Source organism: Oryza glaberrima, chromosome 7, assembly GCF_000147395.1.
Source record: "Oryza glaberrima chromosome 7, OglaRS2, whole genome shotgun sequence".
Lineage (NCBI taxonomy): Eukaryota > Viridiplantae > Streptophyta > Magnoliopsida > Poales > Poaceae > Oryza > Oryza glaberrima.
The window spans coordinates 22056771-22195514 of NC_068332.1; the positions used below are offsets into that span (position 1 = coordinate 22056771).

General features: G+C 41.6%; 17 protein-coding genes, 1 long non-coding RNA gene and 1 other non-coding gene across 24 annotated transcripts; 12 read left to right on the forward strand and 7 right to left on the reverse strand.

Moving 5' to 3' along the window:
- Positions 1 to 4288: 4288 nt before the first annotated feature.
- On the forward strand, positions 4289 to 5953 carry LOC127778783 (uncharacterized). The gene is made up of 2 exons (XR_008018569.1): positions 4289 to 4911; positions 5585 to 5953. It is a non-coding gene; the product is annotated as an uncharacterized LOC127778783 (long non-coding RNA).
- Positions 5954 to 17466: 11513 nt separating this feature from the next.
- Positions 17467 to 22452, reverse strand: LOC127780840 (nuclear transport factor 2-like). Of its 2 annotated transcripts, none has more exons than XM_052307814.1 (10): positions 22324 to 22452; positions 21424 to 21473; positions 21191 to 21328; positions 19962 to 20310; positions 19647 to 19873; positions 19351 to 19525; positions 19130 to 19251; positions 18992 to 19057; positions 18699 to 18762; positions 17467 to 18324 (listed from the first exon to the last, which is right to left on the reverse strand). In XM_052307814.1, the coding sequence occupies exons 2-10, from the start codon at positions 21469 to 21471 to the stop codon at positions 17840 to 17842; spliced, it is 1674 nt and encodes a 557-aa protein (XP_052163774.1). In that variant the 5' UTR covers positions 21472 to 21473; positions 22324 to 22452; the 3' UTR covers positions 17467 to 17839. The 2 variants fall into 2 exon arrangements, with proteins under 2 accessions (XP_052163774.1, XP_052163773.1); XM_052307813.1 differs by having other exon boundaries at positions 19647 to 19882.
- Positions 22453 to 22723: 271 nt separating this feature from the next.
- LOC127778589 (U3 small nucleolar RNA-associated protein 18 homolog) lies at positions 22724 to 25236 on the forward strand. Of its 2 annotated transcripts, none has more exons than XM_052305209.1 (2): positions 22724 to 22841; positions 23257 to 25236. In XM_052305209.1, exon 2 carries the CDS (start codon positions 23276 to 23278, stop codon positions 24947 to 24949), a length of 1674 nt encoding a protein of 557 aa, XP_052161169.1. In that variant the 5' UTR covers positions 22724 to 22841; positions 23257 to 23275; the 3' UTR covers positions 24950 to 25236. The 2 variants fall into 2 exon arrangements, with proteins under 2 accessions (XP_052161169.1, XP_052161170.1); XM_052305210.1 differs by having other exon boundaries at positions 22727 to 22841; positions 23254 to 25236.
- Positions 25237 to 25298: 62 nt separating this feature from the next.
- Positions 25299 to 26853, forward strand: LOC127778590 (uncharacterized). Its single transcript, XM_052305211.1, has 4 exons — positions 25299 to 25907; positions 26025 to 26091; positions 26194 to 26287; positions 26479 to 26853. Exons 1-4 carry the CDS (start codon positions 25787 to 25789, stop codon positions 26536 to 26538), a joined length of 342 nt encoding a protein of 113 aa, XP_052161171.1. The 5' UTR covers positions 25299 to 25786; the 3' UTR covers positions 26539 to 26853.
- A 61-nt stretch (positions 26854 to 26914) lies between these two features.
- On the reverse strand, positions 26915 to 31992 carry LOC127778588 (protein LONGIFOLIA 1-like). The gene is made up of 5 exons (XM_052305208.1): positions 31601 to 31992; positions 30444 to 30511; positions 28632 to 30311; positions 28414 to 28531; positions 26915 to 27828 (listed from the first exon to the last, which is right to left on the reverse strand). Exons 1-5 carry the CDS (start codon positions 31779 to 31781, stop codon positions 27053 to 27055), a joined length of 2823 nt encoding a protein of 940 aa, XP_052161168.1. The 5' UTR covers positions 31782 to 31992; the 3' UTR covers positions 26915 to 27052.
- Positions 31993 to 49108: 17116 nt separating this feature from the next.
- On the reverse strand, positions 49109 to 49637 carry LOC127780303 (uncharacterized). Its single transcript, XM_052307212.1, has 2 exons — positions 49545 to 49637; positions 49109 to 49465 (listed from the first exon to the last, which is right to left on the reverse strand). Exons 1-2 carry the CDS (start codon positions 49635 to 49637, stop codon positions 49109 to 49111), a joined length of 450 nt encoding a protein of 149 aa, XP_052163172.1.
- An 11570-nt stretch (positions 49638 to 61207) lies between these two features.
- On the forward strand, positions 61208 to 65539 carry LOC127778585 (putative methylesterase 11, chloroplastic). The gene is made up of 5 exons (XM_052305203.1): positions 61208 to 61633; positions 63304 to 63540; positions 64344 to 64487; positions 64613 to 64744; positions 64841 to 65539. The coding sequence occupies exons 1-5, from the start codon at positions 61280 to 61282 to the stop codon at positions 65126 to 65128; spliced, it is 1155 nt and encodes a 384-aa protein (XP_052161163.1). The 5' UTR covers positions 61208 to 61279; the 3' UTR covers positions 65129 to 65539.
- Positions 65540 to 75330: 9791 nt separating this feature from the next.
- Positions 75331 to 77427, forward strand: LOC127780501 (cytochrome P450 78A5-like). Its single transcript, XM_052307422.1, has 2 exons — positions 75331 to 76392; positions 76484 to 77427. The coding sequence occupies exons 1-2, from the start codon at positions 75331 to 75333 to the stop codon at positions 77087 to 77089; spliced, it is 1668 nt and encodes a 555-aa protein (XP_052163382.1). The 3' UTR covers positions 77090 to 77427.
- A 4471-nt stretch (positions 77428 to 81898) lies between these two features.
- Positions 81899 to 85427, forward strand: LOC127780780 (protein NRT1/ PTR FAMILY 8.3-like). 3 transcript variants are annotated; one of them, XM_052307750.1, is made up of 6 exons: positions 81899 to 82137; positions 82241 to 82341; positions 82844 to 82949; positions 83122 to 83339; positions 83470 to 84020; positions 84385 to 85427. In XM_052307750.1, exons 2-6 carry the CDS (start codon positions 82294 to 82296, stop codon positions 85193 to 85195), a joined length of 1734 nt encoding a protein of 577 aa, XP_052163710.1. In that variant the 5' UTR covers positions 81899 to 82137; positions 82241 to 82293; the 3' UTR covers positions 85196 to 85427. The 3 variants fall into 3 exon arrangements, with proteins under 3 accessions (XP_052163710.1, XP_052163709.1, XP_052163711.1); XM_052307749.1 differs by having other exon boundaries at positions 81899 to 82341; XM_052307751.1 differs by lacking the exons at positions 81899 to 82137; positions 82241 to 82341 and having other exon boundaries at positions 82938 to 82949; positions 83122 to 83236.
- Positions 85428 to 86244: 817 nt separating this feature from the next.
- On the forward strand, positions 86245 to 89945 carry LOC127780806 (pentatricopeptide repeat-containing protein PNM1, mitochondrial). The gene is made up of 2 exons (XM_052307780.1): positions 86245 to 87746; positions 89385 to 89945. Exon 1 carries the CDS (start codon positions 86277 to 86279, stop codon positions 87732 to 87734), a length of 1458 nt encoding a protein of 485 aa, XP_052163740.1. The 5' UTR covers positions 86245 to 86276; the 3' UTR covers positions 87735 to 87746; positions 89385 to 89945.
- A 4391-nt stretch (positions 89946 to 94336) lies between these two features.
- LOC127780008 (probable 6-phosphogluconolactonase 2) lies at positions 94337 to 99549 on the forward strand. Of its 2 annotated transcripts, none has more exons than XM_052306950.1 (4): positions 94337 to 94478; positions 96553 to 96788; positions 96895 to 97030; positions 98613 to 99549. In XM_052306950.1, exons 2-4 carry the CDS (start codon positions 96604 to 96606, stop codon positions 99132 to 99134), a joined length of 843 nt encoding a protein of 280 aa, XP_052162910.1. In that variant the 5' UTR covers positions 94337 to 94478; positions 96553 to 96603; the 3' UTR covers positions 99135 to 99549. The 2 variants fall into 2 exon arrangements, with proteins under 2 accessions (XP_052162910.1, XP_052162912.1); XM_052306952.1 differs by lacking the exon at positions 94337 to 94478 and adding an exon at positions 94566 to 95236.
- Positions 99550 to 108283: 8734 nt separating this feature from the next.
- Positions 108284 to 111998, forward strand: LOC127778728 (COBRA-like protein 1). The gene is made up of 6 exons (XM_052305347.1): positions 108284 to 108696; positions 109577 to 109656; positions 110292 to 110748; positions 110906 to 111059; positions 111143 to 111420; positions 111490 to 111998. Exons 1-6 carry the CDS (start codon positions 108333 to 108335, stop codon positions 111780 to 111782), a joined length of 1626 nt encoding a protein of 541 aa, XP_052161307.1. The 5' UTR covers positions 108284 to 108332; the 3' UTR covers positions 111783 to 111998.
- Positions 111999 to 112114: 116 nt separating this feature from the next.
- LOC127778729 (COBRA-like protein 6) lies at positions 112115 to 115324 on the reverse strand. The gene is made up of 6 exons (XM_052305348.1): positions 114926 to 115324; positions 114751 to 114830; positions 113653 to 114109; positions 113425 to 113572; positions 113021 to 113343; positions 112115 to 112679 (listed from the first exon to the last, which is right to left on the reverse strand). The coding sequence occupies exons 1-6, from the start codon at positions 114981 to 114983 to the stop codon at positions 112393 to 112395; spliced, it is 1353 nt and encodes a 450-aa protein (XP_052161308.1). The 5' UTR covers positions 114984 to 115324; the 3' UTR covers positions 112115 to 112392.
- A 2179-nt stretch (positions 115325 to 117503) lies between these two features.
- On the reverse strand, positions 117504 to 121409 carry LOC127778730 (mitochondrial import inner membrane translocase subunit TIM17-2-like). The gene is made up of 2 exons (XM_052305349.1): positions 120620 to 121409; positions 117504 to 117872 (listed from the first exon to the last, which is right to left on the reverse strand). Exon 1 carries the CDS (start codon positions 121297 to 121299, stop codon positions 120628 to 120630), a length of 672 nt encoding a protein of 223 aa, XP_052161309.1. The 5' UTR covers positions 121300 to 121409; the 3' UTR covers positions 117504 to 117872; positions 120620 to 120627.
- LOC127778731 (mitochondrial import inner membrane translocase subunit TIM17-2-like) lies at positions 117881 to 120613 on the reverse strand. The gene has a single exon (XM_052305350.1). The coding sequence runs from the start codon at positions 120232 to 120234 to the stop codon at positions 119710 to 119712; it is 525 nt and encodes a 174-aa protein (XP_052161310.1). The 5' UTR covers positions 120235 to 120613; the 3' UTR covers positions 117881 to 119709.
- A 2128-nt stretch (positions 121410 to 123537) lies between the features above and the next one.
- On the forward strand, positions 123538 to 124658 carry LOC127780731 (uncharacterized). The gene is made up of 3 exons (XM_052307687.1): positions 123538 to 123672; positions 123843 to 123931; positions 124220 to 124658. Exons 1-3 carry the CDS (start codon positions 123538 to 123540, stop codon positions 124392 to 124394), a joined length of 399 nt encoding a protein of 132 aa, XP_052163647.1. The 3' UTR covers positions 124395 to 124658.
- Positions 124659 to 125975: 1317 nt separating this feature from the next.
- LOC127780669 (uncharacterized) lies at positions 125976 to 126972 on the forward strand. Its single transcript, XM_052307604.1, has 2 exons — positions 125976 to 126099; positions 126486 to 126972. The coding sequence occupies exons 1-2, from the start codon at positions 126076 to 126078 to the stop codon at positions 126747 to 126749; spliced, it is 288 nt and encodes a 95-aa protein (XP_052163564.1). The 5' UTR covers positions 125976 to 126075; the 3' UTR covers positions 126750 to 126972.
- A 4183-nt stretch (positions 126973 to 131155) lies between these two features.
- Positions 131156 to 134396, forward strand: LOC127779905 (UDP-arabinopyranose mutase 3). The gene is made up of 4 exons (XM_052306836.1): positions 131156 to 131543; positions 133178 to 133428; positions 133517 to 133685; positions 133791 to 134396. Exons 1-4 carry the CDS (start codon positions 131208 to 131210, stop codon positions 134133 to 134135), a joined length of 1101 nt encoding a protein of 366 aa, XP_052162796.1. The 5' UTR covers positions 131156 to 131207; the 3' UTR covers positions 134136 to 134396.
- A 480-nt stretch (positions 134397 to 134876) lies between these two features.
- Positions 134877 to 134948, reverse strand: TRNAD-GUC (transfer RNA aspartic acid (anticodon GUC)). Its single transcript has one exon. It is a non-coding gene; the product is annotated as a tRNA-Asp (tRNA).
- Between the last annotated feature and the right edge of the window lie 3796 nt (positions 134949 to 138744).

The following is a 138744-nucleotide window of genomic DNA, read 5'->3' on the forward strand; positions in this document are numbered from 1 at the left end:
CTCGACTGGGGCCCTACGCCGCAGCGACACGTCGCCTCCCCTCCGGAGAAGCATCTCATCTCACAAAAGCGCGCAGCCAAAGCGGGAGGGGGGCTACGTGTGCCGCGCAGGTCGCCGCATCGCCCGCCACGTGTCCCGCCTCTCTCTCTCTCCCCCCACGTGGGCCCCGCGACAGCTCACGTCCTCCTCCCCCACAGCTTTGACCACGCGGGGTCGCCTTCGCCGCTCGATGACGTGTGGGACCGACGTAGGGGTGGTCCCACGCGTCGGTGGGTGAGTGGGTGACGTGCGGGGCTCGCGCGCGTGGGGGCGGGTGGTTTCTGGTGGTGACGTCATCGGCGACCCGGGGGTGGGGTGAGGGAGGCGACGGCGACGTACTATAGGGGGGGGGGGTTGCGTGGAGATCCACGTGTCGGGCGGCGGCGGGGGTGGCGAGGGAGAGAGCGGACGGCCCGGATGGAGCCACGTTGTCCGGCCGCGGGGTGGGGGCCACGTACAAGTGGAGGGTGGATAGCGTTGGGCTGTGGTCCCACCGCGGTGGGGATGCGTGGATCGTCTGTGGGGCTGTGGAGCGTGGGTTGTATGGGTTGTCTGATGTAGTTTACGAAAAGAAAATTTTTAGATATCACATTAAATGTTTGATCAGACGTCGAAAGGGTTTTTCGAACACGGATGAAAAAACTAATTTCATAACTCACCTAGAAACCGCGAGACGAATCTTTGAGCCTAATTAACCCGTCATTAGCACATGTGGGTTACTGTAGCACTTATGGCTAATCATGGACTAGTTAAACTCAAAAGATTCGTCTCGCGATTTTCCTCCCCCTAACTGTACAATTAGTTTTTTCATTTATCTATATTTAATGCTTCATGCATGTGTATAAAGATTCGATGTGATGTTTTTGGGAATAAATTTTGGGGAACTAAACAGGGCCTGAGTGAAGGGGTTTTGTCTGCAGATAATCACTCCATTCGTACGAAACGAGCACGTATTTTAAGATTCAATAGCTTTAAATGTTTGATCAATAATTATTTTGTTATAAATTAATTTTTTTATGAAATTAATATCATTATATATTAGCTTTTGAGTTTACTTTCGTATGATTATGATTTCATTGCTACAGGCATTATATTATGATAAATTTAAAATGAAGTATTAGTTTTGAAGACCACGCTTTAGTTAGTGGGACGGATGGAGTAATTGCCTGATGCCCTGATGGAATATGTGAAGTGTGTTCAATGTAAATACCGTTTAGTGGAGCTTCTACTTTGAGATTTTTGTCACACTGAGATATAGCTATATCCGATATTTTTGAGATCCTAGATAACATATAATTAAACTACATGTTCTATCATGCATGAACATTAATTACTACTCCCTCCGGTTCCATAATTCTTGACGTTTTGGACAAGATTGAGGTCAAACTTGTGTAACTTTGGCTATCAATAACTCCATATATTGATGATTTGTATTTCAAAGTTCTATAATAAAAGTAAACATGCATTTATTTATTGTATATATTATAATAAAAAACAAGGTAAAAGATGTATTTTTAAGACCGTGTCATTGTCCAAAATGTTAAGAAATTATGAAACCGTAGGGAGTATCTCTATCCCATAAAAACCCAACTCCCATATTCCTAGGCACAAATAATAGAAAGAAAAATATCTAAAGTGCCCCTCATTAATACAAATTGGTTGGTGGTAGCTAGGTGAGGGGTAGTGAGCAATAAAAATTATTGATTTATGCATTAAAGGTGGATTAGAAGATAAGAATTGATTAACTCTAGGATGTGGTTTATTTTGGGACAGAGTGAATACATGGTAAAGATGGAGCTATATTCTCGCCGCTCCTAAGCTCCACCTTCGAAATCAGATATGCACCAAACATCCAAGTAAATTGAAGTTATAGCTCCTAGCATAGGAGTAGATATATGATTTTTTTTTGGTGGTAATATGCCCATGATCACTAAAAATGAAATACAACTAGTATTTATGAAACATTTTCTTATCTTTATATTTATGGTTTGTAATCAGACAAACAATTAAAATGTCAGACAAGAAGAAAATAATGTCTCTGTCAATGAAGTAAAATTTGATAGCCTGTTTGCTGAATTACAAAGTTCATGTTCAATTTTATATATTTATGTTGGTTGACTCTATCTTAAATATGAGTATCATTTGCTTTGGTGGCATAAAAATTCTTTCAAGAATAGCCGACATGCCTAAGTATAATAACTTATTGACAGCTTTTCAAAAAATGTTTTACACATGAAATAATCATTGGTCCATGTCAAGTTTTCGAGCCATAGAAAACATTATTGAACCGAGCAACTGCACTAAGGATTCTATACTCTCCTTTCCTGACTGAATTGCTAAACATTGTAATTTTTAAAAAAAGTATAGAAAAGTTACATTGAAAATTTATATTAATTCATATTTTAAAATCTTTTAGCTAATACTTAATTAATTATAGTTAATCTACCGTTCCGTTTTGCATTTCGGGAGGGAAGGGTAATGAACCCGTTGGTTCAAAAACACCATAAATCATGCCTAACAAAACAAGCAGATTGTATAACTGTTGATGAACAGGGGTGATGTGGTGGTGGATATATGGAGTCATGGATGCAGCACTTCACTCATTAGGATTTAAATTCTCGTGTCTACAAATATTATGTACATACAGTTGGGTTTTCAATAGGATTTTAGTGAGATTAGAAACACGCCATTCTCAGAGCATATGTTATAGGAGATGCATTCGTGAGGGTGTTAGTAAGATGTTGCGTTTATGTCTAACGATGTAATTGCAAAAATAAAAAAAAAAGATTGAGCATCTATGACCTATACACACTTACCGACAATTATAACACAAATATTTTATGGATGGATGAATCATCGATGGATGTCAAATTATTAAGTTACGGATAAAAAAATATTAAACAAGCAAATCCACTGACAAAATAAACATAGAAACTGCAGGAGTAATGCCTAACAAAAAAACAAACAACTCTATGTCCAGATTCGTTGTATTAGGAGGGGTCATATCCCCTCCCAGGTTAGCTTTTTTTTTTTAAAGACGGAAGGAGTAGATGATATAGACTTTGGATTGAGCATCTAGTAGACGTTAATCGTGACATTTACCAACACAAGCGACATATATATTGCTCCATCCGTTTCAGGTTATAAGATGTTTTCACTTTGGTCAAAATCAAACTGCTTCAATTTGACCAATTTTATAGAAAAAAAAGTAATATTTTCGACCCAAGATAAATTTATTATAAAAAAATATTTAATTATTAATTTAATAAAACTAATTTAGTAATGTAAATAAATTTATATCTCTTTATAAATTTAGTTAAACTTGAAGCAGTTTTAATTTGACCAAAGTCAAAAATCTTATAACCTGAAACGGAGAGAGCATTCGCTAAATGGAGTACTACATACCCCCTCCGTTCCATAAATCTAGTACCGGATGTGATATATCATAATACTATAAATTTGGATATACATATGTATAGATTTATAGTCTTAGAATATGTGACATTTCGTTTTTAGATGTGTTTTTTATGGGATAGATGAAGTACCATGGCAATGACGGCCATACCATTACACCTATAACCGGAGTAGTACATCGCCATATCTATCTGTTGAACTTTTTTTTTCCTGATCTGTCACTATGAGTCATTGGAGGAGTATGCATAAAGCTACGCGGCCAACAATTAATTAAGGTACAGCAATCACTGTTCACAATAGCCAACTAAACAGTAATACGGGCCAATAATTTCTAAAATGAAAAAAAAAACAAATACTACGCTCGCTTTCCCTAAATAAGTGTATCTTTAACTAATCAATGACATATTAAACAAGAGATTAAAAAACTTTGTACACTTCATTAATAGAAAGAGAACACAAGATTAAACAAGCGATAGTGGATCTAAAATATTTAGGGACTTGAGTACATTACATATATCAAGATGATTTAAGAAAGAACAGTGATTAATGTAGCCGACAAGGAACCAATACATGTGTCGCTCATAGTGCTGTGCACAAGAGATCCAGCAAATCCGCGAGGCTGGGGAACAGAATCTTGGGGATATCGATTTTGTACGATGTTCGCCACATATTTAAAAAAAAATAATCAGGGGTCGGCGATTTGACGCTGTCAGTTTCAAACCCCAATTATTACCACTGCTCCTTCCTCATCTAATCTGCTTTTCTTTCCATTTTTTTAAAATCTCAAATCTCTCTGCCTTCGTCTCCTTCTTTCTCGTCTCCTCCGTCCGTTTCACCCGTGGCCTCCTCCGGTTGGACGGCGCCCAAGTTGCAAACAACATTTTTTTCCCATTTTGTCTATTGGTGATTAGACTAACGGCAAGTGTCAGTCGTATTAGAGCAAGTATAGTAGTAAGTCCTAGTCAGTAGACGGAACCGTTTCCCACGTCATCAAAATCCTAGGAGGCAAAGTGAGAAGAGAAGAGGGAGAACGGAGCGGGCGGTCCTCTATCGCTCGGCTAAAGCACAACGTACGAGAGAAAATAGCCCGCTTCCAGGCGCTAAGCCGCCGCTTCGTTCCTCCCCCAGATCCCGTGCGTCTTTGCCGCCGCCCCCAACCTCTCTTCCTCCGCGCACCAAATCCCCCTCCCTCCCGCTAAAATCGAGTCCTCCCGCTCCAATCCGTCATATAACCCTCCCAAATCCACTCCCATGCCACCAAATTCGTCCCCAAATCGCCTCATCTCAAACCCTAGACCCCAAATTCGTCCTCAAATCATATCAAGATGAGGCGGCAGTCCAAAAGGACGTTTGCACCGGCATCACTGGAGGTCCCGCCGCCGGCACTAACACAACAGTCCATGATGGACTGACCTCCTCCTCACCATGCTTCTCGACGGGTTACAACAACCAGGCATGGTGAGTATCCCATCTACAAGCACAGTATGATCTAGCCCTTATTGTCTCTATGTTGGTTAATCCTGCTCGAAGTGTATGGATGATTTTGCTGTGATGTGTCCTATTGATCTGTTCAAGGCTTCACTTCTATGCCTGTCAAACTCAATTCACTGAATAGTTCATGTTGTGTGATTTATTTAGGGGTATATGGATCAGATTAGCTCCCAAATCAGTAAATCACACTAAATTTATCAACCATGACAATTATTAAGTTGCTTTGTACAGAGATGCTAGGTTTGGCTGAGGTGCTATATTAAGTTTTTGATGGGCTGCTACCACGATATATATGTTTAGAGATATATAGCAGTTCCTGAATATGACACTTGTAGATGTATGTATGTTTGAGATACATGATTGAATTTTCACTATATACTCCATGATTATCTTAGTATGTTGAGATACATGACTGAATTTTCACTATATACTCCATGATTATCTTAGCAAGCCACCACTGACTTGTTGGCCTGAGGTGCTATGTTAATTTTTCACTAGCTTTGCTACCTCATTGTATATATGTTTGAGATAAAACACTTCATGAATATGGCACTTGTAGATGTATATATGGCAGTTCCTAAATATGGCACTAGTAGATGTATGCAATTTCTGATTTTTTGTATATATATATATTGAGCAGGGGAGTGGATTCTCACCCACTCGGTGGGTTTCTTAATTTATTGAAGAAAAACACACCAAGTGGTGCACAAGTTGTGATCAATGGTAGTTCATCGCAGCCAATCAATGTTGGCGATGACACCAATGTGGCGATTGCCGAAGACTTATTTGCCAGTATTTTGCTTAATGCTTTTTAGAAAGACTCATGTAATGTTTAAGTGGTTGTATCATGATGCTATATGTTATGTGCCATTGGATTATGCTGGCAATGTTGCTTGAAAACAGTATCATCTGGATATTAATGACCAATGTTGCTTGAAGTTGATTTGTGATATGCATGGAACTCATAATTAATCAATTATATGTTTTCTAAGTGTGACTGATATCACTATGAATGTTGTTTCACAGATCTTGATATGTTTTCCTGTTGTAATTGTATGGCTGAGCATATAGTATCTTGTTTGATGAAATAGCCACAAAGATATAGCCACACCACATCATGTGTACATGCAGGAATTAAATACCTAATTGTTGATTGTAGCAGACTTATAGCCAAGCATACAACCAATCTATTATATAAGTGAACTCTAAGTGAAGGCTTTAGATGACATGGTATTAATGTACCGCCCACTGCTGGCTCTCTTATTAACCATGCTCTTATTATTAGCGCCAATCTACTTTACTTAGGTCATGGTTAGCTAGTGCAAAGTTTCTTTTCCATTAGTGTACATATGTCTTAACTTGTAAGATGAGTTTCGGAAGCAATTTTAGCGCACGGTGTTTAATTTGGGTTGAACACAAAGGGGGTGTTTTGTAGAGCTGCCTGTTGTATAGCCACAACAGCTAAAACAAGTGTGCAGCAAATTTGTACTACCTTCATTTTTTAATAGATAACGTTGTTGACTTTTATCACATGTGTTGACCATTTATTTTATTAAAAAGATTATGTTATTTAGTTGTGAGTTGTTTTATCAAAGTATGATCACATATATATTTAAAAGGCAATGGCGTCATTTATTAAAAAGAAGGGAGTATTGTTTGTAGTATACGGTAGCCAGGCACAATCGGCTATAATATAGCTCAAGCGAACAAGCCCAAAAATAGCATATTTTGATCCTCTAAATTAATGGGTCTTCAATTAGAGTTAAAAAAATGAGAGTGTGGTAATGATTGATAAGCAACCAATTGAAGTGATCAAATGGAAAAATTAAATCGAGGAATTGCGAACTAAGCGTAGTTCTGTTGAATAGGTTCCTTTCGGTGAAAAAAATATCCAATTGGATTCATTTACTGCTGATTATTTTTTCAGTGGTAGGCAGCATACGTACCAGTCGATAATGAGGTGTTCCAAGCAAATATAGGGTGTGAGTGTGTATGTATAAGTAGGGGTGAAAAAGGTAACAATAATTCCCGGCCGACCGGCGTTCATTTTCGACTTTCTACCGGCCGAGCCATATGGAAATGGTAAAAAAAATATAGAAATGAAAACGGAAATGGTTTTGCTGTTATATCGATCGTTTCCGTATTTACCATATTTTTGTGGAAATTACCGTTTCTTATAATATGGTAATTACCGTATTTTAAATATGTCGATATTTTATAGGGCATGTCTCTACTTGACCCATAGCTTATAGATTGATTGACTCTTCAATTAAATCTGTAACTTTTGTGCATGACTAAAATAGAGTTACTTTATAATTTATATAGTATAAGCTTGAATTTATATATACATATAACATACTTATGTAAAGTTAAATATATGCTTTTATAGTTTAATGTTTCCATATTTGCTACTGGTTTCCGATCTGTACCGACATGTTTTCGTCCGTATTGTTCCATTTCCGGTTTTCCGATATTTCCGATATCGTTTTCATTTCTGGCTTTACCGTTTTCGATTTCGTTTCCAAGAAAAATATGGTTACAGAAATGGGTGAGGCTGTTTTCCGATCGTTTTCGACCGTTTTCATCCCTATGTATAAGAGTGGTATGTATGCATATATATGAGTGCATGTTTTAGGAAAAAAACTCCAAGAAATTCAATCAAGTTTGAGCTAATTAAAAAAACACTAAGAATATATACTAAGTGATAGCGTCCTTGTTAGTTTAAAATTTAACAAACACGCAAACCAGTAGTATATAATCGCCCTTCAGTGTACGTATTACTATGAGAGAACACATGATGACAGCAACGAGGTTTTATCTGATTTAGAACACAACCACAACCACACACGCAGCAACAACAATGATGCATCATGATCTGATCTGTGATCACCCATTAGTTTTATCATGCCATGGCAATCACAATGATGCATATAAACACCAGCATCTCGGCTACTACTTTTTACTATCAGAAAAGACTTGGATCCGACACGCCATTGGCCACAAATGTTGGACAACTTGCTCTTTCTTTCCCCCATTTCTTTTCCTATAATAAAATGGCAAGTTGCTGCTACAATACATGGATGCATGATCGTTGTTGCATCTAGCTCGTTGGAGATAATTATTGTTTAATCCCCAACTTGCAGGACGGATGCAGCTGCAGCCCATAGGACTTGACTGAATTGGCATGATCCATCTACACTTTTTTCTTTTTCTTTTTTTCTTTTTAGAAAAAAAGCATCCACTGCAGTGCAGTACAGTGCAGTACGTAACGTTGGCCTATCTGTGGGCTCTGATTTGCAGGTGCAAAAGTGGTTGATACTTGATCCAATTCAGACATGTACGCAATGCATGCATCATGCACCCGCAGGAACAAAAGGCCTCTATCTACTTGTCATGGGGTTTAAGGCAAATGGCTCGTGTCTCTGGCTCTTAGAATAATACATGGTTTACAATTAGAAAAAAAAATTCCTAATTACCCCTTAAATTATCGAGGTTGAACGAATTAAAAAGAGTAAATTTCATAAAACTACAGGTATTTTGACCAAATTATCACAAAACTACAGATTTAAGGAGTTGTATCATAAAACTACACATTTAGCACCAAATTTATCACAAAACTACATATTTTAGGTTAAGTATCACAAAAATACATATTTAATATTGAACTTATCACAAAACTACAACTTCTGGAGTTTAAATCCCTAGCACCATTGTTATGGTGGAGCTATAAACATTATTACTTTGTGATTAAATTGGTTCTAAACCCGTAGTTTTATGATAATTTAGTTACTAAACGTGTAGTTTTGTAACACTTCATCTTAAATGTATAGATTTGTGATAAATTTGGTGCTAAATATGTAGTTTTGTAATACAACTCCTTAAATCTGTAGTTTTGTGATAGTTTGGTCATAATATCTGTAGTTTTATGAAATTTACTTAATTAAAAATTAGTACTCCCTCCGTTTCATATTATAAGACTTTCTAGCATTATCCACATTCATATAGAAATTAATGAATCTAAACACATATATATTTTGGAAGTTTTTGGGCTAGGCTGCCTGACATGGTATTCTAAGTATACATACAAATACTATATACAGTTTAAATATAATTCCTCGGTTCTTAAAATAAATCAACTTTTATATTCGTAAATCAACTTTTATATACGAATATAGACGTAATATAAGCTTAGATTGGTACACAAAAGTTGACCTATGAAAACAGAGGGAGTATGCATGCAACTACTGCCCAATGGACTTGGCTGGCTGGCCGGTGTACGCACGGGCAGAGCCACGTGTGGGGCGGTTTAGGTTTGAGTCCCACAAGACCACAAGACCACAAGTGACAGAAAAAACACAAAGGAAATTTGCTAATTTTCTTTGTTTTTTGAAAAATTATTTAAGAAGTTCATTCATTCAGCCTCTGGGTGTACTGTACGTACGTAATACTAACTCCGTTCCAAAATATAGTATTTTTTGGCTAAAAATATTTATATTTTAATACATGTTTAGCTGTTGTAATGCATGGACGTGTGTCGCTATAACAGAAGCTCACATTTGCACGTTGTTTGCGTGCGTGTGCACTAGATAGTGCTAGCTGGAGTAGCTACGTACTCGCACACGTACACGTACTGTACAGAAACGTGTAGACATAGCCTAGGCTTTGGCATGTGAAACGAACTCACTCATGCATGCGTCGCACGAGGCAATCTTGCGCCGATCTGTTGGGCCTGATGGATTGATACGATGAACTACACTCTTCTTCGTTTTATATTATAATAATAATATGTCACTTTGATATTTTTAATTTTTAAGTTTAAATAAATTATAGAAAAATAAAGCAATAATTTTAACATAAGATAAAATTTTTTAACATAAGATAAATATAATGTTAAAAAATATGCCACGCTTGTCCGTTTGTCAGTCTCAGTCCATATCACATTATCCGTGATTGATTTTTTTTAGCGGGCCGTGATTGATTTTTAGTAAATTTCACGAAACTACATGTATTTTACACAATTTATCACAAAACTACATATTTAATAGCTTGTTTCACAAAACTACATACTTAGTGTCTACTTTTATCCCAAAACTACAGGTACTTTGTATAATCTATCACAAAACTACATATTTAAGAACTTGTTTCATAAAACTATAGATTTAGTGTATTCGTTTATCCCATAACTACACATTTGGTGTCTTCTTTTATCACAAAACTACATGTTTAGTGTCTTCATTATCACAAAACTACAGGTTTTAACAATGCTAAAACATGTAGTTTTGTGATAATGAAGACACTAAACTTGTAGTTTTGTTATAAATGAAGATATTAAATCTGTAGTTTTGTGAAACAAGTTCTTAAATCTGTAGTTTTGTGATGTATTGTGCAAAGTAATTGTAGTTTTGTGAAAACGTAGACACTAAATCTGTAGTTTTGTGAAATAAGTTCTTAAATCTGTAGTTTTGTGATAGAATGTGCAAAATATATGCAGTTTTATGAAATTTACTCTTGATTTTTTAAAAGAACAATTCTCCCTTTCTAGGACTCCGGTTATTTTCAAGCTGATTTATACGGAGATATCGTTTCACGGAATAAGCGAAATGTTATATTTGTAAACAAAAAATAATTTATGAATAAAACTTTTATATACGTGTTCTTATCGATCTAAAAGCAAAGGCTGAAAAATAAACTTCGATAAAAAAAAACCTTAAAATCAACTCTAAATTTAAGGTTGAATTTCAAATTTTAGCTGATAAGCGTAAGCATAAGCGAAAAGATGAGGCCTGTAGGTTATTAAATACTCATTCCATCTCAGAATATAAGAAGTTTTAAAATTGGACATAGTTATTAAGAAAGTAAGTAGAAGTGAGTGGTGGAGGGTTGTGATTGAATGAGTAGTGGAGGCAGGTGGGAAAAATAAACGGAGTCCTGTGATTGGTTGGGAAGAAAATGCTGTTGGAGAAGTTGTTATATTTTGAGATAAATCCTAAGAGTTAAAAGTTGTTATATTTTAGAACGGAGAGAGCAGATTATTCGCTCTACTCTTCGGAAAATATGCCTTTTTCATCTACTGATGAATACTACAAGCTAGAATGGTTCCATGGCCTTGAGAAGATACATGCACACGCGAGAGATCGATGGACGCGCGAAGCAACAACGGCAGCAATAACAGAGACTTGTAAAAGCATGGAGAGGTCGACGGCGCACATTCCTTGACCACCCAGCACAAGGCCGGTCGGCCGATCGGTACGTCCTGCCAAATTGGCCAAGTTGCGCAATAAAATCTCCACAAAAACACAGCACTTTTCATTGCAATCTCCCTCTCAATCACACCACCATATCATACCCAAGATCCGTATATCACTATATATAGCTGCCTACATAGCTCAAGCTGCACCGCTAGATGCATTGCAAGCGAGATACTAGGGGCGTGTTTGATCGTTCGTCATACTTTATCACAACTAATACTAGATAAGTTACGATAGTTATAAAAGTATGGTGAATAAATTGCTAGCTACGAAATAATGTGGTAATTAAAGCTGGTAAAGGAAACTGATTTTATGACATACGAAGTGTGATAAGTTATATATATATATACTTGTGATAATGAACCAAATATACATTTCCTCCGTCCCTGGTAGAACTACGAATCTGTTCATATTCTAATTATAGGAAATATTCCATCCAACCAGAATCCCTTATATTTTAGAATGTAGAGAGTAAACTAATAAAGAGTTAAAAGTGTGATGTGATAAAGGGTGATCGTGAATCAAACACACACTCTTAGTTTATCTTATCCATCGACCACTATTCAATGCCAAATTGGCGTTGGATTGGTCGGCTTCCGTGCAGTGCATGCACCTGGAGCGACTATTCTATCTGCAACTTGGGCTATTTTTATTTGCGTGCGGTTTTGTTTATTGCGCCAGTAGTGTTGTAACGTGTCTATGGTTTGTAGGAGTACCATTTTTTTTTAGATTAATTGCTAAAGGAACGTGTCACATGGAAACGGGTACTACTGTGCACTAGTTAATTTTCTGAGTCTACGGGTTGAATATATATAGCATCGTAGGATCCCAAATGAAAGATATGATATGATCAATACATCAGAGGAACCATGACAATATGCAATTTTGAAACACTCGGCTCATTTAAGCTCGCTATATCTTAGGCCGTATTTAGTTCACCTCTAACTTTTAACTTTCCATTACATCACATCACATCCAAAACTTTTTTACACATATAAACTTCTAACTTTTTTTTTAAAACTTTCAACTTTCTTCAAACTTCTAACTTTTTTCAGAAACTTAAACATAACCTTAACGAGTAAGCTTAGCTCGGCTCATTAACTATTGGAGTACGAGGTAAAAAGCCTAGCTCAACTCACCTCGTGAGCTGGCTCGTTAACGAGTTCTATCTTCTTTATATTATCTTTATAATTTCTAATTAACTGTTGTATGGTGTATTAACATAATAAAAAATATTAACTAATAAATACTCGTTAGATATAAATAGTTTTAGATAATTAAAGGCTAAGCACTAGTCAATAGGTACTAATTATATGAAGATATTGTTATCTTTTGCAGGAGGAAGCTAAACGAGTATCTAGTGAGCTGGCTCGTTTAGCTGACGAGCTAGAAAAATTAAGAGTAAAGTCCATCACCGGTCCCAAAACTTGTACCGCTGTGTTATCACAGTCCCTAAACTCGCAAATCGACCGTACAGGCCCTCAAACTTGTTCAATTGTGTCATCCCGGTCCCTAAACTTGCAGATCACTCGTTTAGGTTCTCCAACTTGTTCAGTTGTGTCACCCCGGTCTCTAAACTTGGATTTGAATATCATCTAGACCAAATAGGACGGTCTAAAGACTTTATATTTAAAAATAATTCATAACTTTTTCATGTGAACTCTAATGAAGATAAACTTTATATCAAACTTGTAGCCCTCGACGCGATCTATAACTTTGTAGTTGATTTTTTTTATTTTAAGTCATTTTTTGTCCCAAAATGTAATTTTAAAATTAAAATTTCAAAATCTATAAATATGCAACAATATTTTGGGACCCTAAACAGTTTTAATTCAAAAACTTATCAACTACAAAGTTGTAGGTCGCGTCGAGGGCTACTATTTTGATATAAAGTTTGTCTTCATTAGAGTTCACATGAAAAAGTTATGAATTACTTTTTGATATAAAGTTTTTAGACCATCCTGTTTAGGGACCGGGGTGATACAACTGAACAAGTTGGAGGTTCTAAACGAGTGATCTGCAAGTTTAGGGACCGGGATGACACAGTCGAACAAGTTTGAGGACCTGAACGGTCGATTTGCGAGTTTACGGACCGGAATGATACCACGGTACAAGTTTAGGGACCGGTGATGGACTTTACTCAAAAATTAACTTGATTCAACTTATTTATGACTATTAGTTCAAACCGATCGAGCCACAATGTTCAATTTTTTTCCACCCCTAATTTATAAGGCAAAGACATGTGGGAATAAATAATTTAGGATTTTTTTTACTCTACATTCAAAAAGTTGAAGCTAAGTAATGAAAGCACGGAGAAAAATCCTTATTTAATGACAAAATTTAAATTGTATAATTCAAAAATGCCAAATGCTTACTGTTTAGAACATCAGAAAACAGTTTGCTTTCAGCAATAATTTCAAGCAGACTTGTTTGGATCCAATGTTGTTTTAGAAGTTTTGGAGTTTGGCATCCTCTGCAATTCTTTCCTCGGATTCTCTGCAGTACAACATAAAGGTTTATATGGGAAAGTAAGAAAGGGATGTACTTAAAAAGAAAAGAAAAAGAGGAAACAACAGACATGAGCTCTGTCCTGAAATGTCATCGGCGTACTACGCTTTTGCAAGCACCAAAATTTGAAGGGTTCCTTTCTTAATAAAACCAATTTTGAAGGTTGGCAGGCGCATGATCAACTAGATCAGTGTCCCTGGTAGAGGGTAGAATGGATGGGTGTATGTTGATGCGCCACAAATAAATCCCATCGATTTGCTTATGCATATATGTACGATTTATTGGTAACCTAAAAATGACTTATGGGTAAAATTTTTATATACGTGTTCTTAGCAATTCAAAAGCAAATGCTACAAAATAAACTACGATGAAAAAAAAATCACAAAATCAATTCCAAAATTAAATTTTAAAATTCAAGTTTTAGGTTATGAGCATAAGCACAAGCAAATCGATAGGGCTGTTGAACTTGTGAGAATCATGATACGGAGCAGCACAGTAATATTGCATTATGTTTGTCGAACAGTCCCATCGTTTCACCTAGAGCTGATTATAAGACATAACTTTTATGAGAGAAAGAAATATTTTTTTACAAAACATTTATATATGGTTCTTAGCGACTTAAAGTTATTAAAAGTCAATACTTCAAGATAAACGACAATAAAAATATATCAAAATCACTCTGAAATTAAATTTTGAACACAGCTAATAAATTGAAGAATTAATACACCATACTTCCTCCGTCCAAAAAAAAGACAAACCCTGAGTTTCCATGTCCAACGTTTGACCGTCCGTCTTATTTGAAAAAACTATGAAAAAAATTAAAAAGACAAGTCATGCATAAAGTATTAATCATGTTTTATCATCTAACAACAATGAAAATACTAATTATAAAAAAATTCATATAAGATAGTCAGTCAAACCTTCGACACGGAAACCTAGTGTTTGTCTTTTTTTTTTGAAAGGAGGGAGTAGAGAGCCAATTTGGATTGCTACCATACCAAAATTTGCCCTACCAAAATTTTGGTAGGGTAGCAAACCAAATATCTCTACTAAAACTCTACCAATGCCATAAATTTGGCTTTGCCTATGAACTTATCTCTTATGGGTAAATTTTGGCTTCAATCCAAATAAACATTTTTAACTCTACCCTACCAAAATTTTGGTAGTACCAAGACTTGTCCAAGATTTGACACTACTAAAATTTTAGTAAGGCATCAATCCAAACATGTCCAGAGCTCTAACATAAAATCTTTATTATATTTATGGACGGAGGCAGTAGTTCACATCGGCGACATGGACCGGTAGATGGATGGAAAGCACAAGCAAAGCAAGTGCCTGCACTGCACGCGTGGCCGGCAGAGAGAATCCGGGTAGATGACTAGTTGCAGAAGATGATGGATATGGATAGATAGTTATCGGGGCAGGGCATGATGGAATTGGAACGTAACGTTAGCCACGGAATTCGGGAACATGTGTCGCCCCAGGGGAGCCGATCGAACCGGCACAGGATTTTTTTTTTTCTCTTCTTTTCTTCTTTCTGTGATGTTACCACTCTGGTAGCAACGTGTTGTGCCATGGATGGCAGCTGAAGGTGATTGGGCTCATCATTGGAGAACTTGGCCTCATCGGTAAGCAACTTGTTTGAGCTGATTAGTCAAAGTTGTTTTTTTTAAAAAAAAAAGAATTCAGCCAAAGCGATTTTATTGGTCGGCTTATTTTGCTTAAATGGCTTGAAGGATCTTTCGCCTATATTTGATTAAAAGTACTTAGCCTAACTCAGCGATACAATGGACTTTGGCCAAAAAGCTTTAGCCCAAACAGCCATCCAATGAGAATCCTTGTTGGGTTAAGTGCCGGCACAAGGTCTGGTTTACCTTGTAAGGCTTACCGTTGGGGTATATAGTGTTAAGGGTTTGTAAAACTCTAACAAGGTCTTTTAACAAAACATTTTTTTAAGGATTATATGATATTCTATGTAGTAACCTAGCTCTTCTGGCCTCGCTAAATGGTACGGAAGCATTCTACAAGCAGCATGCATGAGATTATTTTTTTATAATACAATTCATTCAAAGTTACAACCAATTATTACAATGATAATGATAGTTGGTCTAAAAACCGTGAATTACAAAATCATAATTTGATTAAAAACAAGATAATTAATTAGACACCAACTAAAGACATATATTTGCAAAGATGAAAAACAATGTAACAGCTTCTGCTGGTAGTGGTGGATTCCTTTTCATGTTTACTAAATGACAGTATGACACCTCGAGTTTACTGCGTTTGATGTGATTAGTAATCTTTGATTGCAAGTAAACAAGATAAAGTTACATTCATATTTACTACACGTTCAAATTTATAGCTAGAAATAACCTTCTTTTTTTTTCAGAGCTAGCAACGTGCCAACGTGGGAGAGTGGCTTGGTGATCAAATGCATTCCTTGCGTTGCATCACCAAATACGAGCCCAATCCCTTTTGCTTTCCGTGCCGCGGCTTCTAAGTTGGGCCTTCCTTCGGCCCAGACCAAATTCGATCCAGTGATCTCATGTGATAACATATGGGCCTTCTTCTCCTCCGGCCTCCCTCCCGTAGACGATGTCTTGCCGTCTCCTCTCTGCGTCGAAGCATGAGATGACCGGAGAATTTTCCAGCGACACGGCGGAGCCGGCGTCTCCGGCGACCGGGCGCCGGTGGCGTTGTGATTGGTAGGCACAGCCAGGCCGAAGCCGCCGTCTGCCGGCGTGGGGGAAGACGATCAAGCCTGGCCTTGCTCGAACCTCAGTTTAAGCTCATCTTTTCCTACATAGGAACTTAGGAAGAGATGATTTCCCAATTCTGTCAACATAATTAATCCTTTATTGACAGAATATTCAAGACAAGTACTGTATTTCTTGATAGACTCAGGGCGTGATTGGTACCAATTTATGCTCTGCCAATATTTTGATTGTTTCAATAGTAATTTCTTGGTATTTGAAATGAAGCCAAATTTTAACCACACTAGGTATCTCCATCGGTCCAAAAGAAAAGGAGATCAACTTTTAGGTTTTAATCTAGACTTGGTGAAGTTGGTTTTTCTGGTATGAAGAACGTACTAGCTAGTAGAAAATCTGTTCTACTAAATTTTGTTGACACAACCTAATACTACCAATATTTTATTAGAGACATGTACAAGCGCGAGACAATAAACAAATAAATTGAACTTTTTTTTGTTCTTTTGCGATGAACTTATATTTACTTCTCATGGAATTTCTTAAGAATTAAATTTGGCGCGATTCTGTAGATACACAAGAGAATTGAGAAAGCTGAGGGTTGAGCTACACCTGAATGAACAATATAGTTCAACAAATTTTCGGTTTGTTTTCTTTTAGTGGGATTTTTGGTCTGTTCTTTTGCTACTGAAACCGTTCGGTTTCTCATTCTCAACCTGTTCAAAATCAACAGCCGATATTCAAATTTGGCTTGCAAATTTTCAACGGTTTTAGTCTAAAATGGATAGAATATTCACAGAAAGAGTGCAACTTGCACCGTAAACGACTTTTGTTCCACTTCCACACAAACGATTTTAATAAAGCCTGTTTCCACGTAATTGTTCTTACACCTTTTTTACTTCAAAAGGCTTGGTTACATTTTTTTGTAATTTGCCCGTTACATTTGTGTTAATTGATCTTAACTACTGTTGCGGATTAAGGCTACAATTTTAAGACTAAAATTGTGCAGGTTAGGCCAGTTCTTGCACCAGCAAACGAGGTACAAATGCTAGTTCAGGTGAAACAACTAGAACACCAAGCTTTCTCATAAGGAAAAGCACACAACAGATCCTTCATCCATCTGCGTGCCATAAATACTAATGCATATATTAGATAGCATGTCTCGACATGAAGTCACGAACCTTGCAGTAAGCTCCCAACCTTTCCAAAATTACACTTCCTGGTCTCACCAAGTACATCCAGAACATGCCAGCTAGTCAGCAAAAGCATCGAGGCAAAACGAAGGGCTGGGACTGAACTTTGTCGCAGCCGAATGGGGTGCAAAAGAACACAGATAAATAAGGCGATCCTAGGATTGACAAAAGGATTTTTTGGATATTTTTGGAGGGGGGCTAGCAACTATTTTACTACTTTGCTAGATTCAAGAAACGCCTACGCTTGAACCGGTGTTTGCCTGGGTCCATTGAAGCGAGCAGGCCGCCCATTTCCATTCCCATTGTGGAAGATGCGGTCCTGACGATAGCCATTCCCATTCTGATGATAGTATCCAGACCCATTCTGCCGATGTCCATTGCCATTGCCGTTCTGATAGTACTCATCTCCGTTCTGATGGTATCTGTTCCCGTTCTGATTGTATCTGTTCCCATTCTGATGGTATCCATCACCGTTCTGATGGTATCCATTTCCATTCTGATGGTAACCATTCCCCTGAGGCCCTCGACCACGCCCTGAGTACTCGTTCTGATTTCTGAATCCGTTCCTCATGTTATCACCATCACGGTAGTTACCATTGTTCACGAAACCTGCTTCTCGTCCCCTGAAGTTGTCCCCACGGTATCCACCACCTCTGTTGTCTTGCTGGAACTGACCACCCCGAGCATTGCCATTGTTTTCAATATGGGTGACACCATTAACAACTGAAAGTGAGAAGATATAAGGGGAAATGGCACATCAGTTTATGCAAGTGATGTGAAATATATAAACCAATGACCAGTAGCAAAAGATGCTGATCTTTGCACTTAGATTCAAAAAGGCCACTCGTGAGATTTCTAAATGAAATGCGCAGGAAGCAGAAATACCACATCACCATACTAAATTGCAAATTGATTGAGCCTGTACCATTCACATATATAAGAATATAAGATTCTCAATGTGCGCGTGTGCGTGGTTGGAGAAGGTCATAAGCAACCTCAAAGCCTATTAACACGCAGATTGTGAACCTGTCCTAGACCTATGACAACAGAACATGCCATTGGTGTCTTTGCTAAGGAAGATCAGAAAGCTTGCTCACCTCGGGTTGTAGTTCGTTTCTCCTCAACAATGGATGCTTTTGAGCCAATAGAAATTGGAGAGGCCTACAATAACAGATATTCACTTGTTTAGACCATATGCTATACAGTAGGGGGGAGATATAAATTTGCTCCCTCTTGAAACCACATCAAACAATGCACTTCAGCTAAATGAAATTATAATAAAACCCAGCCCGTCATAACTGCAGATAGAATTCTAGCATAGTGAAGCCCAAATTAGCGAGGTAACTTATGAGCATACTACAAACTGAGGTCAACACTCCGAGAAACAAACCTCAATTGCTGCTAGCATGGATTGCCGAGACTCAAATTCAACAAAGCCAAAGCAGAATCCATCGGGCTGCAGAAACATGGTGGAAATGTCAAAACAAATGATTAGAGCAACCAAACCTACATACAAGCTTTCACTAACCTGACGGTGTCGAACTTGAATACCACCAGGCCTGATAGCACCAAATTTCCTGAACTTTTCCTCAACATCTTTCACGGTACATTCATAAGGTAAGTGCTTTACATAAACAGAATACCCTTGCTCTGCAAAAACAACGTTTTGGTATAGTTCACTTCAGTATAAATAACAACATGCATGCTTTTTTCTTCTTAAATAAAACATGAAACAAAGGATAAACTGACCAACAAGAACATTTTTGTCATTTGGAGATGTGGTATCAGCTGCATTAGTAGGTTTCACAGGTGAGGACACAGCTTTCTCCACATTGTCAGTCACTTTTGCAGTTGGCTTTGGTTTGGGTTTGGGCTTGGGCTTTGCAACAGGTGGAGTTGGTGTGCCCTCCTTTGTAACCTTAACCTGTAGTGCAAACCACAGAAGGAACAGTAAGCATTGAAACAAAAAGGGCATTATTCTTGTGTATTCATAATTCAGGCAGAATTGAGTATACGGATGAAGTGCAGGGAAAAAGAAAACTCACAACTGATGCATATGACTGTTTAGTAACATCCTTCTGAGTCGAGGCACGAGGAGCAGGTGCAGCTGCAGCTGCAGGAATGTTCTCTGCACACGAACTAACCACTTCCGTGCATGCCTCAACAAGAACATTTTCTTCGGGAGAACTGTCATTGGCAAGCAGATTCTCAACATTGTCATTGACATTCTCTGCAGATGGAAGCTCCAAGTCTGCAGTCTCATTGACATTGCCTGAAGTCTCTGGCAAAACATTCTAATTTTAGCAAACATATTGAAGGGAATATGGTCAGCCAAAGGTGAAGTAATGAAATACAATAACCTGGCTCAGATGTAAATGTGACACTGTGAGTGTTATCATCAACATGGTTAGGCAGAGAATCATTTATCTCAGTCAACAGTCTTTCTTGTGGAGAATCATTTGTCTCAGTCAACAGTGTTTCTTGCAGAGAATCATATCTTAGCATATCATTCAGAACAAAATAGCCTCCGCTTTCTTGTGGAGCAAGGAAGAATGACTGGCTAAATCTATGCCTCATAGTGCCATTGTGTCCAATAGATCCAGTTACCAAAATGAGCACACCACCATTGAGGGATAACTGTGCATCCACATTCTCTAACTTAATCAAACAGCTACTGAAGTCCGTAGAGAGAAATTCATCGTTGATAGCCTGGACAAGCAACGCAAACAAATAAATTACACTCCATCAATTTAATTATACAAGGTGTATTTGACTTCAAAAAGACTACAAGAAATATCGACCCTTAGTTTCTCATGAAATATATTCTTGATAGCTATAAAACCAATATTACGTGTATGCACTTTGAAGTATGAAAATACACCAAATGTACTGCTAAGTTAACTAATTCTTGGTGAAAATCATAAAAAATAAATGATCTTTTGGAACCAAAATGCCTATAAAAGTGAACGGAGGCAGTATCTAACAAGTGAATTGTAGGAACAAAGTAATATGTCCGTGTTAAATACTTATTACAGATTACATAAATATGAAATTAAGTTAGAATACTCTACTGAATGTAGATGTCACATTATCCTACGATCCTATCAAACGACGTTACATGTTTGATGAATCATACATGAATGTTCCATAGTAAGACGACCTTAAAGGCCATGCACATCCTTCTAATAATTGACATACAGCAACATGCATGCTGCAACTATGCAACTACCACGGTACTACGGTCTACGGATACTGCATGCTGATTTGCAGTCAAAATTCTCTCTTAAGAAGGCACACAGAAAAATCTATTAATAATTACCATCCCAGCGCATTTCTCTGAACTTAACAAGCAAATAGAACTATAACTGCTGACAGAATATCTATCATCGCATTTGATGCTCATGTGTTTTCATTCTGAATAATGTGTAGAGGTAAATGCCACTGCATAAATGAAAATCAAGTTCCACAAATTTGATACAAGTAAATGCGTGTACATCCATACTGCTAATTCGAAAATTGCCCAGCCTAAGAGTGTGTATTCATAATTTATAACTAATTGAAAGAGTATGTCCTATTGCAGAAAACTTACAGTCAATGTGGTTACAGATGTCATGGTTCCATTAGAATCTGGTCGACCAAGGGTGCTTGAATCATGATAGAACTTACAAACTTGACCCGGTGAACTATGGAGAACATTGTAGTATTGTTGAACAAACGCATTTCCAATCTGGAAAGAAAGACCAAAATCACGTTGAGTTCAGCTACATGGGAGTAGATCGATATAAAATATATGGGAGTAGATCGACAGAAAAGGGATAATACTGTTTGTGGACTTAAAGGAGCAACTGATTCCCCAACTTGCATAGCCATCCCTGTGGAAGGTATAGCACTGATTAATATCTGAAAGCTTTGAGGCGAATACATAAGTAATAGCAGCATCATAAATACAGAGGTTTTTAAAGCTATTAGTAAGGGTCCAGAATAAAACAGAAAAGGTGAATTAATTGGCAGATCAGCGAATGCCTGGGTATGAGCTCCACAGCTCAGGAGCCAAACCCGATGGTAACAACATGATATAAGCAGCAGATAACTACTGTTACAGCAAAGGAAAACCAAAGTAAAAAACAACAATCCATGCAAATTATTTGACTTTCCACTTCGAATCATAAAGGCTTACGCTTTGACAAACAAACAAACCAGCAAATTTTCACTACAATCAGAACCTGGGATTATTTTGACAATACCAATAACCAAAACAACTTGAAAACTTATTAAACACATTAAGGAAAAACTTATTTAACACAAACCACGGTACCTAGAAACACTGAATATACGGTAAACCTACAATAAACAGGAATTCAATACAACAAAAAGGTTTTTTTTTTCAAGGCATAACATTATAAATCCTACTAAAAGGGACATCCCACTCATACCATCGCCCGACCAAAAACGCAAAATCTTAGAACCAACTCGTCCCCAACCTAAATCTCCCCCAAGGATACCTCTCCCCCACACATAAAACCCCTATCACTACACCACATCAACCAAACGAAACCCTAATTACACATCACCCAAAAGAACCCCCTAATTAACACGAGGGGAGGGACGCACGCGCACGAATCATGCGCTACCAGCCGCGATCATCGTGCACGAAACAAAACAAAACAGAGATTGCAAGAGAGAGAGAGAGAGGGGGGGGGGGCGGAGGAACAGAAGTCGAACCTTGCGCGGTTGCAGGGGGAGGGGCTCCCGGCGGCGGGAGGAAAACCCTAGCCCTAGCGAGAGTCGGCGGCGGCGGCGGTGGCGGCTTCGCGAGGTTTCGACTCGAGGAAGGAACCGAAGCGAGACGGAGAGAGGAGGCGGCGAGAGAGAAAGAGAGAGGGGTTTATAGCGAGGAAGGTGGAAGGGTTTTTGGTGGGCCCCACGCGGCCACCGCGTGTCACTGCGCTGTGGGCCCCCCACCCAGCGGTGGTGGAGTCCTTCCCTCGTGCGTCCCGCCATGGGCCGCCTCCAGGCCCATGAGAAGCTTGTTGGTTTTGTGGTGGGCTGTGTGGGCCCGCTAACCTCCACGAGGTCCGGCCCATGAGAGAGAGAGAGAGAGAGAGCGGAAGAGGCGAGCTCTAAAACCCTAGTTAGAGCCGCCGCCTTCGCCCGTGTTCCCCTTCTCCCGCGCGCCTCCCCCACTCGGCGCCTCGCCGCACGGCCGTCGCCGTCTACCGCCCCACCGGAGCTCCGCCGTGGTACGTGTCCTCCGGTGCGCCTTCCTGTTAATTTCAGGACTCGTTGTTTGATTCGCGAGCTACTAGGATCGTCGATGCGCCCTCCCGTGCTTTGGCTAGACTTTGGTTGCTAACGTATTGCACGAAGCAGCAGTCGCCGATGAACTCGCGCCGCGCTGCCGCCTGGAGCTCGCAGCTTGCCACGCATTGCCGTCTCTCGCCGATGCGTAGTAGCTTCAGCGTTCAGTATCTTAGCTTGCGGCAGTAGAAATAAGGCCCTTTATGTCTACGGGATTGTTTCGTCTAGTTTGTTGGGATTGCTTTCTCTTTTTCTTTTTTCTAATTTAATGAGTGTTTTAGTAGTCTAGTTTGATATATTTGTCTAATTTGTTGGGATTGCTATTTTTTTAGTCTGATTTGATGAGTGTTTTAGCAGGCCATTTCCTTCGGGCAAGATGAGTTTGATATCGCAGAATCCCATTCAGAAGCGCCGACTGGAGACAATTGAAGCTGATGATGATAGTGACGAGGGATTAGGCTCTCCTGTTGCTGCCGGAGCTGAGGATGGGAATGAAACCAAGTCGGAGAAGCGCAAAAAGGAGAAGAAGCGGAAGAAGGCCAAGGCGCTGGAGGCGCTTGAGGAGAAGGAGAACAAGGAGAGGGAGGAGATGAAGCTGCTAGAGAGCTCCCTGTTTGGTTCCCTCTATGCGCCGCCTCAGTTTGGCACTGAGGTTGAGGCTGTGGATCCTGACAAGGGTGTGCCTTCATTCTTCATGGATAGGTCTGGTGGTGATGGTGAGGATGATTTGCCCGTCTATGACGAGGGCTTGTCCAGTGAAGACGAGGGGGATGACATGGTTGGCAGGGAGAGGAAGCCTGCATGGGTGGATGAGGAGGAGGTGACTGAGGTGGACATTTCGAAGGTGGCAAGGTTGAGGAAGTTGAGAAAGGAGGGTGATGAGCGTGTGATCTCAGGGAAAGAGTATGAGGCTAGGTTGCGTGGTCAACATGCCAAGCTGAACCGCTTCGCTGGTTGGGCTGACTTGGACCGTAAAGCTCCTCTTCCTGGGTCGTCTCACAATGAATCTGATGAAGAGGGCAGAGTTGATGATATTCTTCGGAATAATGATGAGCTTGTTGTCAAGGATAATGCTAAGCTCTTACCTGACATGCTAGGGTTCTCAAGACTTGTAGATGCAAATGCCCAGGAACCATCTAGCGGCCCTATCAATTCAGTGCAGTTTCACAGGAATGGGCAACTTATGCTTGTTGCTGGTTTGGACAAGCATCTGAGATTTTTCCAGATTGATGGGAAGAGAAACCCCAAGATCCAGAGCATATTTATTGAGGACTGCCCTGTTCACAAGGCCGCATTTCTGCCTGATGGTTCTGAGGTTATCCTTTCAGGCAGGAGGAAGTTCTTCTACTCATTTGATCTGGTGAATGCTGCTGTTAGTAAGATTGGACCCTTAACAGGACGTGAGGAGAAAAGCCTAGAACACTTTGAGATATCACCCGATTCAAAGACCATTGCATTCATTGGTAATGAGGGGTACATTCTTTTGATTTCTTCCAAAACAAAGCAGCTCATTGGAACCCTCAAGATGAATGGGAATGTGCGTTCATTGGCTTTTGCTGATGGTGGGAATCAGCTACTAAGCAGTGGTGGTGATGGCCATGTGTACCACTGGGATCTCAGGACAAGGAAGTGTATCCACAAGGGTACCGATGAGGGTTCCTTGGCAGGCATTTCGCTTTGCACTTCACCCGACAGCTCTCTGTTTGCCACAGGCTCCACCAGCGGCATTGTGAATGTGTACAAGAGGGATGATTTTCTGGGCGGGAAGAGGAAGCCACTGAAGACGATCGAGAACCTCACAACCGAGATCGGTGAAATGAAGTTCAACCATGATGCCCAGGTTCTGGCGATAAGCTCGAGAAAGGAGAGGAACGGGATGAGGCTTGTGCACGTCCCATCCCTCACCGTGTTCCAGAACTGGCCAGGGCCTCGGTTCAGCCTCCACTACCCACGGTGCTTGGACTTCAGCCCGGGCAGCGGGTTTTTGTCCGTCGGACATGCTGGTGGAAAGGTTTTGCTGTATAAGCTGCACCACTACCAAAATGCCTAAGATCTGAATGTGTTACTCTTTCCCCTATGGGCTGAAATGTGACCTGGAAAGAAAATTCAACTTTCAACACTGTGTTTCAATTTTGAGAGATATCGATGGTATCTGTAGTCTAGTTCTTCTGAATTCTTTTTTTTTTCTCTCTTTACTTTGGGTGTTGTAATCCCTTACTCTGGTGCTTAATGCAAAGCTGGCAATTTACCCATGTTGTTGCATTTCTTTTATCATGCAAATTGATATATCTGTACCGGTGATTGCTGTGTCATCCTCTTAAATCTCTTTGGTATACAGACTTCATGAGCTAGTTCTGTAATGCCTTCCCAGTTCGTCAGTTAATCAGTTATGCCTTTTGCTGTGTGCACTTCGCAGTGTTTGGTTCATAGATAGCCGCACTTTGTTCAACTCCAAGTTATAGACGTCCCCTTGGGTTGTATCAGCGAGACTTAAGTTTGTTCAATTCCAATCAAATTTCTCCCGAATTTGCTCCATCTTCAAGGGGAGTCCGAAGAATTTGACACATTTGAACGACTCCGGAGTTGTGACTCGCTCGTGAGTCCCGATACCCAACACGGTTTGGTTGCTACCGCCTGCACGCCTGACCACGTGGTGCGGACGTGCGGTTCGCAGACGCGCGCGCCCACCAGGTGCTCGACGGAATGCTCGGAACAGGGGGCGCGCGACGCGGGCGGGGGCACCGGGAGGACCTGAGCTCGCCTGGACCTACGCCATGGCAAGCCGACGAGCTGAGCTGAGCTGAGCTGAGCAGCGTCTGGCAAATCCGGTACGCGAGGCGGCGGGAACCTAGGATCTCCTGCCGGCTACCATGCCCAGGATGGCAGGATGGGCCGATGCCGATGCCCACCGGAATACCGGATGCGGATTCAGTGGGCGGTCCCTGTTCCCGACGACTCGCCGATGACGCTCTCGTTCGAGGCTGGCGCCGGCATCCCCATGTGCCCAGGTCTGTCCTTCCCTTTCCCCCTCCCAATGATGCCGCTCGCTATGCAGCCTCTCCCCACTGCTCCACTTCACCACCACCATGTCCGGTGCTGATAAAATCTCTGAAATGGCTTTACAGTCGCGTTGATATCTCAACAGTGCGGGCAGAATCAATGGCGCTTGGTCTCTGCTGGTGGAGCCGCCTGGTGTTTCTTGCCTCTTGCTCACCTCACTGTTCCCACATTTGCAGGGGCGTGACAGATTCTAATACTATGAATTTGGACTAATAATGTCATATTCCGTACTAGGTTAACTTATTTTTTGAACGGAGGGAGTAGGGATGAACATGCGCGCAGCTGGGAGATTGGAGGACATGGATGGTTTCTCTTGGTTAATTTGGAGGTATGCATTACCTGCATTGCTATGTCACTTTCATGAAATGCATGTTCTCTCCTTTTGGTTTCCCTGTGGCCAATTTGCATCCTTGTGTCGAGAATTGAGATCTGGGGATCCTGGGTGATCTGGCACTGAGACACTGACTCAAGAGCAGTTATCTCGTTGAGAGCCTTGACAAGTGGCTATGCTGTATACAGAGAAGTGTTTGCTCACATGGAGTTCGTACAATGCGGTTATCCGGATTACTGACTCGATGATTGATTTGGTGACAATATCCTCGTGCGAATGTCGGGATATGGCTGCTGCGGTTTTTCTTTTTTCTAAAAAAAGGAAGATATGAAAACAGTTTGAGAACTACAGGGTTGAAACTTATAGTGGATGTTATCACCAATATGGCAATCTCGTTATCTATAACAGTGTAAAATGTTCCTGGCAAGCAGATGCAGAATGGCCACTTCCTATCCCTAACTAATGAATATTGGGTAAGTTTATTGCTTGAGGTGAGACCTTTTTTCATGAGACAAATAATACATTGTTAAATTAAGAACAAGAGCGTGTCCTGGTTAAAAGGCACATAGAGAAGAATGTTGTGGACACTCTATTGGTTGCTTCTTCATCTAGGGTCAGTTGCAGTGAGACACTGAGGCCCCGTGTTGAGGAATATTTATATTTCTTCTATAGTTTAATCTTCAGCAAAATACAAGATGTTACATTCACTAGTGTAGTGTAGTTGCTAAGCTTCCTAGGGGAAACATGTATTGCCAAGCATATTCAGCTTGTACTACTAAATGACAGCTGCCTCTTTAGGTTCCACTGTCCACCTTGCATCTTCCCTGTGGCCGCATCCCATATGACCTCGTCAATGAGGTCCTTGTAGATTAATCTTTCGATCTCCAAAACCGTGCTTGGCGATTCACTATCGAAGCTCCAATCTTCTATTCCATTCAGTGGATCCTCAACCAATAGCATTCTTTCATCCCCATCCTCTTCAGAGCATTTTATCGCTGAACTCTCAGATTGAAGCCTGTCAACCTCTGTGCACAGGTCCTTAAAAAGTCGCCATCCGTTGTACTTCCTTAATTGAAGCGACTTGGCTGACTGACTTGCCGAGCAATGAATGTTCATCTTCTGAGCTGTAATTTCGTTTACCAGATCGAATACAATTCTTCGATGAAGCTTTTCTGTGTTAGCTTTGGAGCTCTTGGTAACAGTTTGGTCTGCTGAAGCAAAATCTGGCTTTGTTTGTTCAAGAATGAGGAAGAGCTCTGGATTGATCAGGCAGCTTGATGGCCATGCTTGACCAGGCATGGCTACGAAGCTAAGTTCTTTGTGCAGGAGGCCAGATGCTAAGAGTATCTCGTAAATGTACTGATGATCTTTCTTGTTTGCAACTTCATCATTCATTGACTGCAATTGCTCAAGCTTCTGGATGAGGGCCTCAAAATTTTCTGGTTTGATCTGGCTGACTTCACTGCTCGTCTTGGACTGTGGCGTGTCAGGCAGGCTGTTCGGGTTCCAGCACTCCTCTGAAGAATGTGTCTCCCCATCTGAACAAGCAGAAAAGGATATGCATGTATTCAGAAACCAGTGTTCAATACAACTGCAGAAAATAGTAATATGCCAGACAGAAATACGGTATTCATTATCAGACCTAACAACTGCAGAAAAACATGTACTGGACAGGAGATCTGATATCACTATCTGTCTACGGATCAACTGAATCATACTCATGCTAGGTGTATTTGTAGAGGGGGACATTGGTGGGCACGTCTATACTAGCAATGCATATACACCAGAAGACACACATCATGCTCCTGCTGTCCTGCATAAGCAAGTGCAACATGTGGGCCTTGCTATAACCTAACAATGTTCTGGTCATCTAGCTGCAAGTCTGCAACAGTCCATCTGCTGTGGTTCCTCCCAATATCAGGACCACAAGCTACCTGGTTGTAGCTTTTATTGCAGATTATCTGTCACTAGCGTCATTGGCACGCTTACAGCTAACTATGCTTGTCCTTTGAATGACACTATGGGCTTCTGGATTGAATGAGAGCAAACAGTAGAATCCATCATGTTGCTGTTCTTGCAGTAGGTTATCTTAATGCAGAAAAATTACTGTATCAACTTCTCACCTTTGAATGAATATGACAGTCTTGTATGGTAATATGACGTGTCGAGGACAGATACGGGACTTGGGGCATTCTCCAGTGAATTAATCTTCTGATCTGAAGCAAGAACTGAAGGAGTTCCCTGTAAAAAAGGAGAACATATTTACTAATTAGTGATGTACAAGGTAAAAAACATTGATTGAACTGGCTGGTTTCCTTATATCTGATTTTATTATGTATACCTTGTGACTTGGTGTCGATGCTAGGGGCTTTTGAAAATCCATGATGCTTATGTCGACCTCCTTCACCATGCCGATTCTGCTTCTTGGACTCTTCGAGACCTCATTATCACGGTGGTTCTTCCCTTGAGAAGGCTTTGTTCTTGTTCTTCCTCCAGGAGAGGCTGCTTCACTGGACTTCTTGCTTGGGGACTTCGGTGAGACAGGTGGACGAGACCTCCTTTCTGACTCTGCCTTCCGCTGCACTGTCCTGGGGCTTGATGATCCTGTAGGCCTTGGAGAGCTTGCACGGCTAGCAGGTTCATCGGACTTGGATTGTGCCCTTGAAATGCGAGAATGGACCTTCTCGTTTGTGCTGGTCTCATGCTCGCCAATGCAAGGCACATCTCTGGCCTGCAGCTTCCTGAGGTTTCTGAACCCTGCAAGGGGATCAACTGAAGCAAGTGAAACCCCTGCCTGCTTCTCAGTGCTTCTTGCTGGCTTCATGACTACAATGGGAGGCTGGAAGTGTCTGGAACTGGTGTTCAGTGCATCCCCTGCCTGCTGAGCAGCCACTGTTAATGCGCCATTGCCATCGTTCTGGCGCTTGGCATCCTTTGCGTGCAGCGCTTCCAGTATCCGGAGAGCCCTGAAGTCCTTGTTGCACTCCAAGAACTCAAGCCCCCCGCCCCTTCTCTCAATGTAGGCATAGAGAGATGCAGTCCTTGGTCGAACTTCAGCATCTCGGCATTGTGAAGCCTTGCTACTGGTGGCAATCTTCTCCTGCTGCCTCCAAGGAGCAGATTCAGTAAGAATTCTTGGAGAAGGCTTGGTTTTCATTGCTGGAGACTCATCTTTTGGCAGCGACTCGCGTGGATCCTGACAAAATCTTCTAGGGGAAGGTACTGGATGCTCCTTCTGTGTGTCTTCTGCTGGTCTTGGTGATCTTTCAGGTTCGTAGCTATCAACAGTTAGCACCCCTGTAGCATTGGGTGCTTCTTCCAACCCCATCAGCTTGGCAATGACACTGCTGGCACGCCTATGGCCTGGGGAATCTTGAGGCCTAAGAGCATCCATGAGACTGTCGTCGGTTCTCCTGTAACTGAAGGTCTTCTGGCGAGAACTCGAGCTCAGGGTTTCTTTCCTACTGTCCAAGGACAGTCTAGGAAGCTCTTTGAGCCTTGTGGAAGGCTTCTTGTTCTCTTGAGCTTCAACTGGCCTCAGGAGCCGCCGATCATCGCATGAGAAGCGCGACTGCTCTGGGAATCGCCTGCTGGATTCAACAGCATTAGCAGGGACCTTGGTGCTCCTATCGATCCCGATGACGTAGGTCCCATCCATTGATTTGGAGAGCAGCAAGGGCCTTGGTGAGTCTTTGTACTGCCCATTCCTCCTTGCATCCTTCACCGAGGTCTTGACAGTAAGGCCTCCGGTGTCCCGGTTAATGGAGTCCTTCACAATGTCTCTGAAGCCAATGTTTGACTGTCCAGACCTGGTGTCCATGACTGGGTCCTTCAGACTTGGTGAGCTCTTCAGTGGCCTCTGTACAAAGAGCTGCTCGTTGATGTATGGCAGCTCTTGTTGGATCGATTTGTTGCCATCAAGTGATGAAAAGGATGAGCATGAGGAGGAAGAACAGGAAGCCCTTGATGACTCTATTGAAAGGCTACTGTTCTCGGTCATGCTCTTGCTGAATGTTTTCTCCTGCAAAGGCAATCCATAAGTTAAAGTACTCTTCTTGATGTGGCCAAAGTATACTTCTGATGCATGCATGGGATGGTTTTTTTACTGGCAAGTGGTAACAAACAACAGTTGGAGTTCGAATAGGAAAATTACCAGAACGATCTTGGAGGTACTTGAGCTCTGCGCTGCAACATTGCTGCTGCTTCTTGGAAGAGTATGGCCTAGAAAAGAAAAAAAAGAAGACATTATAATTACAGCCTAAACTGTGAATTGAGGAATTATAGCTATTTATTAAGACAGTCTGGTATGAGCAAAATGGATGGATTTGAGCGGTGAAAAGGTGTGTGTTTTCTTAATTGTTGTTCAATAATATAATCAATTAATCATATACATGAATGGAAGTTTTATAATCAATTGTTAAGCTGTCTTCTTCAGTTAATTTATCATTGACGAGAATGGAAATTTTAAAACCAAATGTTAAGCTGTCCTCTTCAGTTTCATTATATTAATGAAAATTTTAGTAACTAACTGATAATCTGTCCTTTTCAGTCAGTGCGAAAAGTTATCCCCTCATGCTACTTCTGGGCACCCAAATCCACGTCAGTGCCTGTCCTTATGTCAATGTGTAAAGAAAGGCCTTTATGATCACAACTACTGTAAGCCATCTGTTTTTTTTGTACTGTTGTCTTTTATCTAGGGTGAGGGGGGTACTCTGTTTTCAATAAAAGAAGGTTAAAGATGAAATTAGTATCCTGCAGTAGTGAAGAAGTGAAGAAAACTCCCACTTTCCAATTAATAGCTTTTTAAAAAAAAAAAAACTTTCTACTAGCAATAAACTGCTTTACCAACCAATGCATGTTCTACTGCACCTTCCAACTGTTATCTGTTACCAAACTTTGAATAATAGTCTGAAAGGACTTGTCTCTGGAGTTTCAACCAACACATGAAATTAGTAGTCCTCTGTCCCACAAAAGAAGCACCCAACTTTTCTAATCTCTGGTCAACATTTGCAGAACGAGTTGGAGCTAATAATTCAGAAAGTATGTCCCAAAAAAAAAACCTTTTTTTACAAACTGAAAAAAGTAACACTTTTTTTAGGAGGAAAAACAGTAGTAGTAATACTTAAAAACAGTAACCAAGATAGAGAGGGAAAAGAAAAGAGAAACAGCTTGTAAAAATGCTTGAGACGCAGCTGACATGATCTTGGGTGTGTGAATGGAGTGAAGCTGGTGATTGTGAAAACAGAACAGGGGAAGAGGAGCAGATGCCACAGGAAGAAATGTGCAGAGAAAAAAAAATGCGTCGTTCACCTGGGCCCGGGGGCAGCATCTTGGGCGGCGGGCGGCGGCGGCGCGCGGTGAGCAGGCGCTGGCGGCGGTCGAAGATCTGGAAGATGCCGGCCATGCACCCCATCTGCCTCTCCAGCTCCGGCGCCTCGTCCCCCAACCCCCCTCCTCCACCACCGCCGCCGAGCACCCTCGCCGGAGGCATCTCCTCCTCCGACTCCGACTCCTCCCCGATCACCAGCTCACGCACATCCAACTGCAGAGCAGCTCAGCTCAGAAAGCCAAGGAGCAAGCAGAGGTACGTACACTATCACTTTCTTTGGGACGCGTGAGATGAGATGTGGTATGGTGATGGTATGATGAGATATGTGTCAATGGCGTGCGAATGCCATGCAGGGTGTCGTGAGGAGAGGGAGAGGGGGGGTTGAAATAAGCGGGAGGGATGGGGGATTGGTGGGGTGGGGGGTGTGTGGGTCAAGGCGTGTCGATGGTCCATGTCCAGCTCCCGGCACCCACGGCCGAATGCTGCTGCTGCGCTGCCCGCGACGCGAGCCGGCCACGCATGTGAGGGGGGGCTTCGATCATTGTTGCGGGGTTGGGCATGTGACCGCGCGCGCACCACCACCTCTCCCTACCACGGCCACAATACCATATTGTCCAACCCGCTGCGGCTCGCCCGCAACGGGGGTATATGGTTTCGATTAGGTTCCTCTTGACGGGTTTGGATTACGTTCTGGCTGCTGCGTTCGTTCTCCAACAAGAGATGAAATTTTGGATAGCTAAACGGCGTTTTTGGTGTGAATACTTTCTATATGAAAAGTTGCTCTGATATTAATATCAGATTAATCCATTATTCAAGTTTGTAATAAGTAAAACCCAATTAATCACACGTTATTACCACCTCGTTTTGCGTGGAACACTTAATCTTTATCTTCATCTTCATCTTAAGAAGATTCAAACACCTCACTTACGTTTTATTCCCTCCGTACGTAGATGTGACACGTCATAATTCTGTGAATTTAGAGAGGGACAGAGAGAGTAGTAATTTGTTAGATACTTCTTCCGTTTCATATCATAATTCGTCTGACTTTTAGGAAAAGTTATTTAAGTTTATTAAAAATATAGTAACATTTCTAGTAGAAAACAAGTATTGTATCAAAATATATTCAATATTAAATTTAATGAAACTAATGTCGTGTTATAGATATTGCTATTTTTTCTATAAATTTAGTCAAACTTAGAAGAATTTTGACTAAGAGAAAAAGTTAAACGACGTATAATATGAAACAGTGATGGAGTATGTGACTCACGTCGCACCGCGCCGCGTTACGGAGGAGACGGTTTTTCCGATGAATCGATCGAAGACCGCAAAATTTCTTTGGTTTCGACACGGAACAAAAGCAGACTCCGAGTAAAACTCCGAATGGCTCCTAGACATTCAAATTTCAAAGAAAAAAAATGGTCGGAATTCGACGAAAACCATCATACCGCCAGAGGTTAGGGATCGGACATTCAATCGGAAAGGTGAACGCCCACCCCGGATGTCGATCGTTGCCAGGAGAGTCCGAGGTTAACGCGTGCGCCAGCGACAGCCGCGTCGCGTCTCATCATACGCGAGATGCACAGCGATTCGTGTGACATTTGCCACTACGCACACGCTCTCACTCACTCACTCGCTTTCTCTCGTGCACACCACATGCTCGTGAAAATGCCTACTCGCTCCTACTACTACCACCATAGCTAAAATTTTTACCCAGAGGCCCATCTGATCTGACGGATAGATTCCTCGTGTAGGGGCAGCAGCAGTAAAAACACCTCGCCATGATGGAGTTCATGCATCTGCAGTGTGTGTGGTCACTCCAAATGGTGATCACCAATGCAGAAGATGCAACCAAAGCCACTGTGAATGTGTGATCTCTTTTATTACTGCTGCATCAGTTGTTTTTTTTTTTTTTTGGATCTTGCAGGTTGGTTCTAGTTGAATTAAGGCTCGATCTGCTGCTGCTACTGGTTAGCCGAAAAGAGAACGGATCTTGGAGATGTTTGGTTTGGAACGGACTGGTTTTCCAAACCGTGTAGTAGTACCAGTACGTTGGACAGCACAATTATGAGCGCACAGCTAGCTATGTGAATGTGGTAGTAACACGTAGTACGGTCATTGGACTTTAGTGCACTTGAAAGGAGAAGAGATTAAGATCAAGCTCATCTTATTGTTGTTGCCGGTGTTAACTATGCCATATAAGTATGATATATTGTGGTCTTCGGTGCTTAATGGCTGGAGTGTGACATACAAGGGCGGTTAACCAAGTAACAGGGAATGGAATGGATGTGTTACCTGCTTCTTGCTTGTATATAAAAAATGGAATTCACTGTCTTAATCCTTGTACGGAACCTGCTCAAATAAAATCATGTACTTTTTTTTCCCCATTGGTGTTGCGGTTGAATTTGATGCACCAACGAGCTGTTCAGGTGAAGCACCATTTGTTTCTCATCAGTGTACGACTTCATCCATCAGATCTAAAATTTGATTTTCATAGATATAAATCGGCCGACCCGGCAAAAGATTTTCATAGATATAAATGTCTGTATTCTTAATTGGTGTAGAGGACAGAAGTTATACTTTATTTATTTTATAAAAAAGCGAGTTTTTAGCTAATATTTTGCTATTTTCTCTCGTATCTTTGCATTTTTTTTTCATCCAATAAAGGCTTCTTGCACCAATCAGTTCATCTAAATTAAGTTGTTTTCACAAACGTGGGTGATACACTCGTACTTCAAAACTCCTCATGTCCAGCCCTCCCCTGGTTAATATGGATACGACTAGTCTGCCAATGGACTGCATTTTTGCCTTTTATCAACCAAATTTCTGAACTTCAACAAGATAACAATTTAACGATCCATCATTTTACTTACTTACCACACATCTCCATTTCCAATCTTCTCATGGCTTTTGAGTAAATTTCGTTCAACATTTTCATAAAAGTAAAAGTAGTGTTTTCTTTTTCCCCATCTCCAACGAATTGCTTGCACCTGCAGTGATTACTCACTCACCAACCAGCATCGCTGTGAAAGGTGAAATTAAGCTGCATCTGCTTCATCAGGAGGAACGGAGGACCAACAATGGCGGCCATGGCTGCTGCAATGCAATGCAACACCGTGGTCCAGCGCTGTCACAAGTCTCCCAATGCCACTCGCGGATGCAGATGCAGATGCAGATGCAGGAGGAGGCAAAGCAAGCCGACGACGGACAATTTTCAGTCAGTAGGGTACAGTGTTATACATATACTCCAACGACGGACGACGAAGACGATGATGAATATGCAGGTCATGTTTGATATATAGGGTGTGTTTAGTTCATGCTAAAATTAGAAGTTTGGTTGAAATTGGAACGATGCGAGGGAAAAGTTGAAAGTTTGTGTGTGTAAGAAAGTTTTGATGTGATGGAAAAATTAGAAGTTTAAAGAAGAAGTTTGGAACTAAACTCGGCCTTATACGGATTTTGTCACAGATTATATACTTTATTATAGAGATAAATTAAATGTTTTAAGAAATGAATTTAACAAATAGTCCGAACGATATAATAAATGAAAATTTTGTGAGGGAACATACTTTCAGAGACGATATAAGCAAATAATCAGAGACAATGATTCGGTGAAGTAGCCGAAAAAACAGAGCTAGTCTGGTACGATCTAAGCATACATAATCCGACGACGACGATGGAAATGCAGCGACAGTGGCGTAAATTTGTGCAGCAACTCTCTGTGCAGAAGATTGAAGAGCAAATTAGAGGAGGGGTTCAGACAAAAGCACAAGCTTGACAACATGCGCATTGAGGAGCCTGTCCGGTGGGGCCCCGGGACCAGTGTAGGTGGATCTGGAGGCAGCCATACATGGCTGCTTATAGCCAGCAGCTTTGCTAGCTAGCTGCCTAGCTTAGTTAGTGGCTTTGGACAAATGGACCAGGTGGACCCTTAAGATGTATGTTTAGTTTAGTCCTAGTAAGTAAATCATCATTACATATGTAGATCTATTTTACCATTATTGAAAAGATATCCGTGCTTTTCTGAATTTACTATGTTGTGCGTCCGTAGCATGACACCCTCACCTTTCTTCGTAATACATCTTCACCTATTCTTTAATTATTTTTTAGATTATTTACTTCACGTTTTAAATATATATATATTTTTCTCAAAAGTCCTTCTTGATTACACCAATTATTTTAAACTATTTATTAAGCTTATTTTTTAAAATATTTAATTTATCCCTTTAGTTAAGTGGATAAGTTGTATCCACCATTAGCTCAGTAATCTAGATCAAACAAGGTCAAATTCAAGATTTGGTGGTTCCCTTTGGGGTGGAGCCTAATTAGAAGAACCGGTTGCCGAATTTGGAGAGATTCCGACCACCCTGGTTTTAGAAATCGTTGCTGAATTCGATGCTGTGACATAGCTAGCTAGGTTGAAGAATCTATGCGTATTAAAATGGAAAGAATCTTTGACGTATTGAAAGGAGTTTGCAATTGTTAGATTTCCCGCCAGTTACCTGGATTAGTTTTCCTGGTGAATTAATTTAGTATTATCACAATATATCCCTCTCGAGAAAAGTTAGTTTTGTATGTAGGGAGTTTAATTTCCAAAAGTTTGTACTATATCATGATATGTCCCTCTCGAGAATACTAGTTTTAATTTGTATTCAGGGAGTTTAATATAATTTCCAATCATTTCCCTTTCTACTTTGGTTGATAGACAGGAGCTATCCGATCGAGGCAACCTGAAAATTATGATCTGTGAGAAACTGCAATAATCCAAACAATAGCTAAATCCTTTTCTCTATAATTAGTGATTGGGGTACGTATGGTTTCAACCACAAAATTTCAATAATCCAAACAACAGCTAAATCCTAAGAAATATTCTTGGAGGATAAGTGAAAAGGAAATTCCTGAAATTTTTTGTCCCTGTATTGTTGGAGGAATGTATGGTTTATTCTATATTAATAGTTAATGGGACAGAGAGAGGCAGGGATCGATGACTACCTACCATACTGAATTCTATGTACGAGTACTAAATACTAATACTAAACAGGTCTTTGATGGCGGTCAACGGCAGGTAAGCCAAGTGCATCAAGGTGATGGGGCTCTTCCATCTCCTTGGTCTCCCGGCTTGTCACACTTCATCCTCCATCCAATGAACAATGAGTTGGGATCAATCCAAACAAAAAGCGACATCCGATCTCTCAATCTTGTGGTAACATACCAATAAATAAATTTATTCAGCTTATTTACGGTCCTTAAGAAGATACTATATGTTAGATGCCGAGCCTTGTTAAGAACTGTAGAATATGCACGGTTTAAAATAGATTATTGACCGGTTATTATTGTATTAGATTATCCATATAACTATAAATAAAAATTAAATATTTTAATACACAAACTTAACAAATAGCTTAGAACGGAATTTAATTAAGCGATACATTAGGAGAAACTTTTTTTTAAAAAAAGTATTTTTAGAGGTGTCAAACGAATAATCTGCGACAATTATCCAGTGAAGCAGAACAGGTAAAGTAAACATGATCTATGTTTTTTTCCTCTGTTACACTATTTATCAGTCGTTCGATTATCTCTTCAGTTTTTCTGATTATCAGCTTTTCCTCAGTTTTTTTTCTTTAATTATCATCAGCTAACTGATTAAATTCCAGAGCTGAAGAGTGGCGTACCACTCGATCAACAGTCTTGCAGACAGGTATGAGAAACTAACAAACGACACGAGCACTAAAATCTCTCTCCTGCAGGCCTTGTTCGTGTCGATCCCTTGTAGGCTATCCTGCAGGCACCGAACAGCCGGCTGAGAGCGACATGGATATGCAGGATATGCAGCTCTCTCGCAACCTCTCATTGCATGGATGATCAGTTAATGGAAGGGCCTCGCCGGCTTCAGGGTTGCCATCGCCATAGCTGTTCGTGCAAGAGGCTGTCTGTCGATCGATTAGCTACTAGATATTCTCTCCATAATCATATTAGAAGTCGTTTAGGTCATACCTTGAGAATATAAATCATGAATAACTCTTAAGTTGTTGAGTTTGAAAATATAAAAATTATATGAAAAGATTTGTCATGAAAAATACTTTTATAAAAGTATACATATACCACTTTTTAATAAATATTTTTATAGAAACAAGAAGTCAAAGTTATGTTTTGGAGACCGTGTCGCTGTCCAAAACGACTTACTTTACGAGTACGGAGGGAGTATACTGCTCATCATCATCAACGCCATGCTGCTCCCACTGTACCGTACTTGGTGTTAGCTAGCTGTACATGCATGCACAATGCAACATTCAGTGCGTATGCATGTATTGCTGCTCTCTTGGCTGGCTAAGCTAGCTAGCTCGTAGTCTCGGTCACTTTCTTGGGTCTCTGAAAAAATTCAGCATCATCGATTGTTCAGGGTTCAGACAAAGCAAACACATGGGCGTGCATGCATGGAGGGAGAGAGGGACAAGCTAGAGAATTAAGGTAGAGAATTAGGGTCCTGTTTGGGGAGCTTCTGTCAGCTGAAGTTTCTTTCAGAATATCCAACTCTTCGTATAGTCTAGTTTTTGATAATCAGTAGCTGTAAAATCCAGTAAATAAAGTAATAGACAGAAGTTGGGAAATCCAGCTTTTTCATATTGTCGCTAACTTGTTTGAATCACCGTTTTCCCAAAACATGGCTCTATTAGCTGAAGCAAAGAGTAGTGGCTTCTCTAGCCGTCATCTCTACAGAAAAAAAAAACAGGGACTTTGGGTAGTGGCTACCCGATGTACTCATAGATTCTACATTGCTTGTAGAATAGCTGGAATGAAAACACCTCAACGGTTTAGAAGGATGTGCAAAGTGAAAGGCGTATTGTAGGAGTGATGCTCAGAATCTCAGATGCTAGGTAGGAGTAAAAGTAGGAACTAGCAGCAGTTTAATTTCCTGCAGAAAATTTCTCTGCATTTTTTACCTTACCTTTTGGCATTCTTGGCTACAACTGACATTTCTCTCACTGCATATACATTGCTTAAAAGAAAAGAAAAAGGAGATGGCAGCCATGACACATGATCTTCTCCTACTCCCAACTCTTATTGTCTTCTTGACACCAAACCCTGCCTGCCTCTGCAATCTGAACTGAAACATGTGCTGAGTTAAAATTGGAGGCACCAACCATATCTAGAATAACACTTGTTCTTCACCACAAGATTCCCTCTGATTTTGACAGCGATTGTATTACTGATTAGCTAGTGATTAACTTATCTTTCTCTGTCAGTAGTGGGTGTACCGACATGGAAAAAAATGCAGGCTGCTGAAGTAAGCAATCTGACCTGAGATTGCAAACTACTAGTACTAACAAACTAACCTGACATAAATACTCTTTTCAGGTACAAGTTGCAATATCCTGCAGGTGACATTTTTTTTCTTTCTTTTTTTTTCTTTACAGAATCTTGCTGGTGACAAGTACAGCCGTAGATTAGCCATAGTTCTGAACTAACACCTGGGGATAATAATTTATAAAGGAGAGCTTTTTATTCATAATCTTTTCTCTTATTATATTTGATAGATGGAGGACGGAATCTATCGAGATGTAAGCCTGTACATTTTGGATTAATCGATGGATTGATTAAACACATCATGTGTGCTATCCCTCCGTGTGCATTTCAATGATTAATTTGACAGGGGAAAAAAGTGTAGTATTATTGTTGCAGAGTTGCATCAGAGGTCACATGATAGTTCATGTGGCTCTCATCTATTTAGGAGAACAATAATTTCTGGGGAAATGCAGCAGAAACCGTCCTGGAATAATTGATAGAAGCTAGCACATGTACTTGCACGTACCATCATGAAAATATTCCGTAGAAAAAAGTTTGGTTTAATTAGTTTCTTGTGCCTCTATCCTGTTCATTTTTATGGCTTAATTTGTACAAATAACAGTATTTGTACTCTGCTTGTACGTATTTGTGTTATTGCCCAGACAGCCTGAAATGATCCGAACACACAAGGCCCTTGATTAGTGCCAGCCGTATCTACATGCAAGGGAAGCGATGCAGCTAAGCAAGTTTTATTGCCATAAGTTAAAATGATTAAATGGGACAGAAAGTACACTGTATACTACTGTACACCACAGTATTGTACAACAAGGAGCATATGCATAATTGATGTATCTGATAAGGAATACACTGTATTACTAGGTAGGTATGCCCATAAATTGAAGTTGTTATACAAGATAGATACAAAAAAAACATCCTGAAAAAAAAAGACCATGGGATGTCAATTTTTGTCTTTGCACCATTCCATTGCATATTGAGCTCATATTAATAACAATAATATCAATAATTTATTGTGTCTGAAGTTAACAATGGGCTTGATCGGTATAGCTTGCTCTGGCTGCAGTTGTGCTGCATCTACAGTATCAAAAACAGATTGTGTGTTTGAAGCTTTGAGCTGCTGCAGTGTTGCGGCTGTAATGGAAGTTAGAGCTAGAAAATAAAGTTCTGTAAAATAGTACGTCTGAGTTGATATAACTTGAGTTATTGAATCCGTTTGCCAGACAAATCAGATAATCGATTCATAGTTATGTGTCTTATGATAGAAGTCAGGGCTGTAAATTTTTTTATATAAACACTTCTATAAAAAAAAGTAGTAGTGGTGATGAGTGGTGAATCTGTCACCACTCTCACAACCAACTCCCTACTTTTTGGAAAAGAAAATATACATGTAGAGGCAGAGGGTCTACATGTCAACCACTCCCACTACCAACTCCCTACTTTTTATGGAAATAAAAAAAAATTGACACTCTAGGAACCTGAGCTTCCACATATAAGTAATAAATATATATAGAAACTAAGCAATGATGTATGCAAAATATGATTATTCTTTAATTAAAAACCCGTTGCAACGTACGAAGCAATATGCTAGTTTTAGAAGAGAGAAAAAAGGACCATTATGCATCTTAATAACTTTGTCCCCTAATTAACCAACATACACGGAGGAAGTAACATTTTGTGTTTTTGCTAGCATGTTGGGTGCATTAACCATTTTGTGCATCTAGCTGAGCTTCCTCCTAGATATAGTGGGTGTTTAAATCGAGGGGTATAAAGTTTTGGCGTGTCACATCGGATATACGAACACACATTTAAAGTATTAAACGTAGATTAATAAAAAAATAAATTACAGATTCTACTTGTAAACTGCGAGACAGATTTATTAAGCCTAATTAATCCATCATTAGCAAGTGTTTACTGTAGCATAACATGGTCAAATCATGGGCTAATTAGACTTAAAAAATTCGTCTTATAATTTACACGCAAACTGTGTAATTAATTTTTTTATCTATGTTTAATACTTTATACATATATCCAAACGTTCGCTGTGATAAGGTGTAAAATTTTTAACTGGAAACTAAACATGGCCATAGCTATAGCTAGCCAAGCAGCAAGCAGTGTGGATGATGAGTGATGAGATCAGCTAAGCCACCGGCCGTTGCCGGGAAAGCTGGAGGATAAGACCGGGGGGGAGCAGGGGAGCAGTTCCACGTGCGCAGCCTCCTGCAGAGGCGTGGTTGCCACATGGTGAGTCCGTGTGTGCCACCATGGATCGCAGGCACAATAATATCCTCAACAGCTTGGCCCCAAAGTGTACGATAGATATCGATCTCTCTCTCTCTCTCTCCATTGCCCGATTCCCTCCGGCTTGGATTCTCTGCATCAGCAGCAGCAGCAGCAGCAGCATCGTAGCTCAATCTAGTTATATATGCCGTGTTTAGTTCCAAAGTATTTCCATCACATCGTTTCAATTTTAACCACACACAGCCATAGTACTACTGATTTTACAGTTCTCGAGAAAAACATTGAGACATGCACTTTATATTTTTGGTATAAAATTTAGTAACTATTTATATCTTAGATACGACTAAGCTAATATCAAATTTTATGTTATAAAGTATATATGGTACCTCCTATTATGTTTGAAGGATAGAAAACCACATCACTATGAGTTGCTTGCTAGCGCTACAACTTCAGTTTATATTGGAACTTTCTTTGGATTAGGTTATCTTGCTTATACCATCAAACTGGTCTAACATAAGTACATATATCACATTTAACAGAACAATTTCTCTTATCTTAGTCACCTTTTGACGGCTTAGATTACTCTAAGATTCGTATAGCTACTGTGCCCCCCACCATATCGTCACCCCTCTTCTTGCTTAGATCAGTACGCTCGAGGGCTCGAACAGCCAGGCCCATGCCGCCAAAAACCCCTCAACAGGTCATCGGAGTTTATCGGGTTGAGGGTTATTGGAGCTAGAGGAGGAGGAGGCCCGACACGAACGTTCATCTTATCAGAGCTAGAGGAGGAGGCCTGACACGAACCATGAAAAGATTCTGAAGTAAGAAATATGAAAGATTTTAGCCCAAGTTTTCTATCAAATGTGATTTAACAATCCCTTTTAAAATATACATGGAACACAATCAAACCACAATACAAGAACAACAATAATACAGCTCTCCAAATTAAGAACCTAGGATACGATCTTCCGATCCATCGGAAAATGCAAGATCAGAAAGGACAAGAACAATTGTGTGTGTGTGTGTGTGGGGGGGGGGGGGGGGGGGGTCCTTTTTCTGCATCCACAAATTAAACTGATCATCAAAATGTGTGTGGCACACATCACATGGCATACATATGCCGTGCTATCTGCTAAGCCCATGAAGCCGGTCGGCTATTGCATTGGCGGCTATGGTTTGGCCGCCGCCCAAAGCCAAATTAGCTGATGATCAAGCCTAGCTACACTAACTATATAGCTGGGAATACAGCATGTGGCGTAAGGACGTTTGGTAGCTTAGGCTCTCTCTCGTCGTGATGAACTCGCCGTTGTGATCACGACGGCTCGATGCATGGTACTAACAGTGTGCCATCTCGTGTCCTGCAAATTAACCAACCATGTCGTTTGTGTTGTACTACAATGTGGTTAAACGAGCCTGAACAAAGTTGCTTCAAGCTTTGGCCATGTGAGGTGATTAGTTGAAAATGTGACTCTTGAGAAACAATTTGGTGATGACTAGCCAAATCTGAAGAAGCTGGGAACCGTAGCTTCTAGCTAGTTCAATTTATGAAAAATAATCTAGATATAACCATATTTTAAAATGTGTCCAAATCGACTCCTGATAAAATATTGTTTTGATTAGTCGTATGCTTATCCGAATCGCTTATTAGCAAATAAAAAATAGTTGTGAGTAATTTTTTTACATACACGTCCTTGGCGATTCAAAAGCAAATTATGTACAATAAACAACGATGGAAAAACAAACAATCATATTCAAAATTAAGCTCTAAAATTTAAATTTTAGCTTATAAACATAAGCATAAGCCAAACAATAAGATCAGATAAGTCGAAGAATTTGAGAGAAGTTATACACCCTAGAAGCTAGCCACTTCAAACAGGGTCTTAGCTAAAGAGCAAGGGCCCATTCTAGATTGGTTTTTATAGGACGGAGGGAGTATATACGTGCAAATTAAAGAGCAACAGGAAACAGAAAAAAACAGACGACAATGATGCATACAACACATCATATCTCAAGACAGCACAACTTGGTTCAGTCTCACACAGATTGATCATGAATATGATAGATGATGGAGCATGACAATGCTCATATGCCTGCAGGGCTGGTGGTTGTGCATCAGGAGCTTTCATTCACTTTGCTGTAGCAAAGCAACGTACGTGCTGTCACGCATGGGGCGCGTATACTGTACTACTGTAGCTTAAGTAAGCTAATATATAACCTATACATGCATGCACTGATGCACACGGCCTGAACACTAGACAGAACACACGGCGTGCCTGTCTGGCCTTTTCTTCTCAGCTTATTAATTGACAAAGATTATTCAAACGAATTATATGCTGTATGTTTCAAAAAATATGTTTTCGTTAAAAAAAATCTAGTTGTTTAAATCACTCATTTTAAACTACCATTCATCCCATATTAGTTGTCGTTCTAGTTTAATTATTTAGCATATATTAAGATTTGAGAAAAAAAAGACTATAGCATTCCTGCTTATTAAATATTGTATGGTTGAATGTGGAAGGGAGTTGAGAGTAGAAAAAAGAGAAATTTAAATTAGAAGTGATTGATGAAACAAGTAGTATTTCATTGTGTCAACTATTTTGGGATAAACTTTAAATCATAAAGAAACAAGTAATTAATTTTGGACGAAGGACGTATTTGTTAAGATTATTTTGTAAATATTTAATCTATCACTTAAATTAAACAAATAATATGTAGATATATACTCCCTCCGTACTCGTAAAGGAAGTCATTTAGGATAATGTTTAAGTCAAACCTTAGGAATATAAATTATAAATAACACTCAAGTTGTTGAGTTTGAAAATGTAAAAAATATATGAATAGATTTGTCTTGAAAAATAATTTCATAAAAGTATACATATATCATTTTTCAATAAATATTTTTATAGAAACAAGAAGTCAAAGTTGTGTTTTGGAGACCGTATCACTGTCCAAAACGACTTCTTTACGAGTACGGAGGGAGTAAGTAATAATTCTCTCAATAATCTAAATTAAATTGGGTGTAAGGATATGATCAGCCACCCCTGGATCAACTCCTCTGTGTTTCTGTGTTGGCTACTCTCTCCATACTGTGCAGGAGTAGCTGCTGATAGGTGGATGAGCTGACAAGAGCAAAGCTAGGCTAAATAATTTAAGACCATGTGCTTGCTACTCCCTCCGTCCCAAAATAAATGCAGTTTTGCACTATTCATCTCCAACGTTTGACCGTTCGTCTTATTTGAAAATTTTTTATAATTATTTTTTTATTGTTATTAGATGATAAAATATGAATAGTACTTTATGTGTGACTATTTTTTTAAAAAAAATTCATAAATTTTTCAAATAAGACGGACGGTCAAACGTTGGACACGAATTTCCACGGCTGCACTTATTTTGGGACGGAGGTAGTAAGGCCCCTCACAGTGCTCCTAGCACGTCGGTTTTTTTAACCCGTGTCGCTCGGACACGCTTCTCTACTTGGACGCCCGTGACTAAACTAGGAAGCGCGAAACCAAGGCTGGAAAAGGGACCGCGCGGAGGAAACGAGGGGAGGAGCGAGCGCTGTGGGCGTCGTTCCCTCGCTCTCGCGCGGGATTCGGCCGGCGAATTCCCGGATTCACCCTCCAAAAGCCGCTAGAAATCGCGCCCGATTCCCCTCCTCCCGCCACCGATTTTGCAGCTCCCGCGCCGGATTGGAGGGCGCCCGCCTCGGCGCCGCCGTTCTTCCATCTCGACCTCGCCGCCCTAAAGTCCCAATCCAGGGCGGCCTCGCCATCGCCTCCGACGTCGCTGGAGGAGCTACTGCCGCGATCCGCTCTAGGAAAGAAGGGGTCATCGTCGAGGTTTTCGTTGCCGTCGTGAAAGGTAGTGCAAACCCTAGTTGCTTTGGAGTTTGACCGATTTGCTTCTAGTTTCACCGATTTGCTTTGGCTTGGTTCACTGATTCGATCTCTCCATGTGATGCAAACCCTAGTTGCAGATGGATCCGCGGATAGCCGATGCGTTTGCCTGTTTCCTCCAAGATCCGGCGTCAGCAGCGACGATATCGCAGTCCCTGAGCCAGCCGGCGTCGGTCCCTCCTCTTCCGGCGTTCCCGTACCCGCCTCCACCATTCCCTCCCTTCTGTACGCAGCCGCCAACAGCAGCGCCGCCACCACCTTCGGCCCCAACGGCAAGCACTGAACCGGTGGCGGCCCAGGCAACAGCCAGTTCGGCACCAGATGCAAGCTCTGCAGCGATGCTCTTCACCCTCACCGGCGCCGGCCTAGAGGGTGGGCGCTCGATCCCTCCACCTGCCGCCGTTCCCCTTTTCTTCTTGCCGTGATCCCTAGCCACTCTAGTTGGAGTATAACCCGGCGGGAGCAGCACAAGGCCACTACGGAGCTCGATCTGCATGAACTTGGGGTGGTCGTCCATGGTGTCGGGCGGATCGGGGGCGCGACGGAGTGGGACGACGCGAGGACGACCTACGGGGGTGAAGCGCGGCGAGAGGCGGGCGAGACGGACATAGTAGAGAGAGGGGATGGAATGGCCGATTGATACAGTCGGCGGCGAGGGGAGGGCGACGGCGTGTGTGGCGGAGTTGGAGGAGGCGGCGGCGAGAGGAGGGAAGGACGGGCGGTGAGAGGTCGAGAGACGAGAGGAACGCGCTGAGGAATGGATAGGATCGGCCTCGTCGCAAGGGTAGGTGGGGAAAAATTTTTCGAGTTTGGCCTGTGACTCTCGCTACCATAGGCACACCCACTGTGGGCTTCGTACCCTAGAACCAGTGTCTCCATTGAATTAAGCCACACATCTAGAGTGCTTGCACTGTGGGATGAGTGTCTCCGGACCAATTTTTTGGGCTAAGGGTATGGGTCCCATAGTTTGCATTGTGAGAGGCCTAACATATGGGAGTATTACATCACAGTAGTACCTGACATAAGTACAGTGGTACGTACTGTTTCAGCTACGGCGTTTACGCTTGAGTTACTGTACTTAGCCTGAATTAATATACGTTGAGTAGTAGTTTCCTTTTTCAATTCATTTTTAGGTATGCAACAAAATTAATACCCATTCATCATGTCCAGATTCTTCTATAGAAACAAACTTATTTCGGGACATAGATAGTATAATTGTGTACAAGCGTATAAACATGCATGAGGTATAGTATTTCTGGTGCTACACACTTAGAATTGGTAGCTAGGAAACTTTTATTCTAGTTTAAATGGTGTAGTACCTACATAATTTTATTATATAATCTATGTGATCTTGGAAATGTTATTTTAGCAGATCATCTTATTAGCGAAAATTAGGGATTTAGGGATTTGTCCTATCATACCTTTTTTTTATTCATGTTTGCTTCTAAGAATTTTTGGTTGTGTGCCCACCGACAGAGACCGGAGATGTAATCTATTTGCATTATCTTAAAAAAAAACGAGGTTAGAGTTTTTTTGGAACGTACAAATTTTATAGGAATTTCACAGGAGTGTGCTCCTGAAATTCTTTCCTTTCAAAGGAGATCACCTTGATGGGGAAACATCTGAATTAAAACATTCATAGATCATCTGAGAGATTGGACAGTTTTTGCGTGAAGAGCTGAGGCCAAAACATCCTCCATTCCTAGGCATGCAGGACAGGAGAGGCCCCGTGTCCTCCCTGTGGGGGCACAGACAGGTGGACCCGCCCTACTGAGAGGCAGATTGGAGTGGATGGAATGTGGGCCCACATGCCATGCATGGGTGGGCCAGCTTGGAGTGTGGTACATGACAATGAATTTGCGCGAAAACCAGCAGAACTTAGGTAGCCAAGCTGGAGTATTATTGTGTATTATTGAGCCGCTTCTGTTCATGCCAGCAACAGATAATAACAAAGTTATCATGGGTTCATTATGGTGTTTCTTTACTGCTCTTCAGCAGTTAGTCATAACTTAACTTGATGATTTACAATCTTGACAGTTAAAGCGTGCTGGTGCCAATTGGAGCATTTCAGCCTTTTGAGTTAGTTAATCGCAATGTTAAATCAATACTCAAAGTCAAGGATATTAGTAGTTCTTAATTGGTGTCCAACTGTCCATTGAAGTAGTATCAATTGGCACGGTCAGGGTTCAGATTCTAAACCCCGCGTTATAACCCTTTTAGTCAAATTTGACATATTTCGGTGAAATTGTACCCTTTTAAATTTAATTCTTTTGAAAATCAATTGGAATTTTGTAGTCGGAATCTACTTTCGTCCCATATCGAAACCTTAAAAATTTTGCGGTTTTCGTCGAAAATGTAGAGCATGGGCCTGGTTGCAGCTATGAAAGATGTAGGGCACGCTTTAGGGGTAAGCAACCAAATTCAGAGTCAAGATGAACATGATTCTGATCTACTTCTCCAGAAAAGGCTTCTTCCAGAGTTCTTCTTTTAATAGAGTGAATTATCATCTGGCACACTCACATGTACATCTATATTCATGAAGTGACAGCGAGCCTAATTACGTTCCACTGCAAAGCCACCAATTAAATCGATGTAGTCTAAGTTAGAAGCTTGCAGTGGCAAATAAGACATTCATTATATATGGATAGATCTTGCTAGCTAGATGAATAATTGAGTTAGACCGAGTGAGATGAGATCCACCATAAATTTAGCCATGAACCGGCTAATTAATCTTCTCATTTGAGTGTACTGTTTGTACTGACCAGGTTACATATATAAAAATTGGCAGCAAGAGAGGCAAAGCACATGCCTGTCATGTGGGTATACGACTTGTGTAGCCTGTACATTGGCCGTGCATGCATATGCAAGCACACGGCCTCGAATTGACACAATCTTGCGTACTAAGCTAACTAACTAATAAGCATATAATATTACTGGTGTATGTTTATCTAGGAGTATGAGAGTTTGATGATTGAATTGGGAGTTTACTAAGCAATTTAATTGGCTTTAGTGTTGCATATGCATGTGGTGTGGTGTTTGGTTTAGGTACTGTGAAGCTGTAAGCAAAAGGATATGGTTCTCTCTCTGAAAGTCTGAATGTTGTTTAGTTCTTGTTGGCAAGTTGTTTCTGAAGCTGAAGCTGACTTCTCTGAAGCATCAGCAGTCAGAGCTTACCTTCTGAACATGCAATGCCATCGATCGCCTCAGTATGAAGAATGCCAAATTCTTTATTCATGCATGATCCGTGTCGATTACGCTTTGGCTGTTAATTAGTACTCCCAGTACTCATCTGAACACAGCAATTTTGCTGTGTGTTTTCATATGGAATCGTTTAGCTTACTCGAAAATTGACAGAAAATGAGTTTAAGTCGGCTGGATTTACAGTCTATTGTGTCATTGATTCCTTAACAGAAGCGAGGGAGAGAGAAATTCTGCTTTGAAAAAAAGATCTGAACGGCGAGAAGGATAAGGATTTCTGCAATGGTGAGAAGTTCATCTTGATTTCACTCATTAGATGGACTGATTAAGATCAGTGAACCTTGACCCTGAACCTGAAACAAAAGTTGAACTTTATTAAAAGCTTCAGGAGAAATCATGGCCGAGTAGGAGAAGGAGAAGGCCCATTAACCCAACGGAGTGTAGGCTAGCCCATTTGATGTTATTGGGCCTAAGGCCACCGCCGCCGCCGAACTCCAGCGTCAAGTCCGGACTCGCTTGTTCGGTTTGCTTCCTGTTGGATGTACACATTAGGTCATTCAAGATCAGTAACTCATACTCTATTCTAGCAAGCTGGCTGTTGGTGAGAATTCTGAATTCTCATTGCATCGCCTAACGAAGATAGAAGATCGGAGTGTTATACATCAATCAATTTCTTAGCTGGGAGTGTTACTCCTGCATTGCTCTACAATTTATGGGTCATGTAATTTGATCTCTCACATAATCTATAGCGAGGTAAGAAAGCGAAACCGGCACCACAAAATATCTTGAAATTCTGCTTGTTCATACACTGTTCTTGTTCTTCTGATTAAAGAACAACTTAGCTTGAGATTGTTCTGTTCACTTGCAATTTGCAGGAGTAACAAAGCTTATTTTTGCATTGATGATGCAGGAGCTCGCCGCTGATGCCACCGTCTTGTTGCCGACCTTGACGAAGTCGAGGACCACGGTGTAGTACGTGTCCACGTCCCCGGCGACGAGCGTCGTGCTCGCTGCGCCGAGCTTGGTGACGTTGGTGAGGGTGCCGAAGTTGAGCGCCGACGATGTGTTGACGGAGTGCGGGACGAGGCAGCAGGAGAATCTCCGGCCGAAAGACGCCTCGCCGCCGAGCTGCGTCACGAGGGAGACCGCGTCGCCGCTGAGCCCGACCAGCCCGTCGGCCGGGAACGAGCCGGCCGTCGTGGTGGAGCAGCCGAACTTGACGTTGCACACGCCGCCTCGTGGTCGTGGGCCTCGTGGGTGGCGGCCGGCGGGGGAGCCCGCGCGCTGCTCCTACCCCCGCCGCCCCTCCACCACTGCTCGCCCGCAGGTCCTCCCCCCACTGCTGCCGCGTCGCCCGTCGCCGCCACCACCGCAGCCGCGTCACCATCGAATCGGGGAGAAGTCAGATAGACACGAGGAAAGGAGAGAAGAGGGGAGGAGAGAGATGACCAGGCATTCTAACATGTGGGGCCCACGTGGGTCCCACACTGACTAAACCGCCACGTCACACAAAATCAGGGCCAAAACCACCAGAGGATCTAAAGAGACGCCCGGTATTTGGTTTCGTGGTTGGGAGACGATTTTGTAACTCGATGATAAGTTGAGGGACCTTCGGTGTACTTTTTCATGAAATTTTTACTAGGCCTAAGCTGACGATAGAAGTTCTAGAAAGTTGGGCTAGGTTTAATTAATTTGGGCCCACTCGCTGTTATACAATCGTATGGGCTCGTTTCTGATAACGGGCCATCCTGGGCCGGGTTGAGTATCCACGTTTCCATTTGTGTCCCTTATCTTGCCGTCGAGTTTATATATCTAAAAGCAGTATCAGAAATCTTGATCCATAACTTATAAAACCGGATTAAATTAATTAAGTCCCATCGTAGTATGGATTGCTAGTTTCACTGATATGACATCTAACTTGGTAAAAAGAAAAAGAAATATGTGAGACCCATATGTAAGTGGATGTCACCTCTCTCCACGTCAGCCGCCTCTCCCCACATGTAAGGTGAGGGACGTAAAGTGGACTTATTCCTTTCTCTTTTCCAAACATAGTACTTCTTCTTGTTTTTGGCAAGGAGCGTATTTCAATTTTATGATCCCATGAAATCAATGTTAATCATTTCAAACTTCACTAAATTATTGCAGAAACAATCTACCTTGCAGGTATAACTTGCTTACATCCTACACCCTAGTTTTCTCTTAAGGCCTTATTCAGTTAATCCCTATACAGGAGGTATTGGAGGAGATTTATTCCATATTTATTGTGTGTGGAATTATTCTCCTTAATTCTTTCAATTCTCTTCAATTCCCTCTAAAAGAAAATGATCATTTTTCCTTAATTAAATCCCTAGGTGAACTTGGATGATGATATCTCTTGACCTAACGAGCTTAATAAGCTAGCTCGTGACCAAGTACAAACCGAACCGTGCTAGCTTGGTAAGATAACAAGCTCCCTTAGGCCTGGTTCGTTTAATCCATCTCACAAAAAGATTGAGGGGATTTATTCCACATCTATTGTGATATAGAATTATTCCCCTTTAATTCTCTATATTCCCTCCTCTTTTAAGGATTAAACGAACAAGACCTTAACGAGTCGAGTCGAGCTGGGTCGTTATCCACCTTTAGTCCCATCCCCAGCTTAGTTTAGAGCGCATGCATCTGGTTTGATCCCTAGAGGAGGCGTTTGGTTTTTACAACGCCGAAAGAATCGAATGGCTTTCCGCCCCACATGCACGCGCGCGGCTCACCTCACCGCTCTCACAACACTAGTGTTCGTCGCGTCGCGCGCACGCACGCCCGCATGTGTATCTTCGATGGACCACGCCCAATCAGCCGCGGCCGGCGCGCTAGCTTTGCTTTGCTGCTCCTTCAGGTGGCCGGCCACATGCGTCAACAAGTATTAACATGCGTCAACAAGTACTAGGTTGTGGTTACTTCTTTATGTGTAAAGTTTTTAAAGTATACGGACATATATTTAAATTATTAAATATAGACTAATAACAAAACAGATTACAGATTCCGCTTGTAAACTGCGAGACGAATTTATTAAGAGCCTAATTAATCCGTTATTAGCAAATATTTACTGTAGCATCACATTGTCAAATCATGACGTAATTAGGCTCAAAAGATTCATCTCGTAATTTACATGCAAACTATACATTTGGTTTTTTCCCGTATTTAATGTCCCATGCATGTGTCTAAACCTTTGATATGATGTTTTTGATCAATTTTTTTAATCTAAACAAGGCCTTATTTTAGGTGAAATTTGTGACGACGCGACGCATATGGACTATATGCATACATACGTAGTACAGGCCATATGCATGCCCTCGATCTTCTTCACTTTTCCCGGCCCCTTTCCCGTTTCTAAACTAAGCACAAAGTGATGAAATGCACGTTAGGACGTACTCTACTAGATGCATATCATGCATCAGGGGCTGCACGTACGCACGCAAACGCAGCTACAAGCGTGCATCATCAGCTACTTCATTAAACCAATCGGAAGAAATCACATGTATATGGTACTACTAATATATACTCCTACTCCCTCTGTCCTAAAATAAGTGCAGTTTTACACTATTTACGTTCAACGTTTGACCGTTCGTCTTATTTGAAATTTTTTTATGATTAGTATTTTTATTGCTATTAGATGATAAAACATGAATATTACTTTATGTGTGACTAAATATTTTCAAATTTTTCACAAATTTTTCAAATAAGACGGACGGTTAAACATTGGGCACGGATATCCATGGCTGCACTTATTTTGGGAGGGAGGTAGTATATACTTTGATAAATTGGCAATGCATCGCAAGATACCTGCAGATATTTTACACCTAAGTTTAAACCACCTAGCTAGCTGCAGGTCCACCGCCACATGATCAATCGTTTTATCGGTTGCTTTTCATCATCAGTTCAGTGCACTTGATCGGGGTGAATGCATGGCTGCCAACGAGCCGAGCTCGATTGAGCTCACCTGCATACAAGCTCGAGCCGAGCTTAAGCCGTGTCTATAAAATTTTTGAGCTTTAATACAAGCTCGATTCGAGCTCGATCATGCTCGAGCTCGACTACCGAGCTTAATTTTTAACTAAAACAATGTATATTTCATGGATAATTTTTTAAAAAATAATTAATTTCTAGTTCATTGTCGGTGATACGGGCCCGGGGTACCGTGCTTGAAGGGGAGAGGTCGCCCTCGACATCCACGTGGCATTCCCCCCGAGGGGTCGGGACCGTAGATGAGCGGTAGCCGCCCCTATCTAACCCAGAGGGTCGGGCCGCCCCGACCCCTCGGGACAGTCACCACGTGGCCGTCATGCAAGAGTGGTTCAGTGGAAGCCCCTCAGCGCCCACCTAACCGCATTTAGTGCGGACGGAGAGGGCTTGCCACGCCGCATTTAGTGTGGCGTATTGCGTGCCTGACCGAATCATGACCGGAGCGTGTGTAGCGCCCGTTCCGTCGTGGCGCCTAGTGGGAAAACTATCTCTTAAAAATCCTAAATGCGAAAATTGTCTCCTTGTTTGTTGTCCAGTGTCCGTGCCATTCCAGATATCAATTCCCCAATCCATCGTCGAAATCCAAACCCTAATCTTAAATCCGTCCTAAATCAAATCCTCTCGAAAAGTCTATTTTGCGTCCCTCGAGTTCGTGGGCCGATCTCTTCTCCCGGGCCCATTTCCTCCTCAGCCCAACTCTCCTCTCCCCTCCATCCTCGCCCGCACGTGTGAGGCACGTGCGCCGCTCGGGCGCTGAGCGAGAGAGAGTTCTCGCTCTCTCTCTCTTTCTCTTCTCCCTCCTTCTCTGCTCTCGTTGCCGCTTCCCGCCGACGCCGCTCAAATCGCCGCGCCACCCGTTGCTTCCCGCGCGCGCACGCCATGGTGGCCGACCGGCAAGTCGCCGCCGCCGTCAGCACCTACGGCGCCTGAGCCCGCGTCTGCCGCCCTGTAGCCGCGCCCTTCCAAACCGCCCCGCCGTCATTGCCGTTGTCATCGACCTGGCCCCGCCACTCCGCGCGCTAGCTTCCAAGGGATGGAGGCAGAGCTCCTCCTCCTCCTGCCTCGTCGCCCTCTCTCCCTCCTTCTTTTCCCAAAGAAGCAAGGGGCAAGCCCCCTTTCTTTCTTCCTTTTTCCCTTTTCTCTTCTATCGCCGGCGTCATCCTCCCTGTCGCCATTTTGGCCGCTAGCCGGGGCGCCAGCTCGCTGGCTTGACCGCCGAAGGTCAGTTTCCGAACCGACATAGCCGCCCTATAAACCCGAGCCCCTCCCCCAAACCCATCTCCCTCGCTTTCGCCTTCCGCCATTGTCGCCTCGCCCCGTGCCCTGTTCGCTGTCGCCCTTCGCCGTCGCGTGCGCCGGAGGAGCTGGTGCGCGCTAGGATCGGAAGGGGACTCCGGGCGCTCGTGTTCTTCCTCTTCCCTGGCCCGAGGCCAGAGAGATCACTCCCGTGCCGTCGGCCTCTCGTCACAGCGCCCCGTCTCGTCTCGGTAGAACACCTCCCCGTTCTCCCTCCTCGCTCTTTCTCCTCCCCTTAGACTCGAGCAGTAGCTTGTGTAGCCTCCCCGTAGCTAGCCTGCGCCGCTCCGACCGCTGCCGCCGCTCGCAGTAGGCTCGCCGTCGTCACCGCCGCGCTCGGTAGTAGCCGCCCGTCGCCGGCCTTCCTCGGCGATGTTCCGTCCAATCTGACGCTAGAAACGGATTCCCGGAGTCGCGTAGATGCTCTAGCTCGCCCGAATCGATCTCCCGTCACGCCGTCACCGATTTCCCCCTTTCTCGCTGCCGGTTGCCGCCGCCGCAATCCGCTGCCGTCGAGCCCTCTCCGGCGAATCCGAGCCGTTGGCTCGCTCCCTCTCATTTCCCCTTGTCATTTCGGTGTACACCCCGTCGCCCTCATCGTCGCACGGCGTCCTGGAGAAACCGCCGCCGCCCATCGTCCATTCGTGGCCGGCGCCTTCGTCTTCCTCCCGCCGGCCGGCGTCGCAGCCACAAAGGCGCCACGTCGGCGCTAGCTCAGCCGGACCGGGTCAAGCCGACCCTAGTCAGCCGCTCCCTCCGTCCCCGCTCGCGTGCGCGTGGCCCACGGAGAGCCGAGAGGTTGCGCGTGGGCCACTTGCACGCCGCGTCCACCGCAAGCCACACGCGTGCACCGCACCCACCCCAACCCTAGCGCCGCGCCGCATGCACCTCGCTCACGGTGAGCCAAGCCGCCGACAAGCGGGTCCCACTCGGGACCACGCGAGGTGGACCCGGCCCACCGGTTCCTCTCCCTTTCTCCCCGCGCGTGCCTTTGGGCCGCCTTCTCGGGCCGGCCGGCCCATTAGCTCGGCCGAGCCGCGCCCCTTCTCTCGGGCCGCACCCTAGCCGCCCGAGGGAAGTCTGGTCCTCCTCCCTCTTTCTTTTCTTTTTCAAAGGGTTTAATTAAATCCTTTTTCCTTTAGACCAAAAATCCAATAATCTTAGAAATTCAATATCTTCTCAACTGTACATCCGTTAGACTCCGTTCAACTTCCAAAAATCCTCAAATCTCGAGATCTACCCAATGGCACGCTTAGAGGTCAATAATAGGGCTTTAATTTCGCCGTTTGTTGAGTCGTCTCATTTGCGTGAAGCTTCGGAGCCCGAAGACCCAGAGTGCGCGGATTTCGAGGATCAAGCTCAAGATCTCGAGCAAGGAAAGTCACCTTTGATCATCTTGCACCTATTATTTAAATCTAAATATTTCTTTTCCGCAAATAATGCATGGATAGGATTAACACAAGAAATTTGGCCGCTGCTTGCGAGATAGCCTACCGGCCCCAATCCTAATTGCTGCAATTACCCTCCTTAAATTATTGAACACTTAAACGTCCTTTGTCGACTGTTGTACTTCGATGTACGGGCCTTTGGGCACGCACGTCGGAGTCCTCCCCTTAAATTTAAAATATCCAACGATGGGTAAAACTTGGGTTTTACAAAAGACTTGGAAAAACCCGACGCCTGGGTCGGTGCTTGCGAACTAAATGAATTTCCAAAAATCGCAGACCGGGGGACGTGCCGGGAGCACGGTTTCCCGCTCTTGCACTTAAGGACCGATTCCTTTGGAATTTCATCCGAACATATAACAAGTACGACCACATGGGTGGAATGGGACACCCCTGGCTGAGTAATTAGCTAATCAGGGGAGCCTTGATGCCGGGAGACAAGTGGATTCGCTAGGGTGGTGTCGGGGAGGATCCCTGGGCTTCCTGGCACAGTATGGTCTAGACCTAACCTATTGTTGGTCTGGGACCCCTCTCGTCGGCATATGATAAACCTGTGTCAGCTCTCGAAATGCCTTGTCATGAAAGCCTTAAGGTCACCAGACGTGGCTGTTCTCCACGGGCTGGGTGATCCGGGTTAGTAATGTCGTGTGGGTAAAGTGTGCCCCCTCTGCAGAGGTTAACAAACTGTTCGAACAGCCGTGCCCACGATCATGGGCGGATGTAAGGTGATTCCTTAGCGTAGTTTTGTTCGACTACTGCTTTGTGAAATTGCTGTTGGGAATATGGGTTCGATGTTTGGAACATCTGTAGCTGACGGGATCAGCTAGGCCCGGGTGGCCGTTTGAAAGTTGTGGCCGGGTGCCAATCTTGAATCAATCAAAGACTGATGCATTGCACATACTCCGACCGTACGAGATGCACTGTCTCATCCGTGTTGTTTGAGAAGCACTCACTTAGTTGTTTTAAAAAGGAGTTTAACTAAAAATCAATTGTAAAAATAACAGCCTTTCCTTTGAAGCCTTCATTAAACACATAATTCCCATGACTTGCTGAGTACTCCTGTACTCACCCTTGCTCTATAAAAATAATCCCCCCCCAGTGGCTGAAGAAGATGAGATGGACCCCGCTGACGAGGAGTTCTTCCAGGAGCAAGTCGGCTATGATGAGTTTTAGGGTTTCGATCTGGTTCCCAAGTCGCGCCTGTGATGTTAGGTCCGAGTCTTGGCTTCCGCTTTCCTCTTTTGTAATGCAGTTGTGAGCTCGGGGTCTGTCCGCAGCCCAACATGACTGTACTCCTACTCTATAATAAAGAGACCTCTGTTGCTATGATATTCTGTCATCTTGTGATACCAGCTCTATTTCCTGGGATTGATATCGTTTAACAGGTTAATTTGGAGCGTCACGGGCTGGTTCCGTTCGGGGCTAGTTCGGGGCGTGACAGCGTGACCGGCCGAGTAACAGACGAGACGGTGACAAGCCACGCGTGCTCTAGCCAGGTGTCAGGCGGCATGCGGCAAGTATGTCCTGTCATGTCAAGATGATGAGTGGCACAGTGCCTCATAACCATTCAGAGCCGGCTTGACCGCTCTGAACACACCGGGATGGTGTTCCCGGCGCATACGCACCCAAAATCCACATCCATTAAATGGTGAATGACGGGGATCCTCCCCGTGTTAGCCCGCGTCAGCCGGCATAATTTGATGGGCCCCGCACGACAGCCGGTGCTCAGATGGTTTTCAAGCTGTAGCGCAAGACACACATTTAATATAGAGAACATTTACCCCTTTACTGCATGGCACACCTGGTGCATGCGAGAACCCCTTGGAGTATAAAAGGAGGTTCATGTCCAGTGAAGGGGGGAGGGGAGGAGGAGTATGAACTCCTAGCCCTTGCTTGTACACCAGAGATTCAGACACTTTCAAAGCTCAGAAAAATCATCATACACAGGAGTAGGGTATTACGCTTCTTAGCGGCCCGAACCTGTATAACCCCTTTAGTCTCACCCTCTTGATCAAGGGCCCGACCCCTAGGGTCATTTCCAATCTTCTCAGTTCCTCGATTTACACTCGCTGCCCCCGGCCGAACTAACAAAGGAGGGGCCTCACGGTTCTCCGCTCGAGGAGTTCACCCTCCGACATTCATCATATTAATAGAAGAGAAAAAAAGAATAAAATAAATATATGATGCCAATACAAGGCATACAAATAACATATTTGGCCTCCTAATTTATTAAATAACAACAAGATTCATATATTAGCAGGCTCGTTGGAAGCTCGAGCTCGGCTCGACAAAGCTCGTGAGCTTTAGGAGAGGCTCGGGCTCAGCTCGTCTAAAGCTCGAGCCGAGCACGAATCAAGCCTAGGCCGAGTCGAGCTCGAGCAGCTCGCGAGTCTCGAGCTTTTTTTGATAGTCCTAGGTGAATGTAATCGATCGACGCCGAGTCCATCCTGATACCTTGCAGGTGTGCTTCAGCTGACGACGATACCTTGGAGTAGTTTTTAATTGCTACAGCTTCTGATATGATCCCTAGCTCTTTCAGATACTACCTATGTTCCAAAATACGTATAAAATAAACTTATGTCATGTATTTGAAGCTAAAAGTTGCTATATTTTAACAAAGGGTAGTAGTTTAGTTTTTGGTTTAAATTTTGATAATAAAAACTATATAATATATGAAATATACTAGAATTTCAAAGCTTAAAAAAATTCAATTTCTTCGCATTTTCATCTACTGTTTTTGAAAATCTCCAACTTTTCAGACATGACCTTTCGTGGTCCTGGATGTACGGCCGCGCTGACGCCGTACACGCCAATTAGCTAGGCATTCGTCAATCCCGATGATAAACTTGATCTAATCACCTTAAGGTACTACTACGACTTCCAGCCCATCTTGACATCTTCAGATATAAGCTGATCTCAACTCTGAAACTTGTTTAGATCGGCAAGGAATTCTTCAGACAGCCAACCTACCAGCTGCTATCTAGCTTAATTGGTCCTTCAATTACAACGTTAATTAATTATCGGTACCTCTCTAAATTATATCTGAAAACCAGATCAATGTACCACGGCAGAATCTCCAAAAGCTGATAACGAAGAAGTGATCGATCATCGAGATCGTGCGCCCTCCCCTCACACGTTGTCTATGATTCTGAACATCTGATCGGACGCTGACATGTTGTTGATCTATCGATTAGCTATATAGTTATCATTAGTATCACAAATATCTGTGTTACTTTGTGAGATAAAAGGAAAAGAGAAAGAGAGCTGGAGGAAGATATATATACTAGTACATCGAGTCTCATGGGTTTCATGATATTGTAGATTTGTAGTAATGATGCTCCTCATCTCCCTTCTCTGCTGGACTTAATTTTTTCTTCAGCTAAAAGTGATGCCCCTGAAGAAACTTCCAGTTCAGCTTTCTCCTTTCTGGTGGTGAACATGTGAGCATCTTTCAGTTGGGCAGATCAAACTGAATGAAATGTAATGTAATCTTTGATCTTTCTACACTGCTAGTGGTGCTGTAAACATAATTGGAAATTAAACAAGAGGTTGGAACAAAATTGGAGTTGGTAACTGTGGATAGGAGAAACGCCTAGGGGTCTTCCGGCTAGCTCCACAAGGTGGTGGGCTAGACGACCTGGGTTCGAAGCCTCACCCCTTCTAATTATTTGATATTAGGTCTTTCACTAATATTCGCGTGACTGTGGGTAGAAGTTACTGAAGAATAAGCTGTGTTAGTGAATGTCTAAAAGATGTCTTTTATCATTATTTTTTCTGACTATGCAGTAGAGGAGCTGAAACACAGAAGAAGAAGACATTTGTGCATATGTAGTGGGTGAAATGAAGAATTTGACAAGAATTACAATCATGTGAGCTTGATTGCTACTAGACATTTGACAGAGTTGGTGAAGCTTGACAGTCTTTCATAACTTGCAAAATGCTATTATTCTCTCATGAGGAGTGTTGCTTGTATGCTAATCACATGTTTTGTTGCTTAATTAGTCTTTCCACCTTTGGACCACCTAAGTTGTCACAGGTAGTTTTCGGTATGCACAAGCAGCTCAAAAGTACTAAATATAACCGTTCTTTGATCCCATGTACATGTGAGCCAATCATTTTCAGCATTTCTAATTAGCAAATCCAACAACCATGATTTGGGGTGAGTCATGCACATGTACACCTACAACACTAACCTCTACAAAATTGTTTCTTTCCTCTCATCTTCAGGAAACCTAACCTTCACTTCTCTTCTCCTCCCTTCATTCTGGCATCAGTTAAGATCGATTCAGATTATCAAAACACAGAAATTAATCATGCCATCCCGGTCGTCTTAATCCAGAAAAATCATACAGAGGAAGAATTCAGCAGAGATCTGAAGAGGAAGAATTCAGCAGAGATCTGAAGATCCTTTTCTTTTTCTTTTAATTCTTGAGATGGGATCTGAATAATCCTTCATGCAGACATGAATGATGAGAGTAATCTCAATGAGATGTCGTAATCCATTTGTTTTTCTGCTTGGTTTGCATTGGTGCGTGCCATGTACGGCTCCAGAAAAGGCATTGACAAAGATTACCTCGAAGTCTGAAATTAAACACATAAACACGCGAGAGCATGCGAGTTCGTGGAGCCCCTTTCGAGCTAGTTTATCTGATCCTTTCCCGAGATGAGGATCCCAACAACCGAACGAGAGGCCAAGAACAGCAACGATGGCAGCATCAGCCGTATCGACTACAAAATCAAATGGTCATAATGTATAATTTTGTGTATGATGGATTGATAGGGATGCTTGCTTGCTGCCCACTAGCAGATGATTTGCACAAACTGTCATGTGCAGATAGTTATATAAGAAAAAAAAATTGAGCTAAGAAAATCCCGAGGTTTTCTGTAGCTATGACTATATAAAATGTTGTTTCATTAAAACAGCGATAATTTGTGATGAATGTACGTTTGCATAATTGATCTTTAATTGGTAAAGAATTAATATAAAAATGGACTTGTCCGTACGTATTTAATTACTGAGCAATACTTATTCTTTTAAAAACATGTAATCTTGGACATAGATCTTGTCAAACTTTTAAGATTTCCGAGTTTCGAGATATCGTTATTAACTATTCAGTTGTGAAAAATGCTTTCTGTGATACAAGGCCGTGACAATATATGATCTGTTATCTTATCGCCGCAAAATCTCCCTGACCGGAACTTGAAAGCTCAGCATATTTATACCAAGGATTCAAAATTGAACGGCAGGTATGGTATTTTATCTAATGACAAACTTGTACCCCATCGGTTTCGAAAAATAGTATACTAGAATCGGATGGGACATATCCCAGTATTATAAATCTGGACATAAGACATCCATTTGTTTTTAGATTACTATATTTTAGAGCGAAGGGAATACAAAATAAATGGTGTAGGTGCACAGCCCCTTTAATAAAAAAAAAGCACGGAAAGACTGAATGGCATACCCCAGTGCAATTATATCATATTTTAGTAAATATTAATACATTTATTTTCAACTTTTACAAATCAGAATGCATTTGTTTCTCCACTGTTATAAACTCTAATATAATGATGGCTTAATATACTGAATTGTTTTGAAATAAATAGTATGTAAAAGGTGGATTTATTTTGGAACGGAAGGAAGGATTACTGCCACTATTATATACAGGAGAATTCTCTGTAGACACTACACTCCATTACAGTACACAGTTGCAACAGTTCTCCGGTACTTCCTCCTGCTGACACTGCTCTTCAGTCTTCGCTGTGCATCATTTGCAGATCGTCTGTTCCATCTATCGAAGAACACGTACCATATGACTGCAGAATAAAAACATTATCTACTGGGCATGGAGGAACCCGTTTTTGCTGACCATTTCGCCTTCAGAAAAATCAGCACAATTATTATATATTTAAACTGGAGCTCATGTGATTTTTCTTTTTCAAGCTGAAAAAATCGTGTGAAGCTTCGTCCATCCCTAGATAAATTAAAAAATTTCTTGTGTTTTTTTATGGTGCTTTCGGATGATCTTCTCAACCAACGTGCCACATTTTCGCAGGAGGGAGAAATTCTTTTTTTTTGTCAACGGTCAACACTAACCACCAGCAACTGAAACTCTAATTTCGTCAAAAGATGAGGTCCTTTTTGCAAAAGAGAGTAGTAGCCACCAGAAGTATAAATTTTCGTATGCTTTTCCTGCCATTTCTGCCGCGCCATCTCTCTCTCTTGCGCCTTCTCCGACTCGGACTCCGACGAGCAGAAGCCGGCGGCGAGGTCTCCGGCGAGGGCGAGATGGGGTCGCTGATGTCCTGCATCTCCGGGCAGGCACCGTCGGCGTCGCCGCCGCCGGTGGCGAAGCGGCGGTCATCCGTGTCGTCGCGCCGCGGCGGCGGCGGCGGAGGCGCCAAGGCGGTGGCCATCGACGAGGAGGCGCTGGCGGCGGCGGCGGCGCTGGTGCTGGGGCAGAGGAGCTCGTTCGGCGGAGGCGGGGGTGGAGGCGGAGGCGCGTTCGAGCGGTCGGCGTCGGTGCGGTACGCGGCGAGGCGGCAGCAGCAGCAGCAGGGCCCGCCGCTGCCGAGGAGCTCCAGCACGCGCCCCCGCTCCCTCGCCGACCCGGAGCTCCACCCGCAGCAGCTTCTCGCCAAGGTATCTATCCCCTTCTCCTCTCTTGCGTCCCCGGGCTCGCATTGGCGTTGCGTGCGCGCGTGCGCCGCCGGGTGGAATTTTCGGCGCCGTACTCTTTTGACTTCTCCTGTTCTTCCCCCAATCTCGTCGTTGGGCGTACGGGAGCTTCGCGGTTGAAATCTCGCGTCTTCCTCGTGGCTCTGCGTACTCCTTTGGTTGCAGATTGCTCCTCCGCTTCTCATCTCCCCGATTCACTGTACTGAGTAGTACTGAACGGCTTAATTCGTCGATTTTTCTTCCTCTGATTTGGTTACCGTCTACCTGAATCGAGTCCGCTGCGTCCTTCCATCTCGCTCAGCTTGCTTCTATGGCGATTGGCAATTCGGAGTACCAACTGCCAAGTAATAGCAGTTGTGCTTCGCGGTGTGACACTGGCTGGCAAGTGGGGCCCACAAAGATGTAGGTCCCATGCGTCAGAGGGCCCAGGTTGCCGAAGTGAAATGAAATGAATGATCCATCGGATCAATTTGAGCAGGATGTGAAATGATTTCAGATAGTTACTACCTTTTCTTTGACTAGAGTTTCAGTTCTATCCTGGTTGGTGATGGCCTGCTGTTCCATCCAGAGAATCGCCTAATTCTTCGTAATGTGCATGTGGATGAAGTGGGATCAAAGAGAATTGCAATTATAATTTTCCTATCTACAAGAAAGATCTTTTAAGTATCTTTGGGACCCGATGAATCATTAGTCATGTGAACAGGTCGGACAACGACCTGACATTGATTTGGTAAAAGATTTAATAGCAAGCAGGAAATTTCAGTTGTGTGGGTGATAATAATACATATCTGGGTCTGTTTCAGAAGCCCTTTCATGGATAGAGGGCAGTTGAATTCGGTTGTTTTTTATTGTTTCCAGGGAATTTTTCTTGTCGCGTGCATTCATTTTTTGTAGAGTTTGGACAAAGGGTTAGCGGAACACCCAACCTGTGCAATGGTGGGGAATCCTGAATTTCTTTACTTCAAGTTGTTTTTAGTCCTGATACATTCGTGTTGTTCAGTTCTGTTGTTACCAGGATTGGCTTTGTCATAACTGGAAATGGCTGCTGGCGTGGAAAACTAAGCTATCGCGACTTTTATACCTGCATTAGTAACTAATAAGAAAATAAATTCCAAAGCTAATCTTGACTAGCAACTAGTAGTATGACTAGTAAGAACATACCAGCCTGCTAGGAAAGCACGGTTGACTGGGAAGTTTTTGTTTGATATTTTCAATGTCACCTGTCACTTGGTCAATTAGTTGATGAAGGCGTATGATGGCAGTACTTGTACGACGAATTAGCACCTTGTTTGACTGTTCATTGGTCTCATTGTTTTTCTAGCACTTGTGACTTGTGAGACCCAGAAAAATATCAATCCCGCAGTTTCGACTTCAGAAAACTGGAAGTGTACATACACATAATAATTAGTTTTGTCAGCTCTTGAGCTTTTGTGTTTGATGATTCTACTATTGATGGACATTTTTAAGTATGTTTTAACTTGGTTATCAGAACTCCATATTTTTGTTTTTAATCTCAGTTGCTGCTTGAGCAATACTGATGTTTCAATTTGTGTTTGTCCTGTTGCATAATGTTCAGTCTCTGTTACGTGCATGTAATCACTACCACACTAACCAAAGGAATGCTTCTGAAACAGGATTTGAACACTAAAGATCTTGAAACCAACATCATTGTTCTTGTTCATGGAGGAGGTTTTGGTGCTTGGTGTTGGTACAAGACTATAGCACTTCTTGAGGATAGTGGGTTCAGAGTCAATGCTATTGACTTAACAGGTTCCGGGATTCATTCGTATGATACAAACAAGATTAGCAGTCTCACGCAGTATGCTGAGCCGCTTACATCTTACCTTAAAAGCCTAGGTGACAACGAAAAGGTTTGCTCTCTTCCATGTATTGATTCATGATGAGTTTGCACCATTGAAATAAGTGAACTTCCATTTCGGAGTATTTTAGTAGGCTATTACTAAGTGCTGTTTTACCCGTAACCAATTTCTATTGTCTATGCTGAATACTCTTTATGTCTTGAGTTTCTGACATTGCACTACAGCTTAGATAGTAAAATATGCAAATAGGGGTCGTAGTTACTTAGATTTTAGGTGAAATCCTGGAGAGAGCCCTGCTGAAATGGTTGCTCATTTCTTGTATCTTTGAACTTTACACATAATGGTAAATATTAATGTCTCCAGAAGCTCATAAATTTATATTACCAATGTTTGAACATGCTAATTCTAAGGACTTGGGTGTTTCATACAGGTCTCTGTAGCACCCTTTAGCCTGTAATGGTACATTTTACTCTGTGGGGATCATAATTCATTAGAGAAGTTTTGACACTGATGCAATTAGTTTCATGGCTATGTTTCAGAGCTTTAGCATCACTAAGTAGGTCCAATTGTAGTAATTTGAAGCTGGCTACTGCCTCACTATACTTCAATGTCTTTCTCAAATCTGATGATGGATAGGACGTTTATCATTTCTAATGGCTGCCAGAATATTCCTGTGCTATTCTGTGCATATGCCTCATGTTTTCTTGCAATTGTTTGAAATATTTTTGTTGGCACTAATGCTGATATTCTAAAGCAGCATAGGATTATTCTTCGAATAGATTTTTAATGTATAGTTCGATAAACATCAGAGTCCCTGTAATAATATGCATTTTGATTCTTTTGTTATTACACAGGTGATTTTGGTTGGACATGATTTTGGTGGTGCTTGTATATCCTACGCAATGGAGATGTTTCCATCAAAAGTTGCGAAGGCTGTTTTCCTTTGTGCAGCAATGCTGAAAAATGGGCATAGTACTCTTGATATGTTTCAACAACAGGTTCATTTCTATCACAGCATCAACACAATTTTAAAGAGAAAAGGAATAGAGCCAAAGTCTTCTGCATTAAAATTTATTTGAATGACAATACACTAATGCCTGTTCATTCTACCCATACAACACAGATGGATACAAATGGTACACTCCAAAGGGCGCAGGAATTTGTATATTCCAATGGCAAGGAGCATCCTCCCACCGCTATCAACATAGAGAAGTCTTTACTGAAAGATTTGTTGTTCAACCAAAGCCCCTCTAAGGTAGGTCTTGTTCAACCATCCCGATCATATCATGAAATCCTAGTTTTTTCAGAATTGGGTTCTAACAGTACATCATTGTGTTCTTGATTCTTGAAGGATGTATCTTTGGCTTCAGTGTCCATGAGACCTATCCCCTTTGCTCCTGTGCTGGAGAAGCTGGTCCTAACAGAAGAGAAGTACGGATCGGTGCGGCGATTCTACGTCGAAACCACAGAAGACAATGCCATTCCACTTCATCTTCAGCAAGGTATGTGCGACATGAACCCGCCCGAGAAGGTTCTTCGGTTGAAAGGCTCGGATCATGCCCCATTCTTCTCCAAGCCACAAGCTCTGCACAAGACCCTTGTAGAGATAGCAACCATGCCACCAGTCAAGGCATCATGAGAGCTGGGGTTTCTCCCTTCAGGTTTCAAGGCTGGTGACTGGCTGATTGCCATTGTTGTGCAGTTGCTTCTTGTATGTAATATGTTGAGAATGGGGGTGTAATGCTTGAGCCAAGATGTTATGGCTTGGAGGTCGTTTATACAGGATGTTTGTCACAGAGGCTCACTGCGTAGCAGCAGAGTAGGGGAGCTCTGATTTTCTATACATGGTGAATCACATCCTCCCAGTGCAGACTGACCTGGAGAAATTGCTAAGATGAAAGATGACGTCGAGAAAATTGCTAGATGAAAGCTGATGAATTTCCTTTCATCCTTTGTTGTGTTGATCTTTGTCATCTGCTGTTACCATCAACAATTGATGCATGCATATACAATATAAGTAACTTTTCAAATTATATTAGCGGAAATCATGTTAAATCGGCATAAAGGTTGTGGGGCGGCTGATTGGCGTATCTGCACCGGATGTGGGTTTAAATAAACAGAGCTAGTTAGGTGGCACTGTAGCTCATGGACCACTTAAGATTTGACTCAAAGTTAGAAGAAGAGAAGAACAATAGTAGATATATTGCCTAACATGATTACATGATAAAAATACATAGTGAATCACCTTTTCTCTTCTAAATTCTAGCTACACCACTACCGAGCTATGAAGCTTGGCTTTGCATGCGTGGGCCTATTGGGTCTTATTGGCCTAATAGGTAAAGAACATTTTTTAAAGTATTTTCCAGTTAAGTGATTTAGAATAATTGAAGTTATCCAAAATTTGTGTTTCAAAAGTTATTTTTATAGATTTTTATTTTTTTTATTTCAATTTTTAGTCTGTTTGAAATACTTTCCAAATTCGAATAATTTATTGTAATAGAATTTTTCAACTTAAAGTTTCATTTTGAATTTTAAAAAAATCGAATACTTTTTTCTAAAGATCTAAAACTTTCAACTTAAAATTTTTAACTTCAAACCTAATTTTTTTTAAAATCTACCAAAAATTTGAAAGTTTTTTAACTCGAATTATGAAACTTTTTAGTCTAGATTTAAAACGTTCAACACCACATTTTTAAACTTTCAACTCAACTATTGTCCAATTAATAAGTTTAGCGCTAAGAGCGTCTCAGAGACATGCACGGGCCACGGGGTGCGCGACCTGCGCCCCTGGATGGTGCCTGGTAGGCTTTAGCACAATCCACCGGGTCCTCAAGAAAGATCCTGACCGTCCATTCTCATGCCCTACGATCGGATGTGCACGGCAGCCGTTAATTATGCTCTTATTTTCTTTTTCGTGGAAGTAGCAGTAAATTTAGAAATAAATTTAGGATCGAAATAACCGAAATTTCAAACATATTGGATATAAATAGTAGTTACATTCACTCAATAGTTGCCATTTGGTAGTAGATATTTTTTATTTTTGCTTTAGGACATTGATAGTTTTCTAGATATTACTTTGCCGAATAATGTATAATCTATGTATCTATACATATTGTAACAATATTATGTTTGTGTAAGTATTTTTTTATGCAACTCTATGGTCTATACATATAACAATTTTCATGTATTTGTACCCTATACTACTTAACATGTTAGCAGTGGTGGTGTCCATTCCCATACCACCCCTAGCGCTGAAATTTGGACCTCACATTCTATACTATTACACCATTTTTTAACTAGTCAGCTCCTATTTTATTATTGGCTCTATTCAAATTTTAAAATCACCTACTTGTTTAATAAAAATTATAGTGCTACTTGGATTAAATGAGTGCTTATTAATTGATTTATAAGGTAGAAACTCAATTTTTTTTTCCATTGTAACGCAGGCCCTCTAGGCTAGCTAGTCCAGTTAAACATTAATTTGAAGAGATATACAGTTGAGTGCTTGCTTTATGTATCTTTTGGAGGTACTACATACATGATTACATAAGTTGTTCAAAATAAACTGATAAGCAGATTGGCAATGGCAGAGCTTGAATTAACAGAAGGACAGGGGGTTCAATCTGATGTATTAATATGGGCCAATGTGGGTTGCGAATGCAGCTTTGCTTCAGATTAATTTTTATGAGGAAAATTGTAGTGTTTTGCTTCTCAAACCGCTCCTGTCTTCCACTTAGACTTGTAATTTCACTTCTGACTTTTTCGATGTTTCTCTGTACCAGTACCTGTGCGATCTAAACAATTGTGTCAGTATGTAGTGAGCAGCCTTAACAAAACTGTTATCACAGTGTGACACATTATAATTGTCTTCCTTTCCTGAGTATATGTGGTCTTTTGGTTTGAATGTAGAGGTCAGATTTAATTCATTTCTAAAGAAAATGTGGTCTTCTAGCAACAAGCTAGTTGAGAAAGATGGTGAATTAAAGCTAATTTTCAATCTCTCAAGAAAGTAAACCATATGATCATCCATAATTTCCTCTTAATACGATGATATAAATCTCCACTTAAGCTTCTAAATATACTATTAATTATTTATGAGTACTCATTTTTTGTTTCGGCCAATTCATAGCCGCTGCTACTCATTATTTATGAGAGTATATATAGCTAGCTTGCATCTAGTGATATGATCGAGCTAGCATTCGAGCCACAGCTCAAAACGAGGCCAAGATCATACGCGTCGCCGGATCATTCCCACACGTGTGAGAATTGAACCCAAAAAAAAAGAGTACGGTATTTGCTAGTGCAGCTAAAAGCTACGAATTGAATATGATATCGATATTGTGTAGAGTATGGACGATACATGGAATCTCATCTCATCTGATCATCATGATCTCCTGGATGAAAATACAATGTACATGAATAGAGAGAGGGCTTTTGGTTTTGGGTGGAGAAATGGAGCAACACTCCTTGACATTTGAGCCCCATCTTATAATACGAATTCAATGAAAAAAAAATGGAAAGGAGAATAGAGCCACGTGGCAACACCGACTTCGCGGAAGAGGCTCGACGAAACGATCTTGTGCATGCGCGTGCAGCGATCTAGGAACGCTCTTGCGTGCGTGAGTGCACGGGCCACCGGGTGTCCAGAAGTTTCTTCGTGAATATATCGATCGAGCAATTAGGCCCATGGACTATGGCTCAGCAGGCCGTGCGATGGCACAAGAACATGTTGGGTGATTTAGGCCTTGTTTAGTTTCTAAAACAAAAACTTTTCACCCATCACATCGAATGTTTGGAAATTTGTGTGGAGTATTAAATGTGAAAAAAAAACCCAATTACACAGTTTGCATGTAAATTGCGAGACAAATCTTTTAATCCTAATTGCACCATGATTTGACAATGTGGTGCTACAGTAAACATTTGCTAATGATGGATTAATTAGGCTTAATAAATTCGTCTCGCGGTTTCCTGACGGAATCTATAATTTGTTTAATTATTATACTACGTTTAATACTTCAAATGTGTGTCCGTATATTCGATGTGACAATCAAACCCAATTTTTTTCCCCAACTAAACAAGCCCTCAGAGAGACCAAACTTTACATGGATGAAATGAGATATTACGCATACATGTAGGATGTTCTATATGCAAACACCCGTTGCATGCTGATCGATGCATGAACTGGCACATTCAGTAGTCCATACTCCCTACTTTGTACGCACAGCTCCAATTAATTATCACTTTCCTCGTTCCGCATTATAAGATATTTATTAAGCCCATCAATCCCTCGTCTAGATTCCCTAATATCCATATGAATTTAAACACATATATGAAACACATACGTTGATCCATGTATATTTTTTTTTCAAAACCCAAAACGTATTATAGTATGAAACATAAATTTATTCAAAACCTAAAACATCTTATACACATAGATTGATGCATTTATGAATTTATTAAAACCCTAACAAAATAGAAATTTGTTCAAAACCCAAAAGATCTTCTATCCGATTGTTACCCCACCGGGCCCACGCCTAGGCTCACTAAACCATACGTGGCTTTTGCCATGCGCATGCGCTTTTCTAGTAATGTTAAAGTCCTAGCTTGACAGTATTTGACATCAGAAGAAATTGATGAACTGTGTTTCGAACTAGTTCCACCATTTACTCTTATAGCTTATTGTACGTAGCCAAAATTTAAATTTTTAAATTTATTTTTGGGTTTTGTTCCATCGTACTTTACTTTTTTTTTTCAACATTTGCTTTTAAACCACAAATAACACACTATAACATCGTGTATATATATATATGCCTCCTGATTAAAACCCGGAAATATGATTTTTGTATTTAAATGTGTCCTATTGATCTCCTATGCTAAATGAATCGTGTTTTAGGCTAGATATCTTTTAAGATGTTACTAATTTCTAATATTTAACCAAATTTTATCATAAATTCTAAATATTTATGACATAAGATAGAGTAGTTTGATATAGACAAGTCAAACCCACGTGGGATAAGTGAAAGACACATGAGTCAAGATAAACTGTGAAATCAATAAAGGGCCAAGTTTTACGTGATTATCAGAGATGATAGCGGGTTTTACTAGGTTAGGCATAGAGAAAAAAGAATTATACAATATATGTAACAGTTTTCAAAGATTCTTTTTATCAAAATTCATTTATTCTATTTAATTATATATATATTATCGCTACCCGTCAATAACACTGCTCATCGCAATAACCAAGCAGTTATCGCCGATAAAGTTACAACCCTAGTTAAGAGACAATTAGCCGTAGAATTTCACTCTCTTTTTGTCCACACCACTTCCATCAAACCTTAATTTGGCATCTCAATTGAAAAGTTAATAACCTCTCCCTTTTTTTCTGCATGCGATGCGTTGCTACATTGTACATATATACATCTATAGCAAGTTCAATTGGCCCGACCGTTACGTACGTAGAGATCGTAATAATTAACGCACAAAGACACAAAATGGAGGGTACAGTTAACCTATATATCCAGCATCCAAGCAGCTGGCTGGCCTGGCTATCAACCACAGCTGACACTAACAGCTAAGCTAGCTAAAAGCAGCCACCGGCGAACCGAAGGTTAACCGTACGTCGGCGTCGCGGTCTCGCGGAGAGCCCTGAGAATGTAGAGAAACCGATCACCGATGTATTATTTTCCTATTATGCACATACAATTTCAGTTCTTACTTGATTCAAAATTGTTTACTGCGGCTATGTTTTACGGTGGATAGATGTGATTACATTTTTTTTATATATTTGTTCTTTTGTTTTGAAAAAGAAAATCTTTTGCTTACTAAATTCTATAACTCTTTCGGTGGAAGGCGACGTACCATTGATAGCGAGACGTGTAGGAATTTCGTTAATCCTAATACATGTTGACCTTGTCTCTAAGATGTGGTTATAGGAGTATAAGGTCTGTATATATTCATAAGGGGTGAGTATGCTTTCGTATATGAGCATATGCATTTGTACTATGTTTTTTTTTAAAAAAAGTGGAACATTAATTCCTCGTGATCAAATGTGGGACATTGACTGACATATGGATTTAATAATTATTTACTTGTCCACAAATAACTTACCTTGTCATTTTTACTGGAGGTAGATGAACTCAAACCATTATTTATAAATAATCTTTTATAAATGTCGGTTCCGTACAAGCCATACGCTACAGTTTCACGTCTTAGGATATGTTAGCTTTTTTTGCATGCTTGACTTCACGTGAGGAAATGCATGAGTTTTATAAATGTATCGTACAAGTTATAGGTTATAACTGTTTATTGTTTTTGAAGCGGTTAAATTAAACCACGTAACGACTAAAGTAAGTTGCACAACTAAGATTTGCATGCACACAATTTGACTTGTTCCTTTAATGGTGATACATAAAAAAAAATCATCTGCCTTACCCATGATGAAAATAATTAAACCACATCTAAGAAAGAGTAGGGATTATAATGCTATGCAATTGAATTGGATTGTTCAAATTCTAAATCAAACTGTTCCACTTCTATCTACATGACCTCTTTGTATAAATTTTCTCATGGTGAAATAGTAGCAAGGTGGCTAAATTAACATAGGCTGCTAGGGAGGTCGAGTGAGGGGTATATAGAGAAAGGTCGAGGAGGAGGTAGATCATTGCGGTGGACGACATGGAGATGATCCCTTCTAAACTCTAAACTTGTTTCAATCCTATTCTATATAGTGAAAGTATCATCTTTTAAGGAATCGAAAGGTTGGTCTCTTAAAAAAAAGTTTAAGATACCACCACTTCATGAAATTTGACTGAATGATGTGCTCTATATCAAATATTTGCATATATATGTCCCAAATCAAGACCACATATGGTAAGTGAACAACACACGAGTAGTTCAAAACAACCACGGAGTCAGCGGAGGACCAACTTACACGTGATTATCAGATAGAAAAACGAGTTTTACTAGGTTTAGATAGAGTGAAAAATTTCTTTTACAATGAATCTCGACAGACAGTTAGTGGCGCAATGCACAATTTAAGAGACAATCAACAATAGAATTTCACACTCTTTTTTACCCACACCACTTCACTTCCATTATCGTAAAACCATGATTTGGCATCTCATCAACTAAAACGTTAACACCTCTCCCCTTTTCCCGGCGAACTGCTCGCCTGGCCGATGCATGCAACCCGTTGCTATACATTGTACAGTACATCTATAGCAAGCTAGCTTCCACTGCTCTGCCGTTTCAATTCGCCTGTAACGTCCAGACCGTAATAACGCACAAAGGCACAAAAATGAAGGCCAAATGGCCAATTAGCTAGCTGTCCTGGATTAGTAGCTGCCACAGTCCACAGCTAAGCAGCCACCGGCAAACCGAAGGTTAGCCGTCGGCGTCGCGTCTGGTACGATCGAGCCCTGAGAACGTGGAGAAACTGATGTGATTATTTCCTACTCCATGTATATGGACATATAATTTCAGTTCTTTCTTGATTCAAAAATTGTTTGGTGGTGTTGTGTTTTACGGTGTATAGAGGGTTACATATATTTATATTTGTATTTTCTTGTTTTGCAAAAAAAAAAAACTCCCTCCATCCCAAAATATAACAATTTTGGGGTGGATGGGACGTACCATAGTACTATGAATTTGGATATAACCCCTATCCAGATTCATAGTACTAGAATATGTCCCATCTACCCAGAAGTTGTTATATTTTGGGACGGGAGGAGTATTTCTTTGCTTATTAAATTATGGAATTCTTTCAATAGTAAACGATGTACGTACCCTCAAGAGGGAGATGCCTGTAGTGATTTTGTTGATTTCAAGATACGACAACTCACTCGGTCGAAGGTGCTTATAGAGGTAGGATTTGCATGCGTTAATAAAAGTGAGTGTGTCTGCATATATAAGCGTCTACATTAGTTACTATTTCAAAAAAAAAATTGAGACATTGACTGACACGTGGATTTACTTAATTATTTACTTGTTCACATATAATTTAGCTTGTCGGTTTTTCATCGGAGGTGGATTAACTTGTACCGTTATTTATTAAATAATCTTTATTTAGAATATGTTGGTTCCGTACACATATGGTTTAACATCTTACCAGATGCTTTACGTATACTTGATTTCTACGTGAGGAAATACATGAGTTTCATATCTTTATAATTAATGTATCGTACAAGTAGCATGTATGAACCGTTTAATGTTTTTGTGGCGGTTAAATTAAACCACATAACGACTAAAAGTAAGTTGCATTACTAAGATTCGCATGCACATAATTTGGCTTGTTCCTTTGATAGTAATACTTAAAAAAAACATTGATCGTCATCTGCCTTACTCATGTTGGAAATAACTAAATTACATCTAAAAAAGATAAGAGCGTTAAATACTATATAATTTAATTAGGCCATCCAAATCTAAATCAAACTGTTCCACTTCTATCTATATCTATATGACCTTTTTGAGGCAAGTTGTCGCATGGTGAAGATAGTAGCAAGGTGGCTAAATTTACATAGGTGGTCAGGGAGAAGGAGTTTGTCAACAATAGGGTATAGAGGAAGGTCGAGGAGTAGGTAGATTGTGGTAGAAGATATGGAGATGCTCCCTTCTAAACTAGTTTTAATCCTATTCTATATAGTAAAAATATCCTCTTTTAAGGAATTGAAAGGTTGATGTCCAATTCATAATATTTGATTGAATCATGTCCTATATATTAAACATTTATGATAAGATTTTTTTTAAAAAAAATACACAAGAAGAGCATCTTTGTATTAAGAGAAGTAAAGTTTATTTACAGATAAAACGAAAAATGTTTTACTACCTCTCTTCTAAAAAGACTTTATTTTCTTTTACCATGAATATACACAGTACTTAAAGAAACAACTCGTTTATTACCACAACACTCTACCATCAACCTTTGATTTGGCATCTCAAATAAAAAACGCTAACCTCTCCCCTTTCCCCGGGCGCCTCTTGGCCGCTGCATGCAACCCGTTGCTAGTACACTGTGTACTGCTCCATCTGTAGCAAGCTTTCACTGCTCTTCCGTTTCAATTTTGCCCGTTGCATCCGTCGAGACTGACCGTAATGACGCACAAAGCCAAATTAGCTAAGCTGTGTCCTGCCTAAGTAGAGTTACTACCACAGCTAAGCAAGCATCGATCACAGCCACCGGCGAAATGAACGGAATTAAGGTTGACATGCAGTCACCGGCGAGATGAGTATCCTGAGAACTTGGAACAAACCGATGCAAATCTCTCTGGCCCCAACTGACCATGGCCATGAATTCGTGCTCGATTCCGTGTCATTTTGCAGTAGCCACACAAGAGTTAATTCTTTCGGTTTTTATTCCAGCCTTTTTTTTGCTTTGGTTTTTGTACTAGCTAGCTAGTATTATGAGACTTTGCAAAGGCGCCATACTATGTGTATTGCAATTCAATGCAGTTTTTTTTCTGCTGCATTTATATTTCAGTTTTAATTTAGCGCCATATTTTGTTGCTTTCCTACGTAAAGCCTGGACGCAGTTAACACAGCAGCTAGCTTGCTAGCCTGTGACACAATAGGAACAGCTGGTAATTGTAACTGAAAATTTCTGTTTCAAAGAAGAAAAAAAAAAGGTATAACTGGAGAAAAAAAAGCCTGGACGATGGTTTTAATCTTGTTAGGTGTGACTTAATTACCGAATACACACCAAAGATTGAATGAACACTATTATGGAGATGGTTTTCTTCCTTAATTCGAAAATTGTTTGGTGCCGTCAATTAGTGAAATTGTGGACATGTTTTACGGTTGACAGAGGATTACATGTATTTATGTTTTATATTTTCTTGTTTCACAAAAGAATATATATTTCTTTGCTTACTGAATTGTGGAATATTTTCGGAAAAAAATATGGGACATTGAGTAATCGACGTGAATATCTAATTAATTATTTACTATCTCCGTGCACGAGTAACTTAGCTTGTCGGTTCTGACTGTGTCCTTTGGCTGTTAATTTTTTTAAAAAGCATTTCTCTTTTTTAATGTCGGTTCCGTACAAGCTATACACGTGGTTTCATGTCTTGGCGCTTTATCTTCGACTTCGACGTAACAAGTTGCATGAGTTTTGCGCGCGTTTAAATGTTATAGTACGTTTCATATTCGAACCGTTAACGGTTCTGAGGCAGTTAAATTAAACCACGTAACGACTAAAGCTGAGTTGCATGAGTAAGACCCCACGCGCACGTCATTTGCCTTGTTTATCTAGTGGTAATACCTAAAAGAACCGCCAATCAACCGCCTTACTCATGTTAAAAATAATTAAATTTTATCGAGGAAAGATGAAAGATAAGGGTGCTATGATACTTTATATACAATTTAATTAGACCGCAAATCCTAGATCGAGGTGACGCCACTCTATATCGTTCCACATCCGTCTATATGATATCTTTATATGTATGTCGTTCCACATTCTTATATACTCCCTTCCCTCTGGTTAGTTCCATTTTGAACTAACCAACATCAAATTTAAAAAAAACAGAGGTATCATGATATTTTTTAGGTTTAAGTTAGATTGAACGGCATGGAATTGAAATGTTGTTCTCTTAATTTTATTTTACACTATCACACCATTACAAATTCCAAACTCTTGTTCTAAACAGGCACCATCTTTTTCAGTTACATCTACACTAATTTCAATAGTAATGCCATTATTATGTAGTCCTATATTTAAGGAAGAAACTAATGATATATATGCAGATATTGTTAATAATGACCCTTTGATTACGCTATCATTACTGACAATGACATGTGGGGCCAGAGTGTCAGATAATTGGAGGTCCAAATTTTTGGAGTGGCAAAATGGTCTATTTAAAGCACCAGGTGTTTATTAGCTTCTCTCCACGTCTTCTTCCTCCCAAGAAAACTCCTCTCACTTCGCGAACGCTTCCCATGGCGCTCTCCTCCATGGCCGCGGCGCAAGAGAGCTCCCTCCTCCTCTTCCTCCTCCCGACGTCGGCCGCCTCCGTGTTCCCGCCGCTCATCTCCGTGGTCGTCCTCGCCGCGCTCCTCCTGTGGCTCTCGCCGGGTGGCCCCGCGTGGGCGCTGTCCCGTTGCCGTGGCACGCCGCCGCCGCCGGGCGTGGCGGGGGGCGCGGCCAGCGCGCTGTCCGGCCCTGCCGCGCACCGCGTGCTCGCCGGGATGTCGCGCGCCGTCGAGGGCGGCGCGGCGGTGATGTCGCTCTCCGTCGGCCTCACCCGCCTCGTCGTGGCGAGCCGGCCGGAGACGGCGAGGGAGATCCTCGTCAGCCCGGCGTTCGGCGACCGCCCCGTGAAGGACGCGGCGAGGCAGCTGCTGTTCCACCGCGCCATGGGGTTCGCCCCGTCGGGCGACGCGCACTGGCGCGGGCTCCGCCGCGCCTCCGCGGCGCACCTCTTCGGCCCGCGCCGCGTGGCCGGGTCCGCGCCCGAGCGCGAGGCCATCGGCGCCCGCATAGTCGGCGACATCGCCTCCCTCATGTCCCGCCGCGGCGAGGTCCCCCTCCGCCGCGTCCTTCACGCCGCGTCGCTCGACCACGTCATGGCGACCGTCTTCGGCAAGCGGCACGGCGACCTCTCGATCCAGGACGGCGAGCTCCTGGAGGAGATGGTCACCGAAGGGTACGACCTCCTCGGCAAGTTCAACTGGGCCGACCACCTGCCATTGCTCAGGTGGCTCGACCTCCAGGGCATCCGCCGCCGGTGCAACAGGCTAGTCCAGAAGGTGGAAGTGTTCGTCGGAAAGATCATACAGGAGCACAAGGCGAAGCGAGCTGCCGGAGGCGTCGCCGTCGCCGACGGCATCTTGGGCGACTTCGTCGACGTCCTCCTCGACCTCCAGGGAGAGGAGAAGATGTCAGACTCCGACATGATCGCTGTTCTTTGGGTAAGTCTCCTCGTCGTCGTCTTCGTCGTAAAGCTTGAGAAGGAAACGTCCATGGCGTTTTCATGGATTGGTTTCTTGTTTTTTTCTTCAGGAGATGATCTTTAGAGGGACGGACACGGTGGCGATCTTGATGGAGTGGGTGATGGCGAGGATGGTGATGCACCCGGAGATCCAGGCGAAGGCGCAGGCGGAGGTGGACGCCGCCGTGAGGGGACGCCGCGGCGGCGTCGCCGACGGCGACGTGGCAAGCCTCCCCTACATCCAGTCCATCGTGAAGGAGACGCTGCGCATGCACCCGCCGGGCCCTCTCCTGTCGTGGGCGCGCCTCGCCGTGCACGACGCGCGCGTCGGTGGCCACGCCGTCCCCGCCGGGACGACGGCGATGGTGAACATGTGGGCGATCGCCCACGACGCCGCCGTCTGGCCGGAGCCGGAGGCGTTCCGCCCGGAGCGCTTCTCGGAGGGGGAGGACGTCGGCGTGCTCGGCGGCGACCTCCGCCTCGCGCCGTTCGGCGCCGGCCGCCGCGTCTGCCCCGGCAGGATGCTGGCGCTCGCCACCGCCCACCTCTGGCTCGCCCAGCTGCTGCACGCCTTCGACTGGTCCCCCACCGCCGCCGGCGTCGACCTGTCCGAGCGCCTCGGCATGTCGCTGGAGATGGCGGCGCCGCTCGTGTGCAAGGCCGTGGCTAGGGCCTGAGCCCTAGCCGCCGCCGCCGCCATTATTGCCATTGATGTGGCTAGCGACGTTGTCGTGCTCGCATCCATACTCCTCCATAGGCAACTCGTCTAGCCAATGAAGAAAGCTACTATCTATCTATCTATCAAGCTAGCTGCTACTATCACAAACCGCATTTCGGCATCATCTTAAATTAGCTCTTAGGAGTGTAGGCGATTTTGGTTTCCCCCAAAAATTTGCTTTGCCAGTCTTTTGGTTTAAATCGAGGCATTAGTTGTGAAACATCATGAGAAGTTATTTAAATCTGAGGAATTTTGTTTGAACCTTTTCTGGTGTGCTAAATGGATCGTGCTTTGAGTATCTTATTATTCTGAATGTGTTATGTAGCTACACTCTCCTGAATCATGTGTTAACCATGCAATATTTCTCCAGTTGGCTGTCAGTTTATCAGCGTCTTGTGAATGCCGTTCATGAGAAATCTGACCATCTTCCAAATGGTTTCATCAGTTTGCTGTGATAATTAGGTTATGTTTCATGTCAGTATTATCTCTGCATTGTGTTTGTTTTATACAAGTATACTGCAACATATATAACCTTTGTACACCATGCTAGTACTGTGACATTTTCAGGTTGCATTTCTTTCCTTTTAAGACTATGAAAGATTGCGTCATGTAACAAACATTCTATTCTTTTAATATATTGACGTGCAATCCTTTTACGCGTTCGAGAAAAAAAAAAGACTATGAAAGATTAAGTTACTGAACTTCCACTAAGTATATGGCCATATGGTCTAACCTATCTCTACAGATCTGTTTTGTTTTGTCAAGTTGATATCCTTTTTTCTTTCTGAATGAAATCAAGATTATGTCCTTGGAACTGCATTTTGATGCTGATCTGCATTAGGCTAAATCTCTGAATCTAGAGCCATTGCATGCTCTTGCCTGTTGCCTAATTGTAGTGCTCCGAGCATCAGATTCATGTCAGCATCAAAACTTGCTTCTTATTTCTTATCGTCGACTCATCCTTGATCAATGTGGCCAACAAAGATTTGTGAGCGCTAAGTTGCATCCACGTGTTGATCATGCATATAAACGCAAATGGGTCATTTTCTGGAATCAAGAGGATTTGGCCAACTCGCTTTTCGTTGTCACAAGGTCTACTACTAGGGTCTCATCCAAAAGATTCAACCTAAGAAGATTTGATAGCAATGTGCTGTTGCTGTTATGTTAAGATTGTTAGGATCACAATCTGTTTACAGCATTACATCCTGACAGCCATTCTCAGTGGGACTGGAAGTACAAAACGTGGTGTTCAGAACAGTAATTTTCAAGGTAGAGATTGCTGATATATATGAGAATAATTTCTTGGCTATCATATTAATGTTACCAACACAAGGTTTGTACCTTAATCTTCATAGATTTTTCATGGTGACTCGCTCATGCTAGTCATGACTTGATGAATATGCAAGGAGCAGTCTTCAGGGATGTTACTGTCAGACAGGGCCAGGCATCTGAAGACCATCTGTCTAAGTGACAGGAAGTCTTCAGGCTTCAGAGAACAGTCAAGATTCACTTAATTAAGATGGCCTGTGGCTGATCTAGGTAGTCATTAGTCAACCAAATTTCTTCATGTTCCTTTTCTTTTCCTTCCTATCTTACACTAACATAGTAACATCCAGACAGTCACGTATCCTCCTCCTTTGTGTTATGGTGAGACTAACTGTGTTCTGGAAGGTGTGAAATCACTCACCAAAATGGCTGAAGAATTGAGAATTCAGAAGCCATGGCAGAAGTGATCATGTGCATGATGAATTGATGATAATATATCAGGGGGCCCTCATCTGGTCATCTCACCTGCCTCTCTCTTTTCTCTTTTTCTGAGACCCAAATCTTGCATAAGACTTCTGTGATTAGACAGGAATCTTGTATCCTTTCCCCCTATGGAAAGAAGCCTCCATTTTGTGATATATGGCTCACATTTTTATTCCTGATCAGGGGCAAGATCACAAAAAGGTGCTTCACTGTTGACCCATCACTACCACTTTTGTGGATTTGCTTGATGGCGTGATGCATAATTTCTCCATAGTCAAAAGTCAAGGATATTTTGATAGTGGTTGAGAAAGTACCGTGAGGTAAAAGTACCTTATGCTATATCACAAGTCTATAACACCGGAAACATATAGGATGAGTTTTTTTCTTAACTTTCCCAACTCACATCTCTCGTGTTACCCGTGTACGTATTTTAAACTGCTAAACGATATATTTTTTGCAAAAGTTTTCTATACGAAAGTTGCTTTAAAAAATCATATTAATCCATTTTTCAAAAAAAAGCTAATACTTCATTAATCATACGTTAATGAGTTGCTCCATTTTACGTGCACCAAGGATTAGTTCCCAACTGTGTATGCCGAACACAGCCATAGTTCTCAAGACACGTAAAAAACATAATAAACATAATAACTTTTTTGAGAATCTCTACCTTCTTGAATAATCTAAATTATTGCCTATAATTCAGCAGCCAAACGCTAAAAAACTTAGCCTTTTCAGATCCTCAGAAGTTTGCTACTCACCATCTACTTCATACAATCTTGAGCTCTCTTAAACAGGGCCTCAAGGATAATTTTGCCTCCAAAGCCTCAAAAAGATACCGAAATCCTCCTCATGGCGACCTTCTGTCAACTCTTGGAACAGAGAAAATGGTCAGGTCGTTTGTCACACGATCAAACAAAGTAGAGAGAAAGAAAAAAGAAGGAAAGAAAGGATGGGATTGGGTTGTTTTTCCCCTGGACAGAAAAAGAACAGGGCCCAGCCCAACTACCACGACGGCACGACCTGAATTTGTGGTTAGCTGTAGATGTTTTCATGGCACACCTTCCACGTGCAAACTTCTCTCTCTCTCTCTCTCTCTCTCTCTCTCTCTCTATATATATATATATATATATATATATATATATATGTATATACATACATATATGTATGTATATATATACATATATGTATATATATATATATGTGTATATATATATATAAGAGAGAGAGAGAGAGAGAGAGTGAGTGTTTGCCACCAGCAGCTTAGTGTAATTATATGCTCGAATAATAAACTGAGTGGAGCAATATGCAACAGTAAAAATGAATAAGAACAAGTGGTTGGTGCTATGTAACACAGTACTAGTGTTCTTTGGTTGAAGATTGAAGGAAGATTTAGCTCACTTTTCATGTGCATATTTTCCAAACTATTAAACGGTCTTTTCTAAAAAATATTTATATATAAAGTCGCTTTAATAAAACCATACAAGTCCATTTTTCAAATCTAAAATGATTAATACTTCATTAATCGTATATTAATGGCTAATCTCGTTTTGCGTATCTCTCCAATCTTTTTATTTCCTTTCAAACACTACGTCAACTTGTATTTTGTTTTTCCTTATTTAGATGGATAAACATGTACTATATACTACAATCCCCTGTTGTCAACTGGTTTCATTTGATCATTGGAGGACAATGTAAAGAAAGTACTACTTTCTTCAGTCATCTTGATTTATCTTCGGGATAGCTAATTTTAGGGGGGGGGGGGGGGTTGGAGAAAATTCAAAGGAAATTTTATAATTCTTAGGAATATTTTCTTATTAGCTCCTTTGGAGAAAAGGAATATGATTGACAAATATCACATGAATTTAGTTCTGATGCCTCAGTTCTACAGGAATATAAGTATAAACTTAGACCTCATATTTTTATTTTTCTTTGAGAAGTCCGATGCATTCCCTCCCCTTTTCTCTCTAGTATTTTTCCTCAAAATAACTTCCTCCAAAATCCCTTTGAAATTCCAATGTTTTATTTCCTACGGACAATCCAAATGTATAAACTCTTGAATTCGCATGTTTTAAAATCACTTAGGAATCCAAAGTATATATATGACATGATATTCATACATTCTTTTTCTATTTATGCGTTTTAAAAATACTATATTCCAAAGAGAAACCCTTAGCTCTCCCGACGTCAAATAAGAGTGACCGTTCTCGCATTCACTCCATTGCACCACTTCATGCCGCAAAATGTTTCCATTTGAAATTATTGTTTATTTATACATACGACCCACGCCTGACTCAACTATTGCATAGACACTACTGTTATTTTCCTAGGCCCACATAGAGATAAACTCAGTGCAAGGATTAGTGGATAGAGATGCGATCGAATGTTAGTCGTACGTCATGGTCGTATATAGTAGGCCGTCATGACATTAGTGGATCGTATGGCAGCCTCAATGTATATTTTTTCTATGAAAGCTGTCCTCTTTGGGAGCCCGATGTGAAGGAAAAAATATCATGCTAGCTTTCTTTCTGACCCATTCCTCTCCCTCCTACTCCACTCCCCTAGCTTGTGTCGCATGAGGTGGAGCTCATTTGGTTGGCAAGGGAGACGTCGACCGGACTTTGTCCTCGGAACTAGGATTCTCTTTTTCACTAATATGTGAACCCGATAAACCCTAGACCCACGTGCTAGTGACAAAAAAAACATGGCAACTTTAAAGGTAGAGGATCTCAATCTTTGATGAGCTTCCTTCTCATCCTCTATTGTCACTAGAGCTCATTTGGTTGGGACGATGCCATCCATTAGATTTGGTGACATCCCGAGGGACAAAAGCGGTTAGGGGGTAGGGAGGTCAGACACTAGAGATGGTACGGGGCAATGGCGTGGTGGCTAGCGTCAGGGAAAATAATATGAAGACAACACCGTACGATGACATTTACCTTGAGCCCTCAGATTTAAGGCTGCGTGGATTTCCTCGGGAGGACATCGTCACCTCATCACCGGGAGCATACAAGAGAGAAGAGTGGATATGCGCGTTGTGAATTTTCGATGTTTCAGGCAGCACATACGGATGTTTCTCGTATTTCGATCAAAATGTTAAAGTGGGGATTTTTTTTTTTTGTGTGCCACAGTTCCTCAGCAAGACAAGCGCACGGCTTCACCCACTCACCTACTACCTCTGCGTTGTTTCGCCCCGTCTGCTAGCGCGGCGGGTCGTTGTCTTCTTCATCAACAGGAGGCGGCAAGTAGCCAACTAGCCAAGTAGGAGGCATCCCCATAGTCGCGCAACCTTACCTCCGGATCTTCGTATTATATTGTTTTATATTGTTTCTTCTTCTTCTTCTTCTTCTTCTTGTTTGTGTAGCAAGTAGCAACGGAGTCTCAGATCAGATTAGCCGCCACAGTGGAGGGGAGACCATGGACGAGGCCGCCGCCGGCCAACGCGCCAGTCCTCTTCTTGCCAAGGTACGGCGAATCGCGGAAACTGCTAATCCCCGCAGGCGCCTATCCTGACCTTTTCCTCTTGTATATATGTGTGTTTCTTGCTTTGCTGCCTTATGGGGTTTCAGGGGAAGCAGAATAGTATGATGCAAAGATTGTGGCTTTACCGATCAAGATTTGGTTTTTACTACAGTTGGGTGTGGGGATGTGAGCTGGAGTAAATTTTGTTGTTGTTGTTTTTTTTTTTTAAAGAAGAAAATGCAAATCGTAGTCCGAAATTGAGAAAAGAAAAATGCGATGACTGATAACTGCTACCTGGATACTGATCTTTGATGTTGATAAGGATTATGAAACCCCGAAGATGTCTAGTGCGTATTTCATTCCGTCGGTGGATTTGGTCAAAGAATGTTGAGTTTTAGATTGTTGTACCTTGTTTTGGAACGCGAAATTTTGCAGATCGAATAAGCTGTTTTCGATCTACTCAATCACATTGCGGTGTTTATGCTGACGTCTGGCCTTCTGTCAGAATGATGGATCAAGCTATGGTGAAGAATCACAGAGTTTATTGGAAGAACAGGAGCCACAGGTTAAAACTAAACAATCTGGCTGGAGAGCACCATCAATCATTCTGGGTGAGCCTTGTTATATAAGCATACCCTTCTTCTCGTAAAATCAAAATCTTCTCTCCATCGAAAACTGTGTGAAAACCAATTCATATATAGAGGGATTGGAGCACCCATCGGTGCATCACTATATAAACATTCTTTACCATGATGCCACAACTAATGCTCACAAATCATGCAGGACTTGAATGCTTGGAGAGCATGGCTTTCAATGGCATTGCCACAAATCTAGTTGTGTATATTCGCTCAGTTCTCCATGGTGGCATCGCTTCCAGTGCTTCAACTTCTTCTCTTTGGTACGGTACTAGTTTCTTTGTGCCTATACTTGGAGCAACCATTGCAGATACTTACTGGGGAAACTATAAGACAGTCTTGATCTCCTTTATCATGTATTTACTTGTAAGATCAGTTTTCCTGCTCAACTGCTCAATCTTATTCACATTTCATTGAACAATTGAACTACTCCAGAGTCAAGATGATGCATTTTTGTTGTAGAAAGGTCATAATGAAATACCGATGCACATTTCAGGGTACGGTATTCATTACTGTTGGAGCTTTTCTGCCTTCTGCTCCAGCCTTATGCAACACGGAATCATGCTCATCAATGAATGGGACTCAACATCTAGTATACTTCTCAGGCCTGTATCTCACTGCTATTGGTTGTGGCGGAGTAAGGTCTGCGTTGCTTCCGCTTGGTGCAGATCAATTCAACAACGATAGCAGTTTAGATATACAAAAGAGAAGGAATTTCTTCAGTTTATTCTACATTTGTGTTATCTTTGGTGTGATTACTTCTGGCACCATCGTAGTATGGATTCAGGAAAATGTGAGCTGGGCTATAGGATATGGTGTTGCCACTGCATGCATAGCTCTTGCTCTGATAGGCTTTTTGGTGGGAACACCAATATTTCGGCGACATGAGCCCCATGGTTCTCCAGTAAGGAGTGTTTTCCAGGTCATTGTTGCCTCTTTTAGGAACTTGGCTTTGGAGCTTCCTGCTGATAGCTCTCTTCTTTATGAGGTCAGGAGAAAGAACACACAGAAGAGTGAACCAAAGTTGGCTCACACTGATGATTTCAGGTACTAATCTTTCTTTACAGTATATAATTGAGTCTGAGAAACGTATGACATTTCCCTTTTACTATCATGCTGTTTCAGCACCAGTTGATTTTATCATGTACATATTTTTCTCAGCTGTTAATTACTCGACAATTTCTGAACAAAAAACCTGACATCATAACTCATTGATGATCACTCCTCTGGTTGTGTAGCTCATGCAGCTTATGCAGACAAAATAGGAACAGAAAAGTATTTAAAGCATGAAATAATAAACTGTAATAATTATTTGTTCAGAATCGAGTGTAATTTTAACGGTGTCCCCCTATACTTGAAGTTGGTTTAATTCCTTAGATAATCAACTTGCTAATCCTAGCTTTTGCCTCAGATTCTTAGACAAGGCTGCCATTATGTCTGATCTGAGCTTGGACCAAGACAGTTGCACAAGTCCATGGAGGATCTGTACTGTAACTCAAGTCGAGGAATTGAAAATACTAATCCGTTTACTTCCAATATGGGCAACCGGGATATTCTTTTGTGTTGGGATCTCTCAAATGCACACCACCTTCATTCAGCAGGGGACTGTGATGAACACCAAGATTGGCTCACTCTCCATTCCAGCAGCTTCCCTGTATTCATTTGAAGTGATATGCGTGACATTCTGGGTTTTCCTGGTGAACAAAGTCATCATACCAGTGACCAGAGCATGCTTTGCAAACGGGGCGGAAATGACGCAGCTGCAGAGGATCGGCATCGGGCGATTCCTGATGATATTCGCCATGGCGATCGCCGCATTTCTAGAGATGAAGAGGCTAGAGAGCGTCCAGGGGGGCGATCAGCCGCTGAGCATCGCGTGGCAGCTCCCGCAGTACTTCATCATCGCTGGGGCGGAGTGCTTCACCATCATCACTCAGCTGGAGTTCTTCCACGGTCAGGCGCCGGACTCCATGAAGAGCATGCTGACGGCATTCGCGCTGCTCACCACCGCCCTCGGCAACTACTTCAGCTCGGCGATCATCACCCTCATCGCGAGGGTGACCGGGACATGGCATAGCCCTGGATGGATACCAGATGATCTGAACAAAGGGCACCTTGACTACTACTACTGGTGTCTCGCAGCCATCTCAGCTGTAAATTTCGTTGTTTACATCTATTTTGCCAGTAAATACAAGTTGAAGAAGGCTGTCATCCAAGTCTAAAGTTTTTGTAAAGTTACCAATTGCCACCACGTGAAGTGTTTATAGATTGTATATGTTAAATTATACTCCAGTTAGGTTTTAGAAGGACCATTATATCCCAAAATAGCTTCAGGTTGATCTGAGGAAGCTACCCGTATCGGCAAATGTACTTAATTCAATTTGTCAAAAGAATTATGTATCCCTAATGTTATAATTTCACAATGAGTAGTAGAATGATAGTTTTACTTGTGCATGGAAGTGAGTTTGAAATGGAAATGTTGAACATTTGTTCTTTTGGATCTGTTGTATTTAGATTATTCCTATGTACATGACAGCATATTTGCATTATGCATTATGAATATTTACGTGACAGTATATTTAGGAGGAGATTGGAAGATTAGCTTTGTTTTTAGCATGTTCTGCCTGCCAATAGTTGATGAGAAAATCAACAATTTCATAGTTCCTTTTTTTTTCCCTAAAACAGTTTGATTGATCTATGGAAAAATTACAGAAACCATTCCAGAAGTCACTTAAGTCATTTGTGACAGAAGTTTTAACATTCCATCACATAAGTCATTTTGTTGTAAATGCCCACCCACTCTACTTAGTTTTATTAAAAAAAACCACCTCAGCGCGCACGTGCTTAATTGAATCGATTATGTTTTCATAAATTGTAAGGCGTCTACGTGGTCTTTCTTTACCAAAAGTAAATACATTTACAAGTATAGTCTTGGCACATTTTTGGAGATTGCATAAATAGAATTGCAACAAAATCAAGTAGGAGGGTGGACACATCCGCAAAAAAGACTTATGGGGGTGAAATCATGAACTTACAGTGATCTCCTATTTTCTGTGAGGTTCATTAACACTTTTAGCTGCATCGATTCATCTCAAAAATGAAAAAGAGAACATATAAAAAAAAAGAGAAATAAACTGCAGTAAATAACTGTTCAAAGAAATGAATAATAGCCCGTACCCCTCTCCCACCACTCCATCTTGGCCGTCCGATCTCAATCCGACGGCCCACTTCGCCATTTAGGCCAATTTTCTCTCCAAGGGAGGCCCAAAACCCTCACTCCCCCTTCGCGATCTCCGCTCCAAAATGTGGCGCCGCCACCTCCTCCGCCGCCTCCTGCCGTCTCCGGCCACCGCCGCCGCCGCCGCCGCCTCCCCCTCGCCGGCGATCCGTCTCCTATCCACCGCCGCCCCGGATCCCGCCCCGCCGGCGACGCTCGCCTCCTCCCTCGCCGGGGCGCTCTCCGCGCTGTCCTCCACCCCGCCACCGGCCACCTCCCCGGACGCCTACTTCTCCCTCCACTTCTCCGACGTGCGCCCCACCAACGCGCTGCTCGCCGAGGCGCTCGCGCTCGCCCCGCCGGCCACGTCCCGCGCCGCCGCAGAGCTCTTCCGCTTCCTCGTCCGCCGCCGCTCGCTCCACCCCTCCGACTCCGCGCTCGCGCCCGTCGTGCGGCACCTCGCCCGCCGCCGCGACTTCCCCGCGGTGCGCTCGCTCGTCCAGGAGTTCCCCTCCGCGCTGGGGCACGACACGCTCGACGCGTACCTCCTCAGCCTCGCCAGGGCCGGCCGCGCCACCGACGCGGTCAAGGTGTTCGACGAATTGCCCCCGCAGCTCCGCACGCGCCAGGCGCTCACTTCCCTGGTCTCCTCGCTCTCGGCTGAGGGCTGGCCCTCGCACGCGGAAGGCGCTGTCAAGAAGGTCGCTAATGAGATCTTCCCGGATGATAACATCTGCACTCTGCTGGTATCTGGCTATGCCAATGCTGGGAAGCTCGACCATGCTCTGAGGTTGATCGGTGAGACGCGCCGTGGTGGGTTTCAGCCAGGGTTGGACGCCTACAACGCGGTTCTTGATTGTATCTGCCGGCTATGTCGCAAGAAGGACCCGTTGAGGATGCCTGCGGAGGCAGAGAAGTTCTTAGTTGACATGGAGGCCAATGGCATTCCCCGCGATGCAGGTACTTTCCGGGTTCTGATCACTAATCTTTGCAAGATTCGCAAGACTGAGGATGCAATGAATCTGTTCCGGCGAATGGGTGAGTGGGGGTGCTCACCAGATGCCGACACCTACTTGGTGCTTATTAAGAGCTTGTATCAGGCTGCCCGGATTTCTGAAGGGGATGAGATGATGACATGGATGCGGTCTGCAGGGTTTGGTGCTAAGCTTGATAGAAAGGCATATTATGGGTTCATCAAGATTTTATGTGGCATTGAAAGGGTTGAGCATGCTGTCAAGGTGTTCAGGATGATGAAAGGATATGGACATGCACCTGGGACAAAGTCATATAGCTTGCTGATTGAGAAGCTGACTAGGCATAACTTAGGAGATCGTGCTAATGCACTGTTCAGGGAAGCAGTGGCACGTGGTGTGACTGTGACGCCAGGAGTGTATAAGATTGATAAGAAGTATGTGAAGGCGAAGAAGGAGAAGGTAAAGAAGAGGCTGACTTTACCAGAGAAGATGAGATTGAAGAGCAAGAGGCTGTACAAGCTTAGAATGAGCTTTGTTAAGAAGCCTAAGCGTCGAATGGTCCGGGTTTGAGCAGGCTTTGGGGTAATTTTCATACCCTTTCCTTCTCTTTTCGCTTTAAGCAATGCTCTATTTGCTCCAGTATTTGCTGCACGATGGTTCTGTGGTTTTGCTGGAGATTAGTCCATTTTGTTTTAGATGTTTTAACAGAAAGAAGTGTACTGAAAACTAACTTGTTTCAAGAGAACTGATGTGCAGAAATGAAACTTTGCTTAGATCTAGTTCTCCGCTCCATTCCACTTAAGATGTGTTAAACACTATAAATATCCTCACAAATGTATAGAAGACGAGTTGTAGTGTAGAAATATCCAAAAAATGGAATGTTGCATTGTTGAATGTTGAATAGGCTTTTAGGTTTTAAGTTGACAAATTACACTTTCATCATCTAGGTGAGTATAAGTTTTGAAGCGAGGTACTTTGGCATGGACTAACTAACAAGGCAGGTTATTATGTTTGAGTGAGATTGCTCATTTCAAGCCAAAGTTAGTAATACTAGTAATCAGTACTTTAGGATGTTAACCTGGATTCTTATAGCTGATAAAAAAGTACTTCAGGAGATTAACCCTGGATTCTCATAGCTGATAAACTAGATGGAATCGCACTGATTAAAATTGTGGAATCATAGTTTTCCTTGTTTTGTTCTATTTTGTTGTCTGAGGTGTTCCGATGCTATCCTTAAAGTGGAAACTACAAAATTTAAAGCACATAGATACATTGATGCTTGATTTGTAACCACCGACTGCTACAATGCAAGATTAGTGATATTTGGTTTAGGGAAGGGTAGACGGTATAGAAACACTAGTCGTTATTTCTTCAATGCATTGAAGCTGTCACAGTCCATGCAGTTATAGAGATAATGTATTTTGCACATGTTTAAATTGCTTTGTGGTTAAAACCAGATACTACTAAGTAGCGAGTTAAGGTAAGTAGTTACAGCATACATGTAATGAAAAAAATACACTAGTATTACGTTCTGTATGGTGTGATATCATGAGATTACCCTTCCAAACTTTGCTTCTCACCGTCCAAACTAGTGTTTCTTGCTCTTAACTTCTTTTTTATTATTAGTATTCCTTAATAGTGACTATGCTTTGTTGGAATTTAACTTTAAAGATAACTCTCATTTTCTTTTGTTAAGTTGCAAATGCACAAAGCTTATGGATGACTATGCTCGATGGAAGCAGCAGTACCATGGGCCCAATTTTTTAAAAAATAAGATATGCGGGATATCCACAACCGAATGGTGTGTTTTCCTTATAACAAGAGTTGCAGTTGTTCCTACAGATTTCTCCCTGTGTCGAAATCTATTGACCCCCTTACCCTTTTGTTACCTATTCAGATTGTTTAGTCAGCGTAGGAATGATGCTATAATCAAGTGGGCAACATTGACGTGTCCTGCTATCTGCCTTCCTATGTGTGCGCTAGAAGATAATGAATAAACAGTTTCTACCTGAAACCTTGTTTTGGCTTTTTATGCAATAGTTATGCCCACAAATGCAGCATGGATGATTGGGTGTACAGTTGCTCTCCCAGGACCATCTAGGTGTTCTCTGAATTTGTTATAATCTTCTTGTATGCAGTTTTGCATGCTTTCTGCTTTATCATCTGTGTAATTTTCCTTTCTGATGTATTACTAATGATTGTTCTAATTATCTTGTTTAGTTGGAGCGGATGATCATGGGAAGAGAGAATCAGAAAGAGGCCATTTATAATTTTGAAGAGCAGTAAATTGTCGTCCTTCAATTTTCCCCACATTACGAGTGGCTCACTGACCGCAACATTTTTCTGATCGGAGTCCTTCGTGTGGTTTCTATCTCTTGGACAATGGATTGCTGACACTTTGCTGTGCTGTTTTATGTTCTCTGCAATGCCTTGTGTTTCATTAACACAAATAATGAATGTATCATTTTACTTAAGTTTATGTTCACCACAGTTGAGAGGAAACTTTTGGTATATGATGAAGCAACTGTCTTGCAGATCCGTAGTTATCGTTTGAGCAATGTTTTGTACACTCTAGTTTCTCATGAACTCATGAAATATTTTATACATCGCCTGCCGAAACTACTCATTTGACCTTTTTCTTTGGGTGAGAATGTGCTCACCAAAAGAGCTTGAATGCATGAGCTTGATCAATTCCAACTCCACTAATTGGGAAATGATATTGCTGTGGGGCCTTCTACTTATCTTCTTGATTGATTGATGCTGAGTCACGTCAGAATTTAGGTCTCGGCAATTGGGTTCAGCCGGGATGAGCAGAAACAGTTGAGGAGATCAGGGTGCACACATGCCTTTCCTTTCCCAGATTTCCATCAGGCAGGCAAATGCCATTTCATCTGCCTGACTTTTTTTTTTTGTTCCAGGTGCTACTGGACACTTGTTTTGCGTGCACTTGTGCTTCTCTTTTCTGCGAGATAAAAAGTTGTAATCTCGCAGGCCAATCTTGGATCAAGTGATACCATCCACATCATGATACAACGGACTATATCACTTTGCTTTGGAGATAACAAAAACAATGGGTTTCTGGGACCCCTTTGCTGTTGCTCCCTTTGTCCTCATTGGCAGAGTTTGAGGCACCAACAAGTGCTTTGATGAGAGGCAACTGGAAAAAGAAGTTTGCAAAAGACAGGCAAATTTTTTTAAAAAAGGTTTTGATCTGAAATGGCAGCTTCCAAGTAAATAAAACACTGCTGGGCATTCTGAGGTAAGAACACTGTTGTCTGCTTGCTGAAGTTCAAATATCAAATTTAAGGCCATGTGTTCATCATAGAAAATTTTCCCAATTCCTACGAAAATTGAACTACTCTGAAATTATCCCCGCGTTTCAGACGCGGGGATTTCTCACTCTGTATCAAGCCTTTTTGGAGGCTAAGCATTAGCATTTCCAACCAAATTATAGCAGTAATTGATCCCTGTAAATTTCTTTTCACCCTTGTGCATACTAGTTCAACTGCAAAGAAAGATGATAAAAGTGGGGAACCCTATTTGCTTGTATGCAAGTCTTGGGGAGGACATGATGAGTTCTTGGTTTGTCCTAATTTATGGATTGACAGCTCACCAACCTTGGACCCTGCCCATTGTTTCCCTGGGAGCACTTTCTCTATCCTATCCCAATACCAGCATATTTTTTGCACAATAGGACAACACAGTGTGTTGATGGGGATTGATTTAGCCCTTAAATAATTGAGGAAACAAAAGCTCACATCCCTACAAAAAGCAGTCTCTCTCATCAAAAAAGGATTTTGTATGCACCCAGCAAGTGTCTGGTTGTTGAGCTTCCAAAAACTGGGGCCTCTCCTGGCATTTGCATGATGCTGGGATCATGCTAGAAAATTGCCATCTTACCATGGTGCTTACCAATAATCCAACCAAATGGTTCTGATTTTCTGAAGAAGCTCTTGCATTTAGCCCAATCAAATCAGCTCTGCAGAGGAGGATTGGGATTCAGCTGCCTCCATTTGATGCAGCAATCATTACATCTTCTGAAACTTCAGCGTGGAGGCACGAAAGCTTTGAGAATGACATGTCTGTCCATTTCATCATCTCAAAGCTTTGTATGGCTGCAAATGTAAAGAATCCAGGAAAATTCAAGCAAGTTATCCAATGGCTTAAGGAAATGATGTATATCAAAGTATACCAAATCCAACTTGTAAACCTACGTGTCTGTATCCAGGTAAGAAGAGTGAGATCTAGTACTAGTATCTCGCAAAAATTAGTAGTATATAGTACAACTGAAATGAAAAGTGAAGGGTACGTCTGCTTCCAAAGAACAGTTTAGTCGTGAGCAAAATTTTGAGAAAATGTTTTAGAAAATTATGGATTGTTTGACATGGCAAGCCTCCTAGACGAAAGTATAACAATCGCAAAATATTAAATTTGAACCGTAAACGTGGAAGGAAAGAACTCTGCAAATACATAAGACTGGTGGCATGATGCATATATCATCATCTCAAAATAAAAATGTTTGTCTGCATGAACAAGTACTAGATCTAGTCAGATAGGAGTAGGACTAACTTCTATAATAGGCAATTTGAAGCAAAGGTGGAATTTATCAAAGCTAGCAAAGAAAATTGTTAATTCTACTTGTGGCACATTCCTTCAGTTCTGTCTAGTTCCATCTTAGCAAAGATGATATGCAAATTTGGATGGAAATTTGGTGCGAGGGAACCAAAATTTTCCCTTGTATTGACTACTGATCACACTGCGAATGGCAGGATAAGTAGCTTGTTTTCAGGCACGTTGGAAACATGAACTTGGTTTGGCCAAACGTTCAAGTCTTGGGTAACCTTACATGAGAAAACATTACTCTGTGGTATGCAAATGTGGCACAGGCAGTTTTATGTTAGTGCAATGAGATGTTCAGATAGGACTAACGAACTAGAACAGCTTTGATCTTTATACTTAGAGACTGAGATTTGATTTTGGAACATTTCTACTACTCTTAGCATAGATGAGTTTGATTTTTGGGGATCTTATGCATACACAGAATAAACTATGAAGTACATCATAAACTTTTTTAATGACTTTTTATGCTAATTCAGTGGCCTAACTGAAAAAAGGGTTATCATGCTGTCTCTGTAGTTGCGTTTTTGCAATTGATATGTTGCCAAAATGAAAAATTGTCTGTAGTCCAAAAGATGCATCTCTATCCTCATGTAGCTCATGCCTCATAATTCATCTTGTTTGCTAGTAGAAAACAAGTAGGCTTGAATTCCATGTTATTTAAAAGAAAAATCTAAGGCAGGATAAGCATGGTATGCATGGAACTTGTACTTTTGTGATCAGGATTCAGGAACCCTGAATAACATAGCACAGGATGCACAAATTTGTGGAGAAAAAAAAAACAGAAGTAAAGAAAAAGAACAAATGGATTTTAGGGTGTCAACAGCATGGACCATATATGGACCCTCCATGCTTATTACAATAGCTTGCCATGCATCCCCTCTGTCGTTTGCAAATGCAGACAGGAGCTCCATCGTTTTCTGAAAAAAGATGAGGAGGACCGCAACTTGTACCAGCAATATGGTAGCTGACAAAATTCCTCAACCTCTTCCAGATGCCTCAGCAAAATCACATAAAAAGAAAAGAAAAAGGAGATTAAAAATTTGGTTTAAAAGCAAAGGAAAAATTATAACAAAAAGGCATAAGGAGTATGAAGTACATTATATGCTAACCCTAATTCCATGGTCAGAGTTTTATCACATATTCCCTCCGTTCTAAAATACTCCAACACTTCTGCACGTTTTCCAAAATAATTTTGAACGGAGGGATGTACATTTATATTTTCAAAATCACGCAAAAAATTTATAGTTTGAAAATGAGATAGTAGTTTATTAGCTTCATAAAAAGAAACATCAATTAACTTCAGGGCAAATGAATAATTTTCTCAGAAACATTAAAGCTCTGATAGGGTGAATGAAGCTAAACAAAGCTAAGTTTCAAAATTGAAATTTGGGAATATAAATTTTTATACCTGTATTATTTGTGATTTAAAAGTTAATGTTAATTGAAAAATAAACTATGGTAAAAAACCTTAAAATTAAAATAGACTTTAAATTTTATTTTTTTTACCAGATAAACCAAAAAAATATAATAAAATTCTAAGGGGTTGCTTTGTTCATTGCTTCACTTTACTAGCCACACCTCAGTTATGCCACGATCATTAGATATGCGTTTGTTTCATTGACACAACTCTCTCTTTTACTTTGGGCTCACGAGTTATTCACTCAATCGTTTTATAAACCAAACCACACTTGTGACCTATACTAATTTATGAAATCACTTTTACGCCATGTCACAATTTTATGTAACGTTAGTTGTGACAAACTAGGCAACTACCAAACAAATCCTTAATGAGTGACATTAAGAGATAATCTTTCTAGAAGCGATGAGGAAGGTAGAGGAGAAGCCAGAGTTGCGATAAGGATGAGGGCATCCGCACGTGCATTGCAGCTCTGACAAACGGACGCAACAAATAAAAGATAAAGGCATTCAAAGAATACTCCCTTCATCCTATAAAAAATCAATCTAATACTGAATATGGCACTATTTAGTACTACGAATCTAAACATACATATTTCCAGATTCATTATTTGTGAGACGTGGAGAGTAGTAGTAAATACTCCTACAGTACATGATAGTATTCCCTCCATTCTATTTTAAGTACAACCATGATTTTTCGTGCATAACTTTCACCGTCCGTCTTATTAAAAAAAATAAAAACACAAGTTACTATTCATATTTTATCATCTCATAATAATAAAAATGCTAATTATAAAAAATAAATAAGACGAAGGATTAAAGTTGGACGCAAAAACTTATACTTACACTTAAAATGGTACAGAGAGAGCAGTAGTTAAGAGACCTAGAAGAAAAAACATAATAAATAAAGCCATAAAAGAAAGAATGAAAGAAAAAAAAACACATAGTCCACGCAGAATTCAGATCAAAACAAGTTTTTTTTTTCTTTTTCTCCCTCCTCGTCTTTCAGATGCAGACATCCATCCACCACTTAATTTAATTAGCTTCTTTGTTTATAACAAACAAATTTGCGAAGTACAGTTGAAATTAAATAAAAAAAGAAATCATATGCATGTAGTATGTGCTGCTGTTCCTGTGCGTGTATATAGGTGAGTTAGCTTCCTTCCTGCATCTCTTGGCTTCTTCTTCTTCTTCTTTTATACCCTTCTCTTGTTCGCTTGCGGCTCGGAGAAGAGGAGAGGAGGGGGGCAAGGCAAGCAAATGCTCGGCGCCTCTCCGGTGAGTTCATCGGATCCGAGTCTCTTCTTGATTTTGATCCTGCTCCTGCGATCTTGGGTCAGTTAAGTTCTTGGTTTTGGTTTCTTGGGGGGAAGATGAGGAGATGATGCGGCGCCCAAACCGATTGCAAAATTCTTCTCCTGGTAGTTCAGATTAATCGTGCCTTAGAATTCTTTGATTAGGTGTTGGGACATTGGGGGGCGCGGATAATGCGGTCGATTAGTTCGTTGATTGGTTCGAAGAAGTGAGATTGATGTCGCCCATGGGGGTTTTAGTCTTTCAGATAATGTGGTCAGGTCTCAGTTGGTGCATGTGTTCGTGAATCGAAGATTTGATGATTTTTTTGGAGGGGGTGGAATTGTGGGGATTAGTATGTGGTGGCGCGTTCTTGATTTTCATCTGGGGCGCCTTATCCGAGTTCTTTTTTCATCAGTTTCTTTCCTCTAGGAAAAGAAAAAGTATGCGAGGAATGGGGGCCAAAGGTAGCAGCTTTTCAGTTTTCAGCATCTGCAATGGATTGTCTCCTGCAGTGTTTTACTACCTTCCATTGGCAGTAAAATAGTGTTTTTCAGAGCTTTTTCTGTGATTCTAAAATGAAAAATAGGCTTGGAATCTTTGAACTGGTCTCGACTCAAATGATGACTGCTATAGCTTGCAGTTGCAACTGCCCTCTTCCTTATTTTTCTTTCCCCAGTTCTAGTCCAGACTCCAGAGTAGCTCAGTTTTCATGCTTCCCTTGAGTAAAAACAAGAAAGGCGGTCTGTTTTCTTTATTTGCTCCTTCATATGCTTTCAACTAGTTTTATCAACTCTCTGAAAGAACTAGTTTTATTAACTGTTTGCAATCCTTTGTAATGCTGAGTTCATTTTATTTCTGTCATCCTTTCTATTTTAGATATTTGGATTCAGTGTTGGTGAGTTCATGTTCTGTTGCTTACTTGCTTTGGACTTGAGCAGTATGAATCATGAGTCCACAGTTTTTTACAATTGCCTATGGAAGCTTTGGATCCTGTTGGCTGCCTCTTGGTTTATAAGTTATAAGAGGCCATTTGCATCTGAATGTTACACTTATGCTTTCCTAGATGTTTATGAGCTGATTTGTCCAGTAGTCTGTTCTACTCCTCCTTTGGGAAGTTTGTTTTACTCTTCCAACCATGGATGCTTTTCCAATTATTAAACATGCAATAGGGGATTTCCCCTTCCCAAAATTCATACTAGAGGTCAAAGCGAGAATTAATGAACGCAATGATAGATCCAACCTCCCTCCTGGATTATCAAATTCAATTAGGTTGCTGTCACATCGTATTGTACACCAAATCTGTGCTCCCTCATATTAACGTGAAGTTTGTGTTCACTTCATTCTTGTAGTTACTTTCGTGTTGCGTGAAAATTTGCTTCTTCAATTTTTATTCCTTTTGGTCAAGTTATACCAGAATAGTTTTAATAGCAATTTCTCCTTCAAGTTGGCATTTTATTGGTTCTGCTAGAAATAGTTGGAAGCCTGAAAATAGCTTGTACTTGGATATCATATTAAAGAATGCAACAAACAATCAGCATAAAACTTTTCTAGATGAATGTTATCAGAATGCAACAAACAATCAGCATAAAACTTTTCTAGATGAATGTTATCTTTCCCCTTTTCTTGAATGGCTCACATTCTAGAGAAGAACACCCTGCTGTAATATTCTACTGCAGGGTAATTTTGTAACTTAGGAGCTACAAGTCATGTTTTGGGAATGTTTAAATTTCAACAAAAAAAAATAAAACACCCTTCCTTTTACAAATTCTAGGATTGATACATGGAGGCTATGTGACTTGCAATAGTTATTTCTCAACTAATGGGGAAAGCTTGCCTACGATGGAATCATGGAATATAAGATAAGAGGATGGATGGGATTAAGTAATACAGTGCACAGGACAGATTATCTCTGCTCTACCAAATTTCGGTGCATTGATAGCAAGAGAGAATAAAAAATGTTCTTTTACCTGAGTCAGAAATGTTTGAACTTTGAAGTTCTGATGTTCTGTTGATGAACTGTATCACTTCTTAATCTACTTAATCTACTTCTGTGCAGGCGTATTTTGGTGGAATAGTAACTTAATATAGAGTTCTGGGACAGAAAATTATGGAGAGGGAAATTTCTGCCTTATATGAACCAAAAAGAAACAATGAAATAAGAATTTTTGAGAGTTCAGATGAGATGTCAACAGATCTGGCTGAGTATATCTCGCAAGTTTCAGAAATATCTGTCAAAGAAAGGGGATACTTTGCTATTGCCCTTTCTGGAGGTCCCCTAGTCAGTTTTTTGGGGTAATGTTATTTTCCTAAGTTAACCATATAGTGTTCTTTCATTTGCAAGAAATTCAACATATTGCACATTTTTATCTGAACTGCTATTCTTTTGCATTTTAAAAAGGAAACTTTGTGAAGCGCCATACAACAAGACCTTGGATTGGTCTAAATGGTACATCTTCTGGTCTGATGAGCGTGCTGTAGCAAAGAATCATGCAGAGAGTAATTATAGGATAACAAAAGAAGGATTCCTGTCCAAGGTATGTGAACTAGGAATTTTTCTGCAAGATTTTTTGGAGCCTCTTAAGATATACGCCCATACTAATTTTACATTTCTTGCAAGTTTCGTCTTGTTCAAAGAATTGGTTTTGCTTCTGTGTTTATATATTAGTTTGTGCTGAGTACTTACCAGATGGTAGTTATACCTTGCATGATATCCATAATATTGTTGTACATATGCTACTTTGTGCTTCTTATCAATATTTTTTTGGGTGAAGTGAGTAGATTTTGCAAGTTATACATATTCAGATATGTCAGGAATTTTTTTTAAAGAAAAAACCTTGGATGCTGTACTGGTTTATAGGATGGACTCATGTCCTGTTTCTGTTCTTTGGTGCTTCTTGTTTCCTTAGAATGTTCCAAGTATTTGGTGATTGATTTGCTTCAAGCCTGGGGATCCTCAAAAATTTCATTTCAGTAGTCAAAAGGACCAACCAGCAGGTTACAATTATAATTATAACCAAGAAATCGTTCCTCTTTTTAAAGTGATTTTTAAGAGGAAGGCCAGGTTGAGAACTGTAGAATATAATTTGGCTTTGCTCAAAGTTATATTGCTTAAGTCCAAACTCAGATCTTTATTCTGGTGCAATGTATCCATTTTACTTTCCTTGACACCTGATATTAGTACATGATAGCAAATAGTTTGATCTAGTTCTTCAATCCTGGGTAATGGTGCCTGTTAAAAGAAAAGTGGGGTCAGTTGGAATGTACCTTTGAGGAGCCTTTTACACCTTAGGCCCTGGCCCTGACCCTGACTGTTGATCTGGATAAGCGCTGCATCAAGGAGGCTTATTTGTCTTTTAGCAGAACCCTTTTCTGCTATGGCTCAGCATGCTGACCATTATGTTCAGATCGTGCATTATCCTTTGCCAACTGCGGGAACAAATTAAGGCTGCCTAACTACTGCTTTTATTGTTCCAACTACTCTTGAAGCTCCCACCATTCACACCTTTTCATTTCTTCTCAGGATCACGTCTGGCTAATTTTGTCAGAGTAAAAGTTTATCCAAATGGGTGTCCTTTAGTCACATGATTTACATAGCATGTTTTTCCATTGCTCTATATTAACGGGACACTTAATCCAAGCAGTTCAGGAAATTTCTGGGTATCCAGCTAGTTTTCAGAAGGATGGTGACATTTAGTGGCATCTAAAAGCTCTATTTAAGTTGGCACATTCCCTATTCTTGCTAGTGTTAATGTTGCATGAGATTATTGCAAGCATTTGTTTTTGTGCACAGGCTTGGGCCTTTGGTTATAGAATAGGTTTTATTGTATGCCTGTGCCATTGCCATTTCATACTACACAAATTCCCATGTCTGGTTTATCCTGCACTATATAAGCAAATAAAATGTGGCAATTGTTTGTCGGTTTCAGTTATAAGGTGATCCATGATGATGTAGAAAGAATCGTGTGTTGCCACTGTAAATTGAATAAGAATCCGCGGGGGCCTCCCCTGCTGTATCTTGATAAAAAAAACATCACTGTAAATTATGGTTTAGATAACTTATTCACTTACTATTTATGCTAAGATAATGATCTGTTGCATTTACATGGTTTCTTCTAGGTACCTATTCTCAATGGCCATGTCTACTCTATAAATGACAACGCAACGGTGGAGGATGCCGCAACAGATTACGAATTTGTCATCAGGCAGCTGGTCAAGGTCCGCACTATTGGAGTCTCCGAAAGCAACGATTGCCCCAGGTTCGATCTAATCCTGCTCAGCATGGGTTCTGATGGACATGTGGCTTCATTGTTCCCCAACCATCCATCCCTTGAGCTGAAAGATGACTGGGTCACCTACATCACCGACTCTCCCCAGCCTCCACCTGAGCGGATCACCTTCACTCTCCCTGTGATAAACTCGGCTTCGAACATCGCAATAGTGGCTACCGGTGACGATAAATCGGAGGCTGTCCATTTGGCCATTTCTGACAATGCAGATGGTCCAGAAGCCCCCTCATCGCTGCCAGCAAGAATGGTTCAGCCAACAGACGGCAAGCTGGTGTGGTTTTTGGACAAGTCAGCTGCGTCCTCTCTGGATGCCGAGAACGATGACGCCTTTGAGCAGCATCGCGAGTACTAACTCCAATCGTCGAAAGAACATTCCTTTTGCTGTGGATGAAGGTGTGTGCGTGTGTAAGTAGGCGGTTTGGTATGATCGAATTCAGGATGTTTTGCCTTCCAGTTTAGCAGAATGCTTGTTGCATTAGTTTTTTGTGGAGGGTTTTGTTCAGGGAGAGCCTTGAGTGTGTTTTGGTCGTTTTGGCAAATTGGAGATGGTTTTAGAGCAAAGAGGATTGAGACGTCAGAACTGAGAACACCAAATTTGATTAGGGGTGGTATGATATTATGTGCTACATTATATTTAGTTCAATCAAAGTTAGTTCAAGCAAGTCAAGGTGGAAGAAGCAGAGGCTTTCTGTTAATTTTGTTTCCTTGTGATGTTGCCGGTTCGAGTATAGAGAAATATGATCACAAACTTGATATTTTTAACAAAATCGTCGGGCAATCATTTGCTTGATTGCTACTCCCTCTGTTCATATTATTGCTGATATTTATATATGATGTTAATGAATCTAGACATACATGTGAATGTGGACAATGTTAGAAAGTCTTACATTATGAAACGGAGAAAGTACAAATTTGGATTGCCACATTTTAATGAGTTTAGGGTCCACATGTCATCCACTTAATTTTAGGGCTAAACTTGTCACAGTTGTACTTGTTATTAACAATTTCATGACTATGCTTTTGCTCCATGCTACAAAATATTGCCGTACATACCTAATGTGGGTTATGGCAAGGTTACACATCGACCAAAAACTCCCGTCGTACATTATCTTAATGTTGGTGTTAGTTGGGTAGTCGTCCCAATAAGAACACTTTGGTATGAGATTAGCAGATTCGCACGCCCGCTCACACTGCGTACGTACACGCTTGCAAGTGTGCGCTGTTTAACACATGCTCAAAGAGGCATAGACTAACGGCAAAACCCTGACCTCATTAAGTTTCGATAATTCTTACCAAATGTTTTCCAGAGTGTGTATAATGTTTCTAGTCATTGTGAAATTAAAGTATGTTTTTTATTATTAATTTGTGATGAACAACTAACATATGAAATAATTGATTTTGATATTTGATAGATAATTGGCGAAGTGGTTCTGACTGTGTGGGGCCGGTTAGATCAGATGAACTAGGCTGGCCAGACCGGCGTGCAATACGCGGTCAGACCGGCCAGCCAAACGGTCTAATCAGTTGGTTTATGATTGGTGTCGGTTTTGGTTTGTCTATTTGGATATTCATGATTATCTCGTGATCATGACTTTTAGATGATTTCTATATGTGCGTAATAATGTTGTGTACTAATGTTGAGTCAAGTTGGATAGAACTTGTGCTCGGATATAGTTTCTTGTTTGATTCATGTGTAGATGTATCTTGATGCTTTAGAAGAGCATTGCGAGTGATGGATCAGGAGTCAACTTGGGAGAAGATGACATCCGAACGATTTGGATATCATGTGGGATGCTTAGGCTAAAGAACAATGCACGTGGTTAATAGAGATTCCATGCGTCATATGATGGGAGATTGTGTGCATATGGAAAAGGGAGTCACACTTGGAAGGAGTCTAAATTTGGAAAAATTGGAATACAAATTGAAGTAGATAAGTTTGTTTCTTGTACGGGAAGATTTTCTAGTGGATTAAGGCTTCTTGTATAAGTTAGATTGGTGACTTTAGACTTCCTACCTCGGGTATAAATAGAAAGAGGGATGAGGCCTCTTATAATCGATTTTGTGTGAGTTGAGTTTAATAAAGTTATGGTTTCGAGTTTAGTCGAATTTTGTAAGAGGGGTGCTATTGTTGCACTTTTTAAACACGTATAGAAGTAATAAAGTTCAATATACTATTTAGATATGTTCAATATACTATTTCGAGGATAACGTTTAATTCAGCTAAAAGATTTTCATCTTTTGTGTCACTACCATTCAACCCCCCCCCCTCCCTCTCTCCCATGGTAGGTTTAGTTTCTTATTGTTCGATCCTACAGTCATCAGAATTAAAATTTTGGTGAGCGAAGTCATGCATCCACGACTATACCACCGCACTTTCACTACTTCCCCTGTCACGAAATATGGAACTCCAAGGAAATGTGGAATCACGAAATAAATCCTACAACTTCTAGTATATGGATTAAAAATTAAACGTTTGCTTCATGGCAAATTGAGCATTTATGCAAAATATACTATCACCGTGTTTAGTTTTAAAGTTTTTCATCAAACTTCCAACTTTTCTATCACATCAAAACTTTCCTACACACAAACTTTCAACTTTTTCGTTACATCGTTTCAATTTCAACTGAACTTTCAATTTTGGTGTAAACTAAACACAGCCTATATATGACATTCCTCGAAAAAAAAATACATTCAATGTGTACCATGTGGTTGGAAAGAAATAAATGAAATATGAAGTATATTTAATGTGTAGTACTATGTGGTTCAAACAAATAAATCTTAGCATCATTAATTGATTATATTGAGCATTTATGTACTTTATGGAGTATCATTTAATATATTGAATGTGGAGAGTTATTTAATTAATTCAAGAGTTGTATGTTCACTCTATTTAAGCGAAGGACGACTGAGAACTGCAAGTCTGCAACCATATATAGAAATCAAGAGAAATCAAAGTGTGATAGCTAGCCTTAACTCTGCTCATGGCTCTTCTGAAGTGCAATGGCTCAAGGGCTTCGTCCCTAGTGACCCTCCTGCTGATTGCAGCTCTGCTCTTTCCAGCTGTTTGCTACGCACGTAATTAATTCAGCAATTTTCTTCTGTTTTTTTATTCTTTTTAAATTTGATATGTTCTTCTCATCTCTTCATCGAAATTTCCGTCTGAGGAAAAGATCATCAAAATTAATTAATTAATCAATTAACCTAGCTCTGTACCCAACTGGTTTCACAGATGTTGAGGCGAAGACAGTGTGCCAGGAGACGGAATACGGGTGCACGCAGGAGAAATGCCACCAGATGTGCCTGGGTGACGGCCGGACGGTAGCATCTCAGTATTGCAGGCATTATGATACCCAATGCTGTTGCACTTATGAGCTTCAAGCAAATGACAACGATAAGATGGATGATGGCCGGCTTCATGCTTAGTTAATTAGAATATCGCCAATTGATCTCCTGCATGTTTTACTAGCTATGCGTAGATCTGCGTGATGCAGATCATCCAATAAAGTTGGTATATATGGTTAATCCTAAGAAAAAATAATGTTGGTCTTGTTGTCAAGGAGTTAATTTCATGATCAATGCACAACTACCTCCCCGTCAGAAAAAAAAACAATCCTCGTGTCTAAGTTCATTTCATTGTTAGGATTGGTCTTTGTTTTTTTTGGATGGAATAGTAGTTGGTAACTCATGCATTGGCATAGGCATGTATAGTTATATAGTTGTCTTGGAGTCTTAATTTTATTATTATTTTTAACAAAAATAGGAATTATGTGAAAGTTATTTGCATGAGTTATATTTAGTTCCAAGGAGTTAGATTGGTTAACTAATTTGATGTTCTTTGGTATCATGCATACTACTCTTTTTTTTCCTTTCCTTGTTATTATCTCCATTCAGAATCCTTTATATTTTAGAATGGATGTAATACATTTCAAGCCCTACCAAATCCCAGAGAGAACATTATTAATTATAGTGTAATGCTCACTTGGTTAGATTTTTCAGATTATTTATCAAAGATTGAGTATATAAAGAAAAAATATTCTCTTTTATCATCTCATTGGTAAAATTTAAATTTTGAGTTACTTGCATTTCTCTCCTAAGCACCAAATTGGCTGAAAATGCATGGATTCCATGCATTAGAATCAATGTCCTAGAAATACCCTCTCCGTTCTAAAATATCAGTATCTCTAGCATTCAAACATTCATACCATAATATATAAGCATTTATATGACACCGATTCCAAATGCTCAGATGTCCAAGAATTTTCAACCAATTGTAAACTTGGGAAGAGAATCTAATCAATTGAAAATGTAAAATTGACTAATGATGTTGCTGAAAAGGAATCGGTTCCCTCAATCTTAATCTTTACTAAACAAACTAGATAATGTTTATATTTGAAATGGAGGGAACGCTTATATTGTATACGAAATTTGAATAGTAGAAATACTTATGTTTCAGAATAGATGGAGTTGTAGGCTACACTATTTGCTGTAAATGCAATTGCAAGTTTTCCTTTGTGGGCATTAAATCTGAGGAAATTCGTGTGGGCATTAAATCTGAGGAAATACAATCAACATGTTTCTCCGTTCGGCCTTTCGTGTCCTACTACTAATGAGGCCGAAAACATTGGCAGCCCACGGAACGCTCGGGCCAAGTACGTAGCCATGGCTGGCACGCCCACAGCACAATGCATGCTATATATGCCCAAATAGACCGCCCGGCATGGCTAGAGGGTCGTGCCGGGCTATGCCCGCTCACGGGCTGCACCTACAGCCTAGACACGATCCAATAAGGATCGGGTTGTGCCGTGCCGGTTGGAAGGCACGATAAGCCCACCGTGCTCGTCATTGAATACGTCTAATTTACGTCCCTCATGTCTTTGGGTCGTCCTCATGTCTTTGGGTCGTACTTTGTAAGTGCCTTATATATAGACCGCACCATGGACCGGGCCGCCGTGCCTTATATATAATGCACGCGCGCAAGCGCATATGTATTTGTGGATCCAGCCCAGAGACAAAGCTTGGGCTAACCTATACTAATTTACTACTTCCTCTATCCTAAAATATAGTTACCTAGTATAGGATGTGACATTACCTAGTACTACATAGCCTCCTGTCCAGATTCGTATTACTAGGTAATGTCACATCATATACTAGGTACTCCCTCCGTCCCATTTTAAGTGTAACTATAAGTTTACACGTGTAATTTTGATCGTCCGTTTTATTTAAAATATTTTTACAATTAGTATTTTTGTTGTTATGAGATGATAAAACATGAATAGTACTTTACTCGTGACTTATATTTTTAATTTTTTTCAAATAAGACGACGATCGAAGTTGGGCGCGGAAAACCATGGCTGCACTTAAAATAGGACGAAAGGAGTAGCTACATTTTGAGATGGAAAAAGTATCATCTCGACTCATCATGGTGAAAAAAAAATCTTAGTCAATGGACTTTAAATCTTGGGTTAATTGGATCCATGCCACTGCAACTTTGCTAAATTAAAAAAATACCACTATTATTCGTCATATCGGCTGGGTGCCACTGAAAATTTCAAAAATTGGATCCATGCCACTCCTGTCACTTTTTCCGCCTCATCCTCATCCCCTCCAATCCATACGACGGCCGGCGCGGTCACGGCTGGGCCTGGTGGGGTCTCTCCGGTGCGGTCTCCGGCGCCGAGCTCCCTCACCGCGGTCGAGCTCCTTCGCCGCCACCCAGGTCAGCCTCGCCGTTGACGACGCTGACAGCGGAAGCCACCTCACGGGCGTCGACTCGGCGACCATCGTGTTGTCGAGGCATGCGACGAGGAAGCCGAGGCATCCAAGGAGGAGGCGGCAGAGTGGGCCGCGGCTGCGCCGCCTTCTTCGGCCGGCGGCGTCGGCGTCCCTGGCCGAGGGCGCGCGCGACGAGGTCCTTGCAGTGGTGAACGACCGGCGAGGCGACGAGGAGCAGCCGCATCGCTCCCCTGCGACGTCCTCAACCGCCGTCGTGGCATGGGGGCCGCTCCGCACGGGATTCCGGCCGCCACTTGCGCGCTTGCGCCGCCACGAGAACCCTGAGCCGCCTCCGCCGCTCGCGCCTGCGTCGGTGTCGTTGCCGAAGCCGAAGTCGGTGGTGGTGTCCTCTGACTCGGTCCTCAGACGCGGAGAGACGGCATCAATAGGAGTGGATGGAAAACGCGACGGAGTGGCATGGATCCAATTTTCTAAAATTGCAGTGGCACCCAGCAGCGATATAATGAATAGTAGTGGTATTTTTTTTAATTTGATAAAGTTGCAGTAGTATGGAACCAATTAACCATTAAATCTTAGGCTCTAGGTCATGGCCTAGTATGCCCGGGATCTAGGTCCACCCCTAGTGCCCCACAGTCCCACTCCGCTGGCGGCGAGCGAGCCTTGAGCGGATGGATGCCATGGTAGGATGGGTCACCACTTCTACCGTCTCCCATGTATGCAAGCGGCCAGCACAATATCGGTGAATGGTCTGTCTCCTCTGTCATCCACACGCGATTATTGAACGGATTATTGTCATGGGTTTTCTAACCTACGGTAAATAGCCTATTTTAATGATCTGGTGAGTAAAGGTGAAAAGAACGAGACGAGCTATGTGCAATGTGCTGGAAGAACACGCTTTTTTTTTCCCTGTAGCGATCAATTGCCGTGTTTCTCCCTTGGCTTAGCTGTGCCTGTGCTGGACTGGATGAATTGAAAGTGTGTAGGCAATGGATCCTGGAGTGGAAGACGGATGTTGACTCGCAGACGAAAAGAAAATCGTTGGTTGCGTCACCGCGTTGCTCAAACGGTTTTTGAGTCCAGTCCAGCTGTGTGGGGGTCAATATCTATGGCCATATATTTCATCCTGGTTTTTTCGCATTTTAGCTATTCTAAAAATATGTTTGTCATACAAATGAAGTCCCAAAAAAACCTTATTCTGAAAATTAATTGATTTAATGAAAATTTTTAGGATCCATGATGAACACTAGAGTAAAATACAGAATTTAGGATAGTAATTTTTCAGGTGTATAATGTTGTGGCCGAGATATTGGGTACCAATATGTATTCTCCACGTATTTTCCCTTCTCAAATAATTATATTCTTCCAATTATTTTCATCTACTCCCTTTATCCTTAAAAGATTTTATTTTTAGCTTCACGATTTACCACATAAAAACCATCTTTTCAGAATGAGGTATACTAAATCTCTTGATATTACTTTACTATCCTTTTCTTCTCGTTTTGACTGTACTCCCTTCTACTTATTATCATACTCTCTACACTAATAGAGGAGATAGTAATCTTTTAGTCTCTTGGTTGATATGCCTTTTACTTTATAAAACAACAATATTTTTAGGACAAAAGAATCACTTTCTTAATTTCCATAAAACCTCCAAAAATTACTTACATTTTAGAACGAAATCAGCATTGTCAGACCACCACTAATAAGGCTGAGTTTAGTTCCAAAATTTTTCTTCAAATTTTCAACTTTTCTATCATATCAAAACTTTCCTACACACATAAACTTCCAACTTTTCTATCACATCATTCCAATTTCAAACAAACTTTCAATTTTGACGTGAACTAAACAAACCTTAAGTATGCTTGGTGTACAGACGAGTTCCGCTCAGTTTGTTTGTGATGGTTCCTAACCTCTCCTTCTCGATTTCCGCGCGCACGTTTTTTAAACTACTATTTCGGTGTGTTTTTTTTAAAAAGTTTCTATACGAAAGTTGTTTTAAAAAAAATATCTTTCCGTTTTCCATGCTAGATCCGAACGTTCCCAACCTGCTCTCTCAAACAGAGCCTCGACCCTTGGCTTTCAGTTACTTCCAATGGCCAAAAGCGAGTCTTCGTGCATAAGGAATGGCGGTATTAACGCGGTTGATGATCGTGTAGAATATTCGAGCTGCTATCGAAGAATCGAGTGATGACCATTCATTAGTGATTCTTTTTCCTTGTAAATGATTGCGCACATCGAGCTCAAAAGTGACTTTCCTCTGTTCATTTTTGTCAACAAAGTTTTCGTGTGTAGGTGAGGGTAAGCTTAGCACTCACCACTCAGCGCAGTGAGGACCAACCGAAATTGATAAGGGATAGTATAGGTTTGTCAAGTCAGGGTTCTTTCTGAAGATTTCATGGATGATAATGTTCTGAAAGTCCGGCACGGATGCAGGCTCAGTGACCGAACGTTTCAAGCTCAGTTTCAGGTTTTTCTTCTGAAACTAATAGACCCGGATGAGTTCGGATGGAATTTCCACTGGAGCCAGAACTTAAACTACAAGGCATTAATTAATATTCTATCACATATTCCTTCCGTCTCAGAATATGTTACATCCTATATTAGGCCCCATTTGATTCAAAGAAAATTCATAGAAATTTTAGAGGATTTCATTCCTATAGGAATTTTTCCTATAAAGCCCTTTGAATTAAAGGAATGGACCCTATAAAATCCTATAAAATTCCTATGAAATGCCTTTTCCCATACAAGTCTTGGAGGAATTTTAAGAAGAGGTAGAACCTCATGGAAAAAATCGTTTGAGTCTTTATCTCTCCTCAAATTCTTGTGTTTTTCCTGTGGTCCAATCAAATGGTCATTCCTACGTTATTCCTATATTTTGCAATCCTCTGTTTTACACTTACATTCCTGCCAGAATCCTATGTTTTTTCTATTCCTCTGTTTTTTCATTCCCGTGATTCAAAGGGGCCCTTAAACTAAATTATTCTGGGATAGACCTATCCAAATTCATAGTATCATATCTCACACTAGATTAATTTATTCTGAGACAGATGTAGTATTTACTCGCTACTCACACAAATATAAGCATTTGTGAGGTATAAGTTCTCCAATATATCCAACCACCACTCATATTGTAAAGGTATCAAAATTATTTCATCTTAGCTTTAAATTTTTCTTTTGCTAAAACTTATAAGATTCTTCTATCTACGGATGGAGGGAGCATATGAGACAACAACATTTAGCTCTCTTATCCCTCAAACCATTGAAAAAATTACAGGATCATCGTTCGTCTAATTATAAATCATAACACATTATTCGTAAAATAATAATTTATAAGTAAAACTTTTATATATGTATTTCAATACTATAAATAAATTATGACTCTAAAATTTAAACTTAGAATTAAAATTTTGGTTATGGCTAATAGGCTAAAGGGCAACAACAAAAGAGAAAACAGAAAATGATACATTTAACTTTAACTTCCTCGTTTTCCGCTAGCACACTTTTTAAACTGTTAATTGGTGTGTTTTTTAAAAGTAGTTTCTATATAGAAGTTGTTTTGAAAAAGCAAATAAATCCATTTTGAAATTCATAATAGTTAATATTTAATTAATCATATGCTTAATAAGATTTTTCGTTTTGCGTGCAACAAAAATTTATCTCCAAAACAGTGAGTAGTAAGTAAAACAAAACAGTGCAGCTGTGCACGGCTGGCATTGGCAATCTAGGAGCAGTGTGCTTGCAGTTTTGCACTCCCTGGAAAGAAAGAGGAAAAACAAGAGGAGGATTTCCCCCACAAGAATAGCTCAAACCTGTCTGCATGCATGTCTGTCTGCACTCTGCATCCATCCATCCATCCATCCATCCATCCCCGGGCAGACACGGATTCAGACGCGCAAGAAATCTCCCTCACCTTTACTTGCAAACATATACCCATAAATCTCTCTCTCTCGCCCGCTTGTCTTGTCTGACTTCTTGTTGCCTCTTGCCTCCTTCTTCTTCTTCTTCGTCTTCGTCGTCGCGAAATACAGGCGTGTGGGGCGAGAGTGATCAGGTGGCAGCTGGGTGTTTCTTCTTCTTCTTCAACTCGAGTTCTTCCTTAGCCATGGCGCTCCTGCTGCTGCGTATGGGCGTCTCCGTCGCGCTGCTCGTCGCCTTCTTCTCCTCTCTGATTCCGTCGTCAGGTCGGTGCCTGTGCCTGTGCCTCTGCATTTCCCATTGGTTCTTGCAGTACTATTTGGATTTCGGTTCTTGGTTCTCAGGTTGTTCTTCTCCGGTTGATTCATTCACGCCTAAATTTTTGCGTCTTTTTTTTGGGTGCCATGTGCTGTATGATTCGTCTGTAAGGATTCCGGAGTTTTTTTTTTTTGGTGTTGTTTTTTTTTTCTTCTTATTTTACTGTATTCGGAGAAAATTTCTTTTCCCCATCGTAGCGCGATTATCGTGATCAAAATGGATGTGACAATAAAGGAATGAGCTGTTTTCCGTTTACCTCATTAAAGATTTTAATTTGGTGTTTATGACCTTTCCAAAATGGACAACTAAGAGTCATGAATACCAAATTTAAATTTTTATTGTTGTATATGCGTGGTGCGATGGGTTTTGCTCATAGTATATGTTTGTTTGTTTCGGATCATATGTCAAAACAAACTATTTCTGTTTAGTTCATGATCAGGTTTTAATCCATTTTTCCAAAAAAAAAAAATGTCAAAGCAAACTGAACATGTAGCGAGTGTGTGCATATTATTTCTGTTAGAGCTCAGAGCGAAGAATCAGCCTTATGTGTCGCGTCATGCTACAATCGTGATCTTTTCTTGTTACGTACTACTATATGTTGTTAACACAAATATTATAATCACTGAAGCTATTGGCACAAATCACTATTATGTTTCATGTATGTCTATTCATCTGAACTGTGATCCTGATCATGCACAAGATGATAAAGTTCGGTTCTTTATCTTCACATGCATGATTAACCATCAAAGATGAGATGTGCCCTACCAAAACGTTCTTCAATCTGGATGTATCACTAAATTCTGACTTGTTTCTTGATACATTATGTAGAGGCATACGATCCGCTTGATCCAAATGGGAACATAACAATCAAGTGGGATGTGCTGCAATGGACTCCAGATGGATATGTTGTGAGTAAACCTTAATTTACTATTATGTGTCTGTAACTACTTTATTACCATTATCATCTATCAACCAACTCAATGCATGTCGCTGTTGCCACATGAGTCCACATCTGCTTTCATCAATCTCTGCACATTAGTACTCTGTCTTGTTGGCAGATTGACGCTTCACTGTCTCTCTTTTGTAACTGAAACACTGAAAGTAGTGGCCTTTCGTTAAATTTCCATTCATGCCACTTTTTTAGCTTTTGACTTTCTTGATAAACTTACAACTGGCATGACCAAATACTGGTGCATCGATGCTTGCAATCCATGGTTGCTGGTCAAAGACATGACATCACGACACAAATCTATTTTCTTTGTATTTCTCTATTTTATCTGTTAGACTGTAACTTATAGGTGCTCTGAACTGTTGATCTTGATTAATATCAGTACTCACAAGACATAACACAAACCTTACATAAACTCAATTTTGTTGCATTTTGAACTAGTCAAGACCAAATCTTTGCACTATCTCTTATCTTCAGTGTATTTTTACACAATTCAGAAAACTGTCAACCTGCACAAAATTCCCTTCCTGCCTTCCTGGTTCACAGGACTTGTGATTAGTTGCTGAGATAATGTTAAAAATCCATTTTCTCCAGGCTGTTGTTTCACTATACAACTATCAGCAGTATCGACACATTCAATCACCCGGGTGGAAACTCGGATGGGTGTGGGCAAAGAAGGAGATAATCTGGGCGATGAACGGCGGCCAAGCGACGGAGCAAGGCGACTGCTCAAAGTTCAAATCAAATATCCCACATTGCTGCAAGAAAGATCCTGAGATCGTGGACCTGCTCCCGGGAACCCCTTACAACATGCAGATTGCCAACTGCTGCAAGGGAGGAGTGCTCAACTCGTGGGCACAGGACCCTGCAAATGCCATAGCATCATTCCAAGTCAGTGTTGGTCAGGCAGGGACGACGAACAAGACGGTGCGGGTGCCGAGAAATTTCACCCTGAAATCTCCAGGTCCAGGGTATACCTGTGGCAGTGCCAAGGTTGTGAGACCTACCAAGTTTTTTTCGCAAGATGGAAGGAGAACAACTCAGGCTCACAGTAAGATTTTTTTCTGAAATTTCCATGATCTTAGTATTTGCCGTGCAAAGTAGTTCAGGGATGAGCTTACAATCTATTGCAACAGATTCAGAATTGTTCTTGTTTCGATACCGCCTTTTCGTGCATCATCGGTGACCGCTTGATTTCTTTTGTGCAGTGACATGGAATGTGACTTGCACATATTCACAGATTGTCGCGCAAAGATCTCCGACGTGCTGCATTTCGCTCTCGTCTTTTTACAATGATACCATAGTTAACTGCCCAACATGCTCATGTGGCTGCCAGAATAATAAACTAGGAAGCTGTGTAGAGTAAGTTACATTAACATGACAAAACTACTCAAAATCAGTTTTATGTTCAGTTAACATGACTGTTGCAACGTACTGTTTGACAGGGGAAATTCTCCTTATTTGGCTTCTGTTGTGAACACCCATAACAAGGACAGCTTGACACCTCTAGTCCAGTGCACTTCTCATATGTGCCCAATAAGAGTTCATTGGCATGTGAAGGTTAACTACAAGGAGTACTGGAGGGTCAAGATCACAGTGACAAACTTCAATTACAGGATGAACTACTCTCAGTGGAACCTAGTCACTCAGCACCCCAGTTTTGACAATCTGACAACCATTTTCAGCTTCAACTACAAATCTTTGAACCCATATGGAGTAATAAGTAAGCCCTGAAAACAATTCTACTCATGTGGTTAATTATTTTTCAGATATTTACTGTTTCTTTTTTCAGATGATACCGCGATGTTATGGGGAATCAAGGACTACAATGACTTGCTCATGACGGCGGGTCCAGATGGAAATGTTCAGTCTGAGCTTCTGTTCAAGAAGGACCCCAAGAGTTTCACCTTTGAGAAAGGCTGGGCCTTCCCAAGACGTATATACTTCAATGGTGACAACTGTGTGATGCCACCACCAGATGCATATCCATGGCTGCCAAATGCTTCAACAAGAGTGATGTCTTCAATTCTCCTTCCATTCATTACCATTTGGACAGCACTGACATTCTTGATGGTTTACGCATAGTGAAAGGAAATCGTAATTTTACGTATTCAGGAAAGTTTTGACCTTGTTGTGCATTACAAAGTTTTAGATGATATGTTGCATGAAGAGAAGATTCAGTGCAGATACCTAACCAAAAACCGTCGTTGATCATTGTATAAACTTACTTGTATACATTTAATCTCAGACAAGATAAGATGCAAACACAGTACTTAAGGAATTTTATCCTCTCTTCCTTTATGAACCTTCACACATTTATCAGATGAGCATGTACTGCAAAATGAAGTTAGTTGATTTTTCCTATGATCATATATGAAAACTAACAGCTCATTTCAGATGCAACATCAGCATTCAGTGAACAAGAGACAAATGCTACTGATGTAACTGACTTCAGTCAGAGAATGTGAAACATCATTGTCGCCTCATTCCATCCTGATTGAGTGATTGTGTCGTACAAATATGTTCCCAAAATTATGCTCATATCCCCTCCACTTACAGAATTTTTTTACCATTCAAAAACAAGATTTTTTTTAAAAAAACAATTTTTCCCAGTATGTTCAGAACATCAAAACACAAATCATATTCAGACCAAAACCATCCTCCTATCTGCTAATTCTGCTGCAGGTTCTAAGCACTACGCCATGAGGAAGAACACCAAGGCCGCCATGGCCACCGCGGAGCCGACGAGCGACGCCGCCGCCGGGGGAGCGGCGTTGGGCAGGTAAGGGTAGGAGTCCGGCGGCGGCATCTGGCACTCGTCGCCGTTGAAGTAGACCTTCCTCGGGAACGCCCATCCCTGCCTGAACGTGAACGTCCTCGCGTCCTTCCTCATCAGCACCTCCGACTGCACGTTCCCGTGCGGCCCGGCCTCCATCAGCTGGTCGTTGAAGTACTTTAGCCCGTAGAACATCGCCGTATCATCTGCAAAAACCAAAATCCACATCCAATTCACATCCAATTCGCATCAAGATCACAGCAAATTTAGGACCACCGTGGTGGCATCATTTTTGGAGCCTCGTCTCTGTGGCGTTCCCGTAGGTCTAGCGGCGTTCGGCCACGCTTAGCGGGGGTCGTTTGGTGCTAGGCTTCACCCTCAGTGGTTTGTGCTTGGGTGGTAGTGCGTGGTGTATGGCAATGCACCTCGGTGCATTTTGATGTTTTTCCTTGTAACTTTTACTCCTTCTTAATGTACTCGGTTGGCCTCCTTCGGCCTTCACGGCGAAAACAAGATCACAGCAAATTTAGGATGAAATAATTCTTACTGATGGAGCCGTAGGAGACGACGGGCTTGTAGTCGAAGCTGAAGACCTCGGTGATGTTGTCGAGGTTGGGGTGCTGGGCGACGAGCGTCCACCCGGTGTAGTTCATCCGGTAGTTGAAGTTGACGATGGTGATCTTGGCGCGCCAGTACTCCTTGTAGTTGAGCTTCACGTGCCAGTGCACCCTCACCGGGCACATGTGCGGCGTGCACTGCAGCAGCGGCGCCTCCATTGCCGCCGCCGCCGCGACGCCATTGCCGCGCCCGTGCGCGTTCGCGTCGTGCTTCTTCCCCGTCACCGCCAGCCTCTTCCCCTCCCTCTCGCTCCTGCACGGCACGGCGATAGAACGCGGTCAGTTCGTCGGCGGCGGCGGCGGCGGCGGATGTCGTCGGCGGTGGCGTACGTACCGGACGCAGGGCTTGTGGGCGTCGCAGCCGCAGGCGCACTTGGCGCAGGGGACGATGGTGTCGTTGTAGAAGGAGGAGAAGGAGACGCAGCACGACGGGTACTTGGACGCCAGGTGCTGCGAGTACGTGCACGTCACGTTCCACGTCACTGCACACAAGCATGACATCATCAATGGCGGCGTCCTCGTCCCGGCGAAGAAGACGAAGGTGGTGTAGTCAGCCACTTACTGAGGGCTTGGGTCTTGCGGCGGCGATCGGCGGTGAGGAAGACGGTGGAGGGGACGACCCTGGCGCGGCCGCAGGTGTAGCCGGGGCCGGGGCCGAGGAGGGTGAAGTTCCTGGGGAGCCTGACGGTGCGGTTGGTGGTGCCGGCCTGGCCGACGCTGACCTGGAACGCGGCGGCGGCGGAGGAGGGGGACTGGCCGTACGCCGGGAGGACGCCGCCGCGGCAGCAGTTGGCGATCTGCTGGTTGTAGGGGACGCCGGGGAGGAGGTCGACGACGGCTGGCGTCCGGCGGCAGCAGTGCGGGAGGTTGGCCTTGAAGCGGGAGCAGTCGCCCTGGTCCGTGGCCTGCGCGCCCACCATGGACCAGATCACCTCCTGCCGCGCCCACGTCCACCCCACCGTCCACCCTGGCGCCATTATCTGACGGTATGTCTGGTAGTTGTTGATCGTCACCATCGCCTGCGTAAAAAAAAAATATTGCACCCATCAGTTCGTCGATGACGAGCTTGACATGATGATCATATATGTAATGGTAAAAGTTTTTTTTTGGTTTTGCTATATACTCCCTCTATCCTTAAATATATGACGCCGTTGACTTTTTTTAAACAGGTTTGATCGTTCGTCTTATTCAAAAACTTTTGTGAAATATATAAAAGTACATTTAATAATGAATCAAATGATAGAAAAATAATTAATAATTACTTAATTTGTTTTGAATAAGACGAACGGTCAAACATATTTTAAAAAATCAACGGCGTTAAATATTTAACGGACAGAAGGAGTATTTATTAGAAAGAAATTGTCTAATATAAATATAGTATGATCGTAGTGTAGTTATACTATAACTTGTATGTAAATGCAATGTAATTTTCGCATAATTTTAAACGGTTAGATTTACTTCAATATTCATGCAAGTTAGGAAGGAAAAAAATTCATGGCACATGCACGGGTGAGGAGATTCAGTTTCACGACCTCTTGTAGTTATGTACAAGTTACAAAGTAATTTTACTATGATTGTATTATATTTATATCTGATAAATTTTTAGAAGAAAACTGATCGACAAATATATATAACTACTTCGAAAAAAAATTTTACTTACGACGTATCCGTCGGGTGTCCACGACATGACGTCCCATTTGATGGTGATGTTGCCGTTGGGGTCGAGCGGATCATAAGCAACTACAGAGTATATTACATTTGCATCGATGATCAGAAGCGAGATTAGAAGAAGAGATATGATGAAGATTCAGGCACCGATCGATCGAAAGACGTACCAGCGACAGAGAGCGTGGCGGCGAGGATGAGTAGAAGAAGGGAGCTGGGCACCGCCATTGCTGCGAGCTGCTGCTTTGCGACACTAACTAGACCTGCATTGGGGTGATGAGCGAGAAGACAGTCGCAATGCTGGGCTTTAAGGCAAAGTAGGCAGCTGCAGTGGCGGCGGCGGGGAGCGGACGAGAGATGGCAAAGCGCCACCAACCGGTGGCTGCTTTAGTTTCCTTGGCGATGACGAGATCGGCCGGCGCGCGCGGCTAGCGACGGCGGCCGCGCTGCGCCTTTTCATGGGCACGCGTGACGCGTCTCGTTGTCTCTGTGTTGCTTGCGGTTGAGTTCCTCTCTGCTCAAGCAAGCGTGGTTGGTGGTGATCAGATCACTTGGGGGGAAGTGAGTGGGAGTAGGAGGCGAGAGGGAGAAGAAGATCGTGTATGATCGTGTGCTGCTTCCGGCCTCCGATCGCGACGGTTAAACGCCTCGCCGATCTCCTGACACAGCTTTCGATTTGTGCAAGTGATAATATTGGATTGACATTTGTTCAGGTAATTAACAATTCCTCTTCGTAAACTGGAAACGTTCTGAGCTGCTGTTGTCTGATAGCCTGATTTGGACTGAATTTTTCACATTTTGGTCCTTTTAAAAAACTTATTTCGCAAATAGATCTCTGGAAAAACTTATCACAGAAATAGTCCTTTTTGGGGCGCCAGCCGTCCCCCTGCCGACATGGCGGGGCGATGCTGAGGTGGCTAGGGGGAGCGCGCCAGAGTGGCTGGCGCCCCCCCCCCCCCCAAGTTTTTTATTTTTCTTTTATTTTTTTGATATTATTTTCACGCTTAGGGACACATAAGAACCCACCATAGAAAAAATGAACTCAAATGGACGTAATATGTGACCTGTAGAATTTTTCCTCTCCTCTCCTCTCTCTCTCCGAACTAGTGCAGAGGAGAGAGATATGCAACTTTTTTATTTTTATTTTATTTTTTTGATATTTTTTTCACACTTAGGAACTCACAAGAACCAACCATATAAAAAATAAACTCAAACTGACAAAATATGTGGCCTATGGAATTTTCCAAAGCTCTACAGAAAAACTTCTCTCCTCGAAAACACAATCTTGCAAGCGAAATTTGGAGGTTTTAATATCGCCGAACCCGGCTAAGCGGGGAGAATCGGATGTAACTTTTTTTTAGATGTCCGTGGATATATTATTTGCCTGATTCCGAGTCCGTATGAGAAAGTTATGCATATTTTAATAAATGACATATTTTGTCCGTTTCGATAGAGTTTTGGAAAATTCTACAAGTCACATATTTTGTCCGTTTGAGTTTATTTTTTATATGGTTGGTTCCTATGTTCTCCTAAGTGTGAAAAAATATCAAAAAAATGAAATAAAAATCAAAAAATTGCATCTCTCTGTACTGTTTAACTTATGGCTATCATTTCATGTGGTTATATTTTGAATTAGATTAAGTAATTTCATATAGTGATAGAGTGCATTATGTGTAACATGTTGATCAAAGGGTTTTAGTGAAGTGCAAAGTAGACTAAGTGGTATGCTAGCTATTTTCAGACTTAGCTAAGTGGTAGTTCGAGTTTAAATTTTTTTACGGTTGGTTGTATCGTGATCCTAAGTGTAAAAAAACATCCGAAAAAATAAAACAAAAATGACACCGTTGCAACTCCATACAGAGAAACAGGAATGGAGGCGAGGGGGGCGCTAGCATGGCTGGCGCCCTCCTCCTGCCACGTCGGTTCGCGTGTGCCACGGTGGCAGGAGGACGGCGCCAGATAGGCTAACGCCGTCTCGTTGGATGACGGCGCCAGCCACTCTGGCGCCCTAAAAAGGACTATTTTTAGGATAAGTTTTTTCAGGGGTCTATTTGCGAAATAAGTTTTTCAAAAGGACCAAATGTGAAAAATCCAGCTGATCGAACTAAAAACTTGTTTCATGCCGTCTAATAAATGACAGGCTCTGAGCTTGATTTCCATGCTACTCCATAAGACATGTCCATCAGTACCGTGCCGTGTTTCAGTTCTGAAAACCTAATGGGAAATTGGACTCACTGTTATCAATTCTTGTCAGATTACAGGGTTAACTTCAGATAACCTGTTTAGCATTGGTTGTTCAGCGTTTTAGAAAGCTTTAATGTTGTTATGCGTCGTGTCATAGTAGTAGTGCAACGTAACAAAGGAAATTCTAGAATCTTTTTTATAGCCTGTTCAAGCTGCATTGTCAACTTGGGGCAGTCAAGCATTCGCTTGAACGGCACGACAGATGATCCGAGCAGAAAGATCACTAACAAATGTAAGCATCAGCCAGTAGTTGCAATGTAAACATACCTGACTGCCTGTACAAAGCTGACGCTAAGCAGCCACCAGACACATACACTGGCTGCCCCGGGCGAGTTGTTGAACAAAAGCATCAGGTACACAGAAAAATATATTCATGTTCTGAACAAAAGCCTCCGGTACACTTGTATAGACCACAAACAAGCTTGCAATGCACACTTCTTGTTTTTGCACCTGCTGATCGAGAAGCGGATCAGTGGGAAGACAGGATGCATAGCTTCCACATCCTAACTCAAAAGTGTCAAAACTTTATAAGCCAGCTTGAAGCATAAGTCGAGGCTTTTCAAGAGCCCAGTACACTGAATGACAAGAATGCTATAGGTTATTACTGCTACTGCTACATCATTTGCAAAGTTGCAAAACATACCATGGTAAATTAAAACGGATCACAGCCTCACATACATTATGACATTATTAATACATATAAGAGCCAGGGGCCAAGACCTTCCTCTGTGGGAGGTTTATAGCCCTAGAAACAAGTCGTGTGCACGCATGAGTTCGTCAAATAAGCATTCCATCTCGCTCTGATGTAGCTTTTTTTTCCAGACTACCCAAAATCTCCGCCTGAGCTTCAGTGCACTCAGCCATCCTGTGATTCTGTGGAGCAGACATAGTTCAGAACATGGCTCATGAACAGTGATTTGTGGATGATGCGTGACAGGTGCAACTACGAAATTGAAAGCATACAGGACTAACATATGCATGCATAATCACCGCAGCAAAAAAACAAAAGCGAAAATGTTAGCAAATAACCAAACAGCACAGAGATGAACCATGCGCCCAATCTTTTCTAACAGAGAATCTCAATAAAATTGAGAAAAAAATCCCATACATCTTTTATGGCTATCAAGCTCAGTCAGAACTGGCCAAACTACTTCTGATTCTAGACTTTACAACTGGGATTGTTAACTCACCCATGCACATTTGACTTCACAAGTAATATAGATACACCCACTGAAAAGAACAGCATCAGTAAATATATAATCAATGAACAGTTATCCCATCATCCTATGATTGTCTCGGTGGCTGGTATAGTGGAAGAACATAGGATAAGTCATAGCTTTTAAGCACAGCAAACAGCTCAATTTTCAATTTCAGTATCTACCATTGACGGCTTGTCCTTACACCAGCTTTGCTATTTATGAAGTTGATGAACAGGGACCTAATGGATCAAGAAGAGCGAATACTTACTGAACTGAAATAACTAGGCCTAAATAACCAAAATTTCAGCCAAACCATGATTCATACTTTCACATCAATGTGACAATGGCTCCACTCCTGCTATGTTTGAATAGGATTACCAAGCTTAGACAGGAAGAAAGGTGACGCCAGCTTAGCACTTGTTGGTGCCTGGCAGAAAATATCACATCGAGAAGAACATGACAAAGGAAAAAAAAGAATAGAGAAGTAACAGCAGCCTTTAGCTCCATGAATGGGAACAAAAGAAGGCAGCAGGGGAAGAGCAGTGGAGGAGCTAATGAGGGACAGAGAAGCAACAGCAAGAGGGTGAGTTGCAGGGATGACAAAGATGGCGATAGCGCTGTGGGAGGACAGGAGAACTGTCCTCCCTCTTGTAGGCTGTTTGGGCCTTGGAGGCTGCCTTCCCAGAATTTATTATTTCCCTTCTTTTCACCTTACCTCTCATCTTGCTCACTTGTGAGGTCGCATCCTCCTTACGTTGATTTTACTAGTAGATGGCTTAGCTTTGATTTTGCACACGTGTTCTAACATGCACCTTAAAGAAGTAAATCAAGCCCAACTTCCAGATGGACATGTAAAATAAAACTCATCACAAATACAAATCAGCCCAACTTCCAGATGAACATGGGCCTGCAACACATGCTAACTTCAAGAAGTAAGACCTTCTACAACAAACTAATGCTTCAAGCAACTAAAATATCAATTGAATTACACAACAAAAGGTTCCTTTTCATGCATAGAAGTCTAGAACACATCCTTCTAGATTTCAGCAACTAACAGAATTTTGTAGAGCAGTAGAAGCAGAAAACAAACAATTGTGCTTGAGTGTAATAATAAGTCGTAACATAAACCTCCATTTATAACTATAGCTTCAAAACAACGGGGGCCATTAAATTCACTTGACCTCATGGTGCACCTAAGAACTTCGCTAAATATTAACAAAAAAGGGCCTGGACAAACATCACAGCGAATGCATCATTAAACAGTACATCCAACTAAGGACAAACAAGAAAAGGTGAAAGATGGACTCTTATAGTTCTTGTGTACATCACAAACAAACGTATAGCACAATTCCACATAGAAAATATGTTTTGCATCTACCTTACTGTGTCCTTATGTTCAAGATTGGGCAACAACCACCCAAAAGGCACTTAAAAAAGAGATATGCCTGAACAGAGGAGCATCAACAGTAGTAAAATAAAGCCCATCAGCTGAGAGATCCCCTTACAGGATTCTACTTGTACTCAAACGATGGTGGTGGGGTGCTAGGCACATCAAAAGTCTCTGGCTTTTGTGGCTCCTTACAAGTCTCAGTCTTGTTGACTGGCATTGATCCAGCATCAGGTAATCTATTCATCATGATCCCAAAACTACTAACAAGGGCTAAGAGAACCGCGCCTTGCAGGGATGCACGAGCAACCACACGTAAGCCCTGACGAGCAGCAAGAATGCCGCCGGTGGCCGCACCAGCAATGATGGAATTATAGGGGTCCTCCTTTTGACGCACAGAAACTAGGGCACAATCACAAGCTGAGAAGAGGCCACACCAAACAGCAAAGCCACCGGCAACACGTGGCGCATTCATCCGCACACCCTCCATGCCGCCAGCAAACCGTGCACCACTGGGCGAGTTGCGGAGACCCTTGACGAAGTGGAAGAAAGAACCTCCCACTGCACCCATGCCAAAAGACGCACCAATATCATCAAGGATGCGATCTGGGCATGGATCCCTTTCCATTGAAGGACGAGCCTGCTGCATTGTAGTTAACCCGGGTAGCTCCACCGGAGGAATCGATTGCTTGCTCGTCAACTCGTCGAGGACAAAGGAATCAATTGGAGAACGCGAGCGAACAACTCTCTAGGGCTCAAACCTACGCGCCGAAACACCAGAGAAGATATATAGCGCGACCAAATTGCTTCCTCGGATATAGGAAACTACTAACCTTCTTGCTGGACACGAGGTATAAATAAATAAATAAATAAATAAATAAAAACAAATCAGAGACGGAACACGCGTATCCTTCCGCGGCACGAACACGAACTCCCTAAATCCGAGCCGAATCGAACAAAAATAAAGGAAACAAAACGCGAGGATATCGAATCGGATATGAATTGAAGATCGAAAACTTTCTTATGTCGCTCACCTTCTTCTTCACTTGTACTCGAAGGTTGGGATCGGAGTGCTCGGCGTGTCGAAGCTCTCCAACATCTCCGACTTGCCGCCGCTCGGGCTCGCCTTCTTCTCCTCCTCCTTCTTGCCGAACAGGCTCCCGAACCATCCACTCCCACCGCCGCTGGAGCTCGCGACCTCAGGTGGCGCCACGGGGACCTGCGGGATCCCGGGGATCCCGCCGCCGCCGCCCATGACGGCGGGGAGGTTGGGGTCATCGACGGGGAGCGGCGGGGGCGTGGCGAGGACGCGGTTGAGCATGAGGCCCGCGCCCTCGATGAGGGCGAGCAGCATCCCGCCCATGAGCGCGGAGCGGCCGGCGGCGCCGGGGCCCTGGCGCATGGAGAGGAAGCCGCCGGTGGCGGCGCCGGCGATGATGGAGTTCCAGGGGTCCTCCTTCTGGCGCATGAAGACCATGGTGCAGTCGAAGGCGGAGAAGAGGCCGCCCCACACCGCGAAGCTGCCGCCGACGCGGGGCGCGTTCATCCGCACCGCCTGCGCGCCGCCGACGAGGCGCTCGCCGTTGGGGGAGTTGTAGGTGCCCTTGAGGAAGTGGAAGAGGGAGCCCCCCACCGCGCCCATCCCGAACGCCCCGCCCACGTCGTCCAGGATCCGGTCCGGGCACGGCTCCCTCGACGTCTCCGGCGTCCCCATGGCAACTCCGGCTAGTCGGCGGCGGCGGCGGCGAAACCCTAGCTCGGGGAGGAGAAATGGGAGGAGGAGGGCTTCGTCAAAGCGAGCTTGGATTTCTCCTTCTCTCACTCTTCTCTCGTGTCTTTATTTATTCGGTGCGTGTCGGAGGCGGCTTCTCTCGCTGCGAGTGGGCCCCGCTGATTGGTGGGGCCCACTGTCATAGACACGTTCCCGGTTCCCCGCGAGGTGGAGGCGGTGGTGCGGCCGAACGGTGGGAGATATTTTCGGCGGCCGGCGCGCGCGTGAGAGGCCTCTGGATGTAGGCCCAGGTACGGAATTCAGCCCAACTTCAGAGTTAGAGCGCTAATTTCAGCCCAAATAGAGAGCGAATAGCATCAGTTTCACAGCCCAAGGTTGAGTGAGCGAGATTTGAGCCCACTAAGCTATGTAGGTGAAGCCCTACTGGATATCGATGTCTGAATCGTGCAAAGTGAAAACGGGAAATGCTGGATATCCATGATTCAATTAAAACTACTCAGATCTGAGTTGGAAGTGCCATGTGATCGATCATTACTTCACGGCATCACGGCGAACTGGATGACCTGCCATATGACCAGCAAGCTTATCAAGTTATCATCCCATTTCAGAATGTTCCGACCTTGTTTAGTTCCTAAATTTTTTTCCCAAAAACATCTCATCGAATTTTTGACACATATATGGAGCATTACATATAGATAAAATGAAAAACTAATTACACAGTTTGTATGGAAATCGCGAGACAAATCTTTTAAGCCTAATTAGTCCATAATTAGATATAAGTGCTACGGTAACCCGCATGTGCTAAAGATGGATTAATTAGGCTTAATAAAATCGTCTCGTGGTTTCCAAGTGAGTTATGAAATTATTTTTTTCATTCGTGTCCAAAAACCCCTTCCTACATCTGGTTAAACGTCTGATGTGCCACTCGAAAATTTTCTTTTCACTAACTAAAGAAGGCCTCAAAACCGGAATTCACACCCACCCACAATCATCTCCTCCTAGAAATAATTCAGTCAGTCAGATTCACCGCGGTCAACTCATCACGTCAGTTAAAACCAGGCAAAATATCGCCTGCGACCTCGGGGTAATTTGGTGTAGCAAGTTATTAAGGGACATGTTATATTTGATATTATGCTTCAAGTACATGATTTAAACTCGACATAAATATGGGTAACCTAAAATGAACTTATTCCTTTTAGGCGCGCGTGTGTTCATGCTCGCTGTTGGACTTGTAATCTGTCTGAACTCTGGATGCCCCCATGCTCAATTAATCAGCTCTGAGTTGGAAGTACTCTATCAGAGCATCACTGACATGCTTCTAAGATACCTTGCTGTATCATACTACCACCTCCATCTTTTTATATATGACAATGGATAGCCTAAATTTGAACTAGTCATCATATAAAAATAAACTGGAGGGAGTATTTGATAACCCTGCTATATGTATGGCTCTTGTAGAGGAGATTTTGCATGCATGGGATTAACAGGGAACGACAGAGGAAAAAAAAACATTTTCTTTGATGAAGTATATATGTGGTCTAAAGTTTACAGCTTTTCTGGGCACATGTTCGTTGTTGTTATCGTCACGTATCGTCGTATCGATCCCATGTATGGACGACGGATCATTCCATCACGGCGAGCTGGACGATCGACCTGCCATATATCCATATGATCGGCAAGCTTATCAAGTTATCATTCCATTTCAGATTGTTCAAAACCGGAATTCACTCCCCCCACAGATTCAGAAATCAACCATCACAATCATCATCTCCTCCCAGAAACAATCAAATAATCAGAGTCAAGTCTCTGGAAAATTAAGGAACTCACAAGTTGCCTCCAAAGAATTACAGTTTTTCGACGATCCAAACGTCATCGCTACATCGTCTGAAACCTGAACCCAAACCACAACATGCAGAGGAGTACAAAAATGACGCAAATTGAACTCTCTTCTAACGGAAGCATCCTAGCTAGCTAAGCATGCACCTAGACACAGTGCAGCATGAAGAGGGTTGACCGGGTCGGGTTTGACTTGGGAAAAATTAAACTAGACTTTGACAGGGATATATGGATCAATGGAAGCTGCGAAAACAGCAGGCAGCTCATGGTTTCGAGCTCGAACGATTCGCAGAGAGCGAGCAGAGGCAAAAACTCTTGTCAGCCCACAGGAAAATTTGCTGCCATGCCGGCGTGCGTATATATATAGCATGCAAGCTGGTTTGCATGGCATTGTGCAGTGAACAAGAACAAGGACAAGAACAAACTAGCCGGTCGAGATCAGTTTCAGTTTCAGTTTCAGGCTTAGCTAGCACAGCAACAGCAGCGTCGATCGATATGGGCCGTTGGTTGAAGCCAGATGTACGTGTGCCGATCGATGTGATATATATGATTCTTCTTGTTGATTGATTCGATCGATCGTAGATGGTGTATATGATACAGGATCAGTGAAAGTTTCAGGGTTGTTTTTTTTAGTTTGGAGGTAATTAATAATGTTTTTGTTGTTGTTTGTCTGGTTGATTTTGTTGCAGGTTTACCCGCTGATCGCCGCCATGACCTTCGTCACGGGGCTGTGCACCTTCCAGCTCACAAGGAACGTGTTCATGAACCCGGACGTCAGGTATATATCTCTCCACACTTCTTCCTCTGTTAAAAAGAAAAAACAAACCAACGAATTTAGATAAGTGTATATTCAGATTCATCCGTAAAAAACATTGTTTAGACAGAAGCTGTTATTTCTTTTTAATTAATAATGAAAGTGAAACTTTCAACCTCGCTTTATATATGTTTTTTTTTAAAAAAAAAACTAACGGCCTTATTAGATATTAAAAACCGGAGAGAGCATATATTTGTACGTAATTTGTACGTAAGGCAGTAAAATAACTTGGAAATTAATATGATCTAATAGGGTGAACAAGAACAACCGTAAAAGTGCGGTGCTGGAGAACGCGGAGGAGGGTGAGAAGTATCACCAGCACGCGTTCCGGCGATTCCTCGCCACGCAGCGGCCGGAGGTCTTCCCGGCGCTCAACCGCTTCTTCGCCGGCCCGGCGACGGTGGCGAGAAGTGATCGCCACGACTGATCAATCGACGACGACGAAGACGAAGACGATGATCTCGATCACCTACGTGTTGGCTAATCAATGTATCCACCAATTGTAAGAGTATGGTGTACGAGTACGTGTGTAGTGGTGTATGTGCGTCTGTATCTTATCTTCTTTTATGTAATCGGAAAAGATAAAAAAATGGAAATGAGAAGTTAATGCGGGCGGGTGTTTACACGTAGTACTAGGGGTATTGGATGTTTGGGGGCGTGTACTGTACATTTGGGCCAAAATGTGAGTCCAGATCACACACATTTTGGGCCGGATGAGATGGCTTTGGCACTGCACAATTGGGCCTTGGGTTAACGTTACGCCAGTGATGGCAGTTTCAGCCCAAATTAGTTCTCGCAAAATATTTTGAGCCCACTACACAATCTATTTGCAGGTGCAAGCCTATTGGAAATTTCTGAATAAAAAATATTCAGACGCGTGTTCATAATTTCACACTCGTTTGATGCCTCCATATGCTCAATTAAATTACTGGTGCACATGGCTGTCCACCTGGACAGGAGCAGCTCTGAGTTGGAAATGCCCTGTCACTCACTTACTCACATCTTGTATATATTTATCATAATCTATTTTATCGCCCTACGTGTCCAGCTACTGTGCATGAAATTTTGCATGCATGCATGGGGTTAAAGCAGGCACGACAAAGGGGAAAAAACATTTTCTTTAATTTGATGATAAATTATATGGTCCCAGTTTATTTTTTTTCTCTTTAAAAGATAAACAACATGCACGTGTTCTCATCAGATGTAATTGTCACGTATGACGTATCGCTGGCGATGGAGCTGGGATGAGCTGCGGCACGATCAGCTAGCTTACCATTCCATATCAGAATGTTCAAAACCAGATTTTAGTCCCACAGATTCAGTAATCTTACCGTCTCAGTCCAGTTGATCGATCTCATCCATCCATGTATGAAAAGAACAAGAAATTAAGCAAGAATCAACAAAGTCAAGTCTCTGGGAATTAGTTACTCGATCCCTCTCTGTTTCATATTATAAGCCGTTTAAATTTTTTCTAACCAAAGTACTTTGACTAAATTTATATGAAAAACTTAGCAGCATTTATGATATCAAATTAGTTTCATTAAAATTAACATTTAATATATTTTGATAATATGTTTGTTTTGTATTACAAATATTGTTATATTTTTCTATGAATCTAATCAAATTTAAGAAAAAGATCAAGTCATGAAATCGAAGTGAGCTAATTACCGGTCTCGGACGATCGAAATTATTAACTTGCGTCCTCCATCTTCGTAGCCAGCGTTGACCGGGCCCGTGGCGGTCAGCAGCCGGGCGGATTGAAGAGAGGGAGAAGTGGGTTGACCTGTAAAACTAAGCTTTGACAACGACGCAGTAAGCTGCGAGCTAGCAAAACAGCAGGCGGCTCATGGTTTTCGAGCTCCAAACAGCTCGAGCTTAGCTACACGGCGCAACTATTTGGAGAGGGAAAAGCACAGGGAATCCCGTGCCATTTCGGCGTGTGAGTATATATACCATGCGCAGGCAGATGTGCATGGCATTGTGCATCGAGTTCCAGCCCAGATTTCTTCAGTTTCAAGGCTTCGATCTATCGGATCATTCGTTGCAGTCCTAGCAAGAAACAAAAACAGCAGCAGCGTCAGGCAGACGAGGATCATCCATCGATCGACATGGGCCGTTGGGTGAAGCCAGATGTACGTATCAATTATTCGATGATATATACTCCCTCCGTCTTTAAATGTTTAACGCCGTTAATTTTTTAAACATGTTTGATCGTTCGTCTTATTTAAAAAATTTAAGTAATCATTAATTTTTTTTCTTATCATTTGTTTCATCGTTGAATATACTTTTATGTGTACATATAGTTTTACATATTTCACAAAAGTTTTTGGATAAGATGGATGGTCAAACATATTTAAAAAAATCACGTTATCAGATATTTAGAGACTAAGAGAGTAACTAATTACATACATTTCCTCTTGATTAACTATTCGATTTGTAGATAGACAGATGCAGCAGAATCAAAGGGTGTTAGTTCTAAAGTTTGATACGATGTTTTTTTTTTTTTTTGATGATGCAGGTATACCCGCTGATCGCGGCGATGTCTCTGGTGGGAGGGATGTGCGTGTTCCAGCTGACGAGGAACGTGTTCATGAACCCGGACGTGAGGGTGAACAAGAGCCACCGCCAGAGCGCCGTGCTGGAGAACGCCGACGAGGGGGAGAAGTATCACCACCACGCCTTCCGCCGATTCCTCGGCACGCAGCGCCCCGAGGTCTTCCCGGCGATCAACCGCTTCTTCGCCGGCCCGGCCACCGTCCCCAAGAGTGACCGTCAAAACTGATCCTCCAAATGCTTATTAGCCGCTATATAGTAATGTACTCCTATATTAATTATAGCCAAATGAGAGGCTGATTATAGTGCTATACACGGGTACTTCAATTACTGAGTTTTGTTACTGGATATGTGTCGCATACGTGTGAACTTAATCGTATCTGAATAAAATGAGATAAAAATGAAGAAATGGCACCTACTCCACTACTCCAATTTTGTATTTTGCGTTTTGCAAATTATCGTGGTGCTTTGGTGAAAATGGCATATCTCTTTCTTTCGTGGATGAGCAATCGGTTCAAAATAACAAGTGGTTAGTTTGTGTATGATATTCCGAAGCTTCCCTTGAAAGCTCAGATCAGCAGGCAATGTTTGTGAGCTGTGACAACTAACGAACGTAACCGTTTACCGACATATTAATATTCTAGTTGTCCCAGTCTGTAAAGAATCGTACTGAATTGGTCACAGCTGGATGATGCTGATGGAGATCATCCTGCATAAGTGAAACTTGCGCTACCGTTTTGTTCTAGGGTTAATTAGATCTTGCTATTACAAATATGTTATTTCAAATAAATATTATTATAATTCATTTATTCGTAACCATGCCATTAAAATTTTACAAAATGAGGAAGAAGACTAGAAAAGGAGGTTGACGAAAAATATGATGACAGTAACACGGTTTCAATTTTATAAAATGACAGTGACACGGTTACGAATAGACGAATTGTAATAACAATTATCTGAAATAGCATATTTGTAATAGCATGGATTGAATTAACCCGTGATTTTACAAAAGTCTGCAAAAAAAAATCCTTGAGTTTTATAGCTTGATTCAATATTTAGTTTTTTTTTCTCAAGCTTAATTAGGCGACAACCTATTTTCATTTTATCGGCTAACCAATAGCTGGGAAATTCTCAAAAAAAAAAAGAAGCTGGGAAACCTTCTCGGACCCAGGCCCAGGCAACCTGGACCATGGCCCGAGCCCTGGGATGCAAGGCCCATTAATGACTTTAATTTTCGCCGTGTGAACATATGTTGGGCCAAAACTTCAGTGGGGCTGGGCCTTGGCCTATTTTTGGGTCCAACGACTCTATGAAGTTTTTTTTAGAACACTCTATGAAGTATCTAAATTACAATTGGAGTCTGAACTTGCTTCATCCAGTCTACATTCTGAACTGTGCAAAATTCCAGGATCACAATTGGAGAGCCATTTCCGCTGTAAATTCGAAAGAAATAAATCAACTCGATTGCATTCCAACTGGGACAAAAACTATGTATGCAGATGCTCACCTACAACTGAAAACATGAACAAGCTTAAACCAGGCGTTGTCTGGTACAAATCTGGGCCTGAAAATCCACCTAGAGATGGCGTTGGTCGTAGCACTGTCGGATGATTTAGGGGCAGTTCAGTTTCGGAGAAGTGATGTAAAAATTCTCATCACCTGAGTACTGACGAGTGACGACGAGGTTCAGTCTGTTTGGTTGTTCAGTTTCAGATAAATGCTGATTTGCTGCCGCGACGACATAGCACTACGTGCTTGCAGCGTGAGGTGAGATCACTATATCAAGCTGGCTGTTCATTCTTGTGAAAACTGTGCAGCATTTGTGTACAATCACTGCCATTTCTCCATGATTTCAAGTAGGAGAGGACAGTCATCGTGCATTCGTCGTCAGAACCACAAACAGAAGCTTAGTCAGTACAATCACTGTTGCTATGTAAACTGAAGATTCTCAATTATGTAGCATTGTAGGTACTAGATCAGTAGATGATTGCCATTACTCCCGACAAGTCCTTGATGTAAGCTGTTACTAGGTCAGTATATACAGATCACCAAATCACAATGCTAATTTCCATTTCAACGTTTCTTCTACTTGAATTATTCATCATCTTACATCAAAAGGTAAAGCTTTTATGTGTTCGTGAAAAGAAAATACTTTGTCGGTGTAAGTACAGTGCGGACTGCAAGAGGCAGAGCACCGGCGATCGATCACCGGCCGACGTGCGAGGCAGGCAAAGAGACGAGCATCTCGAGAGAATCACAATGTCGTGTGTCTCGTCAACTCATTATTGTATCTGTATAAACACTCAAAAGTCTCCTCTGTATACCTTGGATCTCTAAAAGGTTTCATTTTCATTCCTTGGGATGAAGAAATGGCAGCTATAAAATAAGTACAATGAATCTGGATAGAGAGTTGTCCAGATTTATTATATTAGGAGATGTCACATCCTTATCTAGGTTGTGCTTTTTTTGAGATAGAGGGAGTATTCCACCACTTTCATCAAAAAGGGTTAAATCCTGACTATGCATCTGGACAAACATTTATCTAGATTTATAGTCAAGATTTGCGGAGCCATCGTTTGGCTTATTCGCGGAATAAGAGAAATGGCATATTTGCAAACAAAAAGTAATTTGTGAATAAACTTTTATATACGTGTTCTTAGCGATATAAAAGCAAAGTCTGAAAAATAAACTTTGATGAAAAAAACCTCAAAATCACCTCTAAATTTAAAATTAAAAATTTAAATTTTAGCTGATAAGTATAAGCATAAACGAAAAGATGAAGCCCTTGATTTTTTATAGACGGAAGAAGTAGTACTGAAAATGAAAATGAAAGACGCTCATTGCTCACCCTGGATATAAACTAACTAAAATTACCGATTTGATCAGGTAAGTACTCTGTCAGCATTGATCTTTTTCTTTCTTTATTTTCAAAAAAGGCGATTAGTTGATGTACTAGTACTAATGCGTACGTTCTAGCAGCCATCATTTTCTGTTAGGCATTGATATGTTACCGGTTTTGTTTTCCTTGCAGCTCACATGGAGAGAGGAGACCATCCATATAAGCTGAAACGTACGTCCTTTCTTTCGTACGAGCGTGACAGATGATCACACCATCTACTCCTATATTGCAGGCATCAAAATTCACTAGCTTTAATTGAAACAAATTGTTTGCTTCAGTGCTTCACACTTTATGTTCTTTTTTTTTTAAAAAAAAACTTTATTCTACTGTATATTATTTAGACCATTGATTTTAATTTTATTTTCAAAATATTCAATTCATCTTTACAATTAAGTAAATAATAGTATGGTGATGTGCGTGTAGCTGTAGCTAAGGTCCATGGCGTACGATGTGGAAAGGCGTATTTGCGTGTGTAATCTTCAAGTAATCGCGCGCAGCTCGTACTCAAAGACGTTTTTCTGACTGGTTTTGGTGTCTCTAGCACGCATTCTAGAGTGGCAAAAGGGCCGTTAGAACTTAGAACTTAGAACGACTGGCTGTCCGTCCAAGAGGGTAAACGAAATGATATAAAAATTGAAGGAAGAGTATATCACAAATTTGCAGCATTTTTTTTTGGCTAACATTTGATCATGTGCCCATATATCGTGGCTAACTTTTTAAGCCACGTAAAAGCAAGCAGTTGTCATTGCAATCTAACAAGTATAATGACTCTCAAATAATAATAGCCTAGATGTATTGTATTTGCTTGCTTATAATAATAAAATAACCTCTTGATTTGAAACCGAAAAATATAATGATTGTCAAAACTAACTGCATAAAAACTGTTGTAACATAGTTTCCCGAGTGATTGGACTAATCAAACATATTTGATTGTCTGCGGTGATGAACAACGCAAAACGTACTTATGACCAATAACCTAGCAATTATGTTTATAATGAGAACAAACAAAATAAGTTGAAATGTTGAACCATACGTACGCAACAATGTTTTTGACCAAAATGCACTTAATTGCCAAGTTCATGTACCGGTCTGCATATTTTTCAATTTGTTACACTAAATCACATCCACCTGTCAAGTTCTTGCACTACGTATTAATTTACTCTTTTTGAAAACATGAAACAAATAATCTATTCCATTAATCCGATAAATAAATAAGTTGAAAAGAACATCACCGTTACTAGGGATGAAAACGGACGGAAATTCCCGATCGACCGGGCGCCGTTTCCGTTTAAGGGGTACAGTTTCCGATTGTACCGTTTTTGGTTATTTTTAAATTTTGTTTTTTCTAATTTCTTTCTGCATCGTATTAATGTCGATACTGAGTAGTTTAAATGATAGATATGGTCAATTACCGGCTGATCAAGCATCGTTTCCGAAGAGATTCTACCGATTTCGACCCTTTTTACCCGTAACCGTTACCATATCTTCCCCTCTTGAGCCAACCATCCCAGATGTTGTTGGTAGGCACCATGTCCATGGCCATGCAAATCAGTCCATGCCCCAGTAGTAGTGATAATAAGTCAAGCAAAGCACCAACTCCAACAACGGACCACCCACACTCACACTCACACAGCTCCCTTCCCTTCCTGTACACGCAAAGCCCAACAAAAAAGGAGGCCCACCACGGCCCATCCGGCCCACCCCCTCGTCTCCCTCCCTTTTTATACCCGCCTCGTCTCGCCTCACTCCCCCCGACCTCCACCTCCACCTCCTCCTCCGCCACCGGCAATGGCTTCCTCCGCCGCCGCGGCCGCGCAGGCGGCGACGCCGCTGCTGAAGGACGAGCTGGACATCGTGATCCCGACGATCCGCAACCTGGACTTCCTGGAGATGTGGAGGCCCTTCTTCCAGCCGTACCACCTCATCATCGTCCAGGACGGCGACCCCAAGAAGACGATCCGGGTGCCCGAGGGCTTCGACTACGAGCTCTACAACCGCGACGACATCAACCGGATCCTCGGCCCCAGGGCCTCCTGCATCTCCTTCAAGGACTCCGCCTGCCGCTGCTTCGGCTACATGGTCTCCAAGAAGAAGTACATCTACACCATCGACGACGACTGCTTCGTGAGCTTCTTTCCCCCCTTCCACCCCTCGATTAACTTCGCCTCAGTGAGATCTGTCTCTGTTAAGGTTTGATCTGCTGGTTGATGGCCGCTGGATCTTGGGCGATCTTTCTCCACTGCCATGGCGTGATCTGTGTGCGGGGATTTTAGATCTTGGTTTGGTGGGGATCGGATCTGGATGTGTAGTTTTAGTGGGGGAAAGGTGAGATCTCTGGGCTGTTTCTTCGTCAGCAATCGGCATTGCCCCGTAGTTAGATTTTTGAGTTTAGCTTCAGTTTTGCGAGATTAGTAGTTCTTTTTGTTAGGACAGTTTAGTTTAGTAGTGATAAAAAAACCCTTTAATTTTTGCATTACATCATACTACTACTATTACTACTGCATAGTGCTGTGATGTGGGTAGGTTGAATGTGAATTTCACATGTTGCGGATGACTGATTGATCTGCCTAGTTGAAAAGGTAGTAACTCCTTAATCCTTGGAATCATGCATGTAGTCTGCCATTATCAGATCTGACAGTGTTTGCTTTGTCTTGGATTGAACGTTTGACTTGGCCCACTGCTTGGAAGCATCAAGCATTGGATCTAGCTACACTTGCTTGGTGGTCATGTATAGGTTGCGGTTGCGGTTGGAGGGGATGTGAGCTGGAATAGGTTATATGTATATCTGTGGTGCCCCACAGGTTTGTAGTATTCAGAAATTGTTAGTACGCGACAATGTGGCTCGGATATATCGTCCTGCCGCTGTGCTTTGTCGGTTGTGTTAATGCATATGTACGCTTATATTACTTTGTTTATGCTCGAGGCCGTTATCAGTAGTCTTTTCTTCAGAACATATCAATGTAGAAACAGTAGAGAAAGGGTCAAGTTAATGGTGTCTTTTGGACTGAATGGTATGTCCACTTTGGTTTGGGGTCATCTTGGCTTTGTTATTGGCTACACATCATTTTCCAGATTTGTATTTAATTATGATTGATTCCTTTATACAAAAACGTTAATCTGAAGTTAGACAGGACCAAACAATCCATCTAAATCACATGTGATGGACTATGACATCATTAAGCCTCGGTCAGTTAAGAGCCAGTGGAACACAAATTTTGTAGGAATTAACATAAAGGTACATGAAGGTTATCTCGACTGTATTCCTATTTTTGTTTTACTTCTACAAGGAAAAAAATACTGTTGGATGTATTCAGCGGTTGTGTTGTAGCTTCTTCCCCCAAAGCAAATGCCATGTGTATTCACATGGGGCACATGAGCCACAAGGGTCCCACCTGCTTGTTAAATTATTTGATTTATATGTTTTATTAGGCTGGCTTATGGATGCATGGATGTACTGTAGAATCAACCTTAACTATATGAATGGTCCTCAGTTGTTTACAGCATAAGAATATAGTCATGTTCTCTTTCATGTCCTTTAGTTGCATTCTAGGATGATCTTCACAATAGTTTTCTTGATTAGCTTACAGTTGACTGAGTACTTCCACATGCCTTGCACTATAGAAGTTGAGCATTGGAGTGTGATGCCATTATTTTAGTCCTCTGTTTTGTTACTTTTGGGTAATGCTAATACTTCTCTGATTCCGCCCTATCATTTGTTTTTGGTTCATTGCTGACCTATTCCTCTTGCAAAATCTCAGGTTGCTAAAGACCCATCAGGAAAGGATATCAATGCACTTGAGCAGCACATCAAGAACCTTCTGAGCCCTTCCACTCCATATTTCTTCAACACTTTGTATGACCCGTACCGTGATGGCGCTGATTTTGTCCGTGGGTACCCCTTCAGCCTCCGTGAGGGTGCCCCGACTGCCGTTTCTCATGGGCTTTGGCTCAACGTTCCAGACTATGATGCCCCTACCCAGCTTGTCAAGCCTCTTGAGAGGAACAGCAGGTATTGATGTTACATTTTTGGCATTTCTCATCCTTTATCGTTCTCTTCTTGCCAATCTGATGTTTTTGTTTATTGATGATGAAATCAGGTATGTGGATGCTGTTATGACAATCCCGAAGGGCACTTTATTCCCGATGTGTGGAATGAACCTTGCTTTTGACCGTGACCTCATCGGTCCTGCGATGTACTTTGGTCTTATGGGTGATGGCCAGCCTATTGGTCGTTACGACGATATGTGGGCAGGATGGTGCACCAAGGTTTGTTCTTTCTCCCCCTTCAGAAATAATTTGTGCATTGTGCAAGCTAACTATTGTTCACCACTCACCAATCACAATCCATGCTAATATCTGTCATAAAAACAGGTGATTACTGATCACTTGGGTTTGGGTGTTAAGACTGGCCTTCCCTACATCTGGCACAGCAAAGCGAGCAACCCCTTTGTGAACCTCAAGAAGGAATACAACGGCATATTCTGGCAGGAGGAGCTGATCCCCTTCTTCCAGTCTGCCTCCCTCCCGAAGGAGGCCGACACTGTCCAGAAGTGTTACCTTGAGCTGGCCAAGCAAGTGAGGGCGAAGCTCGGGAAGGTCGATGGCTACTTCAACAAGCTCGCCGACTCCATGGTCACATGGATTGAGGCATGGGATCAGCTGAACCCACCAAAGGGAGCTGTTGCCACCGCAAACGGCACTGCCAAGAGCAAGTGAGAGGGCGGTAGTATAAAAACTTCGTTTGTTCATGTGAACTGCTTATACTGAAATACCGAAATACTTTGGGTTTTGTTAGTGCTGATTGAACTGAGATCGCTTCAGCGTTGTAACTTCAAATGTGTCACCTCCCTGGACAACCGTCCTGGCTGTTCTATGGTATTTACAATTTTTTTTTTCTTTTTGGTGTGATGAAACAGTTGTAATGTCAGGATCGAATCACCTTCAAATTAGAATAAAGATATTGGTTATGTTTACATATCGCATCATGTGTTTTGTTGGTGTTGTGCAGTTATGCTTCCTTTTTGTAGTGCCTTGATAAGACTTGCATTAAAAAAAAAAATTAAACCATCCCTGGATGCACCAATTTTATGTCAGTTTAAATTATCTGTTCCTAAATTTTGTCTCTCCAGTGCACAAGCAACCTGCTTGGAATTGATAATAATACGATAGTAATCATTTTATCAAAGAAATCATAGGATTTACACTTACACATACATGGCCCCATTGTAAAAAGAAGAAAGAACTGCCTTCACCTACGACTGCATTTCTGAAGTTTTTGCTTATCTGAACAAACAGCAAAGAAAACACATTATTTTGAAGCTTGAAGTTCAAAATCACCTCCTGTACTGTAAAGTTGCGGAGGAGTACCTTTTCCAATTTGGAAATTATCGGCTATTTCGTCATTTAAAACACAAATGCATCTTGCATTTCAAGTGCCAAAAAAATTAAAAACTAATTCGCCGTTGCCGGGGATCGAACCCGGGTCACCCGCGTGACAGGCGGGAATACTCACCACTATACTACAACGACTTTGTTGTTGGCAGTAACTAAGGAAATTATTTTTTATATTTACTTCCAGTGTTTAAAAGGAAGAGAGGTAGAGAACTTCCCATGAATGTGCAGTACACATATGAATATATATAATAGAAGATGGACTCTTCCAAATATATATATATATATATATATATATATATATATATATATATATTGGATGGCACCTTCTCTTTCTATTCCCTCTATGCCAATATATAAAATCCTAGTACTGGATATAAATCATCCAAGTATTATGATATGACCTCCATTACTAAATACTTATACATTGAAATTGAGAGATTACGCCCTATATAATGTCCAACTTACTTTTATTTCTACTCTTCGAAACCAATAGCTCACTCACTCTGTCTCTCAATTATTGACTTGGAAGGCTCTTATTAATTCCTTGTTGGTGGTCACGGCTAAAATTTAAGTTTTACTTCCTTCGTTTCATAATTTAAATCATTCTAACATTTCCTACATTCATATTGATGTTAATGAATCTAGACATGCATATCTATCTAAATTTATTAACATCAATATAAATGTGGAAAATGCTAGAATGACTTACATTGTGAAACGGAGGGAGTGGAACTTAATTTTAATTTTAGAGTCAGTTTTAGCTTTTTTTTTTACCTAGTCTATTTTCTACTACCGTTTACTTTTAAACCACATGATATAGATATAAAGGTTTAAACCGTAAATTATTTTGATTGTTTTGTTCATTTTTCTACCTTTATCTCAACCAATCAGAGCCAATTGGCTCACGGCTGTGGAATTTACTGGCTGAGGTATCCACTTCAGTACTACCCCATCTGAAAAGTTTTCCATACATTGATTGAATGGACAGAAATGCAAGAGGTAGGGGCCTGGGAGAATCACCAATAAAGCCTGTCAATCCAACGTTTACAAGGACAGTTTGGCTGTTTTCGCCGAATCATGAGGCAGGGTACTCCAGCATCCTATGGTGAACAGTGAGTAACCCATAAGAAGAGGATTGGGATCAGGTGCAGTCACTATACTAACTGCAACTTTGGCAGTAGCAACTAATCCAACCATCCAACTAGTAAGGAACGTTCAGACTTAATTGCCTCCTTCCTCATTTAGCATTTGAACATGAAATACTAGCACAATTATTTTTCATTTGACAAGAAATTTAGTACTACTTATTTAGATGTTTAAAAGAAGCTTGGCATTTATTTTAAGGGCTTGAAGTAGAGCTCATATTTTGATGTAACTCCTTTAACCTTTTTTTTATGTGACTCATGCTCTGTTCAACTAAGAAGCATTAATCCTATTGTTTTTTCTTTACAGTTTCTTTTTTTTTTTCTGAATGGAACATTTTCTTTAAAAGTTATCAATAGAAGCTTCACACTGATTTACGGGAAGATTTTGGAGTAGTAGTTTAGTTTTTTTCTTTTGACTCAGTGGATGCATTATTCCCAAACACAGGGAAAAGTTAAACTCACTAGCTCATTTGTCAGTGCTATGTACAATTGTGCAAAATATTATTGAGTGAAGTATGTGTGCATTTTGTTTATAAACTACATTTGATTTCTCTTAAATTTGAGAAAGTTGAGATAAAGAAAACGAGAAAACATTTCATGTTCAAATAGCTAAAAGGAGGGAGCAGAGACATTTAATCCTGGACGTTCCTTACCTGTTGGATGGTGGATCAGTGGCTACTGCCAAAGTTACAGTCACTATAGTGACTGCACCTAATCCCAATCCATAAGAAGAAAGAAGAAATGCAAATCTTTTTGCCAATAATAATAATAATAATAATAATAATAATAATAATAATAATAATATAAGTGGTAGGAGTAGTACTCGTTCCGTCCCAAATATAACATTTTTTTAGCATTTAGAACTTATTCGAAAATATAATAATTTCTTTCTAAACCAAACACATCATTCAAATTCACCACTTACTTTTTTTCTCAACCAATCATAATCTCCTTCCATTTATTTCACCTACATTTTTAATACATATGTCCAAACCGATAACTTTTTATATTTTAGGACGGAGATAGTAATTTTCAAACCACAAGTTCCACCGCTACATTTGCTCCATCTCTCGATCACACACACACATATGCCATGAGCTTGTCAAGGGCTCAAGGCCATATAACCCCAAACACCCACCAGTCCTGAATCCTGATACAAAGATACACAAATTTACGTAGTAGAGGCATCATTTCAACACTTGAGAGGAAGTAGAGGCATAAAGTCCACTAAACAATGCCGCGGATTTAGGAGATTTTTTTAGCATCGGATTAGCAACGAACGGACAATACTATCAATTTGCCACAGTTTGGGCGAATAGTCTGAGTTTACGCAGTTTTTACACTGTGGCACTGTGCTCATTTTACTCGATTATGTGCATATTTGTCATTATGCCTGAACTTTTTTCAGCTATGACAGCAGAAACTCAGCAGATTATCCCCAGACATCAACATGACAAAACAGTTGTTGGCTGTGTACACCCCCCAAGGTGTAAAGGCCGGGTTAATATAATCCTTTATCTTAACAAAAGAACATGACAAAACAGAGGATTTTAATCAGGCGGCCACTGTTATACAGTAGCTTGCGAGTTGTTGTCTATGAAAACGAGACGTAGGTACGTCCAAACTTAAAAGAGGCCGAGACAGTGAGACATAAGTAAAATAGGCGAAGTTGGTAATGTCTTCTGTTTGAGCAATACTCTCACATCACTGTATCACAAAATAAATTCATTTTTTATCTATTCTATACATACCAATAGAAAAAAAGAACTATAATATTCTCACTTTATCAAATTGTAATAGAATTATTCTATACTCTAGCTATCTGTTTCCAATGTGTTTATAAATTTATTTTAGAATAAATAGGAAGAGAAAAAAATAATCTTTTTTTTTCTGAGATACTATAGTAGACATGAACGTGAGCTCAGCTTCAGTGGTCACAACTCACAACCTGCAACGACGTAAAAGCCACGGAGAAAGCAACAAATCTACCTCTGAATCGTCGAAATACGGAACCATAAACACATGTTTGGCATATAGAGTTAATGTAACCTCGTACAACTGCAGCACAAGTGGCCAGGCTCCATTACTTCATCGGGGTATTATACGGTGGGTAATTTCTTCACCTCTTTAAAAATACATGAATGTTTAGACAGTACTATTTTTTGGACCATGTGTTAAAATGTTGACATTCATTAAGTTTCTCTCTATAAATATCTAATTTATCATTACGATAAAGCATAGTCCGTTTCACAGAAAATCAAACTAAATGTGAATAAGACATAACCTAGCTAGTATAATGAATCTAGATAACCTCTTATTCAGATTTGTTATACTATGGCCCTGTTTAGTTCCTAAAATAAAAATTTTCACACTGTCACATCGAATGTTTGGACATATGTATGGAGTATTAAATGTAGGGAAAAAAACAATTACACAGATTGCGTGTAAATTGCGAGACGAATCGTTTAAGCCTAATTGCGCCATGATTTGATAATATTGTGCTACAGTAAATGATGGATTATAAAATTAGACTTAATAAATTCGTCTCGCAGTTTTCTGGCGGAATTGCAATTTGTTTTATTATTAGACTACGTTTAATTCTTCTAATGTGTGTGCGTATATCCGATGTGACAACCAAACCCAAAAATTTTTCCCAACTAAATAAGGCCTATGTTACTTTCTCCTTTCATGCGTTTGATCAATGCATTTGTTCATGGCAGCAAGACCAAGGAGGAGAAGAAAAGACACCGTTCCTTTTCCGGGCTTTGTGGCATGCATATGAATGA

What these genes read in the sequence shown, in the direction of transcription:
- LOC127779905 (XM_052306836.1), top strand. Translation starts at nt 131,208, where the DNA reads ATGGCTTCCTCCGCCGCCGCGGCCGCGCAGGCGGCGACGCCGCTGCTG. An exon ending in CCATCGACGACGACTGCTTC is followed by an intron (nt 131,544 to 133,177) that starts GTGAGCTTCTTT and finishes GCAAAATCTCAG; the next exon opens with GTTGCTAAAGACCCATCAGG. An exon ending in CCTCTTGAGAGGAACAGCAG is followed by an intron (nt 133,429 to 133,516) that starts GTATTGATGTTA and finishes TGATGAAATCAG; the next exon opens with GTATGTGGATGCTGTTATGA.
- LOC127780008 (XM_052306950.1), top strand. Translation starts at nt 96,604, where the DNA reads ATGGAGAGGGAAATTTCTGCCTTATATGAACCAAAAAGAAACAATGAA. An exon ending in CCCCTAGTCAGTTTTTTGGG is followed by an intron (nt 96,789 to 96,894) that starts GTAATGTTATTT and finishes CATTTTAAAAAG; the next exon opens with GAAACTTTGTGAAGCGCCAT. An exon ending in AAGAAGGATTCCTGTCCAAG is followed by an intron (nt 97,031 to 98,612) that starts GTATGTGAACTA and finishes GGTTTCTTCTAG; the next exon opens with GTACCTATTCTCAATGGCCA.
- LOC127780806 (XM_052307780.1), top strand. Translation starts at nt 86,277, where the DNA reads ATGTGGCGCCGCCACCTCCTCCGCCGCCTCCTGCCGTCTCCGGCCACC.
- LOC127778730 (XM_052305349.1), bottom strand. Translation starts at nt 121,299, where the DNA reads ATGGGGACGCCGGAGACGTCGAGGGAGCCGTGCCCGGACCGGATCCTG.
- LOC127780731 (XM_052307687.1), top strand. Translation starts at nt 123,538, where the DNA reads ATGGCATTGTGCAGTGAACAAGAACAAGGACAAGAACAAACTAGCCGG. An exon ending in GCCGTTGGTTGAAGCCAGAT is followed by an intron (nt 123,673 to 123,842) that starts GTACGTGTGCCG and finishes ATTTTGTTGCAG; the next exon opens with GTTTACCCGCTGATCGCCGC. An exon ending in TTCATGAACCCGGACGTCAG is followed by an intron (nt 123,932 to 124,219) that starts GTATATATCTCT and finishes ATGATCTAATAG; the next exon opens with GGTGAACAAGAACAACCGTA.
- LOC127778731 (XM_052305350.1), bottom strand. Translation starts at nt 120,234, where the DNA reads ATGCAGCAGGCTCGTCCTTCAATGGAAAGGGATCCATGCCCAGATCGC.
- LOC127780303 (XM_052307212.1), bottom strand. Translation starts at nt 49,637, where the DNA reads ATGGTGACGCGGCTGCGGTGGTGGCGGCGACGGGCGACGCGGCAGCAG. An exon ending in GTGGTGGAGGGGCGGCGGGG is followed by an intron (nt 49,466 to 49,544) that starts GTAGGAGCAGCG and finishes TGCAACGTCAAG; the next exon opens with TTCGGCTGCTCCACCACGAC.
- LOC127780780 (XM_052307749.1), top strand. Translation starts at nt 82,294, where the DNA reads ATGGACGAGGCCGCCGCCGGCCAACGCGCCAGTCCTCTTCTTGCCAAG. An exon ending in AGCACCATCAATCATTCTGG is followed by an intron (nt 82,950 to 83,121) that starts GTGAGCCTTGTT and finishes CAAATCATGCAG; the next exon opens with GACTTGAATGCTTGGAGAGC. An exon ending in CCTTTATCATGTATTTACTT is followed by an intron (nt 83,340 to 83,469) that starts GTAAGATCAGTT and finishes TGCACATTTCAG; the next exon opens with GGTACGGTATTCATTACTGT.
- LOC127778588 (XM_052305208.1), bottom strand. Translation starts at nt 31,781, where the DNA reads ATGCCTCCGGCGAGGGTGCTCGGCGGCGGTGGTGGAGGAGGGGGGTTG. An exon ending in GTACCTCCAAGATCGTTCTG is followed by an intron (nt 30,312 to 30,443) that starts GTAATTTTCCTA and finishes TTGCCTTTGCAG; the next exon opens with GAGAAAACATTCAGCAAGAG. An exon ending in CATCGACACCAAGTCACAAG is followed by an intron (nt 28,532 to 28,631) that starts GTATACATAATA and finishes CCTTTTTTACAG; the next exon opens with GGAACTCCTTCAGTTCTTGC.
- LOC127778728 (XM_052305347.1), top strand. Translation starts at nt 108,333, where the DNA reads ATGCATGTCTGTCTGCACTCTGCATCCATCCATCCATCCATCCATCCA. An exon ending in AAACTAGGAAGCTGTGTAGA is followed by an intron (nt 111,060 to 111,142) that starts GTAAGTTACATT and finishes ACTGTTTGACAG; the next exon opens with GGGAAATTCTCCTTATTTGG. An exon ending in GAACCCATATGGAGTAATAA is followed by an intron (nt 111,421 to 111,489) that starts GTAAGCCCTGAA and finishes TTCTTTTTTCAG; the next exon opens with ATGATACCGCGATGTTATGG.
- LOC127778589 (XM_052305209.1), top strand. Translation starts at nt 23,276, where the DNA reads ATGAGTTTGATATCGCAGAATCCCATTCAGAAGCGCCGACTGGAGACA.
- LOC127780669 (XM_052307604.1), top strand. Translation starts at nt 126,076, where the DNA reads ATGGGCCGTTGGGTGAAGCCAGAT. An exon ending in GCCGTTGGGTGAAGCCAGAT is followed by an intron (nt 126,100 to 126,485) that starts GTACGTATCAAT and finishes TTGATGATGCAG; the next exon opens with GTATACCCGCTGATCGCGGC.
- LOC127780501 (XM_052307422.1), top strand. Translation starts at nt 75,331, where the DNA reads ATGGTCTATTTAAAGCACCAGGTGTTTATTAGCTTCTCTCCACGTCTT. An exon ending in ACATGATCGCTGTTCTTTGG is followed by an intron (nt 76,393 to 76,483) that starts GTAAGTCTCCTC and finishes TTTTTTCTTCAG; the next exon opens with GAGATGATCTTTAGAGGGAC.
- LOC127778585 (XM_052305203.1), top strand. Translation starts at nt 61,280, where the DNA reads ATGGGGTCGCTGATGTCCTGCATCTCCGGGCAGGCACCGTCGGCGTCG. An exon ending in CGCAGCAGCTTCTCGCCAAG is followed by an intron (nt 61,634 to 63,303) that starts GTATCTATCCCC and finishes CTTCTGAAACAG; the next exon opens with GATTTGAACACTAAAGATCT. An exon ending in TCAACCAAAGCCCCTCTAAG is followed by an intron (nt 64,745 to 64,840) that starts GTAGGTCTTGTT and finishes TGATTCTTGAAG; the next exon opens with GATGTATCTTTGGCTTCAGT.
- LOC127778590 (XM_052305211.1), top strand. Translation starts at nt 25,787, where the DNA reads ATGGGCCGATGCCGATGCCCACCGGAATACCGGATGCGGATTCAGTGG. An exon ending in CGGCATCCCCATGTGCCCAG is followed by an intron (nt 25,908 to 26,024) that starts GTCTGTCCTTCC and finishes ATGGCTTTACAG; the next exon opens with TCGCGTTGATATCTCAACAG. An exon ending in TTCTCTTGGTTAATTTGGAG is followed by an intron (nt 26,288 to 26,478) that starts GTATGCATTACC and finishes TGCTGTATACAG; the next exon opens with AGAAGTGTTTGCTCACATGG.
- LOC127780840 (XM_052307813.1), bottom strand. Translation starts at nt 21,471, where the DNA reads ATGGCTATGCAAGTTGGGGAATCAGTTGCTCCTTTAAGTCCACAAACA. An exon ending in AACAGTCATATGCATCAGTT is followed by an intron (nt 19,526 to 19,646) that starts GTGAGTTTTCTT and finishes TTTGCACTACAG; the next exon opens with GTTAAGGTTACAAAGGAGGG. An exon ending in TTCAAGTTCGACACCGTCAG is followed by an intron (nt 19,058 to 19,129) that starts GTTAGTGAAAGC and finishes ATGTTTCTGCAG; the next exon opens with CCCGATGGATTCTGCTTTGG.
- LOC127778729 (XM_052305348.1), bottom strand. Translation starts at nt 114,983, where the DNA reads ATGGCGGTGCCCAGCTCCCTTCTTCTACTCATCCTCGCCGCCACGCTC. An exon ending in CGCCACGCTCTCTGTCGCTG is followed by an intron (nt 114,831 to 114,925) that starts GTACGTCTTTCG and finishes TATACTCTGTAG; the next exon opens with TTGCTTATGATCCGCTCGAC. An exon ending in GCCCACAAGCCCTGCGTCCG is followed by an intron (nt 113,344 to 113,424) that starts GTACGTACGCCA and finishes CGTGCCGTGCAG; the next exon opens with GAGCGAGAGGGAGGGGAAGA.